The sequence below is a fragment of the Paramormyrops kingsleyae genome, unplaced genomic scaffold (assembly GCF_048594095.1).
Source record: "Paramormyrops kingsleyae isolate MSU_618 unplaced genomic scaffold, PKINGS_0.4 ups41, whole genome shotgun sequence".
NCBI classification, from domain to species: domain Eukaryota; kingdom Metazoa; phylum Chordata; class Actinopteri; order Osteoglossiformes; family Mormyridae; genus Paramormyrops; species Paramormyrops kingsleyae.
Genome location: NW_027325979.1, coordinates 98,003 through 242,181, shown reverse-complemented (window position 1 = coordinate 242,181; position 144,179 = coordinate 98,003). Strand labels below are relative to the sequence as shown.

At 41.7% G+C, this 144,179-nt stretch overlaps 2 protein-coding genes across 5 annotated transcripts; one reads left to right on the top strand and one right to left on the bottom strand.

Annotated features, from left to right (window-relative positions):
- The first annotated feature begins 26,366 nt into the window (after window positions 1-26,366).
- Window positions 26,367-90,588, top strand: LOC140586344 (suppressor of tumorigenicity 14 protein homolog). 3 transcript variants are annotated; one of them, XM_072708151.1, is made up of 20 exons: window positions 26,367-26,644; window positions 49,009-49,153; window positions 49,968-50,128; window positions 52,332-52,402; window positions 52,600-52,769; window positions 53,090-53,125; window positions 53,298-53,523; window positions 56,666-56,746; window positions 65,994-66,133; window positions 66,355-66,458; window positions 67,193-67,302; window positions 67,753-67,883; window positions 82,083-82,187; window positions 82,727-82,834; window positions 83,880-84,005; window positions 84,730-84,849; window positions 85,716-85,896; window positions 87,196-87,464; window positions 88,050-88,186; window positions 88,395-90,588. In XM_072708151.1, exons 1-20 carry the CDS (start codon window positions 26,618-26,620, stop codon window positions 88,554-88,556), a joined length of 2,610 nt encoding a protein of 869 aa, XP_072564252.1. In that variant the 5' UTR covers window positions 26,367-26,617; the 3' UTR covers window positions 88,557-90,588. The 3 variants fall into 3 exon arrangements, with proteins under 3 accessions (XP_072564252.1, XP_072564251.1, XP_072564253.1); XM_072708150.1 differs by having other exon boundaries at window positions 53,295-53,523; XM_072708152.1 differs by lacking the exon at window positions 56,666-56,746 and having other exon boundaries at window positions 53,295-53,523.
- A 464-nt stretch (window positions 90,589-91,052) lies between these two features.
- Window positions 91,053-126,661, bottom strand: LOC111836272 (kin of IRRE-like protein 1). 2 transcript variants are annotated; one of them, XM_023797377.2, is made up of 15 exons: window positions 125,921-126,661; window positions 103,578-103,730; window positions 103,070-103,219; window positions 101,418-101,575; window positions 100,193-100,343; window positions 99,683-99,788; window positions 99,145-99,293; window positions 98,835-98,962; window positions 97,902-98,028; window positions 97,500-97,600; window positions 94,932-95,130; window positions 93,951-94,058; window positions 93,665-93,774; window positions 93,412-93,501; window positions 91,053-93,309 (listed from the first exon to the last, which is right to left on the bottom strand). In XM_023797377.2, the coding sequence occupies exons 1-15, from the start codon at window positions 125,958-125,960 to the stop codon at window positions 92,737-92,739; spliced, it is 2,343 nt and encodes a 780-aa protein (XP_023653145.2). In that variant the 5' UTR covers window positions 125,961-126,661; the 3' UTR covers window positions 91,053-92,736. The 2 variants fall into 2 exon arrangements, with proteins under 2 accessions (XP_023653145.2, XP_023653146.2); XM_023797378.2 differs by having other exon boundaries at window positions 91,053-93,201.
- Window positions 126,662-144,179: the final 17,518 nt, after the last annotated feature.

Below are 144,179 nucleotides of genomic sequence, written 5' to 3'. Positions count from 1 at the left end.
ACCTGGAGGAAACCCCATGACGACACAGGGAGAACATGCAAACTCCACACACATGTGACCCAAGCGGAGACTTGAACCCAGGTCCCAGAGGTGTGAGGCAACAGTGCTAACCACTGCACCACCATGCTGCCCCTAAAATTAATCATCAGGTTTAATATGTTCCATGGTGAGAATCTGTTTAAATTCATAGCTGTTGTACTATAGTTCCTTTTTTAAGCTGCCAGGAACTTTCTTGTACAACCCAGCAGCGCTAACATATACAGACACATAAACACCTATGGCCAATTTACCAATTCACCTAACATGCAACCTTTAGCCTGTGGGAGGAAGCCAGAGTACACAGAGAGAATATCAAACTCCACACAGCAAGGTCCCAGCCAGCCAGTGGGTTTGAACCCAGAACCTTCTTGCTGTGAGGTGACAGTGCTAGCCACTGCACCACCATGTCACTAGTCCCAAAACAATTACAGCAAATATTTTTTATTTTCTATTGTTTGTGTTAGTCTGGCTCACAACCCAGCTACAAAACTTACAGAAATGTAAAAATATCAAAACAGCCGTCATGAAAAGAACCCTTATTACCTTCCTGGGTGTCAAGGAAGAATTTGCTGGGTAACTTCTTTCTCATTTGGCTTTTTGGTTGGTCCTCTTGCAAGAGTTTCTGCTCAGCAGTCTTAAGTGTAGACTCCTTCTCTGTTAGTAAAAAATAGTAGCAAGACAGTGTAGGAATTATTAGCTCAGGTAAATTTTAATATCTCCACCAATATTTTTGAATTAATTAAAGTTTAATTAATTATTATTTAATGCTGATTATTAATCAATTGTTATGCCGAATGGTCGGCTCCTCCAAACTCGATTGCGGTATCCCCGTGAGTCTGTTAATGTGAGACTTAAACGGGATTCACTAATTACCAGTATCACTTAGTAACCTGGGTTAGAAGGCTCGTCCACCGAGCTGCGTCACCAGGTAATGTAAACAATTGGTAGCGAAGCCCCCCTCACGGCCGATGAGAGAGAGTCTCGCGATGTTTCAGGCGAGTTTGAGGTTCAATCACACAGAGGCAGGAACTTAGTGTGGAACACTCAATGACGGAGGCTAAAGTTGTGTAAAAGACATGCATTTATTCCTAGCTAACACTACAACTAACATAAGACAGACATTACACCTAACACAACAACAAACACGAAATAACGGAATAAAACAAACGATGTAATTATGAAAATGCAATGACCGGATTTAAATGAGTAACCTTAAATGGGAAATACTGTTCTGCAAAGCAAGCACAGTTTGTGGAAACATGACCCTAAAGTCTTATAGCAGGTTAACAGAACAGCTTAAGTTGTTAGAATGAAAGGAAGTTGGTTTACTTGGTTGAAGAGTGGGGGGGGTCTTGGCAGTTGATGGCAGAGCTGCTGAGCTGATGGCACTCAGGAAGGCGCGGCGTTTGGAGCAGTGGAGTGGAGTCCCTTTAGATTCTCTCTCCTGGTGAAGCTTTGTCTTGGGTGCTGTTCTCTGTTCAGCTGGGCCTTCACCGGAGGGTTCTTGTGGGCTTCTCTTCTCCCGGGCTGATGGTCTTTTCTGCGCTTGATGATCTGTTTGCCCCGGCTGATGTTCTCCTTCGGGCTGGCGGTTATTCTCTGTGCCCCTTTGTTCTGAGGTGCTAGATTTTTATGGTCTAAAGTTCATGAATAGGGATGACCAGGAATTCGACTCCTGGCCCAATGGCTGGCCATCCATTTGGCGGGCTTTCGGAAGGGGGTCTGTATCAGTCCTTTTGGGATTTATGGCCCGACTGATTCTCCCTTTACTGATGATTTTCATTAAGCTGTTATAACTTTTGATACATCCACTTTTATGGTAATCACTGACCAGATTTGGAACCAGGAGTGATTTTCCATCAGTTTGACACCAAATATGCCATACCAGCTTCACAGGTACATACCTCATACCATCTGCATTAATTGATTAAACAATTAATTATTTTATCTATGTGACTCATTCACATCAGTATGGGATACAGGTGTTTTGGGTTGCACCTCAACAGATGTTACACTTTGTGCAGATATTACATCAAATATTCATATTACAAACAGCACATCTTATCCATAGATAGGCGTGGCCGTTAGTTTGTGGTAATAACAATATAAGTTGCACATCTGGAAACAACATATTTTGTTTGGTGCGGCTTATGCCAATTCATCTTCTCCAGAATGGATAAGATACACCTAAATTCAGTTCTTTTAACATAGCATGGTAGAAACAAAGAAACTTGGTAACCGTCCACCAAGATCAGATAAGGACCACAAAGGAATGTTGGAAGAAAAAGGGGGGTTTTTAACAAAGCAGACTCTCTAAAAGTTAGGACACATTGGTTACACTCACTTTCCAGATTCTTCTGGTATACCATGAGAACATACATACAATGGTAGCTATACCTATCTATTTATTTAAATTTATATGTGTTCAAGTGCAAAGGGGTGAAATAGGTGAACATGGTTATAAGGGTGGCACACAAAACACTAAGATTGTCTAAGGACACATACAAACATAACGTATCTGTATATTGAGACTAGTAGTCGTGAGTAAATCAATATACAGGGTATACAAAAGCCAAACTTAAATGAAATATTCCTTTAGGGTGTTCGTCTGTTGGGTGAGTGAGATGTAAGGCAGAGTGTATGTGGAGGGGGTTGGGTGCCAAGTCGAGGGACCCCTGTCCGTGAAGTCCACTCTGCTTGTCTGTAGGTCCCTAAATCTTTGGGCAATAAAAGTTGGAGTGCTAGCCTCCCTGGTTATCTGTGTGTGTGTGTTTGTGTGTGTAACCCCCCTTTGGTGCCTCTCATACCAGGCTCGGCCTTGTCTCAGGCCACCTGGAATTTAGGCCCTGTGATATGTGCATGTGTGATCCTACAACAGAATTTAATTCCTAGAAACTATGTTTACGTTACATCAAATACTTTTAGGCTGCGGGCCAAAAGAGGGTCAGAATGCACCCCCCCCCCAAACGAAACCAACTTTTTTGCATGCTCTGGCCATACCGAATGTGAATGTTAACAGTGTAAATTTTGGGACCTACCTATTTCAGCCATGCCCATTGAAATCCATTGTTTCCAAAACGAGCATTTTATTGCTGATTTTATGTGTTTTTATGTGCTGATTTTATTTTTGTAGCACTTTGAGATTTGTTTTAATGAAAAGTGCATTATAAATAAAATTTATTATTATAATTTATTGTTTTCAGAGCCACTTAATTCCATTTAAATACATTAGAAAACCATGGATAGTCCATGGGATGGAAGAAGTTGGGATGGGCATGGATGGTACAAGTGGTGCATCCCAACATTTTCACTGTTAACATTAAAATTCACATTTGGCATGGCCAGACCATGCTAAAAAAAGTTGGTTTACTTTGGTGGGGGAGGGGAGGGGTGCACTCTGACCCTATTTGGCCCGCGGGCTATTTATTTTTCCGTCCAATTTTGTGCTGTTTTTACAGTTTTTGTATTTTTTCCCCCTGATTTTTGATAAATTTAGTCTGTTCATTACACTTGCCATATGTACTGTCACGATCAGCAAGAAGGCGATCCGGGAAGCAGGGAAACGGAGCCAGGAAGTCAGGTACAAACGGGGATTTATTAAAGTAACAGGACCGGGGAAGCACGACAGCGAACATCAATGACAAATCTAGGGAGACTGACTCAGACTAGGACTAAGTACACAAGACTAGGCAAACGTAACAGGCAACAGGTGAGAACAATCAGAAGTCGACATGAGGTAATGAGGGGGCGTGGCACACACGAGGATCGTTCGGAGCTGAACGTGACATGTACAGCTGCCAAACTGATTTTTACTGTACAATGTTGGCTGACAATGTTGATATGTGATAGTTAAGAATTCTTATTAACCCAAATCTTAGCTGTCATTCTTCAATTTAGGTGTATAATTAATGTTTCACTGCTACTTAAAAATTAATATGAAGCGAGACTCATATGATTAATAGCCGTTAGCTAGCTTGCTAAAAGTTCAAATGAAGCGTGACTCGCGTGACTATCGGCTGTTAACGTTCGACAGCGTGACTTTAGGCCTAGTCCCGCTTCGTCACTGTCCCGAAGCTAATAGCCTACAGCAAACGTTGCTTGGCCAATGATGCAAAAACCTCAACAGGATAATCGCTATCAAGATTAATACTGCATGACTAACAAAGTAAAAAGACATAATGATAAACACTTGCCTGCCAACTGCAAAATATGTGCTGGTTCAACCAGCCACCCATTAGTAGGCATCTTGCCATGGCGGCACTCGACAAAATACTCCTTTTTAGAGTTTTCAAGATCGAAGTCTACAATCCAATTTACGGGGACTATACTGAGCGCATCTTTATCCTTCCCCTTTGACCAGCTCACTAGTGCAAACTTCATTTTCTCATCTCACTGCTGAGGCACACACAGACTGGACAGACTGGCGGTGGCAGTTAGAGCCCGTTTACGTTGGCTTGTCGTTCGCTCCAATTCTGCCCATCAAACCATTGCAGTTTAATGTGCCCATGGTAACAACTAGCTCAACCAATCAGAGACGTTGCTTACACCATGGTAGTGTTGTAAATAAAATCTTTTTTTTAAGGTTCTGTTGGTTAATTTAATACAACATATTAATACAAGCTCGCTTTACAAAACAGAGAGAAAATCGATAGGATATTTACCTCTAGAAATGGAGTGGGCTTTCACTGCTGCAGTCTGTTTTATGCTGTGGATGGTTCCGTTGTCCCAGAAGAAGAGAGGCATGGACGGAAGGAGAAGGAAATACACTGCCCCAGGTTCAGAATATGAGATTCCATCAAGAAAAAGGAGGTTTGTGTTTTACTCCAAACTAGCCTAGTTAAGTTACCTTATTAAACAGTTGCTCTGTGTTTAGGCTACTGTTGTAGTTTCGTGGTTTGTGTGAGTTTTGACAAGCTTGCGGCTTAGCTAAACGTAGCTAGCATGATGCAGCACACTGGCTCGCAAACTTTATTTAGCCTAAATAACAGACCGTGGGGATTTTTGCTATGATTGATGATGAGGCAATGTATTTAAAGGCGCACAGCACACAAAAAAACGAGAGAAAGAGATCAAGACAATAATCAGTATAGCCGCTCATTTTCACGTCAAGTTACACCCTACTTTGTGCAGGGGGGGTGGTCTGGTACATTAACCTCTGGATCCAAGGCCACACACCACTGCTTCCAAATAAATTTTATTTACTCATAGTGTCACATGTACATGTTATACACCTAGCCTGTGACAATATATACTCAGCAAAAAAAGAAACGTCCCTTTTTCAGGACTGTGTATTTCAACAGTAATGTTGCAAAAATCCAAATAACTTTACAGATCTTCATTGTAAAGGGTTTAAACAATGTTTTCCATGCATGTTCAATTAACCATAATCAATTAATTAACATGCACCTGTGGAATGGTCGTTAAGACCTTAACAGCTTACAGAAAGTAGGCATTTAAGGTCACAGTTCTAAAAACGCAGGACACTAAAGAGACTTGTCTACCGACTGTGAAAAACACCCAAAGAAAGATGCCCAGGGTCCCTGCTCATCTGCGTGAACGTGCATTAGGCATGTTGCAGGGAGGCATGAGGACTGCTGATGTGGCTAGGGCAATAAATTGCCATGTCCGCACTGTGAGACGCCTAAGACAGCGCTACAGGGAGACAGGAAGGACAGCTGATCATCCTCGCAGTGGAAGACTACGTGTAACAACACCTGCACAGGATCGGTACATCCGAATATCACACCTGTGTGACAGGTACAGGATGGCCACAACAACTGCCCGAGTCACACCAGGAACACACAATCCCTCCATCAGTGCTCAGACTGTCCGCAATAGGCTGAGAGAGGCTGGACTGAGGGCTTGTGTGTTCCTGGTGTGACTCGGGCAGTTGTTGTGGCCATCCTGTACCTGTCACGTAGGTGTGATATTCGGATGTGCATGTTAATTAATTGATGCATGGAACATGCATGGAAAACATTGTTTAGACCCTTTACAATGAAGATCTGTAAAGTTATTTGGATTTTTACAACATTATTGTTGAAATACACAGTCCTGAAAAAGGGACGTTTCTTTTTTTGCTGAGTATATATTCATTAAAATAAGGTTATTTTTTCATTCTTATCCTAGGAAACTGACTGAGGCCATCTACATGCATGAGTCAAACCAGGAAACGGTGAGTCATGAACATGACCTTTTGTGTGTATTTTGTAGATATTAGACAGTATGCTGCACTAAATGGCCACATTTTAACCAGTTTATTGAAATGTAATCCTTCTTGATTAGTATCTGTTAAGAAAGTTGAGCAAATAAGTAGTCCTGGGTCAGACCAAATGTTGAGTGGGATAATTTGAGGCATTTGGTGGAAGAATCTTATCTTTGCCATCCACGCTGCAGGCGGTTGGCATTGGGCCCTATTTTAAGAGAGTTCCTTGGAGTATATTTTTTTGCATGGATTTATTAAATATTAATGATATATAAGTACAGCCTTATTATAATGCATACCAAACATGTATGTATATGTATATACAGTATATAAGATCAAGGAAAAAAGGAACCGTACACAACAGCTAAATGATATCAAAAAACTGTATTGAAAATAAATACAGAAACAGTATAAGTGTCACGATCCGCTCCGTTCGATCCCGATGTGTGCCACGCCCACCTCGTTACCTCGTGTGATTACCAATTGTGATCATCTGTGTCCTGTTATTTCTGCCTAGTCTTTTGTATTTAGTCCGAGTCTCAGTCTGTCTTCCCCAGATCTGTCATTGTAGTGTCAGTGTGTTGTCCGTACTTGTCCGTCTACGTACAATAAATCCAGTGTACCTGACGTTCTGGCTGCACTTTGCCTGCTTCCCTGCTCGCCCTCCCCGCGATGGATGACAATAAGCCATAGATACGTACAAACAATGGGAGACAAACGTTTCGGGTCTAGCCCATCAGCGTTCCCAAATTGACTTTTTTTTGGAGTTGTGCACCTAGCGAAAAAACTAAATTGAGACGTAGGTGCAGACACCCTATCTATTTCACCTATACAGTATAGCCATGCTTACCATACGCGTGCTTTATACAGTATAAAACTGTTCTCTATTCTTACACAACAGAACCTGGATCAGGATTCCTCTGACCTCGACTCTGACAATGGCTCAGAAGACGCACATGATGGTGGTGGGATTAGTGTAAGTAATCTACTAATAACTACTACTACTACTAATCTACTGGTTTCTGTGTTTGACTATGTCTGACAGCACTTCATAAGAACATAAGAACTATACAAATGAGAGGAGGCCATTCGGCCCATCGAGCTCGCTTGGGGAGAACTTAACTAATAGCTCAGAGTTGTTAAAATCTTATCTAGCTCTGATTTAAAGGAACCCAAGGATTCAGCTTGCACTACGTTATCAGGAAGACTATTCCATACTCTGACTACACGCTGTGTAAAGAAGTGCTTCCTTAAGTCCAGTTTGAAATGTTCTCCCGCTAATTTCCACCTATGGCCACGAGTTATTGTATTTGAACTAATGCTGAAGTAACTATTCGGTTGAACAGCATCCAAACCTGTTAGAATCTTATAGACCTGGATCATGTCCCCCCTCAGTCTCCTTTGCTTGAGGCTGAACAGATTTAGCTCAAATAACCTTTCCTCGTATGACATTCCTCTAAGACCAGGAATCATTCTTGTGGCCCTACGCTGCACCTTTTCTAAGGCCGCTATGTCCTTTTTAAGATATGGTGACCAAACCTGTACACAATATTCTAGGTGAGGTCTCACCAAGGAATTGTATAATCTTAGCATTACCTCCCTTGACTTAAACTCCACACACCTGGAGATATACCCCAACATCCTATTGGTCTTTTTTTATTGCTTCCCCGCACTGGCGAGAATGAGACATGGAAGCATCAACATACACACCAAGGTCCTTCTCATAATCAGCTACCTTTATTTCAGTAGGTCCCATAAAATACCAGTACTTTATATTTCTGCTCCCTACATGGAGTACAGTACCTTACATTTGTCTATGTTAAATTTCATCTGCCAGGTGTCAGCCCAGTCACTAATTAAATTAAGATCCCGCTGTAGCTGCTGAGCCGCTAGTTCAGTATCTGCTACACCACCCACCTTGGTGTCATCTGCAAATTTCACCAGTTTACTGTATATATTGGTGTCTATATCATTTATGTAAATTAGGAACAAAAGTGGTCCTAAAATTGAACCCTGCGGTACCCCACTATGAACGCAGGCCCACTGTGACATTGAGCCTCTTATAACTACTCGCTGCTTCCTATCCGTTAACCAGTTATCTATGCAGGTCGCTACAGTTCCTAAAATACCTGTCGCTTTGAGTTTAAGTGAGAGCCTCTTGTGGGGAACAACATCAAAAGCCTTTTGGAAATCTAAGTAGATGACATCATAGGCCTTCTTATCATCAACTTCCTGAGTAGCTTCCTCAAAAAACTCCAACAGATTTGTTAAACAGGATCTACCTCTCCTAAATCCATGCTGGCTATCCCTCAAAATGTTATTTGAGTCCAGGTAATCTACCATTTTCTCTTTGATTATAGCCTCCATAACTTTACCAGTTATACAAGTTAGACTGATTGGTCTATAGTTTGACAAATTACTTCTATCCCCTTTTTTGAAAATGGGCGTTATGTTGGCATGCTTCCAATCAGAAGGTACCACACCTTCAGATAAGGATTTTTGAAACAGTAATGTTAAGGGTCGGCAAATAATATCCCTCATCTCTTTTAACACTACAGGTAAGATGCCATCAGGGCCCTGTGATTTATTTATTTTGAGCTTAGCTAGGCTTTGCAAAACATCAGCTTCAGTTATATATATATTAGTTATAGACGATGTTGGATTAGTAATAAGAACTGGTAAGTTACTAGTGTCCTCAACAGTGAATACCCGTGCAAAACTATCATTGAACTCATTTACTATGTCAATGTCGTTTTCAATTATAAGACCCTTACTATCCTGCAGATTAGTAATTTCAGCTTTTAGAGCTCTTTTAGAGTTAAAATACTGGAAGAAACTTTTAACGTCATCCTTAGCCTCCAATGCGATCTTCCTTTCGACATTCCTTTTAGCTCGTCTAATGTAATTTTTTAATTCAGCCTGTAGATTTAGATACTCTTGCTTTATTATGTCATCATCAGTTATTTTCCATCTCTGGAACAAAGCCCTTTTCCTCCTTACTTTATACTTTATTTCCCTATTAAACCACCTAGGTTGCAATTTCCTAGATTTATTCTTGCTGGAAACAGGTATGAAGTCCTCTTGCACTTGCAATAATGTGCTTTTAAAAAATTCCCATGCCTCTTCAACAGTTTTGTTATTTAACTCCATCCAGTTCACAGTTTCTAGTTTTAATCTCATACAATTGAAGTTAGCCTTCCTAATATTATATATTTTTGATTTGGACTTTGCTCTTCGGGCACTAAACTTAACCTCAAATTTAACCATGTTATGATCGCTACTGTCAAGTGGTTCTAAAACGTCTAATTTACCAATCCTGTCCTGGTTATTAGACAAAACAAGATCAAGAACGGCATCTCCCCTGGTAGGGGTGTTAACAAACTGAGTAAAAAATACAATCCTGTACTAATTCCACCATCTGAAACAAAGCTGAACATTGCTAAGTTAAAATGCTGGTAGGGCCTTTCCCTGCATCCCAACGAACATATTTGTCCGATGGTTAAGTTATGGCAAACAGTGATAAATGACATGCATGACTTATGAAACCAATAATATAAAACAGCATTAACAGTGAAGATAATGGGATAAGCGGCTCACAAGCGATCGGTCAGCAGAGGTATTTAAATTTGCCAGCAACTGGCTGCCGATGCACTGCGTGCTTGCGTGCAAGCATCACGGCTCACTCTGTGACAATGCCACTCTTGTTTATTCTGTGGGTTTGCGAGCGGTGTGAGAAGCCACAACTTCAGTGGGTACCCACTGTCCACTAAGGAATTGTCAAATGGTTAAATCAAACAAAGCTTACAATATTGGGCCAAATTATAAAATGGGAAAAATCATCTTACCTAGCAGCCAGCCATCATGTACCACCCCATTTTCAAGTTTGTTTCCAACACTACTGTTTATGAGAATAAACGAATCATGGGTTGAGCCAGACCATCTAGCCACAACATTAATGAGACGCATGTTCAAATCGCACATAATTTGTAGCCTACATTAATAGAGTGAAACTGCTTTCTATTTACATAAGCAAATTCGTTCTCTGAAGGTGACTTTATAGCAATGTGCGTGCAGTTGATGGCCCCGACTACTGTACATTGGGAAAACCGGACATCGCTGCAAATTGCACTTTAATGTTTGCCTGTTCAACCACAGTGTAAGGAAATTTTATATATCTGGGTGACAAGCAGATTATGCTGTCCCATACAGCTGGCATGGCGCGACTCAGTGATGACTGAGAAATACCCGATCGGTACGCAAGTTCTCGCTGAAATGCTCCTGTGGCTAAAAATCCAAGGGTGGATAGAACTTGTAACGGGACAGGTATGGCGCAATTCCTCATCGTCTACCTTTGTAAAGCTGGCCCCAGTTCAGCCCACAGTGTCATGCCCTGATCGTCCGCTCCTCTCATGTGCCACGCCCCCTCATTAACCCCCATGAGGAATTCCCGTATTTATCATCTGTTTCCGGTTACTGTCATTAGTGCAATGTATTTAGTCCACGTTTCAGTTTGTTTCCCCAGTCTGGTCATTGTAATGTTATCTCGTGTTTGCCTGCTCCTTTTCTCGCTGTCCCTATTAAACCCCGTGTTTGCCCCGACTTTTTGCTTCCTGCGCATTTTTCCAACGCTCCGTGCGCCGTAAAGCAAGACACACAGCTCCAAGAGGATAGCTCTTGGAAATCTAAAGCTACTTAGAAGCCAGTCATCATCATGGGCCAGAAAATCAGTATGATCCCTGAATACACGCTCTCTTCTAATTCTTCCATTTGCGATATCTTCTAGTAACGCAAGAACAGCCATGGTAGTTGCAATAGTTTTATTGTTACAAATTGATTCAAATCAAGTGCCGTACATTTGTACATTTGTAAACAACACACATTTAATGTCGGTGTATTGGATAAAGTCAGCGTCATGATTGTTTAAAAAGGGAAACCACAGTAGCAATGACTTGCCACTGGGTGCCGTCCGTTTACAAAACCGAGCAGAAACGTGCGTATGCCGTGTCTGGAGCTGCTGTGAGAATGTGCGTAGCGGTATGCCAAGTTTAGTTTTTATACATCTCGACGTGAGCGTGGAAACGGATGTAGGCAACATTTTCGTGCGTACACACCAGAGCATGTGAACCTAATTTGGGTCTAAATTTTTTTAAAAGGCTCTCGATATGAACCCCAAAAGATAATTTATCATCCAACCAAATACCTAGATATTTGTAGGAGGATACCCTTTCTATTGGAGCACCATTTTCTGTTAGAATTGTATATTCAGAAAGTAAATGGGATCGAGTAAAGACCATGAATTTAGTTTTTTTAGCATTTAGAACCAACTTTAATCCTACAAGGGATTTTTGTACCTGATTGAAAGCAGACTGTAGGTAACTCACTGCCTCTAGCAAAGATGATGCAGAGGTGTACAGTATTGTATCATCAGCATAAAAATGAACTTTTGATGGAATTAAATCCAAACCTAAATTATTTATATAAATAGAAAATAAAACGGGGCCCAAAACTGATCCATGGGGGACACCCATTATTACTACTAATAAGGGAGAGATAAAGTTGTCTACAGCCACACACTGAGTTCTACCACTCAGATAATTAGAAAACCAATTTAATACAGTATGGCTGAAACCTATGCTTTTCAATCTTTGCAGAAGAAGATGATGGTCAACGGTGTCAAACGCTTTAGATAAATCAATAAACAATGCAGCACAAGACTTTTTATTATCTAATGCAGTAATAATATCAGTTGTAACAGAGGTTACAGCCGTAATTGTACTATGCCCTTGTCTGAAACCAGACTGCATGGGACTTAAAACACTATTATTTGCTAAAAAATGTTTTAGTTGTTCATTTATAAGGGACTCTAACAGATAATCTGGATATAGGATGATAATTATCCAGGGCCGAAGGGTCACCACTTTTTAATAGTGGGAAGACAAGTGCTGATTTCCATGACTTGGGAATGTAGCCACTGCTTAAACTAAGATTAAAAATGGAAGAGACAGGTCCAGCTATCAATTTTGCAGCAATTTTAAGAAAATATGGCTCAATCTGATCTGGACCAGCAGACTTTTTACATTTTAGGTTTAATAGTGCCTTTTGTACTTCAGATGCAGGTATATGAGAAAAGTTGAATTTATTCAAACTTATATTAGAATCTGTGGGGGTTTTACTATCCACAGAGATGGATGAAAGAACAGACTGGGCAGTCATTCCTGCATTAATAAAGTGCTTATTGAATGCATCTACTAAATTTTGTTTACCCTTTACTTCACCTTGGTTCGTTTTTATAACTTCAGGAAGGATGAAAGGTGACACATCACCCGAGGAAGATTTAACTAGTTTCCAAAACTAGTTAAATAATATGTTGCTGATTACTGTTGCTGACACAGTTCTGGGTCCCAGAATTTAAATGCATCAATTTCAAGTATCCCAAAAAATGTAAAAACACTTCCACAAACACAAAAAACTACACAAACAAACGCAAAAACACCGATGCCGCCATCTTGGATCAAGACATGAGGCCCCTGGTCTTAGAGGAATGTCTACCTGAACTGAATCTGTTCATCCTTGAGCAAAGGAGACTAAGGGGGGACATGATCCAGGTATATAAAATTCTAACAGGTCTAGTTGCTGTTCAGCTAAATGGCTACTTCAATATTAGGTTAAATACTAAAACTTGTGGCCATAGGTGAAAATTAGCAGAAGAACATTTTAAATTGGATTTGAGAAAGCACTTCTTTACACAGCATATAGTTAGAGTATGGAATAGTTTCCCTGTTAGTATAGTGGAAACTAAAACTCTATGTTCCTTTTAATCAGAGCTAGATAAGATTTGAACAGCTCCGAGCTATTAGTACATTTCTTATGTCCTTATGATATTCATTTTGGAATTTACCCGGAGATAACAAGTGCTATTGTCAGGGTCAGCCCCTATTGTCCCACTCTGTGTCCCTTCCCCGTTTGGCCAGAAGGCGTTGCTGGTCATCCCGTTCTTCATGTTAGTCTTTGTTCTCCCCTGTTTCCTGTCTGACCACATGGCTCAATGTGTTGAGCATGTGGTTGCTTGTGATCCTTGTCCTGTGTACGAATCTCACCTCCTCTGTTTTTGTATTTTGCTCCCTAGTGTTTCATTTGAGTTTCTTTAGTTCTTGTGTCTGATTTTGTAGTTGGTTTTGTTCCTTGTGCCCCTGCTTGTGTCTTTACCTGTTTGTAATTCCCTAGTGTTGGTTTATGTTTCCCTGTTTCCTTAGTTAGTTCTTAGTTTCCTTGTTTTCCTCCTGAGTTTATTTGTTTCACCTGTGCCCTGTTTTCCTGGTCTTTGTTAATTAGTCTCACCTGTCCTGTGTTAGTCTTATTACCCAGTTTTGGTTTCTGTATTTAAGTCCCTGTATCTGTTCTGGGGGGTATTCCAGAAAGCAGTGGCCTGTACTACGAAGCGGGGTTACTGGCTTATCGGGGTAACTTTGCGAGTAACTTGATGACGTGTGGTGTAACTTCGCGATTAACCCGTACTACGAAAGGTGGGTAGGTTTTAGTCGAGACATGTTGCTATGGCAATTTACCCTAAGTCTCAAAACTGCTCCGAGCAGTTTTTGTTCTTGTTTAAGTCGAGGTTTCTGCGTAAGCCAGCCCTATATGAGCACCGCCCCTCCCACTACAATTTCTCCGAAAACAATGCCGGCGTACCTGGATGATCCGTACCACATTGGCGCGCGAATCGTGAGGGGCTCTCTCTGTTAATATGTATGAAATGGAGCAATGGCATATAATATGCATTCAATGTATTCATTAATAACTGTTACAGAGAAAGTTATTCTGAAAACCCAAGGGGTGTGCATTGTTCCCTGTTGTCCACTGATCAAAGCACACTTCACTAGATGTGCCTGTCTTGTCTAGTTTTAATGTTATTAACCCATTCATGTATTGTCGACTGCACAGTATACGGATACAAAAATTAATTAAAATTTGCATGTAAAGCAATCTGGGAAACAAAGGGGTGTGCAACAGTCGCCATGACCCCAAAATACTAAACCACCATATATCATTACAGCTGAAAGGACCTATAGCCTATTATATTAGCGATTAACATGATTTGGCACAAATCACAAAATGTTTTGAAGCAGAAAAATAATCGGTGTGCATCGATGTCTGTGTACTGGACATCACAATTCTGTCATTAAAAACGGCCACCTTACTTAATTCCGTAAAGATATTAAAGCCAGAAAACTGAATATCGAATATGAGGCTAACTTAATCGCGGTGACAGGTTCCAAGTCGTTTTCTCACTACACATATGCTTCTTTTTTTCGTTTTGTCCTGTTGTAAATCATTTAATTGTTTGTTAAAAGTGGCTCACCTTCTATTAAGTGTCATATTAACAGACACCTTTTATTATTAGCTGTAAAACATAGAAACACGCTATTAGTGAAGGCTAGACACAACAAATCTTTCATAATGAGTAGAAATATAAATACATAGCCCTACCACTTGACATGATGTTTCTATATTTCATCTTGACTTGCTGCGACGAACGCTTTCCACTACTATTGCATTTGAACTCGGATCAGTTATTGTTAACATTAGGTTTCATTATGAGTAACATATAGTAATGGAACTTCAGGGAGCATTATATTACTTAGCAGCATATAATAGGTGACTTCTGAATTGTGTCGCATCTGTTAGTCTCTGTATTTATTAACAGTATTTCAATTCTTTTCAGAAAACACTGCATTGTCTAATACTCGGTCGTGGGATATTTTAGACCACGTTTTATTACCGTGAAAATGTACGTATGCATTTTCTTCGTCTTCAATACTTTGCCAACAAGCCTGCCTGCTTTTGTTACCTGCAGTGTTATTGGACTTTCTTTAAAGGGTTGATTTAAACTCCTCATAACGCTGCATAATTAGCATGCAGTCTTCCTCCGTGACACATATGGAGATCGCGCTATGAGTCAAACGGTGCCTTGCGTTGCCGAACGTGCTCCATATATGTGAACGCGCACAAACTCCAATGCAGTTAACACCGATTTAACAAATCAACTTCTTAACTGGCGTCGTAGTACTGATTAGCCCCGATGGAGTCAACATGATTTTGTTAACCTCGCGTTCGCAAATTACCTCGGGGTTAAGTCTGATTTGGTTAAACCCCCTTCGTAGTACAGGCCACAGGTTATGTGACATACCCGGGTAAGTTTAAGGGTAAGTTAGTGGATAACCTCAACTTTCGGTTCCAAAAACGGAGGTTAACTTTCTGGGTATGTACGTAACCATAGCAGCTTACTCTCTGAAGATAACCTGCTACTGAGCAGGTTATGTTCCAGGATAAGTTTGTTGCAGAAGGTTACTGAGCATGGCGTGCCCTTTTGATGACGATCCTGTGAACGTGGAGGCATAAATTATACAAGGTTTTTTTCGCCGGGAGAGAGTTATAAGACCGCGTATTGATGTATTGTCATTTCCTAATGATTATTTGAAAAAGCGTTATCAGTTTTCAAAAGAATCGTTCATTTACTTAACATCTCTTGAAACCGCATATTGCATATATATCACAAACCCAAACCGCGGGTCTGCGCTTAGCACAGAAAACATTCTGTGCATAGCACTTCGGTTTTTTGCGTCAGGGCATTTTTTGTACAATATGGGCGACGCAGAGCATATAGGAAAGGCAACTGTGTGTAGAGCCATTCGCACAGTATGTCTGGTACTTAACGCTTCTTACACACGTTTATACAGTTCCCTGTCCATAAAGCTCTGCGTGTTATTAAAGAGGAATTCCACAGAGTGGTAGGCTATAGGTTTGTCCTTTGTAGTAAAATCTATGATGCATATTTAATATATAGTCATACTATTTATATCTATAGCCTACATGTATTCATCCTGCACACACACACACTTGATACTTCCCTATATGACTTTCTATTTCAGGGTTTCCAAATGTAATTTGGAATACATGTAATACATGTATAGTGACAATAAAAGGCATTCATTCATTCATTCATAATTGGGTGCATTGATGGCACCTACATTCCTATTAAAGCTCCTTCAATAAATGAGGGAGACTATGTTAATAGATAGATAGATAGATGTATTTATTGTCACTATACAAGTACAGCGAGATAGCGGAGGAAATCTATTCATAGTATCAATGTGCAGGTAACTTGATTTTGTATCCTTAATTTTTTGCCTTGTTAAAATCATCAAACTCATTACTTTTTTCCACTAACTATAGGTAATCATTACAGGACAGTACAATGCTGGTTACCACTGGTTGCCCTCAGATGGGGTGAGGGGAGGTGGTGGTGGGCTCCCGCCAGTTAGACGGGCTTCAGCCTTTTTTCTATTAGCTACATGACAGAAAGAATATACTAAATCGTGTTTAATAAATAGTTAAGTGATCGTGTAATCAATTACCTTTTTGCAGAATGTTTTTGTGTTTCATTTTGACTTGGCTCAAAGTTCTTCTGTCTCCAGAAGGATTACACCTTATTAAATAAGAAACCATATATTCCTAGTCGATACACATTGTTATTTTAACCTAAAGAAATGAATGGCAGGAAAAGTAAATGCTTTCATAGTGATTTAACAGTAAAAAGGATGCGGAAGGGTTATGTGTTTAATTATTTTGCATTATAATAAAAGGGGAGGCGATGTCAAATTTGCAATTTAATACACACGCATTTACTCTGTCCTTTATTTTTTGCCAAGCCAACTCTTTCTTTAGCCGATGCAGCCGTATTGCTTTTTTTCATTATTATTGGCTTGAATTCCTCATATGCATGCATTAAAACGTCCAACTCCGCCTCTGTGAAGTATGCCGCTCTCTTTTTTTCACTTTGATTTTCCATTCTGACTCGTGAAATCGGCGATCAATTGAAAACGTCTTTATGTATGCACGGTGCACGCGCATTAACTCTGGGTAAGCAATAGGAGGTTGATTGAACTTACTCTTCTCAGGTGTTTTGGAACCGACATACTCATGGTATGCGGGTTTGGGGTATATCAACCCAGAGGTTAAGATTTACCAAATGGTAAGTTAACCAAGCTTTCTGGAATACCCCCCTGTTCCCTAGTGGTTTGTTGATTGTTGTTTGATGATTGCTGCTGCTAGATCTTGAAGGTTTTGTTGTACTTTAGTTTTGGATACTTTGTTGCCTATTTTCCTGATTCCCCTTTGTACATTTAGTCTTTATTTTTCCCCTTTAGTTTTTGACCCCTTGTGGTTGTTTTCTTTTTGTTATGTTCATAGTGTTTTCTGTTTTACTTAATAAATCCCGTTTTTGTGTTCTTGGAGCCGCCAGTGGGTCATCCACCTTTTGTGTTCCTGCACCATGCCACGTTCCTGCGCCCGAGCCGCCCAGATCCCTGACAGCTATATTATGATTGACTGGCAGGTGGCTATTAACTCTTTATAACTTGGGACAGTTATGAACTTGGTGGAGAGCTTCACTTCATATACCTGCGCATCATCCATTAATTCTATATAACGGGACACCCGGGAGGGCGTCATCCCTTACTTCTCAGCATGAGAAACACAAGATGTGGTATGCGAGCATGTGAACTGGTTGAAATGCATGTGTCTCAAGGCCAATGCGTGAGACTTGAGAGCCCTGTGTGTGTCAGAAAATACAAGACAAATGGTGAATTTTTCGATGCCAGACATTTGCACAATCAATATATGGCACCATTAGTTAGAAGTAACCCACAACCAAGAGTGAATAAGGTAAAAATACACAAAAATAAGCTCTGTTATATAATTTTTGTACATAAGAAAATGATTTTATTGCTTTTAATATTTTATTATTTTTGCACTGCAAGGGACTGCATGCAATTTTTGTTATACTTTTGTATAATGACAATAAAGTTTCTGATTCTTGAGTGACTGCTCCGGAAAGCAGGAAGTAAACAAAACGAGAGTGAACTCCGCACATGCACTGGTATAATAAAGTGGTACCTCAGTTCTCGAACTTAGTCCTTTCAGAACTCCAGATCGAATCCTAAAAAGTTCGAGTTCTGATCGAATTTTCCCCATAAGAAATAATGGAAAACTAATTAATTGATTCATGGCCCCAAAAAATTACACCTAAATATGTTTTTTTTTATCATTTAAACAAAAAATTAACCGGATAAAACAAGAAGAGCATATGCTCTACTAAACACATCTAAGCACATTTATCAAAACAGTAATTTGTAAAGTAAGAAAATAAATGTATCCAAACAATGTGTCCTGTCATGTATTCGGGCGGCTCAGGCACGGGAACGAGGCATAGTGCAGGCACAGAAGGGTGGACGACCCACTAGACTAATTAACAGACCAGGAAAACAGAGCACAGGTGAAACTAATAAACTCAAAGGAACAAAACAGGGAAACTAAGAATTAACCAAGGAAACAGAAACCAAACACTAGGGAATTTAAACAGATAAAGAGATAAGCAGGGGCACAAGGAACAAAACCAAAACCAACTACAAAATCAGACACAAGAACTAACGAAACTCAAATGAAACACTAGGGAGTCAAAATACAAAAACAGAGGAGGTGGGATTCGAACACAGGACAGAAGGGTACACAAACAACCACATGCTCAACACATTGAACCACATGACCAGACAGGCAACAGGGGCGAACAAAGACTAACATAAAGAACGGGATGACCAGCAATGCCTGCTGGCCAAACGGGGAAGGGACACAGAGTGAGACAACAGGGGCTGACCCTGACAGTGTCCTGCCCCGATCGTCCGCTCCTTCCGTGTGCCACGCCCCCTCGTTAACCCTGTGTGGAATCCCCATGTGATCAGTTGTTTCTGGTTGTTGTCATTAGTCCTCTGTATTTCCTCCGCGTTTCAGTTTGTTTCCCCAGTCCGGTCATTGTATTGTCCATCTGCGTTTTGCCTGCCTTTCCTGTAATTAAACCCTGTATTCCCCGATACCCTGACGTCTGCGCCTTTGTCTCCATTCCGTCCCAGCTCGGCACGACAATATTATTATTATTATTATTATTATTATTATTATTAAATGTATTAATCGTTTATTATTAATATTAAAATAATGAATAAGAAATCTTTATTTTTAAATTTATTTTATTATGTAATAATTACTGTTACTGTCTATCATTGTCTAAATGTATTTTTACTGTATTCAGCTAGTGTAAACATGCACAATGCGAGGCTGAGACTGAAGCATTACCCTTTGTTCCCGCTGAGAGAGGTGCCGCATGACTCATTTCTCCGCGCATACAAATTGTCTTAGGTCGGTGGTCACGGTTTGACTTCTAAGATTCAGATCGAGTTCTAGGTAATTTTTTTTCGAAATGGTTGGTTTGACTTTTAAGAAATTCGAGTTCTAATGAGTTCGAGAACTGAGGTACCACTGTATAAACCACTAACTGGTGACTAATATGGTACGAACTGTAATCTTCACATTTCCCAAAAACATACACTGATATATTTATTTTACAAAACAGAAAAAAGTTAATTTAAAGTATTTTAATTTTTAAAGTATTTTAAAGCATTTTTAACTCTGGACTCTCTCACTTTCACTTGAGCATAACAATTCTTTGTTCACAAATCAACAAGGAATATTAGAGAATAAGTGGCTTTATCTTGCCTGATAGCTGAACAAACATTTTGAATGGTTAAACGATTAATCGCGCTCCTTTTCAAACATACACGTACACACACACAGAAACACACACACACAGTTTGTAATTAAATCTTTGTGGGGACTCTCCATTCATTTATTTGGGGAAAAATTTAATCCCAACATGGCACCCTTAACCCATACCCAGCCCTAGCCCTAACCAAAGTCAATAGGGATTGAATATTTTTAGTTTTTTGATTGTATTCACAGATCTTTGTAGGGACCTGGAAAGTGTAGTCATATCTTTGTGGGGACCATCCATTAATTTCTTTGGGAAAATCTAATCCCGGCAATGATAACCTTAACCCCTACCCAGCCCTAAACTTTGTCATGAGTAACCAAACAAAATGACTTTTCACTAGGGATGCTCCTTTTGACCGTTTAACCGTTAACCGAAATAATTAATTTTGACCGAATATTACTCAGTGAAACGGTTTAAAATGTTTTTATATATATTTTAATTATTAGTAGTAGTATGAAGTTTTGTGGCATCTCAGCTGAAGATCGCTTTTCACGTTCTAAATACACTGGGTTTGAATCGGCGACTGTGATTACAGGCACACAGGCTTAGCCCACTGAGCCATGAACACAGGTACGAGCTTTGCTGCTGAAAATGGAAACATTGGCGCAAAGCTTCAGCGGCAGAGACGTATCCGTGTGCTATATTGTAGCCGATCGGTGTAAACACTACCCAGACATGTGCTCTTGTTTTATTTCGGTTACAATGGGCGTATTCACATATTTCTTTATCCAATACTAACTGTCGGATTATCATGTTGTTATCATGCGAATAGCATAATTTGCAAGTGGGAAGGCGATCAGAGCTGCTTCGAGACGCAGACGCTTAAGTCAGTCACTCTTGTTCTTTCTATTCGTATCACGAAGCTATAAAAATATATTTAGTTTCTACCTATATATATATTTGAAAAGTAGACCGTCCAAGGTTTCTGAGGGTGTTTTTTAAATGTGTATATGATAAAACCTCGCAGAGTTATTTAACTGGTTTGGCGAAATTTCTGTCAGATCCCGCCGGCGGGACCGCCGACCCCAGAGGAATTTAATATTCTAATCTAATCAGTTAACGGTTAATGTTCGGTTAACGAATGGCGGTTGTCGGTTGGGAAAATTAATCGAAATGAGCATCCCTACTTTTCACATTTTACATTTTTTGATTGCAGTCACAGATTTTTATTAAATTGAGTTTCCACTGGTGGGCACTGAAGAATGGTCCCCAAATTGTTAAAATAACAGGTTTTTATAACATTGTGTGGACATTTAGTAATTAATGCTGAACGAATATACAGGTTTTGGAGCAACATATTCTGCCATCCAGACAGAATCTTTTCCAGAGAAGGCCTTCTATTTCAGCAAGACAATGCCAAACTGCTATCTACGTTTTACAACAGCATGGCTCTGTAGTCGAACAGTCCGGGTGCTAGACTGCCCTACCTGCAGTCTAGACCTGTCATTGAAAACATTTGGCGCATCATGAAACAAACAAATACAAAGGTGACCCCGAACTGTTGAGAAGTTAAAATCTTATATCAGGCAAGAATGGGACTTATTTTCTTACTCTTTACAAAATGCTGTTAAAAGAATTGATCAACACTGTGGTAAATACTGTATGCCCCTGTCCTTGTTTTTTGAACTGTATTGCTGGCATGAAATTCAATCTGAGCATATATTTATCATAAAACAATTCATTTTCTATTTCACCATTTGATATTTTGTCTTTATTCTATTGTCAATTAAATATGGGTTTATATAATTTGTAAATCATTGCATTCTGTTTTTATTTAAATTTTACATAGCCTCCCAACTTTTTTGGAAATAGGGTTGTATACAGTACATTGTCTATATATTTATATCCTTTCATACAGTCCCGCTGGACAAAACGCAGAAAAGGCGCAGGAAGCCAGGAGTTAGGGCAAACACGGAGTTTAATAGACTCAACAACACAAGGAGCAAGCAACACACGGGCTGACGGACTGGGGAAACAAACACGAGAGGAGCGGACAATCGGGGCATGACAGGACCCCCCCCCCCCCAAAGGCGCGCACTCTGGGCGCGCCCAAGGGGAGTGGAGTGACGGGGATCGGGGACACAATGGCACCTGGGGAGACAAAAGGAACAACATTAATGCACCACGGGGAACAACACAGACACAAAGAACTGGCACAACGAAACCAACCCGAACAACAGACGACACACCACAGGGAACGCAGACACACACAGGGGCACCAAAAAAGGAAACATGGGACCGGGGGACACTAAAGGAGACGAAGGGACCACACCAGGGGGCATACCTACAGGAGACACATAGGGACGAACAGGGGGTGTGGACACAAACAGACAAGAAGGACACATGGGAGGCACAAAGGAACCGAAAGGGGACAAAGGCACAGAGGGACACGGAAAAGACGCAGGGGGCACAAAGGGACCAGAGGGCACTGAGGGACGAAGGGGAAACACAGGGGGCACAAAGGGACCAGAGGGGAGCAATGGCACGGAAGGACGGGGAGCAAACATGGAGGGCACAAAGGAACTAAAGGGGAACGATGTTGAAACAGGATGGGGAGTGAACACAGGGGCCAAGGGATCTAAGGGCAGGGGGCAACAGGGAGCAGAGGGGACCTTCTGTGGGTGTGACTTAGGGCATGTTGGGGCAACAGGCCTCTGTGGGGCTGGAACAGGGGCTGAGGGCGGCGAGGATGCAGGTAAAGGGGCTGGTGGAGATGGCGAGGAGGGACCTGAGGGGAGAGCCGTGGGCGAGGGACCCGCAGGCTGTTGAGGGGACGCCGATGGTCGGGCCGTGGCTGGCTGAAAGGTGCCCTGGGTAAGGCTGGGGCCAGCCCCTGAGATGGAGCCTGGGGGTGTAAGGGTGATTGCAGGAGTCTACCCCAGTGTTGGTGCCCCTTCCCTTTCCGGGAGACCGAGAGGCGGCAACCTGGCTGCGAACCACCGTGCCGGTGGTTGGGGTGACCCCCTGGAGGGGTCCACAGGCACAGTCAGGGTGATCCCCGAGGGGTCCCACTCCAGCTCCTCCTCCAACTCCATTGTGGAGGAAGGAGCAGGGGTCAGGTCATCAGCGACCACCTCGGGGACTGAGGCCGAGGGAGCTGGGACCCGGGGGACCGAGGCTGAGGGAGCCTGGGCCGGGACATTGGGCGTGGGCGGAGCCTGGAGCTCGGGCACAGCAGCCGAGGCCGCAGGGCCTGGAGCCACGGGAGCTGGGACCCCGGGTGGCGCAGCTGCGGGCAGAGCCGGGGAGCACAGGAGTCTCAGGGACCGCTGGCGGCTGCACAGGAGTCTCAGGGACTGCTGGGGGCTGCACAGGGGACTGGGCAGGAGGAGCAGGAATGGCCTCGGGTGGTGCAGCAGCAGCAGGGACCTCGGGCGGTGCAGCAGCTGCTGCCGATACCGGAAACACAGGGGAAGCAGCCGCAGGCACCCGAGCCACCGTGGAAGCAGCCGCAGGCACCGTGGAAGCTGCCCGGTTTGGGAAATTGGGGATCCGCGGGATGGAGTCCCAAATGGACCTGGCCCCTTTAAGGACCAGGCGCGTCCCGGAAAAGGGGAAAGCTGCAAACATGGGCAGCGAAGTAGCGGGCGGACAGTCAGGGCAGGCGATAGCAGACACGAACACTGCCGGGTTTAGAACAGGGAGGGGGTCCTCCTGACACCCAGCCAAGGAAGCAGCGGAGAGAGAGAGAGCCCCCCAGACATACCTCCTGGGCATCTTCCTGCCTGTGTCTTCTCCGCTTTTTTTCCAGCTGTCCTGTGGCATGCGCCGGTGCTTCGGGTACCTCCATTAAGGCAGAGAGCAGACCAAAAGGCAGTCCGCTGGTGAGGGCTACCTTCTGCATATTTGCCTCCGCTACCCCGCGTCTCAGTCGCCACACGTTATCGCGCACCTCTTCTGTGATGTATGCGTCTCCGGGTAGGGACGTCTTCTCTAAAACGTCCCTGCTCTGGCTGGCTATTGCCAGAAGCAGGTGATCCTCCTGGACTTCGGGCTGGCGAAGCCAGTATAAAACCTCTTCCGCGAGGTTGAGGTATTCCGCCTCATTTATTCCTGGGTTCTTGTTTGTGAGTCCGGTCATTCTGTCCCGCCGGACGGTGCACGGAACGCAGAAAAGGCGCAGGAAGCCAGGAGTTAGGGCAAACACAGAGTTTATTAGACTCAGCAACACAAGGAGCAAGCAACACACGGGCTGACATAACAATGACCGGACTGGGGAAACAAACTGAAACGCGGACTAAATGCACTGAACTAATGACAGTAACTGGAAACAGCTGATGAACACGGGGAATCCACATGGGGTTAATGAGGGGGCGTGGCACACGAGAGGAATGGACAATCATACTATGCTCATGTTGTGCATAGTGTCTGACCCCGTCTATAACAGCTGCTGTAACACCTAAATGCCCCTTCATGCAAATAACAAAGTTCATCTTATCTTACACCTTATGGTGTCTTCTACAGCTGCCATTTACTTCATTTGCTACCACATGGTGTTGCTGCTTCTTTTCGAGGGCAATTTTTTCTGAAAATGACACCAAGTGTAGATCTTCATCCATGTATTGTTTTTCTGAAATAATGGGAATATTTCAAATACATGGAATACTTTTTGACTTATGACTATCAATGGCCAAATGTACCTTCATGAACCATATGCTGTGTTCTCTAAATCCACTAGATGCTGCTCTCTGTTGTATTTCCTGAATCCACTAGATAGTGGCCTCCGTTCAAAAAAGGGCTCAAACCATGCGCCAAAACAACCTGAGAGCACCACACTGTGCCTTCCTGTCCCCATCTGCATGCTGAACTTCAGTGATGTGTAATTTTAGGAAACCAATGAACACACATTTACTGATCTGAAAAGAAAAGAAACCTGACATTTTGCATTATATTTTGTAGCATAATGGACAAACTAATCCTAATACTCTGAAATAAAAGTACACTATCTGTCTCACTTGTATATTACAAGTGACAGGGTCTGTGGAAGAATAATAATGACTTATGATCATAATGATTTATGATCTTATGATTGTTATTAGTTAATTTACAAATTATAACATACATATTATAGCATGAAGCATTGCGATGCATAAACTCAAGAATGTTAAATAATAATGTTATGACACATTGTCACTTTTATAATCATCGATATAGTAAAGAATGACTACAAACCATGATGTTGTATAATTTACTGCTGTTTTACTGATGTTTGCTTCTTGAATTAATGATTCAGCAAAAGGCTAATCCCTGCTGTAATAACTGGTTTCCTCAATGTAATTGAGCTATGGTATTAAGCCTGTAGTATTTTTCCTTTTTAACCAATGGTTGAGCAAGTCAGGGGATGGTATAAGGCAGGTACCGTGGAGATATAGGGGTTATTACAAAAAGCTATTTGGGAGGTCAGCCGGTCCCAACCCAGGCTGGTTAGGTGCAATTAGCTATATGGATAAAGTGGTAGGCAGCACTGGGAGATGGGAGAATAGTGGTAATTTGAGTAGAGAATGTGTGGAGCTCTGAAGTTGGGACTAAGAGCAGTCGTAAATTGGATTTCCCCAGGGTTTCTTATTTTTCTTTAATTATTACAGCCTTGTAATCTTTTATTTCATATGGCATGATCTCGCTGAGAGGTTACCAAGAGTTAGACCACCTGATGCAGGAGGCAGAGTGCTTCAACCAAGGGCATAACTTTGGTTTTACAATTGGGGGGCTTGAGATCTCAACCCATTTAGTGGGAGACATGATTATTTGGGGGGAGTGTTGTATTAGTAAGTCTTGTTTATTGGTTTTGATAAGTTATGTCCATGCCTTGAACAGTGCCTTCTCGCTGCCTCTGATGAGGGAAATACGTACTGCTCTGTGGTTTGTGGGAGATTGAGTACATGGTGTACTTAAATGTAACACTTAACTTGCTTGGTGAGGTAGTGGCATGTCTCCAGTTGGAAACGGACGCTTCTGGGCTGATTTCATTTTGCTCATGGGTTTTGGGGTACGCTGACAGGCACGCTTATTCTATCCACCCATTGTTTCCACCCATTTAAAAAATGCCTTTCATAAAACTGGCATCACCTTCAAAACAATTCCTTATGACATGCTACCAAATTCCATAGCAATTGTCACTGAAGCCCCAGGCAAATGAGCAATAACTGGCATTCATAGTTTCTGATATCTCATCTACAAACAAGCATACGTTAAGGGGCTGATACTCGTGTATGAATGGCTTGTGTAGCTGTAATAATATAAAGGTGACACATTCAGTGAAACATTTGCTCTTTTAGTTTTAAAGATTTAGACTGATATTCAAAAAATGATCCAACTTTATTATACGTATTTCAATTTACAAGCTAAGCCCAATCAAACAAACATAGAGCGCAGGTACTGCTATAAGAGGAACACAAGCCGCACTCACTCACTGTGCACCCCTGTCACGCGACAGGTACTGTTTCGTCACAGCGGGATCGAAAAGGGCGGAGGGTGTTTTAGTTAAGAGAAGGAACGATCATCTAGCTTAATTTAGAAGGAAGGATAGAAAATACGTTATCACATTTTTGCGTGTCTGTTTCATCTATCATCGACCTTAAAGTGATTTTTTTATACCTACAAGGTTAAACACCTGAATTTCACAGATCTATTGCTGGTCTGTTTGGTTACTTTTTTGTTAATGAAGTGTTAAGCACTTTTGGATTCTGCCTGGAAGTATTAGCCATAGCAAGGGGATGAGCTCGGTTGCATTTCAAAATAAGGTACGTGTTTCCTTTATTTTAAAATGTGTATCAGTTTTATCAGTTGCCTCCCAATTTACTTCTCTTCGCTACTGATGTGAATGTTTGTTAAAAACAACAAGCAATCACGCAAGCAAGCAAACCGTATCTGAAAACCCATCAGAGTTTCTGCAGAGTATTGTTTAAGGTGGAGCTGTAACTGACGCCCCGATTGTACCGACGTCTGATTTCGCTTATTAAAAGTACTTTTAAAATGACACCTAAACAGTTATAGATGTTTTAATAGACCTGTATTTCTGTTCAGTTTATTGTGTTCACACATAAAGGGTAGAACTATAAAAATTCTTTATCAAATACGTTAAAACATTTTCAAAAATAATGACCCATTTTATGTTGATCATACGAATCATGATTTCTTGGGTAATTTTGATCTTATCGGACATGGTGAAAATGTACTATAATACACATTGTTTTGATTTCCTTTATGTGCTATAATTAGGGCAATATGGTGGCCCCAGAACTGAAGGGTTTTGGGTTTGATTCCTTTACTGTGTGTGTGTGTGGAGCTTGGTTGTGTGTTCAGCTAATGTTCTCTGTCAAAAAAACATTTCAGATGAAGTGTTATATAAATTGATCATGGTGTGTGATCTCTGCGATGCATTGGCATGTTGTCATTTGCTTCCTGGGATGGGTTTCCAGGATTATCATCTAAGCTTTACTGCAGAAATGGTATGGGATGTAGATGTGATTAGTTTGGGATTATCAGTTTTGTATAGTTTTTGTAGTTTGAAATATTAATTAGTCAGAAACAAATCTGATATAGTAATCAATGTGGGCCTCAGTAAGATCTAAACTGAACAACACTGAATACTGAAAGTTTGGTTGTCATATCTGTTTTTTATATTTTGGTTAAATGCTAAATGCCGACGAACTTTCAAATATACACATTGCATCCTTTTCCGGTTTAAAATTAACCAGATTTTGTATTTAGGCTGTGTACATGCCAGGCTACAAATGTAGAGTCTTTATGAAAGGTAATATTTAAAAAACACAGATGCCACCGAGAATGGTCTTCACAATCAGCATAATCCTGAATGGATTTGCCTGTACTGAAGATGAATGTATGGCTGTATAACTCAACTCTATAGTGTGTGTTGAGGTATTTGGGGCTGATTTGGTCCTTACTATTGTTGAAACCAAACCTACACCCTTTGATAATTATATAATGTATTTCTGAAGTGATCATTGAATGTCATTTATTTCCACCTCCAAACTTCCTCTCTTTATAATCTATTGTATAGGCTGAACTAACAAGCACTGCAATAGTGTCTTGGGTTGACACCAATACTTGCCTCCATCTATATATTGACATTGAACAAATATTGAAGGCACACATGAGTAGCATTGGGTGTCCCATCAAAAGTGCTATCACTCCTGAGTAGGCCTTGAAAAGACTGAAACACAGGTCTTCCACACTGGGGGCTGCAGCCCAAAGTATGTTACTGGTAAGCCAAAGCAAGGCTTCTAGGACCATCAAACTTCCGCGTCCCGGTGAAGGTGCATCCTCATGTTGCTGTTATATCAGATCTTCAGTGATTACTGGAAGAAGGTTTGTATATTGGGACTGACCACCTGTGGAATTGTGGGCTCTCATCAACACCTGTTCTGACCTCAGTGTAGCTGTTTGGCCTGTGGCTAGTTATCCCATGGTGAATATTTAGCTCTGGTTTACAAAGAGTCTTGGGGTTACTGCTCTGTATTTGGTCCATATTTCAATTTGCAAATATCATTTGTGTAGATTGGATGTGGAGGAATGAAGCCTTTCTCTACTCTGGAGGTAGTAGGGGTGTCTTATGACTGCCCTATGAATAGATGCAGAAAACATAAGAAATTCACCGAGACAAGTTGCTTTTTTTTTTTTTTTTTGCTTTGCCCTTCCAAATTAATGAAACCAATAATTTTCTTACACTAATCTGGGAATGCCTCCATCTTGTATTTGTACTGAATGCTTGTGTGAGGAATAAACCTGGGGAAAATAATTAACAATGCTTTAGTTATTGAGCAGTCCTTCTATCCATCCTGTTGAGATCATGTCACATGGTGATTTCCTTTGAGTGATCTGGTATGATTTTAAATACGGTTCCTAGAGACTGCTGTAATACAGTAGTCATATGTTATGATAGGTGGGCATGTCATTCCTAGACCTGTTCTCTGCTGGAAATGGGCAGAACAAAACCTGAGATCAGCTTACCATGTGTAGTTCAAAAGACTGTAGTTTTTTTGCCTTCCTGCCAAATAGGCATTCAGGTCTGAAACAGAACTTTCATATTATTCTGTGTGTTTAAGTATGTAATTGCACTGACTGCATAGCTGATTCTTAGTGAACGTCAGTGAAGAAAAAATGACAGTGGGTTAGGCAGGTGTTATAAAATGCACCACAGATCTAACAGAACAGAACCTTTTGCATCCCCAGCTGCCTTTAAACTTACAGTAGTACAGCATGGAAAGTGATGTGTCTTGGGCACACTGTCGATGTACTGTTTCCAGTATGGCCTCGTCTCTGAAGCGACTGGTTGAGAGAAAGGTCACCATGCCAAAGAAAGAAAATTGAGACTTACCGGTTTACACCCCACTGTGCAGCAGAAGGTGCAACGGTGATTCAAGGGTTGGAAGAGCAGCCGTCCTGCTCTGCAATAGGATACCTAAATGCATGCTGCAGTGGCAGGTCTGTGATAAGAATGTACATTTTGCTATGGACTGCAGATCTGATTCACACAGAAATTTCTGACCCAAGCTCATTACGGGGAAATGGGCAAAGGTCCATTTAAAGGGGGCTGTGCAGATCTAAGCAAAATGGCCATCAACCAATGGTGGTCAGCTTCTTGGGAACAGCCAGCCTGCATGTGTCATGTGGCTTTCACGGTACCAAAATAAATACTGTGAATAAACTGGCCTTCAACCAGGGCTGACCATGTCAGGGGACCCTTCTAGACTGCATTCCATAGTTGGGCATCCTAACCAAACTGGAAATTATGCTGACTAGTTGAATTGTAGTTTGAATTGATCAATTTTATATGCACAGCACCCTGATGCTCAACCTGGGGAGAGTGTAATTTCATCATGGCAGGCAGGGAAAACAAGTGCATTATTGGTTGTCTTGCCCTGTGATATGTGGGAGTTGCATTTGACAAAAATACATTCAGAATATATGTAGTCAGTCAGTGATTTAATCAGACCTCTCAAAAGAACAGAACTAGATGTGAAGAACCATTCACTTCATCAGAGAGTCAGTCACACAGGCCAAACCTGTGAAATTCAGCTGGTCTGTACATTATAAGGCCATGTCTCTGATGCTTTGGAGCAGCTCTGTCACGGAAGCAGATTTTGCAGGGGAGCTGGCGAAATTGCTTGTTCTATCTAGCTCAGGGGTGGCCAATCTTATCCGCAAAAGACCGGTGTGTATGCAGGTTTTTGGGATAACCTGTAGGTCATCTGATCAAACCCAGGTGTGAGGACTCTTCAGCCAATCAGTCCTCTAATTAGTGACCTAATTAGGGAGTTGCAGCGAAAACCCGCATACACAGCGGCCCTTTGCGGATAAGATTGGCCACCACTGATCTAGCTGAAGGCTCCTGCTGCTTGAGAAGCTGAAGGTAGCAGAGAATGGAGCAGATGGCCGCCTCTTCCACTGTCCCATGGCTTGGTTAGGTGTATTGGTGAGAAAGGAGTAATTTTTTGTGTGAACCACAAAAGGCTAAATGCAGTTTGCATGCAAAGATGCCTAGCCTCTCTCATACATCAGTCGATTTCTGCTGGATCTCATTCAAGCCACTTGTTGTGGCCTTTAGCCTAGCAGCTGAGATCATCTTCGCTTGTTTGAGAAATGCTTTCACCTTTGGCAGGTTAAACGAAGAAAATTTTCTCACCACATTCTGGTGGCTAATGGGAATGCCTGGGAGTCAGTGATTCCCAACCTGGCCCTCGGGGACCCCCAGACAGTCAACCTTTTTACTCCCTCCCAGCTCATAGTGGCAAAAACAAGGACTGTCTGGAGGTCCCTGAAGACCAGGTTGGGAAACACTGACTTAGATGACCTGCTGCTCTGTTCATGAAGTTTCAACTCTACATAGGGAAAAAAAACTCAAGGCCATTATGCTTTAAAACTAATATCAACTCATACCCCCCACAAGACTACTGTCTCCTTTTCATGCTTTTCATAATGAAATAAATTATTTTAAAATGTGGTCAAAAATATTCTTCATGACCTGGAAGAACAAAAGGAAATTTCTTTTTTGTCAGTGTATTGCTTTTTCAGAAATGATAATGTTGGATGAACTCAAATTATAAATACTAAAATCACAGAAAAGCTTATTTCTTACGTACCATTTCACTTAAGTAGAACATGACCTGTTCTGTACCCATTTGAGTCATTTTGGTATGCCATACAAAACATGAAAATTGTGTATAATTTTTAAATTCATTCCAGCAAGGCAAAAAAAATGAAATGGGGTGGGCAACCTCAAATTGCTTATCCTTGAAGTATTTGTTAAGGATCAGCAGAAACCACCTGCATGTAATCTGTTATGTTTTGTGGTTGTGGTAGTAATGGGAGGCTGAGTTTGCATAGCTTTCATTTCATTTTGGCTCTGACTACAGTTCTTCTACAGCTTGTTATCAGTTGTCTGGTGTCTGTAGCAGGAACACAAATTAGATATTTTGTAACAACAAAAACTGAAAATGAGCCTCTTATTTACACACAGTCTGTGTAATTACACATTTATGCTGTGATCATTAAGCTGTGTATTTGATTTTCATTTTGTAATGGGTTCTCAGACTTTGTTTTGGTCCTCAGGGTTACATTTTATTTATTTGGCAGACACTTTTATCTAAAGCAATGTACATTTCTTTAGGAAAGCAGGGTCCGAAAGTCCCCGGAGCTGCTGCCTTTTTCAAGGACTTTTCAGTGAAATCACTCTGCTGAGCATGGTAGTTGAACCTGAGACCTTCCAGTCACAAGCACCATGTACTAACTGAGCCACTCACATAATCAGTCTGGTTGTGAACTTTGAATGTGTTCCTTGTTTTAATTTGGTGTTTGGATTTACCGGCAAATTTGTGTTGAATTCATAAGGCACATAAGTCAAATGGACAACAGAATAGTGGGTTTTTTCACTACTATTGATAGCATGATTATGGTGAAGCAGTGCTTTTGTTGTCAAAAGAGGCTTTGCCTTTTGGCTCTGCCATGGCTTCTTGGCAGGGATCCAGCTACATGGCAGATCTGGAGAATAGGTGATGCAACCCCAAAATTTTATTAATTGTAATAAATGTTGCCCATCTGAAGTATGCTATGTGATTTATGATGCATTTATATTTAAACACGCTGAATTGTAGAAGTACCTTTAGCTTAATCTTGGTTATCCATCTTCTGTCACTTATGAACTTGCTGAATTTCTTAATCTTGAGAATCTTCAATTGTCATTTATTCAGTTTGCCATGCCTATTTCATTCTGAGTTCTATTTTGCTTATTCTTCAGGGGATAAAAATATAAAGTATTATGGTTTTTTGTACAAAAATTTTACCTTAGTAAAATTGGAAAAAAAGTTAAACATTTCTCCTTTTCAATAATGAAATACCAGATTTTTGTTTGCCATTTATAAACACAATGTTATTCTGATCCTGTTTTATAATAGGATTATTATGTTATTAAGATTCAGCTGTAAATGCCATTAGACATTTTTCTTTTGTCGCTAGGAATAACCAGTGTTAATTGTAAACCAGTCTGACAAAATTCAGGATAAAATGTGTCACAATATAAGTCTTTGTTAGAAACAGTGCTTTTTCTGTTTGATTGCAATGGGATTTTAATTTTACTCATGGAAGTGAAAATGTCACACTCTGCCCAGCCGACCCTCCTGTTTCCTTCTCTGGCTGTTTCATATTAGTCTTACCTCTTGTTCCTGCCTTTTTGTGATTCACTCCAGCTGCCTCTTGTACTGTTCCCTTGTTACTCTTTGTATAAAAGTGCTTCCTGCTCCCTAGTCCTGTCTTTAATGCCATAGCATCAATAAAGATCCTTTGTTTGACCCTCACACTGCCTTTGATTCCCTTGCTTCCCGATTGTGACAGAAAACAGTGAATAGGTTTTTGGAACTGTTGAATCCATTATTGACACATCTTTTATAGAGTTATAGACATTTCAATGTCTGTTCAGGGACTTGTCTCGATAATTGAGCTGAAGAATAACATACAAAATAAGGCTGACGCTGTCAGTGATATCAAAAACTTGAACTTAAGGACTTCCTTAAAAGACTTTCCTTTTGTTTTCTCCTTATTTTCCAGTAGGAAAACCATAAAATATCACAGCCTGAGATAAAACAGGCTTTATAAATGGAAAAGTCTCTATATGTGGTATCCTTTGACTGTTTTTACAGTCACAGATTATTTGCAAGTGTTTAGGTATTATGGAGTGTCCAGGTCTGTATGTCATTCTTGGAATAGTCTTAAGCAGTGATTACAATTGTATTTATTACAAAATTACTACTTTTGTTATTTATCACTTAGACTAAAGCTGTCAAAATGAATAGTCATATACACTCACCTAAAGGATTATTAGGAACACCATACTAATACGGTGTTTGACCCCCTTTCGCCTTCAGAACTGCCTTAATTCTGCGTGGCATTGATTCAACAAGGTGCTGAAAGCATTCTTTAGAAATGTTGGCCCATACTGATAGGAGAGCATCTTGCAGTTGATGGAGATTTGTGGGATGCACATCCAGGGCACGAAGCTCCCGTTCCACCACATCCCAAAGATGCTCTATTGGGTTGAGATCTGGTGACTGTGGGGGCCATTGTAGTACAGTGAACTCATTGTCATGTTCAAGAAACCAATTTGAAATGATTCGAGCTTTCTGACATGGTGCATTATCCTGCTGGAAGTAGCCATCAGAGGATGGGTACATGGTGGTCATAAAGGGATGGACATGGTCAGAAACAATGCTCAGGTAGGCCGTGGCATTTAAACGATGCCCAATTGGCACTAAGGGGCCTAAAGTGTGCCAAGAAAACATCCCCCACACCATTACACCACCACCACCAGCCTGCACAGTGGTAACAAGGCATGATGGATCCATGTTCTCATTCTGTTTACGCCAAATTCTGACTCTACCATTTGAATGTCTCAACAGAAATCGAGACTCATCAGACCAGGCAACATTTTTCCAGTCTTCAACTGTCCAATTTTGGTGAGCTCGTGCAGCTCTGTCACGGAAGCAGATTTTGCAGGGGAGCTGGCGAAATTGCTTGTTCTATCTAGCTCAGGGGTGGCCAATCTTATCCGCAAAGGGCCGGTGTGTATGCAGGTTTTTGGGATAACCTGTAGGTCATCTGATCAAACCCAGGTGTGAGGACTCTTCAGCCAATCAGTCCTCTAATTAGTGACCTAATTAGGGTGTTGCAGCGAAAACCCGCATACACAGCGGCCCTTTGCGGATAAGATTGGCCACCACTGATCTAGCTGAAGGCTCCTGCTGCTTGAGAAGCTGAAGGTAGCAGAGAATGGAGCAGATGGCCGCCTCTTCCACTGTCCCATGGCTTGGTTAGGTGTATTGGTGAGAAAGGAGTAATTCTTTGTGTGAACCACAAAAGGCTAAGGGGCACTAAGGGCCATCATTTTGCCGCAACTAATTTATGAATGAGTCTGCATCAACTACATTAAAGAGAATCGCTTTATTTAAAGTGAATAAAATACCCTACTTACTGGAGTTCAACATTAATTGAGCCGCAGCCACACACCTGATTCGTGTGTGTAGAGTAGGTGAGATGACCTGGGAAAGCAGGCAGTTGGCCAAACCACTGTGAGGAAGGGGAGGGGGAACTCAACTGTTTCTAAATGCATTTTTTGCGTTTGTTTTTTTTTCTACTTACAGAATTATTTTAGGTATACATACATGTATTTTTCACAATAGATAGTGCGATTTTTTTTTATATATAATTTTTTTGGGGGGGACAACCCTCGGATAGGGGGGGACATGTCCCCTCCGTACCCCCCGGGATTTACGCCCATGGATTTACTTTATCTCAGAGAGAAGACAAAAATGCCGAAGACCTCAGTTGTGTGGGAGCACTTTAAATTGACTGAAGATAAAATAAAGGCAGTGTATCAAATATGCGATTTGAAACTGGCCTACCACTACAGCACAACAAGTTGATTTCTGTTTTTATTCTATGAGGGAATTCATTTAATTTTATTTAAACTGTTCGTTAATTAAAATGTGTGATTTTATTGAAAGTATGCTGCTGCCGTGTTCTTTATGTATTAAATTCGTTGAACTTCGTTAATTGATAAATGTTGGGCTACCTTATTTAAAGTATTGCTCTAACACACCTGTTATTGTTTTGTATTATAGTGCAGTGTTCGTTCTTAAATAATATAAACCCCGTCCGGGCCGCATGTAGCGCCCGGCTTTCGGCTCGTGCTGTTCTGTCATTTATTAAAATTTTAATCATTCTGAAAGTGTCGCGACTTGCCTGTATCCATATTACACAAAAATGCGACTTTGCACTCCCTTGCGTCCGCAGCAGTTGGATGAACGGTTCTCGACATAAAAATGCAACAGACAGACACACACACACACAGATTCCTGCCTTTATTAGAGATAAGAATATTTTCAGCCCCCTCCCACCGAAGCTTCGAATATTCGATGTTGATCACTACCGAATACTCGAAGCTCAAAAAATGGTATTCGGACCAGCCCTAGTAATATGGTGTTATATGCATTTTTATTACATTATGGCAGTGTCCACTACCATCAGTCATTGCTTAATGGTTGGTAAGAGAATTTTATTAGAAAAATTAATCTATATGGTTATGAATGTTCTCTGTTTAATGCTTCTGGCTTGTTTAATTTATTTTCAGTATTTAATAGCTCTGACATCTTAATGATGTTTTGGAATGAAACACACAAACTTTCTTACTCCAGTAAGCTAATGATAACTATTTAAAAGTCAGTATTGTATTTTCCATATTTTTCTGTATGTAAGGTACTCATGCTTCTCCTATGACTTGTTTCCTTGCATATTCCTTCATATTTAGTCTTCTGACAACTGAATACAAAGGAATACATAACAAATCATGGGAGGAGAATGAGTCTTGAACATGTGTTGCACTGAGAAAATGTGAACTCGGTTAATGATTTTTGCATTGTAATTGGTCACATAAAAATAGTCTTATGATTTGTCTACAGTTACAAATAGAACAATATACCAAAGAGGGCATTTTATCTCGCACCAATGAGGAGTTGATTGATGTGTAACATTTTGTGGCTTATAGTGTAGTGTTTGAAGGAAACGTATATCTTGAACACAAAGGAATGCAAGAGGCTTGTAAAGATGAAGGTCTTCTGTCACACCTTTGTCTTCAGCCTTGCTATTGTTTGTCCTGTTGAGCCTGTTTGACTCTTGTTCCTGGAAATGCACATGCCAGTTAAAGTGATAAGGTAGTGCTTACACAGAGTCCGGTTTTGTACCTGTTATCACCAGGATCCAAGTTAATTTATCCTGGATTCTTCTCATTTCTTATAACTTTACAGCTTGGTGTAAAATTCACTGCTGTACCTTTCCAAATATTGGCAGTTTTCTTGGCATAATGCAGACAGAACTCCCCAAATACAAAGTAATAAAACCATAATTAATATGAATCACAGAGATGTATAATGTAATCAGTGGTGATCTTTTAAACTTAACTTGAGTCCTTTGAAACGCTCTTCCCCAGGCAGGGAATGTGTCATGACCTGCTCGTACGATCCTCGTGTGTGCCACACCCCCTCATTACCTACACGTGCTACCCCGATTGTGATCACCTGTTGCCTGTTATTTTCTGCTTGTCTTGTGTATTTAGTCCGCGTTCAAGTCTGTTTCCCCAGATCCGTCACTGATGTTGTGTTGCTGTGTTTACCCGTCTTGCCTAAATAAACCCCGTTTTCTGCCTGTATTCACGGCTCGGTCTCCTGCTTGTTCGCCCGTCGATACCCGGACATAACAGAATGCAAGTGGTTATGGGACCAATACACTGCCACTGCAGCAGATGCTTTCCCATTAATGTGATAACTCGGAAGTCTGCGATGGATCTTTTTCAAACTTTGCAAACACACCAAAGAAAAGGGAAGGTTGACATTTGATCTTGCTAGCGCTATAACTGAAAATGTTTGAAAGATCTTTTTCAATCGTTGTAGACACATTGTATAGGTGAGGAACTACGGTGGCCCCTAGAGACAAAACACAAACAAAAGAAAAAGCAGAAACAAAATGAAAATGCGCTGCAATTCAAAAAAGACAAAAGAAAAAGCAGAAACAAAATGAAAATGCGCTGCAAGTGCAAGACACCGTTTGGTTTATTATCCGTTCCCATGATTCGTTGAGCCATACGGTCAGGCGCAAAAAAGACGAAAAAAAATAGTGAATCACAGTATCGATTTTAGAATCGATTCATTACAACGGACAGCTCGAAAGAATCAAATCAGTTAATTCAGTCGAACTTCCCATCACTACTGGGTAGCGACTGGGCCACATGAGCTCACCGTGCCCCCTAGCGTGGTGGAGCACTTCCGGTTTGGGATCGTCTACTTGCTGTGCTTTTTCTTTTGTTTGTCTTTTTTCACTTGCAGCACATTTTCATTTTGTTTCTGCTGAAACCTTTTGTGCGTGTTTTTTAATCTGCAGCACATTTTCATTTTGTTTCTGCTTTTTCTTTTGTTTGTCTTTTTTGAATTGCAGCGCATTTTCATTTTGTTTCTGCTTTTTCTTTTGTTTGTGTTTTGTCTCTAGGGGCCACCATAAGGAACTGATGAAATTTGAAGCAATGCTGCTTAATGGTGCAAAAAGGAAGGGTAAAAAGACATTTGTCTTTTTAGAATGTGATAAGTCAAAAAGTATTTGGATCTTATTACCGCTTCACAAAAACATTCTATGGTTGAATATTTATACCTGATTTAATTTTGAGACAAACTGCACAGCTTCATTGTTGAGACAATGTAGCAGCAGAGGAAGGAAATGGCAACTATAGAAGACACTTGGTCATGTAAACCCAGTAACTAAATTTATTTTATGGATCATTTTCAAATTTTGCAGTTTATGTGATAATACTTTTAAACTAATTTAAAATTAAAGCACCGCTGCATAGTGATGGTAAATAGAAGGGCCCTCTCATATTTTTGATCTTGTTTGCAGCATAACTCAAAATTATTTATCCAATCTTTTTTCCTAACTTTGCACACACATTGTATGTGTGAAGATCTGGACCTGTTCTGGACCAGGACCTGTTTCAGATGAACTGCACCAAAACTGAAGTAACGGTGCTTAGTGACAGCAAAGAGAAGGGTGACATTTATTACAGACTTAACATTGTGAACAGGATAACACTCTGTGTTATCATTACTTTATGTACTGTATTTGACCATTATTGGTTCTTATTGGCATTTCACAAAAAAACATTATATGGATGAAAATCTACACCTGACATAAGACTTGATGCTCAACATTGAAACTGCAACGACAGAAGGCAACCGAGGGCGAAAATGGAGGCTGCAGCCACCATCTTGTGAACACAGCCATCTCCCATCAAAACATATTCTGTGGATCTGTTTGTAAACTTCCCAGGAACATTGTAGAGGTGTGCAAGATGATTTTCTTAATATTCTAAAATTTATATTTTTATTCTATTACCAGCCCCCCAATTTGGCAAATTTTATTGGTAGTGGTGTGGTAACTGGGTGGCAAAATTCATCATGGGGAATTGTCTGATATTTGCAAATTTCCTGTGCCACCACATTCTCTATTGGACTGAGATCTGGTGACTGTAGAAGCCATTTGAGTACAGTGAACTCATTGTCATGTTCAAGAAACCAGGCTCAGATTATATGAGCTTTGTGACATGGCGTGTTATTCTGCTGGAAGCAGCCATTAGAAGCTGGGTGCACTGTGCTTTATATAAATGGGTGGACATGGTGAGCAACAATAAGGTAGGCTATGGTATTTAAGCGATGCTCAATTGGTACTAGGTGGCCCAAAGTGTGCCAAGAAAATATCCTCCACACCATTATACCACCAGCCTGAATCGTTGACACAAGCAGGATGGAGCCATACTTTTATCTTGTTTATGCTAAATTCTGACCCTACCATCTAAGTGCCACAGCAGAAATGAAGACTCATTTAACCAGCTGTCATGGGTCGCAAGCTGGCGAGCGGAGAAGCAGGCGAGCGGAGCCGTGAAGACGGACAAACGGGGTTTATTGTTAACGACAGAGCAGACAGGCACGAACATCCACTAACAATACAATGACAGATCTGGGGAATAGTGACAGACACGGACTAAATACACGACAGGTTGAACTTAACAAGCCACAGGTGATTACAATCGGGAAGAAACACTGGGTAACGAGGTGGGCGTGGCACACACGAGGATCGTACGAGCTGGGCGTGACACCAGCAATGTTTTTCCAATTTTGTATTCTCAAATTTTGGTGAGCCCTTGCCAACTGTAGCCTCAGTTTTTTCTGTTCATAGCTGACAGAAGTGGCACCAAGTGTAGTTTTCTGCCGCTGTAACCCATCTGCTTTAAGGCTTGATGTGTGTCTTTTTCATACCTTGGTTGTAGTGAGTGTTTATTTGAGTTATTGTTGCCTTTCTATTAGCTTGAATAAGTCTTGCCATTCTTCTTTGACCGCTGCCACTAACGTGTTCATTAGAGAACTGGCACTCACTGGATTTTTTTTTTTGATACATTTTCTGTAAACCCCATGAAAATATTAGCAGATCAGCTGCTTCTGCAATACTCATACAAACCTGTGTGGCACCAACAACCATACCACGTTCAAAGTTACTTCACCTTTCTTCCCATTCTGGTATTTGATCTGAACATCAACTGAAGGTCCTGACCTGCCTCTGCATGATGCTGTGCATTGTGCTGCCGACGTATGATTGGCTGATTAGATATTTGCTTCAACAAGCAGTTGAACAGGTGTGCCTAAGAAAGTAGCCAGTGTGTGAGTGTGGATTATGTATATATTAAATTTATGGGGACCAAATATCCCCACAATGTATAAAAACCTGTTGTTTTAACATAGTGGGGGTGATTTTTTTTGGTCCTCACAAGGGAAACTGAATTTTATAAAAATCTGTGATTGCAATCAAAAAAATTAAAAACATCTGAACTCTTGTATATTGTTCGCTTACTTATGGTTAGGTTTAGGACTGGGTAATGGATAAGGATGTCTTTGTTGGTATTAGGGTTTTTCCCATAAAAATGTCTCTACCGCAGAGATATACAAAGGTGTGTGTGTGTGTCTCTTTGTCTGTGTCTGAAAAGGACCATGATTAACCAAGATAAACTCACTTGTTCACCAATATTCCTTGTTAGTTTGTGGTCAAGGAATTAGTATAATCTGATTGAATGAGCGAAAAGTTAAAGTTACTTAGATCTGTAAATACTGTACATTGATTTGAAAATACTGTTAAAAGCAGTGGCGGGCATAGCTAGCCAAAAAGTTAGCTTTGATTAACTACTAATCCGCTAACTCCAAAGTTTAATTCAATAATGTTAAACTAATAAACCACTAAAATATTTAGTGGAAGCTAGGGATGTAACGATACACTCAACACACGATTTGATACGAAATCACGATTCTGAGTTCACGATTTTTCTAGCAGAATGCAGTCAAATTTATTCAAAAATATTCCTTTATCTTTCTAAACTGTACAAAACATGTCCTCTTCTTAACAGTGCAACTGAAATTGAATAAAATACTGTTTTAAAAAAAAATCCAAAATCAAAATAGGTAAATAAAAAAAATATCTTCAAATAAATAAACTAAGGCTTGCATGTGCAGCTTTTTAGAGTGGTTTGCCCTTTTAATAATCTTCACTCAGCTCATTGTGGTGCTGGTGGACATTCTGAAGCATGTTCATTGTGCTATTTGTGTAAGTTATCAGTCTTTTACAATGTTTGCACACTGTTTTTGTCTTGTCTGTGCTTTTCTTGTCATTTTCGTTTGTGATTACCGGAATGCTAAAATGCTGCCACACCACCGATTAAAGATCGGGCGGTGCATCCATTCATCCATTTTCTGAAACCACTTAATCCCAAATGGGGTCCTGGGGGTACCAGAGCCTATCACAGGAACAATGGGCACAGACAGGAACCAACCCCGGGCAGTCGCCAACACACCACAATGCGCACATACTCCCACAACTACAGGCCAATTTAGACTCACCAATCAACCTACCCTGCACACTTTTGGACCGTGGGAGGAAACCGGAGCCCCCAGCGAAAATGGGGAGAGCATGCAAACTCCACACAGAAAGGACCCAGGACTGAAGCCAGGACCTTTTTACTGTGATGCAGCCCGGAGGTGCGTCCTCAATTTCAAGTTCGTTCGCCATTTCGCGTTCAGTCAAAACCAAAAACTGACGTACAACGTTGACGTGAATACGCAGTGACATCTGACGTGGAACTGACGTTGTGAAATCAAATGTAATATTACACCAGTTTTTCTGTTAAAGTACTGTGAAGTACTCAAGTACTAAAGTAGCGATTCATTTTCCACATCAGCTGGTTTAAATCGTCATACATTTACATAAATTTTTAACTGATTTGCGATTCATCATTACATTCCTAGTGGAAGCTAATGATAGCTGCTAACCACTAACTTTTATTGTTTGAATTTCATTTTGGTTTGGTTTTTGGCTCTGAAACCCTTAAAAACATACCTAAAGAGTTATTGTTAAATGTTTAACACTAAAGACACATCTATTGGACTAGAGTGATTACCAGGTGATATTTATGTCTTACCTAGTAGAGTCTCTGCATCGAAATTTTATTTCTGTGATATTCTGTTTGTGAGATATAAACGTTTTTGTCGGAGAAGCCCATGCTGACAGGTTCTGCTTAGTTAAGCTGCTTTGGGACTACAAGCATGGTACCATTTACCTAGAACTAAGAAGGAGGATCTCAGCTCTTTATTGATCTGTCTGTCGATCAGAACCCAGAAAATACAACCGGGTACCTGTATCATGATGCAGGATTTATTGCTTAGCATGATAACTTGTTTAATTTAAGGCAGTCTGGGCCGAACATAAGTGAACAATGATAAAGTCCATATAAACTAGGGTACCTTAACCCTCTGGGGTATAGGGGTAGGGAACACACTTTCACTGATTGGGGCATGGCCACACATTTCATTCAATATAAACTTCATGGCAAATAAATTATTTCTTATATATTTGTTTGGCATTAAACTCATCTTAATCTTAGTGTACTTTGTAAATATGTCAGATTTATCTGAAGTTTGTAATTTGACATCAAAGTATAGACATTGCAAAATGCAGTTTGGAACACTTGCAGAAACATTATAAAAGTACATAGGAAGCAATGGTGGAAGTTTGCTTTGATGCCAGATATCTGATCACCAGAGTCTTTGCTACATGAAGATGACTAAATGGTGTAGTTGCAACATTCAGTTGGATAAATAAATAAGAAAAAACTAACTTGTGTCACTGTTTCTGGTCTCCTTCCATTGAATATGTAGGAGCTCTCATGTGTAAGCATGAAACATTCACACCTGGCCACATCCTGCTCCCCTTTTATGGAGGATGTATCTGGATCGTGTTTCACCGTTGCGTTGTTCATCAAATTACCATGTGAATGTGATTAGAATACATGGTAATGGGGCTATTTAGAATGCAATTAGCGATCTTCACGTGAGGGTGGTACTACACGCCCCCGATGCAGGTAAAACAATGAAAGATGACATGGTTTACTTTTTTGCCTATTTAACCAAATTTGAAAAACTTTTATACAGTGGTACCTCAGTACTTGAACTCATTAGAACTCGAATGTCTTAAAAGTCGAACCAACCAGTTTGAAAAAAAATGACCTAGAACTCGATCTGAATCTCATAAGACCTTAGATACCTTGTACGGGGAAATGAGTCCCACGGCACGTCTCTCAGTGGAAACAAAGGGTAACGCTTCAGTCTCAGCCTTGCATTCGCTGTGGTAGCATCGTTTGCCACGCCCCCCTCGTTTACCTCGTGTGATATCCCTATGTCATCAGCTGTTTCTCATTATTTCCAATTTGTCATGTGTATTTAAGTCCGCATTCAAGTATGTTTCCCCAGTCCTGTCATTGAAGTCTACTCTGTGTTGTGCCTTGTTTGCCAGCAATAAACCCTGTGTTCTTAGATTTCCGTCTGCCTGACGCTGATTCTGCACTTCCTGCTCGCTCGTCCTGTGCGCGGTGTGAAAAAAATTACTGTTTTGATAAATGTGCTTAGATGTGTTTAGTATATGCTCTTCTTGTTTTATCCTGTTCATTTTGTGTTTAAATGCTAAAAAAACATATTTAGGTGTAATATTTTGGGGCCGGGAACCAATTAATTGGTTTTCCATTATTTCTCATGGGGAAAATCCTTTCTGTTAGCTCGGACTTGTCTGGCCATTCTCCCCTGATCTCTCTCATAAGCAAGCCTTACCACAACTCCATCATTGAATGTATTTTTGTTTGTTTTTACAACTCTAGAGTGTTGTGCATGAAAACCCCAGGAGATTAGTGGTTGCAGAAATACTCAAACCAGCCCATCTGGCTCCAAAAATCATGCCACAGTCAAAATCACTGAGAGCTGATTTTTTTTCCACATTCTGGTGTTTGATGAGACCATTAACTAAAGCTGTTGACCTATGTCTGTATGATTTTATGCATTGTATGGCTGCTACATGATTGGATGATTATATAATTAAATGAATGAGCAAGTGTACAGGTGTTCCTAATAAAGTGCCCAGGGAGTGTATGTACATATTATATATTCATTCACAGGTCCAGAGCCTATCCCAGAAGTTACAGGCGCAAGACAGGGAATTACCTAGGATGGGGTGCCAGCCCATTGCAGGGCACACTCACTCAGCATTCACATACACAGTTACATCTATGGAAGAGGAAATCTGAAGACATGGGGAGAACAGGCAAACTCCACTCACATGGAGATGGGGACACACATACACTCACCTAAAGGATTATTAGGAACACCATACTAATACGGTGTTTGTCCCCCCTTTCGCCTTCAGAACTGCCTTAATTCTACGTGGCATTGATTCAACAAGGTGCTGATAGCATTCTTTAGAAATGTTGGCCCATATTGATAGGATAGCATCTTGCAGTTGATGGAGATTTGTGGGATGCACATCCGGGGCACGAAGCTCCCGTTCCACCACATCCCAAAGATGCTCTATTGGGTTGAGATCTGGTGACTGTGGGGGCCATTGTAGTACAGTGAACTCATTGTCATGTTCAAGAAACCAATTTGAAATGATTCGAGCTTTGTGACATGGTGCATTATCCTGCTGGAAGTAGCCATCAGAGGATGGGTACATGGTGGTCATAAAGGGATGGACATGGTCAGAAACAATGCTCAGGTAGGCCGTGGCATTTAAACCATGCCCAATTGGCACTAAGGGGCCTAGAGTGTGCCAAGAAAACATCCCCCACACCATTACACCACCACCACCAGCCTGCACAGTGGTAACAAGGCATGATGGATCCATGTTCTCATTCTGTTTACGCCAAATTCTGACTCTACCATTTGAATGTCTCAACAGAAATCGAGACTCATCAGACCAGGCAACATTTTTCCAGTCTTCAACTGTCCAATTTTGGTGAGCTCGTGCAAATTGTAGCCTCTTTTTCCTATTTGTAGTGGAGATGAGTGGTACCCGGTGGGGTCTTCTGCTGTTGTAGCCCATCCGCCTCAAGGTTGTGCGTGTTGTGGCTTCACAAATGCTTTGCTGCATACCTCGGTTGTAACGAGTGGTTATTTCAGTCAAAGTTGCTCTTCTATCAGCTTGAATCAGTCGGCCCATTCTCCTCTGACCTCTAGCATCAACAAGGCATTTTCGCCCACAGGACTGCCGCATACTGGATGTTTTTCCCTTTGCACACCATTCTTTGTAAACCCTAGAAATGGTTGTGCGTGAAAATCCCAGTAACTGAGCAGATTGTGAAATACTCAGACCGGCCCGTCTGGCACCAACAACCATGCCACGCTCAAAATTGCTTAAATCACCTTTCTTTCCCATTCTGACATTCAGTTTGGAGTTCAGGAGATTGTCTTGACCAGAACCACACCCCTAAATGCATTGAAGCAACTGCCATGTGATTGGTTGATTAGATAATTGCATTAATGAGAAATTTAACAGGTGTTCCTAATAATCCTTTAGGTGAGTGTAGATACACACTTAATAAAGGACCAAAGGGTAACGCTGCAAATAAATCAATTTTAGGACCACTTTTGTTCCTAATTTACATAAATGATATAGACACCAATATATACAGTAAACTGGTAAAATTTGCAGATGACACCAAGGTGGGTGGTGTAGCAGATACTGAACTAGCGGCTCAGCAGCTACAGCGGGATCTTAATTTAATTAGTGACTGGGCTGACACCTGGCAGATGAAATTTAACATAGACAAATGTAAGGTACTCCATGTAGGGAGCAGAAATATAAAGTACAGGTATTTTATGGGACCTACTGAAATAAAGGTAGCTGATTATGAGAAAGACCTTGGTGTGTATGTTGATGCTTCCATGTCTCATTCTCGCCAGTGCGGGGAAGCAATAAAAAAGGCCAATAGGATGTTGGGGTATATCTCCAGGTGTGTGGAGTTTAAGTCAAGGGAGGTAATGCTAAGATTATACAATTCCTTGGTGAGACCTCACCTAGAATATTGCGTACAGGTTTGGTCACCATATCTTAAAAAGGACATAGCGGCCTTAGAAAAGGTGCAGCGTAGGGCCACAAGAATGATTCCTGGTCTTAGAGGAATGTCATACGAGGAAAGGTTATTTGAGCTAAATCTGTTCAGCCTCAAGCAAAGGAGACTGAGGGGGGGACATGATCCAGGTCTATAAGATTCTAACAGGTTTGGATGCTATTCAACCGAATAGTTACTTCAGCATTAGTTCAAATACAAGAACTCGTGGCCATAGGTGGAAATTAGCGGGAGAACATTTCAAACTGGATTTAAGGAAGCACTTCTTTACACAGCGTGTAGTCAAAGTATGGAATAGTCTTCCTGATAACGTAGTGCAAGCTGAATCCTTGGGTTCCTTTAAATCAGAGCTAGATAAGATTTTAACAACTCTGAGCTATTAGTTAAGTTCTCCCCAAGCGAGCTCGTTGGGCCGAATGGCCTCCTCTCGTTTGTATAGTTCTTATGTTCTTATGTTCTTATGTTCTTATGTAATAATAAACCTGCAACCTTCTGATCACAAGCACAGAGGCTTAGCCCAGTATGCTACACACTACCCCCATTCCATGGTGTTTTGTAGCTGTCAGACCTGACTGCAATATATTCTGTAATTTTACTACTATAGTCAATCTCTATGAATAGAAACAATGTGTGTGTCTGTAAAGACCTCGTCACCAGTTTCATTACAGCATAACATTCTTAAAAATCATGGAAATCTTTTTTCTTTCTTTTGAATATTTCCACAACGACAAAAAATAAATTCACCCATTTTGTGACAAAATTATATAGCAGTGGGGTGGGAGTCTGGGTGGCTTTAGATTGTGCACACCTCAGTCCTCAGGTGGAGTGAATAGTGAGTTGATTTGACAAGTTTTGACATGAACGTGACAAATGATTAAAACCACCCTCGTCATTGTGCTCTCTCTCTCTCTCTCTTTCTCACCACCTCCCTCCCACTTGCTCTCTCTCTGCTTCCAGAATAAACACAAGAACAGGCGTTAACTTTTTTCTTGTTTTGATGATACTTGCATACCTGTCATTTAACAGTTTGTGTACCAGCTGATTTGAACGAGCATCATTTTCACTCCAGATTTAAAAAACAAACTAGCCAAGTATGTATTCTATGCTGACACCCAAAGATCATCAAGTTAATTACCTGTGTTTAATAGCAGTTGATCTGCAAAACCAGTTTGAGAACCAATAATATTGGCATGCTTCTCAGAAATGTTAGGCCCACATTACTTTGAAAGCAACATTGAAGCAGACAGTAACCTAATTCTGAAGAATGCTGATTCAAATTTTATTCTCATGAGAAGAGCTTTGAATATTGATTCATTCTGAAAATGATGAAATGTGTGCCTGTCGCAAGCCCGTCACAGACGTCTTTTCAATCCACACCAAAATAATGAAAAAAATCTCGTTCTTAGTCACAATGCACAATTGCTTCTGTGGCGGTAGTGCACATGGAAGCACAGAATACAAACTGAAAAATGTTTTAGCATTCAGTTTTCCTTTTTGTTCAGAGCATAATTATACTGGTCTGAATTAAAGTTAAGTCATTTTTATGTAGCTGAAATCTGACACATGCCCTTATTTGGACTTTAACTGTGATCATGAATTAAAAGAATCATTAAGGATTGGGTCAATGCAGACATTACTTATTCTGACTAATTAAGGTATTCTATTGCTTTCGTCCCTGTTCCATTTTTCAGTAAAAATGACTCAATTCTATGTACATTGTAAACAGATTAGGACATTCCTAAACAGTACTCTTAATCTTCAGTATTTTTGCAATTGTAGAAAGGTAGAATCTAATTTTTTGTAAAATCTCCACTTTCAAAATCTGCCACATCACACATTTTCAGTGAACACTAATATAAAAATATAAATCTTGGAACAGGTGACTCAATGGGGTTGTACATTTGTGGAATTTTCATGTTGTCCCCCTGTTTCTGCACTTTATAGATACATAGGCATACATAGGATCAAAATATCATAATTTGCAGTGTTTTATTTTACTGAAGGCTTATGCCTTAAAATCTTTAAGAACATAAGAACATAAGAAATTTACAAACGAGAGGAGGCCATTCGGCCCATCAAGCTCGTTTGGGGAGAACTTAGCTAATAGCTCAGAGTTGTTAAAATCTTATCTAGCTCTGATTTAAAGGAACCCATGGTTTTAGCTTCCACTACAATAGCAGGAAGACTATTCCATACTCTGACTACACGCTGTGTAAAGAAGTGCTTCCTCAAATTTGTTTTAAAATGTTCTCCCGCTAATTTCCACTTATGGCCACGAGTTCTAGTATTTAGACTAATATTGAAATAGTCATTTGTCTATTTGTATTTTGTCTTTATATCTGTCATGGTATTATTTGTACTTTCAGTGGTTGTTAGGTTTCCATTTTTAGAGTCATTTGCTAAATGGGTTTTCGAGTTTAGATCGATCATGTGGTTGGAATTAAACATCCGCCTGTTGAGTACCTGCGATTTATATGTACATGTGGTATATGCCATTAATTAAGGCGTGTGATAAAAAATAAAAAAAGTTTAACATCGCTGCTTGTAATACAATGCACTCTCTTGCCTTATTGCCATTTGTGCATCTAAACGTTTTGAAAGCATTAAAGTTCAGCTTATATTTGTTGAAAAATTACAAGTGTAAGGTAAACCATTAAATATTAAAATATGGGACATTTTCAGGATCTGGAGATTTTTTCAAGAAAATAGGATTCTAATGAAATATAGTTTATATTTCGCGTAGACCACTTATCATTACCTAAACTTTTTAGATTTATTACAATTATGTAATTTGTTGCACTGATTTGATTATTCTTTTAAACCATTTTCCTCAAATAGGCAGCCAGAAATCAAAGAACACAAAACTAGATGAAATATTTTTAAGTTTTGTTTCATGTAACCCATAATAAACAGTACGTTTGTATGACAAGATGTATATATTTGTTCAGTTTTTGGTTAGTTTTGTCATTTTTCATAATCTCTAACACTTTCCACTAGAGAAAAAAATCGACAATTAACCTCATTTTAAAAATAGAACTGGTATGTTATGGTAATGACTTGGTCATGAGTGAGAATAACCAATATACTCCCATTTGTGTCAATTGTACATTAATTTACGGATTCAATGTGTACATATTTATGATTGTATTAATTAATGTTAGGTGTGATGAATCCCAATTAAATCACAGAAAACTGTATGATTAATTGGTTGATTTTTTTTTTTTTTATTGATTCACAGTGCTAGTTAATTCCTTATAAAGTGCCGATTGTATTGTTCAGAATCTAATAATATGAAGATGGAGATTTAACACATATAGGTTAGCTACATGTTAAATTATCTGCACTGTTTGGTCACAGTGGCACAGTGGATTGGCAGATAGGGCTGCTGCCTTGCATGTTCATCTTCTTGTTCTTGCTCCTTGAGTATGTTTTAGGCTATCACTCTTCCTTATATTAGCAGGTAAAGAAACTGGAATGATTGATTTAGTTCCGATTTATGGACAAGTATCAGAAATGATGGGAAGAATAAACACTGATGAATTTGTTTATTATTCTCTTCATCAGGATCAAAATGGTAGGCATGAGAACGTTACCTTCTTGGACAATAAACGGAAGAAGCCGTCTCACACGAAGAAGCGGCTGGTGATAGGACTCATAGTTATGCTGGCTTTTTTAGCTGCTGCAGGGGTGCTGGTCTGGTTCTTTACAAGTAAGACTTTACATGTACAATATTACTCTACATTATTAACTAGAACAGATTGTTAAATGCTTTTTAGATTGTGTGTGTGATTTTATGTAGTCAAAGCTGTATAACACTCTGGTTTGGTTAATCTTATGTTAGTAGATTCCTGAGTCTAATGTTAATGTTGTGTTTTTCCCTAATAATGCTGGCATACTTTTTAATGTTTTTTAAATCAAAACACATTGTTTTTAACTGTTATTAGCAAAAAAGTATTCAAAATCTTGAATGGAATTTTTCAGTAATAGCATAGTGTATGCTAATGAGCAAAGTTATACTAAAATTATACAATGCTTTATTAGATTGTATAGGACATTTAGGGACATCAATAAAAAGGATACTGAAGCTTGAAGGTAATAAATCTAAACTAGTGTGGTCTAATAAACTAGTGCAGTTCAATAAACAAAGTGTAGTTTCTTTTTTTTTGGTAACGCTTTCTATGAATGCCATGTCTACAAGAATCTATGAATACATTTTAACACATTATAATGCCTTCATAAAGCATTATAAACATGGCTAAATATTTATAAAAACGCACATTATAGCAATGCTTATTATGCATTATGAATGCTTTATGAAGCTCTCATCCATAATGCACTATAGATACCTTCATAATGCAGTACAGAGCATGCTAAATTCTTATACAAACCATTATAATGCACTATGAAGGTATATATAATGCATTATAGATGAGAGCTTCAAGTAAAATGTTACCATTTTTTGTTTTTTTGGCATTGCAAAACCATTTCGTTGTCTGCTCTCACCGCAAACATCATTCTCCTAGTTAAGCCCTACACCTCAGGGACACTGCTGGAGAGGAAGAAGGGCCCGGGGACTCGTGTTTTTACTGGCCACCTACGACTGGCCAATGTTAATTACAGTGAACAGCTGGAGGACCCCAACAGCCAGCAGTTTGCAGACCTGGCAGATAACCTGCAGGAAGTTGTGAGTGAGCTTCTCTTCAAATTCTTCCATTTTCAGCTGTTCAGTTTCTTTATTTTTAAGTGGTGCTGTCTTTATCATCATTTCCTCTTCAGTTATCCGGTTCACCTGGTCCACTGCTTAACATGCTAAAGGCAAATGGAAGTAATTAATTTTTAATTGATTTATTTAAATTATTAATTCATATATTTAGTGATGCAAGTCACAAAGTATGCTTTTCAGTCATTGTTTCTTTTTCTCGAGACTACTATACCTGTACTACAAAGAGTTATTCTCAAGGAAGTCCTACTGTAAGAACTAAAAACGCATCAGAGTATCAGAGCAGATGTGTAAATATCCAACTTTACAGTGGACAGGGAAATTTTATGCATGTTTTGTATAAATTAGCTGCAAACAAACAACATCCCTTATGGTCCTTTTGTCTCTTTCCCTCCCCTCTCCTTGTACTGTGGCCTCTTATCTTAACAGTGAGTCAGTCTTGTGTGTTTGATGGAAGCAGTAATAATTTCTGCCTGGTAAATAAACACAGGATGACCCTGGGATCTGCAGTAATTGAGATTTTGGGTCACAGTAACACAAGCATAATGCTCCAAGTCACCTTCCTCTAATATGCTGAATATATTTGCAAATTTATGGAACTAGTGTTCACTTGATGTATGAAGTGTAGCAGCAAATGAATTCAGAAGGGTTTATTAGGTATCTCAGAAGTTATTCCTATTTGAATAAAAGAAAATTGAAAAACTTTAGTGGCTTTGAAATTCCAAATTGGTTCCTTTGAGTTGTCTGTTGATTATTACCTTTTGAATGTTTTCTTTAATTTTCCATATTTTAATATCCCAGAATATACATAATATACAAATACCCCACACAGTTTGACTTTGAAGATTAAACATGCATACAGAAGGATTCAAAGCTGAAGTGTCATTGAATTACTTAATATTTCCCTGGAAGTGATTGAGCTAATCTTCCTCAGAAAATGGAGATTTTTTCCCTCAACCTTAGGATTCAGAATATTTAATAATAATTTAGTAATTGATTTTTCCCCATTAAAAATGAAGGGGCAGCAACTCATTTCTGGCATTTACGGTACTCTGTGATAAAGTCTTAGGTAGTCAAAGGAAATATTTAAATCTATCCGGGTAGTAAGTATATATTTGCTCAGAACAACAAACATAATTTAATATTATTTCAATATATGCAAATAAGAGTAAGATAGTAAAAACTAAGAATTTCTTTTGTTCTGCAAAAATACATTTTGTTGGATGACTAGAAGAACATTTCTTCAGTTCTAAAGCCGCTCCTCAGGGCCACCCCAGTCGTTTCACATACACTATATGGACAAAAGTATTAGGACACCTGGCCATTACACCCACAGGAACTTTTATGACATACCATTCTAAATCCATAGGCATCAACATGGAGTTGGTCTCTCCTTTGGGAAGTTTTTTTCACAAGATCTTGGAGAGTGTGTGTGGGAATCTTTTTAACCATTCCTCCAGAAGAGCCTTAGTGAGGTCAGGCACTGATGGTGGTTCTAGTTCATCCCAAAGGTGTTCAGTGTGGTTGAAGTTGGGACTTTGTGTGGGCCAGTCAAGTTCTTTCACACCAAACCCACCCAGCCATATCTTTATGGATTTTGCTTTGGGCACTGGGGTACAACCATGCTGGAACAGGAAAGGGCCTTCCCCAACCAGTTCCCAAAGAGTTTTAAAGCATAGAATTGCTCAAAATGTCTTGGTGTGCTGAATCATTAAGAATTCCCTTCACTGCAACTCAAGGGCCTAGCCAACCCCTGAAAAACAACCCCATACCATTATCCCTCATCCACCAAACTTTACAGTTAGCCCAATGCAGTCAGACAGGTACCGTTCTCCTCCTGGTATCCACCAAACTCAGACTCATCCATCAGACTGCCAGACAGAGAGGCGTGTTCTGCAAAATTGCTGCAAATACTGGGGTGACTTTAAGATGGGCTTTGAAGTGGCTAAGCTGACACACTTTGCTAGGCATAATAGCCTAGTTTTTCACTTAAATGCAGATTATTTAAATACAATTTTCTATCACTGCCTAAGACTTTTGTACAGTACTGCATATGCTTGTATTTATAAATTCACAACTCTGTTCATACAAATCTATTTTGTCCTTAAAGGAACCATAAATCAGTTTTTTTTTTTTTTTAAATTTATTTTTAATTTGTGTCTTTCAGTTGCACAATACTTTTGAAAATGATGTTTTTCTCTCCAAGTACTATAACCAGTCTGTGGTTTCTGGTTTCAGGTAAGAGTCATATATGCGTAAAACAAAATCTATTTTTATTTTTTCTATAGATGGTTAGGTTATGTAAAAATTTTTCACATGACTATGATCTAATGACAATGGTGCATGTGACATATCAGTTCCATAACACATTCTATTTTATTGGAATTATAATAATATAATTTCTATAATTTCTTTTTTCCCCTCCATGGGCACAGTGAAGGTGTACTTGTGTACTACTGGAGCAGGTTTGACATCCCTGTCACAGAACTAGAAATCATTTCACAATTTACAGATGAGCGAATCATCAGTGTCTTGCGGGGTAGCATCAGAGCAGAGGGAAATCAAAGGACTCGAGAGCTGTTCATCACTGACATCACAGCATTGCGTGAGTGTCTGTTTATTAGTTAAAGCCTGTAAATTAGTTGTCTCAAATTCTATGTACTTCCGTAATTTAAAAACATAATAAAATCATTTTCTTGAGTGTCAAAAAGCAGTGCATTATATCCCCATTAATATCCAATAGTAACTTATTAAGCACACAACAACCCTTGCTGTCAGACTAAAACCTCAGTAGGATTTAAATAGTGTAATGTTGTGTATTGTGGTCTGGTAAAATTGGCCCAGAAGTTGCTATCATACCTGCTCATTCTGTGAGTGTTAAATCCACAGGTCTCTGAATTCTCTGCTTTTCTCTCTCCATTTCAGGTGCTGATCCACGGCTGGTCATAAACCCACGAACTGGTGACTACACTTTTACCAATTATACTGTTTTATCATTTACTGGTTTAGATCAAATTTTGAACGATACCTGAAGTCTAGTCATTTGTTTATAGCTCATTTGATTATGTTGTATAAAGGCATCGCTTATCAACCTGAGCAGGCCTTACATTTCTTTTCTTTTGTCTGCTAGAAGATTGCTTTTCACACCTTGAAGCCGTCAGCACACCCCAGACCTTTACTTCCCCTGGTTTCCCTAAAAAATATCCAGCTCATGCCCGCTGCCAGTGGCAGATCCGGGCTCCTAAAAGGGCCACCATCTTGGTTAAATTTCTTGTCTTCAATGTGCTGGATGACTGCTCCAACGACTTTGTGTCCTTCTACGATTCACTCAGCCCTGAGGAATCCAAGGCCATCACAGAGTGAGTGTTAGGATGTAGTGTTTCTTTAAATGCACATCCAACCTGTTTGCTTGCAAAGACCGTCGACAGTTACACTTTAGTAATTTAGTGATTATAGTGTTGAGTTATAATCATAATTTTCTGTGGGTCCTATCAGGGCATAAGCTGCTAATGAGATCTCTCCAGGAATCTCAATCCTGGACCAGTCGTTCCAGTTGTCCCCAGGAGGAGGACACCAAATGTAAAAAGTGCCTGTAGGCAAAGTTCACAGAATGTATGTTAGGTGCTGGATGTCAAATTTCAATGGGTAGGAATGCCATCATTGAAAATATAACATGACTCACGTGTGATTTTTGTGCACACGTATTACATATTACATACACTGCTATATTTGGGAATGAACACTGTTGTCATTTTAACTAATTTATTTTAAAATAATGTTTAGTGCTTCAGTCCATAATTAAAAGGCATATTATTACATGTGCCTTTCTGGTGGGTGTATTTTATTAAATTATTTTGTAGTATGTTTTTATTTGATAACCTTTGCTAAATGCAAATTGTCTTTGCTTTATTTATGTCCCTGGGGTTAAAATGACCGAAATGTTGATGCCAGTTTTTTTAAGTATTATGGCATGTAATCCATCCATCCATCCATCATCTACCGCTTATCCAGGTCGGGTCGTGGGGCCAGCAGTCTAAGCAGGGAAACCCAGACTTCCCTCTCCCCGGTCACTTCGTCCAGCTCCTCTGGGGGAATTCTGAAGCATTCCCAGGCCAGCCGGGAGACTCTCCAGCATATCCTGGGTCTTCCCCGGGGCCTTCTCTCAGTGGGACATGCACGGAACACCTCACCGGGGAGGCATCCAGGAGGCATCCTGACCAGATGCCCGAGCTACCTCATCTGGGTCCTCTTGATGCGGATGAGCAGCGGCCCTACTCTGAATCCCTTCCAAATGACCGAGCTTCTCTAAGGGAGAGCCCAGCCACCCTACAGAGAAAACCCATTTCAGTCGCTTGTATTCGCAACCTTGTTCTTTCACTCACTACCCACAGCTCATGACCATAGGTGAGGGTAGGAACGTAGATCGACTGGTAAATCGAGAGCTTTGCCTTTTGGCTCAGCTCCTTCTTCACCATGACAGACCGATGCAGCTTCCGCATCATTGCTGATGCAGCACTGATCCACCTGTCTATCTCTCGCTCCATCCTTCCCTCACTCGTGAACAAGACCTCAAGATACTTATTCTCCTCCACTTGGGGAAGGACTCCCTCCCCGTCCCGGAGAGAGCACTCCACCCTTTTCCGGCTGAGGACCACGGTCTCGAATTTGGAGGTACTGATTTTCATCTCAGCCACTTCACACTCAGCTGCGAACTGTTCCAGTGAGAGCCGAAGGTCATGGTCTGATGAGGCCAACAGAACCACTACATCTGCAAAAAGCAGAGATCTAATCCTGCAGTCACCAAACCGGACACCCTCAACGCCCTGGCTGCACCTAGAAATTCTGTCCATAAAATTTATGAACAGAATCAGAAACAAGTCCGACTTACTGCCAACAATGCAGACCAAGCTCTGACACTGGTTGTACAGGGAACGAACAGCCCTTATAAGGTAGCCTGGCATCCCATACTCCCGGAGCTCCCTGAGGGATGTGGTCGAATACCTTCTCCAAGTCCACAAAGCACATGTAGACTGGTTGGGCAAATTCCCACGCACCCTCCAGGACCCTGCTGAGAGTATAGAGCCGGTCCACTGTTTCACGGCCAGGGCCCACCACCCCTGTCTGCCAATCCAGAGGCACAGCCCCTGATGTCCACGCGATGCTGCAGATGCGTGTCAACCAGGACAGCCCTGCAACATCCAGAGCCTTGAGGAACTCCGGGCAGATCTCATCTATCCCTGGGGCCTGGCCACCGAGAAGCTTTTTAATCACCTCAGCAACCTCCGCCCCAGAGATAGGTGAGTCCACCCCCAAGTCCCCAGACTCTGCTTCCTCATTAGAAGGTGTGTCGGTGGGATTGATCCCGAGCTGAGGTCAGTAGCGCCCCATCCCCACCATAAACAGTGTTGATGCTGCACCGCTTTCCCACCCTGAGCCGCCGGATGGTGGACCAGAATCTCCTGGAAGCCGTCCGGAAGTCTTTCTCAATGGCCTTTCCAAACTCCGCGTTCTGCTTGGCCCGCCGGTACTCATCAGTTGCCTCCGGAGTCTCACAGGCTAAAAAGGCCTGATAGGACTCCTTCTTCAGCTTGACGGCATCCCTCACCACCGGTGTCCACCAGCGGGTTCAGGGATTGTCGCTGCTACAGGCCCTGACCACCTTATGGCCACAGCTCCTGTCAGCCGCCGCCACAATGGAGACGCGGAACATGGCTCATTCGGACTCAATGTCCCCCTCGTCCCCTGGAACATGGCGAAGTTCTGCTGGAGGTAGGAGTTGAAGCTCCTTCTGCCAGGGGATTCCGCCAGACGTTCTCAGCAGACCCACACTATACGCTTGGGTCTGCCAGGTCCAACCGGCTTCCTCGTCCACCAGCGGACCAGGTGGTGATCGGTTGACAGCTCCACCTCTCTCCTAACCCGAGTGTCCAATACACTGTCATTGCCCACGTGAGCATTGAAGTCCCCCAGCAGAACAAGAGAGTCCCCAGGAAGAGTGCTCTCCAACACCCCTTCCAAGGACTCCTTGGGTATTCTGAACTGCCACTTGGCGCATAAGCGCAAATAACAGGCTGGACCCATCCCCCCAACCGAAGGCTAAGGGAGGCTACCCTCTCGTCCACCGCGGTAAACCCCAATGTACAGGCGCCCAGCCAGGGGGCAATAAGTGTGCCCACCTGTGCTCGGCGTCTCTCCTCGTGAGCAACTCCAGAGTGGAAGAGGGTAAATCCCCCTCAAGGAGTCTATATTTTGCTCAGGCTCCTTCCCCACCAGAGAGGTGACATCCCATGTCCCTAGAGCTAGCTTCTGCAGCCGTGAATCAGACTGCCAAGGTCCCCGCCTTCGGCCACTGCCCAACTCACACTGCACCAGACCCCTTTGGCCCATTCTACAGGTGGTGAGCCCATTGGAGGGCAGACCCACCTGCCTTCTTTGTGGATCTTTGTTATTACTCATCATAAGGGGTCTAATGAACCGCACTTTGTCTGGTTCCTCACCCAGGACCTGTTTGCCTTGGGTGAGCCTACCAGCAACTAAGCTCCTGGGATCATTGGAACACGCAAACCCCTCCACCACGATAAGGTGTCGGCTCCAATACATCAATTTTTCATAATCTCTTATCCAGTTCAGGGTTAGCCAGGACACAAGACAGGGGCACTCGGGATGGGATCATATTTCAGTAAGCTTAAACTTTCGATAGAATTTGTAATAATGGTCTATCACTGCTCCTCTGGATTTCCAATAAGCCTACTGTATGATATGGTCTTTTATGGTCTGAAAATGTTTCTGTTTTTACTGTACTAGTGGTTTCTATTCTAACATGGTCAGTGATAGTAGGATGTTGTTCATAAGAATCTCAAGGTGTTTATGAATTTTGGAAATGATAGTGCTGATATGAAATGTTTTCAAATGCTGTTGTATTATAAATCAAACACACGTTTGCCTGTTATTTTTATTACATAGTGAAAAAGCTTAAAACTAAAACATGCTGTTTGCATAAGTATTCTGACCTCACACAAGTATTGTAATAGCTCCACCTTTTCCCACAATTACAGCTTTAAGTCTAATGGCAGTAGGTATCTACCAGCTTTGCACTCTGGTTATGAGTGATGATCTCTAATTTGGTCTTGGCAGATTATCTCAAGCTAATGCCAGTTCCTTGTCCGGCACTTGTTGACAGTGGGTTGCAGAGCATACCGTATATTCTCAGTGCAGTTTATCTTGGGACTTTGGCTGGATGGCTCTTTGAAATTTGGCATTTTGTTCTCACCTTTCCAGTGTTGCCTTGGTACTGTCCTGCTTAAAGATAAATTTCCTAATAAGCTTTGGGTGTTTCCTGTTCTGAGCCATTCTTCATTACTTTAGTTCACATCCATTCCTAATGAGAACCCTCCCCCAAGCATAATGCTGTCATTAGCGTACACCACATTTTGGGGGTTTGGACAGAATTATCAGATAAAGCACTCTGCTTTCTATCTAAAGCAGGGGTGTCAAACTGCAGTCCTGGAGGGCCGCAGCCCTGTGTAGCTTGGTTCTTTCCCTGTTCCACCACAAATGATTCAGCTCAACAGCTATGTGGTAATTAGCACAAGAAGTTGAATCAGGTGTGTTAAACGAGGGGAAACCCAAAAAGATGCATTATTTTGAATAAGGACTGCTTTTGTACACCTTGTGCACCTTTATTCTACTTTCCTTTGGGGCTGTTGCGATTAATCAACATAGTCTATGACATCGACGCTGAAAATACGTGGACTTGACTTTTAATTAAACTATCATTGTTTTCTTATACTCTTCAATTCACTAAAACATTTTTTCCTTTTTTCCGTTTAATATCACTACATAATTATGGGAGTAGCTCAAATTATAACAAAACAAAAAGGTGGTTTTACACTGTGCAAAGTTTGATGGCATATCATAGCATCACTAGTGCTATCCACAAGCACCTGAAGACACACAGGTGCTATTCTGGACTGCCAGAATAAGCAAAACCACCCTAAGTGTTGGGACCAGTGTTATCGTAAACTAAAAATGAAACGAAAAAGGACACTAAAGAAAATAATTCGCAAACTGAAATAAAAATGAAAACTATATTTACAAACATGTCAGACTTTAATCAGCTAAAAGCAGCTCCACATCATCAACATCTTTTTACCTTGTTTATCCACAATATTTCCTCTAGTCGATAGATTAATACATAGAAGAATAATTGTTATTAGCAGTCCTACCTTCCTTAATCTTTTAGGATGCTTGTTAGATTCCCAGTAGCTTCCAGTACTCTCCTGATTGTCCAGATGGCATGTTTCCTGGGTTTTGTTAGGCAAACAGAGACAGAAGGCATATCTATCTGTTTGTCTATATATTTGTCTGTCTGTCTGTCTCTCTCTCTCCTCTGTTTGTCTCTTTCATAGATGTGTATATGTGTATTTAATCATTGATTTGTTTTTCCTTCAGATTCATAAACAATCCCTGTATAGAGTAATTTTTATCCAGTATTTAGGGGCAGTTTTTTCATTGGTGCAAACGTGAAAGCCTACGGTAATGCAAATAGGTTAGGTTGCTATATTTCACATTATATTTTACACTTTGAGCTAAATGCGAACCAGGTCTGAATATGGTACTGGCTTATCTGCTTATCTGCAGAATCTGATTTATCTGATTTTCTATCCCACCTCGATAGAGGCGCAGGGATTGCTGGGATTGCTGCGAGGATTGCTGCGATTGCTGCGAGGATTGCTGGGATTGCTGCGATTGCTGCGAGAGAGTGGTGTTGAGCTGCAGCGATTGTTTGGGATTGTTTTTTTGGAGTGTTTTGAGTGTTTGTGTGCTTTACCTGTTTACGTGGGTGGCTGTTTATTTCTATTTATTGTTCTTATTTCGGTCAGCGTGAGTGCTTGTCTGTCCTGTCTGTTAATCAACAGCGCGATTATTACCGACAGAAGAGCTGCGGGTGTCGCGTGCGCGGCGTTTTTCTGTCCGCGTTTAAACTCCGTAACAAACACCCGCGGGGCGATTATAACTAATAACATCTAACGTCGGTATCGCTACCAAGCGTCGGAAAAGGACAGTTGCTCCTGAGCTTTGCTCGGTCGCCAGTCGGGGCCGGGAGGACATTTTCCACTTTTTTCCCGCTCCGGCAGTAGCCTGCTGTGAGGGGGTTTTTGTGGTTTTTCGACCTCCCAAGAGCAACTTCGATTTCGCCTTGTTTTTAGTTCATACTTGGTTCAGGCAGAAGTTCTTCTGGTAAGTAGTAGTAAGTTTATCAGGTTTAAAATTTTTAATAAAATAATAATAAAGTTCCGTTTTAACACAAGTAATAACTTATTTTAGTGTACTCCGCACGTTACTGCATTTATTGTTACGCAAATTAATCTTTATAGTTAAATACACTATATAAATTTACTGGGCTGGGAGTACGGGGTCATAGTGAGTTAGTTAATTATGGGGCCAGCTCAGTGTTGCGTTTGCAAGATGTTTGCCCTTCTGGACGTTAGTGTCCAGTCGGACTTCATCTGCGAGCGATGTAAGCTAGTGGACTCACTCATGGTCAAGGTTCGCGACCTTGAGGAGCAACTGGCTCGCATCCAATGCAACAGTGAGTTAGATGAGCTAGTTGATACGCCGTTTAGGGAGACGGTGTGTACGCCACTAACGGGGGGGAGGGAGAATGAAGAGCAGAGAGGTCGAGAGAGCTGGGTGACCGTAGGTCGTAGACGCAGGAAAAGGCGTACACACGTTACAGAGGCGGCATCACCTGAGGTGTCTGTGTCTAACAGGTTTCAGGTGCTTCCAGCTTTAGAGCCGGAAGGGACTGGGGAAGCAGGTGGGCCCTTGGGCACTGAGGAGCCCCCTCCCCCCAGAAAGAGGGAGGTTGTGGTAGTGGGGGATTCAATTATTAGGGGAGTAGACAGTTATGTGTGCACGCGTGATAGAGGGTCCCGTACGGTGTCTTGCCTGCCTGGTGCCCAGGTAGGAGACCTTCCAGATCGTGTGGACAAGCTTTTGGCCCCAGCTGGGGTGGATCCAGTTGTTGTGGTGCATGTTGGCACCAACGACATAGGCAAGGGTAGAAGGGCTGTTCTGCAGGATAAATTTATAGAAGTCGCCAATAAGCTTAGAAGCAGAACGTCCATGGTGGTATTTTCCGAAATACTCCCCGTGCCACGCGCAAGTGAGGCTAAGTTAGCTGAGATAAGGAGATTAAATGCGTGGCTAAAAGGATGGTGTAGGAAAGAGGGGTTTAGGTTTATGGGGCACTGGAGGACCTTCTGGAACAGGTGGGACCTGTTCAAGCCGGATGGGTTGCATCTGAACCGGAGGGGAACCAGTGTACTGGGAAGGCGTATTTGTAGAGTAGTTGAGGAATGTTTAAACTAGGGACTGGGGGGGCAGGGAGGTTAGTTAAGTATGTAACTGGGGGGAAACGGAAAGCCCAAAAAAATCATATTATAAGTAGGCACTGTAATAAGCCTACCCTTTGTTGTCTGTATTTAAACGCCAGGAGTATTAGGAATAAAATTCATGATTTAGAGGCTCTTATCTCATCGGACTCTTATGATATTATAGCAATAACTGAAACGTGGTTGAGTGATAAGGATGGACAAGAATATAATATGGATGGTTACACATTGTTCCGTAAAGACCGTATAGGTAAGAAGGGAGGTGGTGTTGCAGTATATGTAAAGGAAATCTTGCAGGCAAGGGAGCTTACTGATATAAGTAAAAGTACGGAAGCTATATGGGTAAAATTAGATGCTACAAACTCAAATAGCCTAATTGTCGGTGTTTGTTACAGAGCACCCAATGTAGCTGCTGAGGAAAGCAGATTGTTATACAGTGATATTAGGATTATGAGCAATAAAAATGATGTGGTAGTTATGGGTGATTTTAATCTACCGGGGATACAGTGGGACATTGTTGCTGGCTCTTCTGAAAATGAACTTGAGATGGTGGAATTAGTACAGGATTGTTTTTTTACTCAGTTTGTTAACACCCCTACCAGGGGAGATGCCATTCTTGATCTTGTTTTGTCTAATAACCAGGACAGGATTGGTAAATTAGATGTTTTAGAACCACTTGACAGTAGCGATCATAACATGGTTAAATTTGAGGTTAAGTTTAGTGCCCGAAGAGCAAAGTCCAAATCAAAAATATATAATGTTAGGAAGGCTAACTTCAATTGTATGAGATTAAAACTAGAAACCGTGAACTGGATGGAGTTAAATAACAAAACTGTTGAAGAGGCATGGGAATTTTTTAAAAGCACATTATTGCAAGTACAAGAGGACTTCACACCTGTTTCTAGCAAGAATAAATCTAGGAAATTGCAACCTAGGTGGTTTAATAGGGACATAAAGTATAAAGTAAGGAGGAAAAGGGCTTTGTTCCAGAGATGGAAAATAACTGATGATGACATAATAAAGCAAGAGTATCTAAATCTACAGGCTGAATTAAAAAATGACATTAGACGAGCTAAAAGGAATGTCGAAAGGAAGATCGCATTGGAGGCTAAGGATGACGTTAAAAGTTTCTTCCAGTATTTTAACTCTAAAAGAGCTCTAAAAGCTGAAATTACTAATCTGCAGGATAGTAAGGGTCTTATAATTGAAAACGACATTGACATAGTAAATGAGTTCAATGATAGTTTTGCACGGGTATTCACTGTCGAGGACACTAGTAACTTACCAGTTCTTATTACTAATTCAACATCGTCTATAACTAATATATATATAACTGAAGCTGATGTTTTGCAAAGCCTAGCTAAGCTCAAAATAAATAAATCACAGGGCCCTGATGGCATCTTACCTATAGTGTTAAAAGAGATGAGGGATATTATTTGCCGACCCTTAACATTACTGTTTCAAAAATCCTTATCTGAAGGTGTGGTACCTTCTGATTGGAAGCATGCCAACATAACGCCCATTTTCAAAAAAGGGGATAGAAGTAATTTGTCAAACTATAGGCCAATCAGTCTAACTTGTATAACTGGTAAAGTTATGGAGGCTATAATCAAAGAGAAAATGGTAGATTACCTGGACTCAAATAACATTTTGAGGGATAGCCAGCATGGATTTAGGAGAGGTAGATCCTGTTTAACAAATCTGTTGGAGTTTTTTGAGGAAGCTACTCAGGAAGTTGATGATAAGAAGGCCTATGATGTCATCTATTTAGATTTCCAAAAGGCTTTTGATGTTGTTCCCCACAAGAGGCTCTCACTTAAACTCAAAGCGACAGGTATTTTAGGAACTGTAGCGACTTGGATTGATAACTGGTTAACGGATAGGAAGCAGCGAGTAGTTATAAGAGGCTCGATGTCACAGTGGGCCTGCGTTCATAGTGGGGTACCGCAGGGTTCAATTTTAGGACCACTTTTGTTCCTAATTTACATAAATGATATAGACACCAATATATACAGTAAACTGGTGAAATTTGCAGATGACACCAAGGTGGGTGGTGTAGCAGATACTGAACTAGCGGCTCAGCAGCTACAGCGGGATCTTAATTTAATTAGTGACTGGGCTGACACCTGGCAGATGAAATTTAACATAGACAAATGTAAGGTACTCCATGTAGGGAGCAGAAATATAAAGTACAGGTATTTTATGGGACCTACTGAAATAAAGGTAGCTGATTATGAGAAAGACCTTGGTGTGTATGTTGATGCTTCCATGTCTCATTCTCGCCAGTGTGGGGAAGCAATAAAAAAGGCCAATAGGATGTTGGGGTACATCTCCAGGTGTGTGGAGTTTAAGTCAAGGGAGGTAATGCTAAGATTATACAATTCCTTGGTGAGACCTCACCTAGAATATTGTGTACAGGTTTGGTCACCATATCTTAAAAAGGACATAGCGGCCTTAGAAAAGGTGCAGCGTAGGGCCACAAGAATGATTCCTGGTCTTAGAGGAATGTCATACGAGGAAAGGTTATTTGAGCTAAATCTGTTCAGCCTCAAGCAAAGGAGACTGAGGGGGGACATGATCCAGGTCTATAAGATTCTAACAGGTTTGGATGCTGTTCAACCGAATAGTTACTTCAGCATTAGTTCAAATACAAGAACTCGTGGCCATAGGTGGAAATTAGCGGGAGAACATTTCAAACTGGATTTAAGGAAGCACTTCTTTACACAGCGTGTAGTCAGAGTATGGAATAGTCTTCCTGATAACGTAGTGCAAGCTGAATCCTTGGGTTCCTTTAAATCAGAGCTAGATAAGATTTTAACAACTCTGAGCTATTAGTTAAGTTCTCCCCAAGCGAGCTCGATGGGCCGAATGGCCTCCTCTCGTTTGTATAGTTCTTATGTTCTTATGTTCTTATGTATGCAAATAGCATTTTTTGGTTTTAGGCTTTGTTTTGTAGACAGTAATTTTTTGCTTTAAATATTTTCTGTTTAAGCATGGCAATTTGTGATAAAAAAATATTTGTGCTTTAGCACATTTCATGAAACATATTTAATATTTTCACGACTATAAGAGCATTTGTCAAAACAATTCATACATATAGTATAACAGTAAGGTTAAGCTGCAAAAGGCCATGACTCACCCAGAACAATTAACTCATATCGAAAGCAAATAATTCCACCAATGTATCAGTCAGTGCTAAGAAAACGAAAAGTACAATCAGCATTGTTTTTGACCATTAGAGTCAAAACTCTTAGGTATATTGTCAGTATGTCAGTGTAAGTATGCTTCTGAGCTGTTACACAGCACTGTATAACAGAAAACAGCAATACAAGAACAACAAAATGGAGACAAAATCATGTACTGTGGGGACCAAAAACACAACAATGCTGTATCACTGCAATTTATGTATTATATTTTTGAATCCGTTTAAAACTTTGGTTAACTGTTTCGCATGTGGTGGCTTATGCAATAATCACTTGCATATTTAGTTTTTGGTGTAAAATTATTACACTGGGGAAATTACATAATCTGTTTTGACCAACAAGACTAAAGAAAATGGAAATAGTGCCAAATAATGACAATTGTACAAAACAATTTGCATGCATGTACTGAAACATTTGTAAATTTGCATGAAACAATGAGAAATGACGTTGTGCTTTGCAGAAGTTATATTATAGTGAAAAGATTACACCTATTTTGCCGATATTGTCATTTGAGAAATGAGCTAAAGCAATAAAAAAAACTGTAAGTGAACAATGTGTGTCTGTATCATTTACAGTAGCAAGGACTGCAGGCATGTAGCCGTATAGTAAAATAATGGGTCCCAACCCTATACCGATCAGACACAGCAGGGAACAGGGGAAATCACAACTTTGAACCTCTCTTGAAATTTGCCTATGGAGTTTGCATGTTGCTGCAGTGTCTGTCAGTTTCGTTTAGGTTAAACTGCTAGATCTTAGACCTCTAGGGACTGGTCAGCTATTAGTGCAGAGATAGAACCAAACATGGTGAAATGGTTCTCAGCCATTATGCTCCCAAACCTGCTCCCAAAAGAATTTGGATGTGCAGCAGTAGACACATTTAAATCTAGCTTGAAAACATTTTTATTCAGACATGCCTTTGAATAAATTCAAATACCACATTACATTTTATTTTTACTCTATTTTTTTGTTGTTAATGACTTCTCTGCATTACTATATGTGTTTTTTACTATATGTCTTTTTTATTATCTGTTTAACACCATGAACTGCCTCTGTATGAAATGTGATATACACTGATCAGCCAGAACATTAAAACTACTGAGAGCTGAAGTGAATAACATTGATTATCTCTTTTTGAATGGCATCTGTCAAGGGTGCTATTGTATATTTGATGAGTGAACAGTCAGTTCCTGAAGTTCATGTGTTAGATGTAGGAAAAATGGGCAAGTGTAAGGATCTGAGTGACTTTGACAAGGGCCAGATTGTGATGGCTAGACAACTGGATCAGAGCATCTCCAAAATGACAGGTTCTGTGGGGTGTTCCTAATATAAGCAGTGGTTAGTACCGCCAAAATTGGTCCAGGGAAGGCCAACTGGTGAACAAGCAACAGGGTCATGGGCGCCCAAGGCTCATTGATGCATGTGGGAAGCAAAGGCTAGCCCATCTGGTTGCAGTTTGCCGTATATAGGTCTGCGTAGCCACAGTAGCCGTGGCCTTTTTCAGCTACTACACTGCAAAAAATGTTCAGGAATGGTTTGAGGAACGTGGAAAAGATTCCCCAGATCGCAATCTCTTCGAGCATCTATGGGATGCACTGGACAAACAAGTCCAATCCATGTAGACCTCACCTTGCAACTTACAGGTCTTAGAGGATGTACTGCTAACGTCCTGATCCCTGATGCCACAGCACACTTTTTGGAGTCCATGCCTCCACAATGGGGATCTACACAATATTAGGGAGGTGGTTTCTATGTTACGGCTCATCATATATAAATAAACTTGCATTACCTTACGTATACCATTTTCCTTCCACAACCTAGAGAAACACTTCAAATTGTCATGTGTGTATGTGTGTGTGTGTGTGTCCTGTGATACACTGACATTCTGTCCAGGTGCTCTGTGCATCCTTGGATAGTCTCCAAGGTCATGATCACTCTGTAGTGTATATTGGTAAAGTGCTTTTTGAGTACGTGTTTTGGAAAGGTCTAGGCACAATGTACACTGCCAGTATTTCTTGCTTGGCAGCTTTCTTTAAAAGTCACAAATAGAGTCAAAACGCAAATTCAAATATGCCTATTTTTATGGTAGAAATATTTTAACTTGAGTTTTGAAAAGATTAAATAAAAAGTACAATAAAATTCTGCTTTATTTTAATATATGTTACTCAGATATGCAATGCATTCCCTTCTAAGAATTAAGTTGTTGTAATTGTTGCTTTTTTTCTTCTACAGGAAGTGTGGTCAGAGGCCTCCCAGCAACCCCCTTGAGGTTGTGTCATCAAGCAACCTAATGTCAATAAACCTGGTATCGGACAGTGGCAGGGAGAAACCTGGCTTCAGTGCTATGTACATGTTCGTCCCCTTAATCACAGGTACTAACATTATATCTGAGACAGCTCCACTCACCACTCAACATCTCAGTAGGGAGATGATGCATGTCAGAGATCTTATTAGCCAGGCAAACCTTAAAGCTTTATATTTCCATGGCTGAAGATTTTGTGTAGATTCCATGAAGTGTTCAATATCCAGTGGAGCCTTCGTGACATGGTCTAATTTAGGCTTAAGGATCTTTTTGTGTCTTATTCTTTTAAAGCTAACCAATGTGGAGGACGATTGACCAATAAGTCTGGGAGTTTTCACTCTCCACATTACCCCAGCTTCTACCCTAATTCTGTAGACTGCAAATGGACAATTGAGGTAATTACATATGACTAAAGTATGTTCAAGCTTGCTGTCAATATTTGGGACTCAAAAATTCCAGTCACTGTTTCTTCTAAGGCTGAGAAATGTTAACTTGTGTAAAAATTTGCGCACATTTATGTAATAGCTTTCAAGAAAATAGTTTTCTGTTTTTTTACTGAGAATCTGTAGTGGAAAAGTTTCCTTTTTATGTTTGATACAGTTTTTATTATCTAGAAAGAATACATTTATTAATAATGCTCCAAGATCACATTTTCGGGTGGTTAGAATATGTATAGTCACTATTTTTAAAGGTGACCAGGGATTAAATATAGACAGTCTGGCAGAGCCCAGCTCTTCCTCCATATGTCCAAATTGCACCTTGCCAGATAACCCATTTGCATATGCATTTACATGTTATGTTTTTTAAAAAATCAAGTACAGTTTAGCCATGCAATATGAGCAATACCCACATTAAATAAAAATAACTTTTTAATCACATTTATTTTGTATTTTTATTTTGTATTGCTTTAAAGTGGTAGCACAACATGTCAACAAATGAACATGCTGTATCTTTAAGACTGTGATCATAAATACATTACTAATAACCCCCCACATCTGTACCTCCTCTCTGATTCTGATTTAACCCGTTAAGGTGACACTGTGTCAGAATAGTAAAATATTATGCCAAGTAGGTCAGTTCTCCCATGGTCTAGTAATTTGCCAATCAGAGTGGCCTTTTTGTCTGTCAGGTACCTGCAAACATGAAAATCCAGCTGAGATTCACTATGTTTCGCATGAAGGAACCAAAAGTGGATGTTAAGGTCTGCCACAAGGACTATGTAGAGGTGTTGGGCACAAAGTAAGGCTGTTTATTTATTGTGGCTGAATTACTCTTGACAAATGTCTCACTAATAGTGAAGTGTTTATACTAGTAGTGTGTGTGATGCTATTTATAAACAAAGTATATCACTCCTGAGATTGTTACTCATAGAGAAAATGCCATGTAATGGATGGGAGTTGAACAGCACTGTGGTCTCACATCTGCATGCCTGTGAGTTTAACTTCTGTCTCCACCTCCACTTGGGGGGAAGTTTGCATATTCTTCGTGTTTGCACAGGTTTCCTCGAGGAACTCCCACATGCAGTTAAGCAAACTGGTTTCTCTAACTTTTCCTGTGATGGACTGCTATCCCTTCCAGGGTGTCCCTGCCTTGTGTCCTATACTGCCTGCGATAGAGTTTACACAGGATAAGGAGTGGAAAATAGATGAATATTTCTTTTCTGCATTTTTTTTTGCTTTTTCCATACAGATACTGTGGAGAGAAGTCTTTGCTGGCCCTTTCAAGCCAGAACAACACACTAGAAGTCACGTTCCATTCAGATGAGTCATACACAGACAAAGGCTTCAGGGCAACATACGTTGCCTATGACCCCGTGAACCGTAAGTCAGTTTTTCATCATGTTAGTGATTTACAACAAATGTTTAAATAGTTAAATGATTGTTTTAATATTGACTATTTGAGTATCCTTTAGGTTGCCTTTAATTTTTAAATGTGAAACCGGAATGTCGTAGTACTCGTGTCTCAAGATAATTTTTTCACTTACTTGAAATTGTCTCAGAATTGAAAACATCTCTTGAATTTGTGTCTTGGTTTGGACTTGAAATTTTAAAACGTGACAATAGACTGTTCTTTTTAACCATTGATAAAATTTCTAATTTCACTTACTCCTCTCAAAATAATGATATATGTTAATAAAATACAATTGATGAAATATGAATAATCTATCATTCACATTTGTTTTATTACCTGTATACTGCAGTTATTTTACATAATCAGTGCAAAGCTACTTTGGAAATCCCTCCAGAAAACACGCCAGTTTCAGTTGTTAATCGATTTGGCTACTTTAATCACAGAAGTGATTTTCTCACATGAAAGCACACTTTGCTTACAGCAAGATCTAAACTTCTCAGTCCATTGGATATTGTTAGAATGGAAATAAGCGTGATCACCATTTAGGTTTCACATGGGTAGTTCTTCACAAAAGCTCTTGAGAGTTACGGAGCTATTATGTTAACTGCTGTTTTATGCGTTGTCTGACTGATTTGCCTTATGAGTATATTATCAGCTTTACATGTATCAGGCTGTGCTAGTAGAAAAGCAAGCAAAGGATGAGGAGACTTGCTTGCCGAGACAGAACACACTCTTTATTCTATGCAATGCAATGCAATTTTATTTATATAGTGCATTATCACAACATTACATTGTCTCAATGCGCTTTACATTTCTGCCACGTAAGGACCCCCCAATGAGTAAGCCAAAGGCAACGGTGGCAAGGAAAAACTCCCTAAGAGGAAGAAACCTTGGGAGGAACCAGACCCAAAGGGGGAGCCCATCCTCCAGGGGCCGGCAGATGAGTCAAACAAAACAAGATGATATGACTAAGCTAACACAGGGGTTGAAATATCAGTCTCAATGCAGCGGCCGACCGGTGCAGGCACGGGGTGCTTGATGCATGATGGCAAGATCAACAGTGGCACAGCCGCAGGGAAGGATGGAGAGGCATCGCGTGAGCCAAGGGCAGGCAGGTTGGAGGGTAGTTGCCGGAGGTAGTAGTCTTGCAGGCAGCAGAGGCATAAATTCTTCGATGACATGGATCTCCAGGCAGCACACCCCAGAAGGGGTGAGGGAGGAAGTAAGAAAATAGTGTATTAGCCAGAGTTGAGGAAACCAGAGGCAATGCAAGCAAAATGATCGAGTGCAATATTCATCTAGGCTCCGGCAGATCTGGCTATAGCAGCATGAGAAAGAGGGAGAGACAGGCGGAACACAGGCATTGGGACTCCCTGAACATCAGCACTCTAGTGTAAAGCTAGAGTGACAGCACTGACGCATCAGTTTATCCAAAGCCAATGACACCGATCCCCACCCAGCTCTTCACCTCATACTGTTAGTCTGACTGGGAGTGAGCGACTAGCTGGAACCAGAACTAGGTTTCCTATACGCTAAACTATACAAGTGCGTTTTTAATCTAGACTTGAAAAGCGAGAGTGTGCCTGAATCCCGCACATCCCTCGGGAGACCATTCCACAGCTGCAGAGCTCTGTAAGAGAATGCTCTGCAGCCTGCCGCAGCCCTGTCTACTTTAGGAACTAATAGATATCCTGCTCCTTGTGATCGAAGCAGGCGAGAAGGGTTGTAAGGGACCAGAAGATCATTAAGATATTGTGGTGCAAGGCCATTCAGAGCTTTGTAGGTTAATAGCAGTAATTTGTAGTGAATCCTATACTTGACTGGTAGCCAGTGCAGGGAGGACAGGATAGGGCTAATGTGATCAAATTTTTTAGTTTTTGTGAGAACTCTGGCAGCTGCATTTTGTACTAACTGAAGTTTATGTAGGGATCCAGATAGGGCTGGGCGATATGTAAAAATTTTTTTTATCAATTATCGCCTTTAAAAATATCGTGATATTTGATAATATCGTCTGCCCCAGGGCTTGTCCTTTAAGGTGCACAATTGCGCGTGCACGCCATCACGCGCCTAAAACGGTGAAGAGCTGCACAAAGAAATGCGCGCATTTTATTGAATGATCAATAAAAAAGAATTAAATTGTACGCGCCTCATAATTTGTCACGTGACCACTCGACGCTCCACGGAATTATTCATGACAACAATGGCGTCGAAAAAAAGCATGGATAGCAAGGGTCATCCGTGTCAGAATGCAACGTTTTTGGGGAGGGGAGGGATGGTTGTTGTTAAATAATTAATTCATAACGAATTAATTAATTGTAGCCTACCGTTTCCACTACCTGACCCGCATGGTCTTTGTTTTACCCATAACCAAACCATAAATAAATAAAGATAAGTTACACACAAATTACCACCTGTCAATCACTTTTTCCGCGGGACTCTGGCATGAATAAGCGTCGACAAACTTGGTTGGTAAAAACGGTGCAAATTCACCTTTCTGGCAATACTTTGGCTTTAGACCGAATGAAACAGGGCAGCCACGGGATACGTCTGAAGTGGTGTGTAGGATTTGCGGTCAAGTTATCCGCGCAAAAGATGCGCAGACGAGATCTGTTCGTTATGGTAAAACCATGAAAAAGGCATATTTGGTGTAGTTTATTTAATCTAATTTAATTAAAATTATTTTGATTTTTTTTTTACTGTTTCTGTATGCCTCATTTATTAATGTAAACGAACTAGTTCGTGTAATTCGTTTGGAGTTCACTGTAATTTGTATTGTGATCGCTAACAACTTCCTTGTTATTATTTCCTCGTAATAATAATAATAATAATAAAATAAGTAAAGATGCGGAAATGGAAAGCATGCATTTAATTTGGCTATATAGTGTGATTAAGTGTGTGTTTTTCGTGAGCTGGTTGCTGCTGCGGCGGGGGTGGGGCGGAGGATCGCGATGTCGGCTCAGCATCGTGATGTCTATCGGCCATCGGCGATGGACGATGGCATCGTCTATCGACCCAACCCTATTTAAAATATTTCACCTATCTAAAAAACATTTATCCCAAAGTGTTACATTTGCTTTTATTCAGCACAAACTCAGCACCAATAATCTGAGACCTCTTAGAATGTTGTTATTCTATTTTTTGTTAAAATCAACTTTAAACATATACTTTTCAAAAACCTATTTTCAGACATGCTGAGAATTTGTAAAAAAATCACATTATAGACATTTGTAGGTAAGACTTTTGAGCTCTGAAGCTTATAGACACAGGGGTTGGCTACACATAGGTGAAAGTGACATTCTGAAATTTTATGTAGTTTGATTACTAAAGTGTTAGTACTTTAGAGTGACACTCTTTTTCTCAAAGTCAGTGGCCTTCACAATGAATATTGATGAGGTAGGTGTCCTCACACCTGTAGTAGTTTGCATACTGTCAATGGCCCATCAGTCTGGAATGTCACTGCACCCCACACCCATCACTTTGGAAAGGCAGTTTGAAACGCAAGAAAAGTAGCAACAATAAAATCCCTTTCACAGTTTATTAGTAGATGGAATGAAAAATTAAAAACTGTGACTATATAAATATAGAAAGCGATAAATATGATGCAGTAACTATTATGGACGAGGGCATCGTCGAGCGCGTATCTTTCTCGTGTATTTCAGTTTATATCTCGCTGAAATCATTATGTAAAATCATGAAAAAAAAAACACTGACTAAATCCGTTATCTGTCTTCTTTTCAAAACTTCCATTGTCAGAAGTATTAAAGTTTTTAAAATTAGGTTAAATAGGCAAAAAAGCAAATCGTGTCACCTTTGTTTTACTTGTATCGGGAGCGTGTAGGACCGCTCTCAGCGGAAGATCGCTATTCACGTTCTAAATACGCTGCGTTTGAATCGGCGACCACGTGATTGCAGGCACACAGGCTTAGCCCACTGAGCCATAAACACAGGTATGAGCTTCGCTGCTGAAAGTGGCAACACTGGCGCAAAACTTCAGCGGCAGAGACTTATCCGTGAGCTATATTGTAGCCGATCAGTGTAAACACTACCCAGCCATGTGCTCTTGTTTATTTTGGTCACAATGGGCGTATTCACATATTTCTTTACCCAATACTAACTGTCTGATTATCATGTTATTATCATGCGAATAGCGCGATTTGCAAGTGGGTGGGCGATCAGAGCCGCTTCGAGACGCAGACACTTAAGTCAGTCACTCTTGTTCTTTCTATTCGTATCACGAAGCTGTAAAAATATATTTAGTTTCTACCTATATATATTTGAAAAGTAGACCGTCCAAGGTTTCTGAAGGTATTTTTAAAATGTATATATGACAAAAACTCGCGGAGTTATTTAAACGGATTTGCGAAATTTCTGTCAGATCCCGCCGGCGGACCGCTTCTCTGCACAATGAAAATAGACACAGTGGCTTTTTATCAACCTTTTAATGATGTGCTTTAAGGTGTATGCATGCATTAAAAACAAAAAAGGTAAGTGAATGATAGGCTTCTACTAGTCTATTAATTTATATTTAGCTCCTTCCTCTTTATAGCCTAATTGTTATTTTCCGATATTTTCGATTATCATGTGGTACTGATTTTCAACATCGACATCGTGATTCTTAAGAGACATCGTCGATATATGATAATATCGTCATATCGCCCAGCCCTAGATCCAGATGGACAACCCAAAAGGAGGGCATTACAGTAGTCCAATCTGAAAGTTATAAAGGCATGTATTAGTTTTTCTGCATCTTGAAAGGAAAGCATCTTCCGAAGCTTGGCTGTGTTCCGTAGATGGTAAAATGCCGTGCTGGTAATGCTATTTATGTGAGCACTGAAGCAGAGGTCGGAGTCTACCAGGACACCAAGATTTCTGACCACTGTTTTAAATTGAGTAGGGAGGCCGCTAGGGTTGGGGTTTACAAACTTATTGCGAGCATCCTTAGGACCGATTTAAAAGAACCTCAGTTTTTTCTGTATTTAACATGAGGAAATTCCTTGCCATCCAACAACGGATGTCTAGCAGACAGTCGGCTAAAGAAGAGAGCTGGGATGCGTCACTAGGTTTGACAGATAGATACAATTGTGTATCATCAGCATAACAATGAAAATTAACACTGTAATTTCTAATAATGTTACCAAGTGGTAGCATATATAGATTGAACAGTAGTGGGCCCAACACTGATCCCTGCGGGACACCATATCTTACTTTAGTGGCTATGGATGACTCATTGTTTACATGGACAAACTGGTAACGATCAGTTAAATACGAACAAAACCACAGGAGTGCTGTCCCTTTAATGCCAATCAATGTTTCCAGCCGGTCCAAAAGAATATTATGGTCTACAGTATCGAATGCTGCAGTTAGATCCAGTAAGAATAATAGCGATATACAGCCACGGTCGGAAGCCATAAGCAAGTCGTTTATCACTTTGACTAAGGCCGTTTCTGTGCTATGATTGGGTCTGAAACCAGACTGATATAGCTCGTTAGCATTATTATTTTGAAGAAAGGAAGACAGCTGGTGAGCAACAACTTTCTCCAGAATTTTAGAAATGAAGGGAAGATTTGAGATTTGAGTTTCCTAAGTCACTAGGTTCAAGATTTGGTTTCTTTAGGATAGGTCTAATAACAACCATTTTAAAAGATTTAGGAACATATCCAAGCCTAAGAGATGAGTTTAACAAGTTTAACAATGTAGTGCTAATCAGTGGTGCGATTTCCTTAAGTAGATTGGTGGGTATTGGGTCAACAAGGCTAGTAGTGGGTTTGCAAGAGGAAATTAACTTAAGGAGTTCTGTCTGCACTACAGGAGTGAAACATTCAAAGGTGTTATCATTAGTACTAATAACACTAGCACTAGCAGAAGATTGGTGGTTGTGTGCAGCCGTGGGCATGCTCGTGATGGTATGTCTAATTGTGGTTATTTTATTATTAAAAAACGTAATAAAGGCATCACTCCTAAGAGCTTCTGGTACTTGTGAGTTTAACATTGAATGATTCTTTGTTAACCTAGATACAGATTCAAACAGGAATTTAGGATTGGTTTTGTTATTTTCTATTAGTTTAGAGAGATACATAGACCTAGCAGTCATTAGTGCCTGTCTATACTTAGACAGGCTCTCTTTCCAGGCAGATCTAAAAACTTCTAGTTTTGTTGACCGCCATTTGCGTTCTAGCTTTCGTGAAGCTTGTTTAAGTTCCTGTGTACGGTTAGAGTACCAGGGGGCAGGTTTCTTATCTCTATGTTTTATTTTCTTGAGTGGTGCTACATGATCAAGAGTGGTACGAAATGATTCCACCATTTTCATGGTTACCTGTTCAAGTTCATTTACACTTGACGCTTCAGAGGTAAGGTTAAAGGACTGTGGGAGCTGATCCAGAAAAGTTGCAGCGGATAATGAGGCTATGGAACGTCTAGTATTGTACCTCTGACCTGGGGCCTTAGGGGGGTTATGTTGTATTTGAAATGTTAAATGATCTGAAAGTAGAGGATTCTGAGGGATAATTGATATGTGTTCTACCAGGACACCATGACTAAGAATCAGGTCTAGGGTGTGGTTACAGGCATGAGTTGGCCCAGTTACTTTCTGATGTACACCGGCAGAGTCAAGAATGGTAGTAAATGCTTTTGTTAATGGATCACTTTCATTTTCCATATGAATATTAAAATCACCAACAATCAAGGCCTTGTTGGTAGTAACCACCAAGTTTGTTAAGAAATCTGCAAATTCCTTAAGGAAATTGCTATAGGGGCCTGGCGGTCTATACACAATAGCAATGGTGATTGGAGGTGTAGAACTACACTTAGATGTGCTAGCAAGACTTAGAATAATAAATTCAAACGTACTAAAGCTATAACCACTATTTTCACGCACTCCTAGGTCGGTCTTAAATATTGCAGCAACCCCGCCACCTTTGCGATTAGGTCGAGGATTATGCTTATAGCTATATTCAGCTGGAATGGATTCATTTAGTGCCAAGAACTCGTTCGGTTTAAGCCAAGTCTCAGTAAGACATAGGGCACCAAGATTAAAATCAGTAATAATTTCATTTACGAGCAATGTCTTAGGAGCCAGTGATCTAATGTTCAGGAGTCCAAGTTTTAGGTTTACATTACACCTACTATCCAGAGGTGAAATAGGTCTAATTTCTCTAAGGTTTTTAAGACACGCACTACGGTGGAATGAATCCCCATGATTAAAACCGCGGGGAACATACACAGTCTCAATAATAATAACCCTGGGTGACAACTCTAAGCGACTAGCAGGCGGTCGGTTAAGCTGTTTTGCCTGCCGCCTTGGCTTGGCTCTGGTTAGTCAGCGATCTGCCTTAAGACTGTGAGTTATGCTTTTTGACAGGAGATCGGCACCAGCCCACGAGGGGTGAATACCGTCCCTCTTCAAAAGCCAAGGCCTACCCCAGAACGTCCGCCAATGGTCTATATAACCCACACCATTTATCGGGCACCATTCCAACAGCCAGCGATGCAGCGACGATAATCTGCTGTACATTTCGTTGCCACGTCTAGCAGGGATGGGGCCAGAGCATGTTACTGACGCGGACATCTTCTTCGCAAGGCTGCACACCTTTTCTGAAATTTGCTTTAGTGATCTCCGATTGCCTCAATCGCACATCATTAGTGCCGACGTGGATAACAGTATGCGAATAATTACGTTTACTCTTAGCCAGCACTTTCAAGTTTGATGAGATGTCGGTCGCTCTGGCACTAGGGAGACAATTAACTACGGCAGCTGGAGTCGCTACTCTCACGTTTCTTAGCATAGAATCGCCGATTACCAGAGCGCTTTCAACAGGCGACTCAGGTGGGGAGAACCTGTTGGAAACGCGAATGGATGAATGGTGCCGGTGTTTGTCCTGTTTGGACTTACGGCTATGCCGCCGGGTCGTCACCCACTCGCCTTGCTGCGAAGGCCCTGCTGCCGGAGCGGGGGGAGACTGGCTCACTATAGCGGACATATCCGGAGCCGCTAACACTGCGTCAATAAAACTCTCACTCTCCTGAATCTCCCGTAACGTCTGGATGCGTCCCTCTAAGTCTGCAATGTTCTCCGTCAGCCTGGCAACTAGCTTACACTTATCGCAGACAAACGTACCGCTAATGACGGGAGAAGAATAACTAAACATACTGCACTCGGAGCAAACGACAGGAGCCATAGTGATATACTTACGTTTAGCGGGGAAAAACTCCGGGGGCGGAGGCGATTAATCTGTCGTGGTTTGGAAGATTATCAGGAGACTATTAAGCTTGCCAAGATTTTTCCGATTGCTTAATTCTAATTCTAAATATTATTTGGGTTATAGTTATAGTTTAAAAGTTTGCGCGGTAGCAACCAGTTTCGCTCACGCAGGAAACAGCACCAACCTGAACAGGACTGTAACAGGCACCCGTCGAGCACCAAACTGAACACAGTAGGAAAACACAGGGAGGTCAGACGCTGGACCGTCAGGTACCCACGGGGTGGGTCATTTACACAATGCTAAAGACACATGAGGATCGAACAGGGTGCACATAAGACACGGGTAAATACATGCACGACAACAGGGAAATACAACCATGAGTAGAACATCAGGAAATACATGGGGTTATTTACAATTACGGGATGCTGGGACATGTAAACCCTGCTGGCACTACACTGCCCCCTCTTCAGAGCTTCACCACCCCCAGTCCCCACCTCAGTTCCGAAGCAAGTCCCAGGGGTCCTCTGGCAGCCAGCGGTGCATTGCATCCAATGGCAGGGCTTCCTGAGCGCTGGAGTGGCTAGCTGCTGGTGGGCGTTGGTATTTTTAATCCCTCCCTGAGCCGACCCTTCCTCTTGTGTGCCTTAAAGGGAACTAAGACCCCTTCCAGGGGCTCTACCTGGCCGGGGCACCCCAAACCCAACGACTCCAGACCCTCTTCTCCGGGGACAGCCAGCGCAAGGAGCTGCTGCGGCCGCATTGCAGTTTGACCTTCTCCTGACCCTGGCTCTTTTTCTTCCCCCATTGAGTGGGACCCTGATGTTGTGTGGTAGACAGGTCCTGCCGCAGGGTCTTCACAGGGTTGGGCAGCCCTGCACAGCTGCTACATGGTGGATGGCATCTTGGAAGCATGCCTCCTCCTCGCACCGCTCGTGGAGGTCATTTGTGAGCTGTGCCTGCCAGTTGACCATGTCCTCCAGCAACAGGGTCCCCAGGTTGCGGGCATGCTCCATGAGTTTCTGGTACTCTTCAGCCAGAAAGACCTGCCAGCCATGGCAGGTATCCAGGTGGTCCTGCAGCTCGTGGCACTCCTTGGCCAGCAGTGCCTCAAGTGCACGGCACAACTCACGGCCCCATAGTCGCTTCTCGTCATCCTGCAGCTTGTGGCACTTCTGGGCCAGTTGAGCTTCCAAGCCGTGACATGCCTCCTCCCGACTGAACAGTGCCGTCTCATGGCCCCATAATGCTGCCTCGGCCAAACGTGCCTGGCTTCCAGCTGGCCAGCTTACTGCACAGCCAGCCCAGTTCCTGCCGCACCTACTCTGTGGACGCCTGTAGCCACTCCCGGTCCTGATGGTCCCACTCCTCCAGCTCACGCCGCTCTTCAGCAAGCCAGACATCCCAGCTGCGGTACACTTCCTTGCACTCACGCGGAGCAGACTGCCTGCTCGTGCTTGCAGTTGGGGTCGCACAATTGATGAGCGGGAAGCACTCCATGGCCAGTGAGGGGCCGGAGTTCACAGAAGTGCCCGCCTTCCTCGCTCAACAACATTGTTGTTTCTGATGCAATTCCGGTGGGCTTGTAGGAGCGACTTCAGGGTGTGCTGTGTGGGTCTGGTGCGTCTTTGATAGAGCAGATGGTGCCTTCTTCGCTCCAGCGTCCCCTGCTCATTTGCTGGTAGCTCTGGTACAGGCTTCCGGGCAGTGGTGTACATGGTGCCATTCTTTCCGGCAGCACCAGCAGACAAGCTGAATTGTCCTTGCCTGAGAAGTACTACTGCTTCTCCAACACTGCTGCTTTCTTGCAGCCTTGAGTTCCGCCAGGCTGAAGCAGGCTTGCCAGATGATGTCGAAGACCAACAGAACATGCTCTGTATTCTAATCCTGAACAGGACTGTAACAGGCAACTGTAACCATAACTAGAACATCAGGACAAACACGGGGCTATTTACAATTACCTGCGGGAGATGCAGGAACATGCAAACCCTGGCAGTGCTACAATATAATTTTATTTAGTTTTACAACAAATATGTGCTCAATTTGAATTTGATGCCAGCAAAACTAAAAAAAGACTGGAAAAGTTGTGTAATGCTAAAACAAAACACCTGGTTGAATATCTCACAACTAATTAGGTTAATTGGCAACGGGTCAGAAAGACGATTGGGTATTAAAGGAGCCTTCCCGGTAGACCGTCTCAGTGCAGTGAAGATGGGGGGAGGTTCACTGTTCTGTGAAAGACTGCATGGGCAAATAGCACAACAGTTCAAGAATAATGTCCCTCAATGTAATATTGCAAAGAATTTGGGAATTTCATCATCTATACTACGTACTATCCTTAAAATCAGAGAATCCAGAAAAATCTCTGTATGCAAGGGACAAGGCCAAAAACCAATACTGGATAGCTGTAGATTCTATAGTGGAAATCACTTCATGGGCTCAGGAAAACTTCTGAAAACCCTTGTCTGTGAACACAGTTTGTTGCTACATCCACAAATACAGGATGAAGAAGAAACCATATCTAAACATGATCCAAAAATGCCACCAAATTCTCTGGGTCCAAGCTCATTTAAGATGGACTGAGGCAAAATGGAAAACTGTCCTGTGGTCTGAAGAATCAAAATTTCAAATTATTTTTGTAAATCAGACGCCACATCCTCCAGCCTAAAGAGAGAGACCATTTAACTTTTTATCAGCAGACAGTTGAAAAGCCAGCATCCGTGGTGGTATGGGGGTGCATTAGTGCCCATGGCTTGGGTAGCTTGCAGATCTGGGAAGGCACCATTAATGCTGAACAATGTGTACAGGTTTTGGAGCAACAGATGCTGCCATCCACATAATGTCTTTTTCAGAAAAGGCCTTGTATATTTCAGCAAGACAGTGCCAAACTGCGTTCTGTGTACTACCCCAATTCCAAAAAAGTTGGGACATTGTGCAAATTGTAAATAACAACAGAATGTAATGATATAGAAATATCATAAATTCATATTTTATTCACAACAGAACATATAAAACATATTAAATGTTTAAAGTGAGACATTTTGCTATTTCATGAAAAATGAAATTCATGAATTTCATGGCAGAAACACATCTCAAAAAAGTTGGGATGGGGGCAATAAGAGGCTGGAAAAGTTAGTGGTATAAAAACCTAACAGCTGGAGGAACATTTTGCAAATAAATAGGTCAATTGGCAACAGGTCAGTAACATGATTGGGTATAAAAAGAGCATCTTAGAGTTGCAGTGCCTTTCAGAAGTAAAGATGGGCAGAGGATCACCAATCCCCCTAATACTGCATCGACAAATAGTGGAGCAATTTCAGTTCCTCAGTATAAATTTGCAAAGAGGTTGAAAACGCCATCATATACAGTACGTAATATAATCAAAAGATTCAGAGAATTTGGAGAAATATCTGTGTGTAAGGGACAAAGCCAAAAAACCATACTGGATGCCTATGATCTTCAGGCCCTTAGGTGGCACTGCCACACAAATAGGCATGTGTGAAAAGTTTATCAGTGGGCACAATTCGCCATGCCATCCGAAGATGCCAGTTAAAACTGTATCATTCAAAGAAGAAGCCGTATTTAAACATGATCCAGAATCACCAACGTCTTCTCTGGGCCCAAGCTCATTTAAAATGGATTGTAGCTAAGTGGAAAACTGTGCTGTGGTCAGACAAATCTAAATTTGAAATTCTTTTTGGAAATCAGGGATGCCGTATCATCCGGACTAAAGAGAAGGACCACCCAGCGTGTTATCTGCGCTCAGTTAAAAAGCCAGCATCTCTGATGGTTTGGGGATGCATTAATACATATGGCATGGGCAGTTTGCTTATCTGGGAAGACACCATCAATGCTGAAAGGTATATCTAGCTTCTAGAGCAACATATGCTTCCATCATGATGACATCTCTTTCAGTGAAGACCTTGCATTTTCCAACATGACAATGCCAAACCACACACAGCATCATTACAACATAATGGATTTGTAGAAGGGTCCGGGTACTGAACTGGTCTGCCAGCAGCCCAGATTGTTCACCCATTGAGAACATTTGGCACATCATAAAATGAAAATTACGACACAGAAGACCTAGGACAGTTGAGCAACTAGAATCCTGTATCAGAGAAGAATGGGACAATGTTCCTCGCCCCAAACTCAAGCAACTGATGTCCTCAGTCCCCAGACGTTTACAGAGCTGTTGTTTAAAGAAGAGGGGATGCCACACAGTGGTAAACATGGCCTTGTCCCAACTTTTTTGAGACGTGTTGCTGCCATGCCATTCAAAATTACCTAATTTTTTCCTTAAAATGATACATTTTCTCAGTTTAAACATTTGATATGTTTTATATGTTTTGTTGTGAATAAAATATGGGTTTATGAGATTTCCATATCATTGCATTCTGTTTTTATTTACAATTTGCACAACTTCCCAACTTCTTTGGGATTAATATCTTATTAATTAATTTCAATTTAATTTCTTTAGTGCATTTTCACAACATTACATTGTTTCAAAGCACTTTACATTATCCCTGCCCAAAGCTCCCAGTGAGGAAGCCAAAGGCTACAATGGCAAGGAAAACCTCCCTAAAAGGAAAACACTGTGGGAGGAACCAGATTCAAAGGTGGAACCACCCTCCAGGGGCCGGCAGAAATAGTCAAATGAGCAAGATGGCAAGATGTCACAATACACACTGTCCAAGTTTTACACCAGCTTCATAGTGTAAGAGTCTGGGTGCTAGACTGGCCTGCCTGCAGTCCATACCTGTCACCTATTTAAAACATCATGCACATCATGAAACAAAAAATATGACAAAGGAGACCCTGAACTGTGGAGCAATTGACATCCTATATAAGGCAAGAATGGGACAACATTTCACTTTCAAAAATTCAGCAACTGATCGCCTCAGTTCCCAAATATTTACAGAGTGTTGTTAAAAGAAGAAGTGATGCAACACATTGGTAAACAGCCATATCCCAACTTTTTTAAAATGTGTTGCTAGCATCAAATTCAAATTGAGCATAAAACCATAAAATTTCTCAGTTTCAGCATTTGATATGTTGTCTTTTTATTCTATTTTCTATTAAATGTGGATTAATGTGATTTATAAATCATTGCATTCTGTTTTTATTTGCATTTTACACATCACCCCAACTTTTTTGGAAACAGGGTTGTGTCTCAAATGATTCATCTTTCTTTGTTTTTCATCCTGACTGGTCTGAAACATTACATTGAAAGTGGTAAAGACTGTCCTGTTCTGAATATAGTTACCATGGGATTGTCTCATATTGACTAATAAAATGCTGTGTACCTTTTTGAACGGACGCAGTTTATTCTGTATAGGAACATATGGGATGAGATTTGTTCCGTAACTTCGAACTCTGTATGATTAAAACTATGGTCTTGAAAAGACCTTTTTCAGTCTTGACCCCCTTTCGGTCTTGACTTGGACCGAATTCTTCAAAGTCATGGGACATTATTACCTGTGTGTAAACCTGCAGCAGTCAATTATTAAGAATGAATAACTGACTGTTGGTCAATGCTTCAGTTTTACAAGCCTGAAATATCTCCATCTGATGTCAGAGGGTGATTCTTTTTGCAGGGGGCTGTAAAACAATTTACTTTGGAAATGTAGGAAACTGTCTGGTAATAAAAAAAAAACATTTAGTTGTGAACCACCCTTAATAGTCACATCTTTATTGTTCCAAAAATGTTTTTGATATGGATGTGATGTTGAAATGTCAGAGTGCATGTACAGGCATCCTCGATGACCTGGACAGCTACAAAAAGCAAAGAATTGTCAAAGCAAATGCACTACCAGTTAAGGCCTGGATAGCAATATTTTAGTAAGATAAGAAACTATCAGTCCCAGAATGAGATTTCAAATTTTTCTAATACAGACCATGTGAGCCTAATATCAGTAGATTTTCTGTTGTTTAAGATTCTGAGTGAAGTCAGTTATTTACTTTTTTCTGCAGCCTGCCCTAATCAGTTTGCATGTGCCAGTGGATTCTGCATCGCGAAACAACTACACTGTGATGGCTGGAATGATTGTGGAGATCGAAGTGATGAAGAACAATGCAGTGAGTTTGTTCCCCCCCCTTCACACTGCACCAAGAAAACCCATTATTGCCACAAGTTAAAAGAGGAATGGAGTGTGGTATGCTGGTTTGGGCTCTGTGCTTGTGGCCAGAAGGTTGCAGGTTCAAATCCTGTAATTGGTTGAATATTCGGCCCTTCAGCATGGTCCTTCATCCCAGTAGCTCGAGGCACATTGTATGACATTGCTCTCTGACCTTCACTTGTATGTCTGCTTTCATACTGCTGTGAATACGTCCACACTTGTCAGTTTATTACTTAGATGGCAGAGGGTAGTGTGTGTGACTCAACAGGTTATGATGCTGTGCCTGTAATCGGAAGGGTGCCAGTTCAAATCCCCGGGTTGACAGTTATTTCACTGTCGGGGCATTAACCTTGATTGTTCCAGGGACTGGTTGATCCTGCTTTCTCAGTTGTGCATTGCTTTGGATAAAAGAGTCTGTTAAATGAATAAATGTAACGTCACTTTGGGAAGCATCTGACTCATAGATAAATGAAGTACTGAGTGAGCTCTGTTTTCCAGAATGTGACCATGAGCAGTTTTCCTGTGCCAATGGCAGATGCAAACCCCTTTACTGGGTGTGTGACAGTGTCAATGACTGTGGTGACGGCAGTGATGAGAAGGATTGTGGTAAGTTATCTTCTCTGGCTGGGAGTTTCAGCATTATAAGGCTATGAAGAGAGTGTTGTAGAGCTCTGCGTTGTAGCATTTTGATAAGAGATGTTGATTTACATGATTACTGCATGATTGAAGACCATCCTTGTCTTCCTCAGAAGGCTTAAATGTAGCCTATTCCAGTTTATATCTCAGTCTGTAACTTGCCATCATCCCTCCATTACTGTCCAAAGTAATACATGAAAAATGTAATTATTGTATTCCTCAGATAGGAAATACAGATCTATGCAATTATTATACACAGACTGTAGCAGTGCAATATTGGCTGGAGCACCAAGGTGGAAGTAGGGCTGTGTGATATGATAATATATATCAGATGGGAAAACAAAAACATCTATTGTGTCATATTACACTTTATTTCTTCGTTTATTAGTAATGGAAAAGTATTGCGAGGGAACACAAAACTATTGAGAGGAAACACAAAATTATTAAAAAAAATATTTTCCCACCCTGACCTCTTAGGGGCTCCGTATACCACAGTTGATCTGTAGAATAAAAACACAAATACATGACTATCCACAAATATGTATTTTTATTTGTGATAAGACCATAAATATCATATCCAAAAAAATAAGAAGTGATTTGCACGTGATAAGGGTTTTGCATATTTGTGGATCTAGGAACATTGTATAGGTGATAATCTGGCACCAGTTTCATTTTGAGACAAATTGTACCAAAGCTGCAGTAATGCTGCTTAGTGGTGACTCATGGAAGTACAGCTACAGACACAGATCTGGTGACCTTGATTACCTTGGGACAAGTCCTACAAATCAGGTTTTTTAATAAAGTTTTTTGAGAGGAGGGGAGAGTGTGTAGAGGGGCTATAGATTGCGGAGTTTGGGGGGTGTGGAAGGAGAAGGAATTAGATGGGGCAGGGATGACTGGGCTGTCCGGGGAATGCATTATTATCGTTATGACAGCATCTAATTGGCTGTATATTTTTTTCAGCAGTTCTGTTGCTCCCTGGTTGTTTTCTTGGTAAATCTTTTGTCCAACTCAGGATGTGAGGAGAGCGAATGGAGGTGTTCTGACGGGATGTGCATTTTGAAAACCCTGATGTGTGATGGAAAGAAGGACTGCTTAGATGGGAGCGATGAGTCAAACTGCATCACAGAATCATCTCGAAGTAAGCCATAGTCATCATATCTCCATCCCCTTGCTATGTCAGAGTGCAATAGTAATCATATCCGCCGCTCTGTGAGCAAGCCATAGTCATCATACCCCCCAGTATGTGAGTGAGCCATAGTCATCATACCCCCCCAGTATGTGAGCGAGCCATAGTCACCATACCCCCCAGTATGTGAGTGAGCCATAGTCACCATGCCCCCCAGTATGTGAGTGAGCCATAGTCATCATACCCCCCTGCTATGTGAGCGAGCCATAGTCATCATACCCCCCCAGTATGTGAGTGAGCCATAGTCACCATGCCCCCCAGTATGTGAGTGAGCCATAGTCATCATACCCCCCTGCTATGTGAGCGAGCCATAGTCATCATACCCCCCCAGTATGTGAGCGAGCCATAGTCACCATACCCCCCAATATGTGAATGAGCCATAGTCACCATACCCCCCAGTATGTGAGTGAGCCATAGTCACCGTACCCCCCTGCTATGTGAGCGAGCCATAGTCACCGTACCCCTCAGTATGTGAGCGAGCCATAGCCATCATATCCTCATCACTATGTGAGCAAGCCTTAGTCATCATTTCCTTCAACCACTTGCAACATGTTTTCTTAAGGTTACGTGAAATGTTAGTGCTTGCGTAGTGGCTCAGGGCAGCCTTGTTTCATCTGTGTCATCTGCTGTACCTGTTATTTCTTGTTATTTTAAATGCATTGTGGTTTCTGCACAGGGATTAATGTCTGCACTGACTACACCTTCAAATGCAAGAGTGGGGAGTGTGTGCACAAAATCAACGCAGAGTGCGACCTGACCAATGACTGCAGTGACGGATCTGATGAAGAGGGCTGCAGTAATGACAGCATTTCTTTTCCCTGCTGTGTGCCTGTCTAAACTTGATTGCTTGAGCACTTGACTAGTACTTAGTACTGAATCAGAGCTTGGCAGCCCACCCCTCATCTCCCAGTACATTCACTGGGTATTCACTGCCTTCCCCTAAACCATTATTTATTTAGGGAGATGATGGAATGATTTCTAACAATGATTCAGGTGCTGCTGTCCATCCATCCATCTTCCAACCCCTTATCCAGTTTGGGGAGTGGCAGGTGCTATTTCCAGGCAGAACCAGACACAAGGCAGGGGGACACCAGGATAGAATAGGATGACAGTCCATTGCAGGCCACATCCACAAACCTCACTATCTCCAGTTTAAGGACACCAGTTAGCCCACAGTACATGGAAAAAATCCACGCATCACAAGCAGAACATGCAAAGCATGAACAACCTTGCTCCTGCTGCTATTTAATTTTTGAAAGCATATCTGTAAAACTGTACACTTGGTCATCCAGAGGAAGGTTTTATTCATTTATGCTACTTATATTTTAAACCCAATTTAAGTTGCTTGCATCACTCCCCTAACCCTTCCCTTCCATTCTCTGGCCTGCCATTTCTTTCCTTACCCTTCCCTACCCTTTCCTTCCCATCCCTTTCTTCCTTTTCCCTTCCCTTGCCTACCTTTTCCTTCCCATCCTTCCCCTTCCCTTCCCTTTGCCTACCTTTTCCTTCCCATCATTTTCTTTACCTTCCCTTTACTTCCCTTCCCTTCCATGTCCTGCCTTTTCCTGCCTTTTCTTTCTTGCCATTTCCTTCCCATCCTTTTCTTTCCCGGTCCTTCCCTTTGCTATCCTTCCCTGCCTTTTCCATTCCTTCCCTCCTCAGTGTGTGGCACCAGGCCCTACAAGCACAACCGCATCGTGGGTGGCCAGAATGCTGACATTGGGGAGTGGCCATGGCAAGTCAGCCTACACTTCATGACCAATGGCCACGTCTGCGGTGCCTCCATCCTGTCCAAGACTTGGCTACTATCAGCTGCTCACTGCTTCCAAACGACCTCCCCTGAGTACGTGCTATGGCGCAGCCCTCTCTAGTGCCGCTGTCTGTGTCATACAGCAGAGATTTAAACCCTAAAGTTTAAATACCTACCCATTGAGCCACTGAACCACCCCCTTAACATTTATGCATCTATCCACCCGTCTTTCACCTGTTTATCCCAGTCTAGATCACAAGAGGGTAGCACAGGGCACAATTCTGGGGTATAGCCTGGATGGGTTGTCAATCAGTCGCGAAGTACACACATGCATACACGCAATAGTACATTATTGGAAAGTAGCCTAATTGTATGAGTCACCAAAAAACCCATCCTTAGCCTTTGTGTTCTAGTTTGTTATTTTTAGTATCAGATTCAGGGTGCACAACAAAACATCATTACCACTAAGCTGACATCCTGTGCAGAGTGTGTCCTCGAATTGTGCCTTGTGCTGCCCTCTTCTAACCTAGACTGGGATAGGCTCCAGGCCCCCGTCTGTCATCCTGACCAGACTAAGCAGTTACAAATTCAGGTGGATGTATACGACTGCTATTGGTACTACTACTATTAATTTTATTTACATTATCATTAATATTACTACTATTACTTTTACTATTACTGCTACCACTACTACAAATCATCATCATGTAAGAATTGTCTTAAAACTCCCTTGTAAATGTTTTCTTTTGATACTTGATTCTGTCCTCAGAATTCCTATGACCATTTCACAATTGATACTTGTACTTCTACAATTTTGACACTAGGTGGAAGCACTAACCTTCCGTTTGAGAGATTCTTTGAGTCTTCAAAATGTTTGCTGTTGAAGTCTTCAAGAGTCATAGTGCATCCAGTGCTACTCCAAATTTTATAAACTCCTATAATTGTTTGGCAATGTAAACATGAGACAGAAGTGAATTTTTCACTTTGGGTTCAGGCTGCTCAGTTATGGCCAAAATCATAGTCATGATTCTTTTGGTCAATATTGAGATCACAATTATTTAACACAGTGGCTTTGGGAATACCCATGCATTTATTGAACTTGTGAAAAGAAAAAGAAAAACTTGTCTTTTTAACTGTGGATTTCCTTGAACTCTAAATTTGATTAAACTGAGAAACAAATAAGGGGCTAGAAAGGAATGTACTGGATTTATAACAAAAGACAAAATGAGAGCTTCATTGTGAAACAAAATGCAGTACAGTAATCATTTTATCTTGATTATTTTGCTTAGATAATTGTTGTCAAAATGGTAATTGAAAGTAAAATTCAATGACCAGCCCTATTTTGTGTATTGTATTGTACCGAGTTATTTTTCAAATGTTCACTGTGTTCAGAAATCTCATTCCTGACAACTGGCGGGCATACAGCGGATTGCGCACCCAGTACTCTGAGGAAAACGTGCAGATGCGCAACATCAAAAGGATAATCACCCACCCGGAATATAATGACATGACGAACGATTATGACATTGCCCTGCTGGAGCTGAACGAGCCACTGCTCTTCACCAACACAATCTACCCCATCTGCCTGCCTGACAGCACTCACGTCTTCCCAGCAGGGCTTTCCTGCTGGGTGACGGGCTGGGGGATGCTGCGAGAAGGAGGTGAGCGCCCCCCATATCAGAAACATCTTCTTCCCTACAGTACTTCTCTATAGAGCATTGTTTCCATACCTGCAGACTCCATGCATGATTTGAGTGCCAACAATTACTATCGAGATAATATCTATATGTCATTTGTTCACTCCATTAATGCATTAATTTGGAATTAAGTTTAAAAAAACTGACAGGGCAGGACTGTTGCCTCACACCTGGAGGTTTGAATCAGTTTGTGTCTTCTCTCTGTGCATTCTACAGACCATCTCACAGACATGCAGTTAGACTAATTGGTCTCTCTCTATTGCCTTGTGTGTGTGTGTGTGTGTGTGTGTGTGTGTGTGTGTGTGTGTGCGTGTGCGTGTGCGTGCGTGCGTGCGTGCGTGCGTGCACGCATTTGGCCATGGATGGTCATCACATCCAGGGTGCACCTCAGCCTTGTGCTCTGTGCTACCTGTAATAGGCTCCCAGCCCATCTGTGACCCTGGCCAGCATCAGCAATTAAGAAATGTATGGGTGGAAGGGAAGATTCTTTTGTAATTCTCCAACATATCTCTTAATGTTTTGTTTCTTGTTCCTTTTAATGACCACTAGGTAACACTGCACCAATCTTGCAGAAAGCAGAGGTGAAGGTCATCAACGACACAATCTGTGACACGGTAACAGAGGGCCAGGTGACTTCCAGGATGCTCTGCAGTGGGTTTCTAGCGGGAGGTGTTGATGCCTGTCAGGTGAGGAACACAAACATACCTTTTAATGTTTATTGTACGTCTAAAATATCTACTGTTTACTTGCTATGGCTACAAACACTTTTCCAGCAAAATAACTTCCAGAAAATGCTGGACCAAAGTTTTATTGTACACCCTAGTCTGGCTCCTTTCCTTGTCCTTCCTCTTGTGTCAAATTCACAGCATTTTCTCTCCTGGCCCTCCCCTGCAGGGAGACTCAGGGGGCCCTTTGGTATGCAGAGAGGAGAGTGGCAAGTGGTTCCAGGCTGGCATCGTGAGCTGGGGCGAGGGCTGCGCCCGCAGAAACAAGCCCGGGGTCTACACACGCGTTACCAAGCTGCGGGACTGGATCCGGGAGGAAAGTGGGGTGTAGATCAGGCATATCCAGCAGGAAAATGGGGGCAGTTTCAGAAAATTCACATGTAATACCGACATGCAGGTCACTCGAGCAACTGTTATAAACAGATTGAAGGTGTTGGGATGAAAAGTTTCAGAAAATTTGTGAACATTCTCTTCAATCAATACTGTTTTAAATTGATATTAATTAACAATAAAATATATACGAATAAACATTAATACAATAAAAAGTAATGTCTTGGGGACACCCCTCGCATTCATGAATTTGTCACATTTCACCACCAGCTCACTTTAATTAAAATAACTTAATTAGCTATTGAAGTTTAGGAGGTATTGATGAGCCAAATAATGTGTGCTGGTGGTCAAGTTCAACACATAGATGGGCATGTTGGATGTTAACTGCAAATCCTGTAGTTGTTTGATGAGAAGTTTTAAAATGGCTAACATGACACTTTGATGGACATACAGTCATAGTTTTACAAAATCATATTTATTATGTGGTGGCCTAAGAGATTTTATCCACGAGGTAGCTCTCAAATATTAACCATATTCAGCAAGTTTGCTATCAGATGACCTTTGGCCATTAGATGGGATAATTTGCATAGTTTTCTGAGGTATGAAAGGCCAGGCTGATCATATACATTAAGAGAATTAGGAGAATTTTTTTTTGGTGAAATTTTAATATAGTTGTGATGTTTTATGTGTGGTGGTTAACACTGGTCTGAGGTGGGATGTAAAAGGTACTTATGTATAATATGTAGATTTTAATGCAGTTTTAACAATGACCATATAACACATGATGTTAGTCATATTGGTGAGAATTTTGAACTTTGAAGTTCTTGGAATATTTCTGAAGACCAACACTTCTTAAAAAAAAAAAAGAGTTTATGCATAGCCTAGTTAGTGTAGACTTTTGAAAGTTGAATACATTGGTACATTGATGTCTCTGTAAAATGCCAAGTCATGGTTAGACTATTCAATTATTTATGAAAGGGACACATTACATAATTGCCACATGAATTTCTGGCTATTTCGGGACTTGGTGGTGGTGTATTCAGCAGGTCAGGGATCTTTTCTGCTATTAATATTTGCACAGAAATTAAGATGATGTGATGTTTTCTCATGTTGAAGCCGGTGAACAGTATTCCATACAAACATCCCTGTTTTTTTAAGTTGTTCTTTATTTGCTGCTTGTTAGGTTTTGTGTAGCTGTCCAGAACTAAAAGTTATTTTCCAGTTCAATTACAGGCAGTTCATAGGATATGAATGAGATCTGTTCCCTAAGTCTGTCTTTAAATCGAATTTCAGAATACTAATTATACAGCACATAATAAAGTAATAATAAAAGTAAATACATATGGTACTGTACTGTACCACAAGCCGACACACCACTGAAGCTACGCAATGTTTTCATAAGCGTCACAAAGTAATAAGTACATTCATTATTACAAGCCATTGTATTTAACTAAATATTAAATGTAATAGGCTTTACGACAGTCCGTTCGTAAGTATGAGTTGTCTGTAAGTTGGACATTAAGTGGGAGACTACCTGTACAACAAATTATTTACTTTGCTACTCTTAGGAGTATGTCACGAAATAGAGGTAAATTAAATTCTGTCATGGTCATACACAGTGTTGAATTATCCATTATTATGTAGTAATTTTGTATTTGGTCCCTTTTATCATGTTCTATTTTGTTAAAGTGCCTGCTATTAATATATGTTATAACCAGGGGAATGATCCAGATGGAATCATAAAAAGGACTATATGTATTTCAAGGTAACGAATTCCTTACTAAGAAATCAATTGCAGTAACCCATAGAAATTTACCATTTAAAAAATATATATATATAAATAAAGAGATGTATAACAAATGTCGTGCACTTGTTTGATGTACCAGTAATACTGGTTTTGCTGTATAGAGATTTATGCACTAGTACCTGTGTCTGACTAGGTACATGGTGCCCTTGTTTGACATTTTGTTTATGTGCACTTTTTATTACAACGATCTCCTCATCGTATTCAATAAATATTGTTTGATTTTGAAGTCCTTGTTTTTTTTTTTTGTTATACCTTGTGCTAGAATAATTGTGGGCTTGCTGTATCCTCAAAGCATGTGAAACGTTTAGCAATTGTTTCTGTTGTCGGTCTTAGTGCTTTATGCTGACTTTTCTCCCAGCCATTGTCAGCATTTGTCAAGTGTTGCTCATAATTAAGAAGCATGGAAATGGACATGACACGATTATAGTGTCACATTATGCCTTGCTTTGTGAGACTGATTTCCTTGTCACTTGGGAGCCAGCTGGTGACTATTTCTGAGTGTTATTTACAGGCAGGAGTGCTCAAATCTTATTTGTCTTCATTATAATAAGCATTTCTACCTTAGAAATTTATGCAACAGGATTCCAATGAGTGTTTTTCAGTTCAGGTACACGTGTGGCCTTGTCAAAAAGCATTTGTAAGCGTTCAGCTGTACGTCCTCAAGCATAAACTTTGTCCCAGCTGGGCAGGTTTATCTGAAATGGTTTTATTTAAATATAAATATGTGTACAAAGTTACAAGCACAATGGCTTTTTAACATAATACATTATTAAAAATTAAATAAAACAATGGCCATTAGTCGCGTTCAAAAAAGCATTTCTCTGCTTTCGTTGATGGACAAACAGTAAAAGACAAATGGAGGACAGATTTAAAAATCAAGTTAGGATATATATTCATGTATATATAAAGATACAATTTACAGTAAAGCAGCTTACACGCTGTACATTAAGGCTTATATAAAATATAAAAATAAAGACGAGCAATATTTTTCACTCTTTGCTTCATTTCCCAACCCAGTGGATTGTGGACAGTTCTGAGAAAATGGCAGTACACCGTTCCAGTGAACTGAATCCAAGTTGCAACAAGATACAATATGTAATCTTTCACATTGGCAATGGAAATGAAAAATGTCGAAGTATTTCACTTGAACAAATCTGCATGCAACAGATAGACAATGTTTTTGTACACTTAACTAGTTTTGGGTAGTATAGGGTTTGTAAACGTTTTCAAGCTCCTACATACTCATGTCCCGCAACCCTCACCAGGATAAGCAGTTGGAAGATGGATGGAAAAAAAAAAAAAAGGAAGATGGATGGATGGATACTTATGTGACTGTTTCCCATTGGTAATCAAGCTTCATGATCAAAAAGTTTGGCTAAATTGCAACCAAGTTTCAAAGCCTTCTCTGTACAAGAACACAGCCTTAAACTGAAAATAAGCTACATTACTGAACGGTGATGCTCATAATTTTTAAAGTGAGCCTAGGATGTACACTGTAATCGCACAGAAATGATAGAGCAAGGCAGCCATTTCCACCTGCGCATATCCCACAATCTTTGGATATTCATTGTCACTCATCCCCCGTTGAAGCAAAAATGATTAATACAGACTATCTTTCATCTTTCGTAGCTGTAACCTAATGCTATCAGCTTTTTTCCGTTATTTGAAATCCATTATTTTCAATTGTCTGCACTGATCCATCAGGCCAGAACTATTGTCTGAAATAATCTTAAAAGCATAAAATATCTTTTTAGGAAAACTACAGAATTCATCATCCAGAAAATATGTGAATGATGCTTGGCTGTACTTTTATGCCTGTTTCACAGTTTGAAGTTGAACCTCATGGTTTGGCTCAGTCTTTTATAATGGATTGAAATGTGAATGTGCTTAGAATTCTTTTGCATGCTGATGTAAACAAAAATTCATGAGTTTTCTTTTTAAAAAAAAATTTAAGTTCACAAGATGCAAATATTTGAATCCCGTTTTCACCCCAAAGCCATGGGGCATTTGGTAAGAGGAGATTTCTAATTTACACCATCCCATACACAATATAAATCATAAACAGTTAAGCAGATGGCATCAATGAAACTAGTGTGTCTTTGCCTTTGTCATCCTTAAAAAAAATAAATAGTGAAGCACACTTGAAGGGAATTCATCATCAGAAGCTCCAATTCATCCAGAGGATAAGAAGATACAGATCCAATTGAACAATAACACACAATAAATTAAAAACAGTATTCCCAAAAAACTTAAATCTTCAGCCAATGGTCCTCTTCAAGACCTATTCCACGGGAAAGAGAAGCAGTGTCCGTGTAGCCTATAGAGAAGATGCTTGAATAGATCACTTATTATCCCTTGCAGCATCCCCGGCTTGTCAAACGTGTGTCTGCATGCGCTGGTGTGAGGGGCGGCCATAGTCAGACAGCTGTGAAGACACCTGGGAGGAAGCATAGGAGAAACGCGAGGAGCTGGACACTTTGCTGGCTTGATCCGAGTGATCGTAGGCATCCACCTTCTCATAGGCAGAGGGCTTGACGTAGCTCGTAAAGGCACGGCCGTATGTGGCAGGCAGGTAAGCAGAGCTGCCATACAGGGGCTCGGGGGGGTACATTCCCTGCTGCTGCTGTGCCTGCTGCTGTTGCTGCTGCTGCTGTTGCTGCTGCTGCTGTTGCTGCTGCTGCTGTTGCTGCTGCTGCTGTTGCTGCTGCTGCTGTTGCTGCTGCTGCTGCTGCTGCTCATAGGTAGAGCGTGCACCCGTGGTGGTGGCATAGCGATGGGAGAAATCATAGATCCGTGGCTGGGTGCTGTGTTGCCCATACAGCGGGTTAGGTGAGGCCAGCTGGGATGGAGTATAGACAGGCCGTGGATTGGACACATATTCAGAAAAACCACTGCGTACATGGCGATCTTCATGAGCCCGAACATTGTAATAGCCATTGGTGGGATCCTAAACAGAGAGACCAGATTAGGCTCCACCCAATTTAGAGGCAAGCATGCAAGAGAACAAAAACATGCAAGTGTCATCTTAAGTTTTCCATTTCTGCTTTACCTTGATCTCAGATCGCTCATCCTCCTCCTCTTCTAGAAGGTCGCTGTGTTCTGTTCGAGATGTACCTGGAGATTCACTGCTGTTTGGGGCCTGAAGGTTTAAATATATTATCCAAAATCAACAATTAGACCTACTTAAAACTGTAACAAGCTGTGAGCTGCTAATTCTCCCCATCAAGCTTTCGTAAAAATATCAAGTAATTTAAGTACTAATGTTCTGAAAGATTTTTATAAACAGAGATAAGACACTGTACCATAGGTTCCTTGACATCTTCCTCATCATCGTTGCTCCGTGTTGCATTGTGATCACTGTGCACAATTTGGACTCTGATGTCACTTTTAGAGAGCCTTGTTCCCTTTTTACCTTGAGAAAAAGTGATTCTTTAGTGGTTATTTGAAGCAGGCATAAATGATAACTGAATAATCTAAACAGAATGTCACCTAAAACCCTCACCCTAAACTCTTAAAAGCTCCAAACATGATTTAACCAAATATTGAGTCCTAATCACATAAACATTCCTTAGTGGAGTTTCACCTTACTTTTTACAGAGTTTCTGCAACAGAGGGTGACCAGGGTGATGATACAGATGAGGAGGACACAGCCTCCCCCGACTGAAGTCCCCACAATGATGAGTATAGGGAGAGCCTCTGTTAAGAAGGAGCAAAAGGCCAGAGGTTAGTGCAGGTGCACATCATACTGTAATTCTTTTAGCAAGTAGTATTTATTGCCTTTGTAAGCATGAATTAAATTGAATAGAAACCTATTTTCTTGTTCCAGGCCTGAAATTGTCTATAATTTCTTATGGGAAAGGGCAACAATGCATGATGAGGCAATAGGCAGCAACCTGATTAGAGATGCTAGGTGATTCCACACTGCAACTCTCCTGAGAAAACACCAATAAACGGACACAATTTGCTAAGTGACAGCTCTATTTCTATTGTATCATACAACAAAAGATGTGATTCTGTTATCCTTATTTAGGAATTATTGAGAAAAATTGCAATAGGGCTTGAAAGAAATGCGCCCTTTTGCCTCTTGAAACATCCTAATATTCTAAATTCATGTAATGACACTTTTCTCATCAAAGCCAGCATCCATCTCCTAGCCACTTCTCCTGGTCTATGCCGGTGTTTCCCAAACAAATCCCCGGGGACCCCCAGATGGTTCCTTGGGAATTGGGAGGGAGTAAAAACGTGGACCGCTGGGGGTCCCTGAGGACTGGTTTGAGAAACACTTTTCTAGGCAGACCAGGAATGGAGCACACCTAGTGCATCACAGGACACTGTACCGACAATTAGCTCCATGTCTTTGGAATGTGTGTGGAAAACACAGCTCCTGGCAGAAAACCATGCAAACTCCACACATACAGAGCAGAAGCAAGTTTCAAACTCCAACACTGTAGGTATGATAATGTTTCAGATTACATACACATCGATCTAAACTCAATTTAAGTTATTAAAGCTGTGAAATTACACAGGTATGCTGATGGTAGTTAAACAGTTTAATAGAAGAGCCCCTACCTTGCTCCTTGAGGGTGACCAATGCAGTGCCTGTTCCAAAGTGGTTCCAGGCAGTGCAATTATAACGTAGCTGGAAGTCTTGTGCAAGGGTCTCCGAGAGGATGAGGGAAGACAGGACTCCTCTATCTGTGGCGCCTGTCTGGACAGTGAAGCGTCCCGAAGAACCAGAGGCCAGGCTCATGTCCCCGAAGGTCCACACCTGAAAATAAAGAGAGAAGCACGTGTGTCTCAGAAAAGGTTTAACTGCGTATTGCATAATATACACTGCTCAAAAAAATTAAAGGAACACTTATTAATCAGAGTATAGCATCAAGTAAACTAAACTTCTTGGATATTCATCTGGTCAGTTAAGTAGCAGAGGGGGTTGTTAATCAGTTTCAGCTGCTTTGGTGTTAATGAAATTAACAACAGGTGTACTAGAGGGGCAACAATGAGATGACCCCCAAAACAGGAATGGTTTAACAGGTGGAGGCCACTGACATTTTTTCGTCCTAATCTCTTCTGACTGTTTTTTCACTAGTATTGCATTTGGCTACGGTCAGTGTCACTACTGGTAGCATCAGGCGATACCTGGACCCTACAGAGGTTGCACATATTGATGTGTCATTGCCAAAAGTTTTGCTGTGTCTCCCAGCACAGTCTCAAGGGCATGGAGAAGATTCCATGAGACAGGCAGTTACTCTAGGAGAGATGGACAGGGCCATAGAAGGTCCTTAACCCATCAGCAGGATTGGTATCTGCTCCTTTGTGCAAGGAGGAACAGGATGAACACTGCCAGAGCCCTACAAAATGACCTCCAGCAGGCCACTGGTGTGCATGTCTCTGACCAAACAATCAGAAACAGACTTCATGAGGGTGGCCTGAGGGCCTGACATCCTCTAGTGGGCACTGTGCTCACTGCCCGGCACCGTGGAGCTCGATTGGCATTTGCCATAGAATACCAGATTTGGCAGGTCTGTCACTGGCACCCTGTGCCTTTCACAGATGACAGCAGGTTCACCCTGAGCACATGTGACAGAAGTGAAAAGGTCTGGAGAAGCTGTGGAAAACATTATGCTGCCTGTAACGTTGTTCAGCATGACCGGTTTGGCGGGGAGTCAGTGATGGTCTGGGGAGGCATATCCATGGAGGGACACACAGACCCCTACAGGCTAGACAACGGCACCTTGACTGCCATTAGGTATCAGGATGAAATCCTTGGACCCATTGTCAGAACTTATGCTGGTGCAGTGGGTCCTGGGTTCCTCCTTGTGCACGACAATGCCCAGCCTCATGTGGCGAGAGTATGCAGGCAGTTCCTGGAACATGAAGGAATTGATACCATTGACGGGCCCCCACGTTTGCATGACCTAAATCCAATAGAACACCTCTGGGACATTATGTTTCGGTCCATCCGACGCCACCAGGTTGCACGTCAGACTGTCCAGGAGCTCAGTGATGCCCTGGTCCAGATCTGGGAGGAGATCCCCCAGGACACCATCCATCATCTCATTAGGAGGATGCCCTGACATTGTTAGGCATGCATACAAGCACGTGGGGGCCATACAAACTACTGAGTACGATTTTGAGTTGCTGTAATGAATTTTCAGCAAAAAGGACTAGCCTGCTGCATCATTTTTTGACTTAGATTTTTGGGGTGTCTTTTAATTCAGCCCTCTGTAGGTTTGTAATTTTAATTTCCATTAAACGATGTGGCATTTTTTTTGTTCCTAACACATTACCCAGTCCATATCAGTATAGATATCTAGCATGACTTTTTTTCCCATTGAGATCTGATGTGTTTCCAAAGTGTTCCTTTAATTTTTTTGAGCAATGTATATAGATAAAATGAAACTTTGACCACAACTACATTCCGCAGTTTCCCTAATACACAATTTCCTCATATGAGGAAAGCAATTTTTTAATTCACATGTTTTTAGAAATATCCATCCATTTTCTGTACATGCATGTTCTGTTCAGGGTCATGAGGGGTCTGGACTCATGACCCATCGCAGGACACACTCACCAATCACACCTACAGACAATTTGCTAACTCCAGTTCACCTTGCTAGCATGTGTTTGGATTGTGGGGGGAAACTAGAATGCCTGACAGAAACCTCATAATGACACGGAGGGAACAGGCAAACTTCACACATGGATCCAGGGTGGAAACTCGAACCCGGTCCCAGAGATGTGAGGCGACAGTGCCAATCTGCTACGTCACTGCGTCGCCCCATTTTTTAATTATAATTCTTCCTATTATACAGCCTTCCTTTAAGCGTGAGTGTAGTGCCCTGATTTCATTGCTCAGCTCTTAATAATGTCCTGGCAGGCCTTGACTCAGAGGTCAAACTGGCCATTTCTTGTAGGCCCTAATTCTGAACACTAATTAAGAGGCATCCTGAAGCACCTGAGGGATGTTAGCCAGAGCGTGTCTCTTTACATTTTAGTGTCTGAACAGCGAGGTCACAGTCCACAGGACCTAGAGGCCAGCTGTTTAAGCAAGGGAGCGACAGGGGGAGTGCTTGAGCATAGATCTGCATGCAAGTGTAGATGTGCATATGGAAAGTGCCCTGGAGGTACACTTACGATCTTGTCAGGAGGGGGGCTACTGTCCACCAGGCATTCTAGCTTGCCCTTGGAGTTCTTGACTGCATGCTGTGTGGCATCTGCAGTGATGATGGGGGGGCCTGGTGGGAAGATAGGATATAATGGTGAATGAGGTAATAGGAAACAGGGAGAGGAAAGAAAGCAAGGTCAGGTTAAGTTCCGGCAAGAAGGGGAGCTACTGGTGATGATGATGATGATGATGATGCTAAGGGGAGACAAGCACATACATGCTAACTTCAGAAAGAAACCCAATACAAAGCTGATGAATATAATATAACTTGCTGCAGATGAGCTGGTGTCAATGTAATGTTCCTCACTGACATTGACGAAGAGGCCAATAAAATTTGCCACCACTGAAATGCAAATGCTACAAACGCTTACCATTGACAGTGAGAGTGACCTCTCTCTCAGCCACCCCAATCCTGGGAACAATCGCTTTGCAGGTGTAGACTCCAGCATCTTCCTGTGTGACAGCCTTCAGCTGCAGAGTGTTCCCATTGCTGAGAACCTGGGGTCAGATGAGGTAAATACAACACTGATCTAATTCAGCACACCAGTACTAGCACTGTCACCAAGACAAACAGGAAACTGTTTGCAATGTAAAAATATTGGAATTAACGCTATTGTAATCAAGTTAATCATGCAATTAAGACATATTGCCTTGTCAGCAAGGTTATGCTCTTCAAATAATTGTAACTACAAAGGCAGGAACAGAACAAAAGATTCTGAATGAGAATCTTTTTAACCTTTTGACCAGCTACATTCGGTCACTTGTGAGCTCATTGACCCCCAAATTTCAAGCTGTGATTAATCCATTTGGCTTCCCAATTATTGAATTACCCAATTAATCCATATCGCCTAGATAATGAAATACGCATCCTGTGGATTAAAATAGCCAAATTTCCATGGGGCACAGTGGGACATCTTGCTCTTTATGCAACACAATTGCTTCTACATCCTACCCAGGCATTGACATGCAACTCTAAATCATCCAAATAAATCTGATAAAATAGCACACAGGGCATCCTGCAAACCAGAATCTGGTAAGCGAATGAAAAACTAAAATAAATGTAGACTGGAGCTTCAAATACCACACAGTTTCAGTGATTCTGAGCCTAAGCCTCACACCCTTGGGCACACAAGACATTTAAAGAAGCAGAAAGAATATACTGCAATGTGTGATCATCCATTAAAGCCACCCTCTCAGTTTTCAGCAGAAACCACCTATTGAGATTGAACCATATGCCAGCTAAATAAGACTGAGAGCTACTGCACTGTCTAGGTTTGTTTTGAGATTCCAGAAGCTGATCTTACCACGCTGGAGCTCTGCTTGGTCCAGGCCAGGGTTAAGGGGGGATTGCCGGTCCATGAGCAGGTGAAGGCTGCATCCATTCCTATGTCTACAACCACAGGCTTGGGCTCGGATAGCAGTCTGGGACCAACTAAGGACATCAAATTTGCAGCATATTAGTCAATATTCTATAAAAGTTCAAGATCTAAAAGCAAAGAGGAATCACAAATGTTACCTTAAATAATCAATCAGCTTTATAAATCTATTAATACAAAGTTATTAACATTTTTTACCAACTTTCAGCACAGCACAAACAGTGTGCTGTTGACTTACACTGGACATCAACGAGTGTGCTGACATTGGTGCTGCCCACAGAATTGGACACCTCACAGGATACTGGGTCTGTGAAGTAGGAGTAATCCACTGTCACCTCCAGCCTGTCTCTGTTGGCTTCAGGTATGGGAACGCCACCCTTTGACCACCTGGTTGGGGTACATCAGTTCACAATAATGTGAATGACATCATTAAACCATACTGCAACATGCAACGTCAAACATCAGCATTTATTGGTGCAAAACCATATTCATGATGCATTCATAGAGCACTCATAAGCAGAATGTAAGTATACATTAACATGTCGTAAAGCATTGCATTCATTATACTTTCGTTGAACAAGAGATGACAGCTTTAATATACATCAATAATAAACATTATAATTGTATAATCAATTTAGGCATTAAAGTCCTCTACTGAATCTTAAGGTATTCTTACATGCTACCTAGGAAGGTTCTATGAATGCATTATAAAGGCATTATGAAGCTGCACTTAACATACTGTTACCCAATATGAGAATAAGCAGTACAACAGTCACCTGTAACCTGTGATCTCTGGGTTGGCAGAGGCCATGCAAATAAAGAGGACCTTGGCTCCCTCCATCACTGTTTGTGGCTGAGCAGACAGAGTCACTGAAGGTGGGTCTGCAACAATATTAGTCCATTAAACAAAACCTTTCTAATCACACATTTTATACTATCCATATCCACAGCTGCTCTTATTACAAACAATTTATTTTTAATGCGTAATGTACTCAGGCCACTAATCAAAAGTGCCTATGCAGGCATTGATCTTCACTTTCCTAAATTAAAATTCAGACTCCAATTCAGGGAATGAACATTCCATGTGTAGACCATATGTGGAAAGTTCGGGTTTACAAAGCACAAATCCAGACCGAGATTTTGTTTCAACCAATTAGTTGAAATAAAAATCTTGGTCTGGATTTGTACTTTCTGAACCTGGACTTTCCTTTTCTGGCGTAGACTAAGCAGAGACTGAGCCTGATGTGGCTGGCTTCTGGAGGGCTGGGAGCGTGACTTATACTCACGCTGCACACTGATGGTGACCGAGGTCTGCCGCCCACCTGGGGCGGCAGGGTTCAGCACCCTGCAAGTATAAATGCTCCCCGAGTCTTTGTCTTCGGGGGTAAGTGGGAGCATGCTCACCGCTACCTCCCGTTTGCCGTCCTCCATGAGCGTCTGCCATTGCGGAGAAAACACGTTGTCAAATTTAGCAAAACTCTTGGTACTGCATCCTTCGTCAGGCACATACGAATTCTTTAAACCCTCATGAAATGGTGTCAGTATGAAATCTTACGTTCCCTAAATTAAGCACATCACGCATGCATGTGTCAGCTTACTCAGTTGGTTAGTTCATTTATTTAAATAAGATGGCCTGGAATAACACCACATTGATTTATTTGTCCGTTATTGCTCAGCTTGCTAGCATCCAGAGGTAAACAGCACTTCTTTGTTCTCCCAGGTTTTTTAGGCCACAGATGTCAATTTGTTGCTAGCAAAAATCAATACTGTTAAGTAAGAAAATACGCACTTTGAAGGATATTGCAGGTGGAGGCAAAATTCAGCACTGACTCGGACCAATAATAGCAGCAAGTATCTCAAAATTACGTCAGTGCTAACAGCAAGGTGCTACTTAACTTAATAATGTGATGAGTAATCCTGAGCTCACTCCCCACCCATCTAGATTGGCCATTTGGTTCCACATTCAGGACAAAAAAACACAAGGTACCTCACATAGACATTTGCGCCCCCCCCCACCCTCACCCCCCTCATCCACCCCTGGCTTTCACCCTCTAAACGTGTCATTTAGTATCGTTTAGCGTGGTCAGGGAGCATGACAAATGTGGCACTTTTCCTGGATATGGATGTTTCACACCTCGCCACATCCTCATTGTGCCTCTGCATTGTTGTGGGTGATTTCACCGCTGCCCACCACCCCCACCCCCCTCCTCCCAGCAATTCTACTGTATCAATGTTCATGCCTGCCTGAGCTTCGCCATGCTCCAGTTATGCCGAGATGTTGGTGCATTAGAGAACCGAGCTGGGGATAGTGGACTACAGAGAGTGAAGTATAGCTATACTGCTGTTTTTGAGAGGTCTTGTAATAAAACATGGCTCTCAAACTGCACTGACTTAGAAATTGTAGATTCAATCTGAATCAGTGCTTCCTAGCATTTGTCTTTTAGGATGGTGGAGTTAATCAAAGGGAAGGAACCAGTTCCCATTACAGCAGAACTCCAGTCTTCCACTTACCTTGGAGTAAATGGCAGAGTCCTGGATCTCTCCATCTCTGTACCAGGTGATCTCTGCTGCTGGTTTGGCCCCTGAAGCTCTACAGGTAAGGTTGTGAGGGGTGTGAGCTTTCAGCTTTACGACCGGACCTCCCTCCACCACCGGGTCAGATGGGGGCACTGTAAACCATGAATATCCAAGTCACAAACAAGAGCCGTATAGCCAAGTCATCATACTGTCCTGTGGTTTCACTTCCACAATGTGTCATGTGTGTCTGGCTACAGAGAAATAAAAAAAAATAAAAGCTTTAGATCAACTACCATTCAAGTTCCTAAATAGGAGACAGACCATGTTAAAGTCAATGCTTGTTTAAAAATAGCTGAGATGATTATCTAATTAAATTGTGCCCTTTATACATTTTCAGGCTGCACTCTGCGGGCTTTACTCTCCAGTGACTCATATTACCTGTAGATTTGTATATTTATTTCACTTCTGTGCCTGCAAATAGGGCAGGTAGCCAAATACATCTCCAATCTAGGCATCTGTCTCTCAAGACAAAATGCCAGCACATAAACAACTGAGGCTCCCCCCGCCCCCCCTCCCGTCGATTTTAGAGGTCTTCCCACGGTGCTGCTGGGTTAGTATGTGGTTGGCCATTTTAATTTCCTCACGGATTCACTTGACTGCGTCCCCAGTGCTGAATGGTTGCATCAGATTGCTTGGGTCTCATCCAGTGCATCGATCTCTCTACACATTGCTTTGGTCCTCTGAGCTCAGCTTGATTTATTCATCTGTCTCATGGATGTCTCAGGTAGAGAGGAAAAAGAGGCCAGGACCTCACTGTCCTCTGGGGCTTCACTCTCAGCCCAGCTTGGACAGGAACTCTGTTTGCTGGGTTGGTTTGTGAGTGCTGACTGGAGAAATGCATACTCCTAGTGATGAGCTGTGTTGCTCATTATTAAGAAAACAATCCTGAACATGACTTTCCTTTTATTTATTTGACCTTTTTATTACCACCCTTTCTCACAGCTCAGTTCATAGCACAGCAACCTAAAACAACAGTTTCCAATGTTCTTTGTTCTTTGCCATCAATGAATAATGATGCCACCAAAAAAATCCATTCTTGCTATGCCTAGGGCAACCACCAGGTGCCACCAGCGTTCCATCAGTCTTCCCTCTCTCCAGTGACCTGGAGACAGAGGGCCCCGTGGTTTCACCAATCACTCATATTGTGTTAATGTAAAAGCTGCCTGCAGCTGACATACTGGGTGACTCACTGTAAAATGTGCTAACTGTGCAAAGCTTGACGTTTTAGCATCTAGGCAAGTCAATGGTGAATATGGTAAACACACTACCCTGGACCTTCACAGTCATGTTTATGGGATATTTCAAAAAGACTTTTTTCTGCCTGATAGAATACAGAACTACTGTCAGGGCAAGAATAACATCTCAGGACATCTATCAGAGAAATAAATATGCTAATAGTATAATTAAAATGTAACAAGAATGAATAAATAAATGAATGGAAAGTTGCAGATTTTCGCATTAAAAGACCACACCATGCTAGGAAACCCGCTTCTGTATCTTTTCTAAGAACTGCACAAAGGTGGTACCCTGTCATGGGAATCTCATCATGGGAATCTCGTCATCAGCGTTCAGAGAGCGCTACCTACCTAGCACAGTGAGTTTGGCACGATGAGAGCGCAGCGCCGCCTGCGTGGCCTGACACTCGTACATGGCATCGTCGGCAAGCTCGGTGGAGTCTATCTGCAGGCTGTGCTCCCCCGAGAGTGCATCGCCCATCAGAGAATAGCGTGTCCAGCCTGTGTGAAGCCAGGGGAGGAAGCACCGTCAGGAACGAAACAAACGAGCAGGACGCAGGACTGCCCCTAGAGGGTGCCGGGAATGAGGCACGGTGTATCAGCGCTCTCACTGCATTAACGGGACTTCCTCACCAGTAAGCAAGCAACATGGTTTAGAATAGCACTAGGATGATGAGCATGGGAGTAGTCAGGGAATGCAGGTGTTAGCTGGCCTCTGAAAGCTCATAATTTATTCTGTGGTGATTTAGTGGGACATTTTCACTGTCTCTTCGTAACACTATTCAGCAAAGTCAATTCAGCCGCAGACAGTCCCCAGTGTACTCTGACAAATCATGTCGCCTGCAATCAGAAGCCTCACCTGGCAGGTCCCTCTCTCCCCCGAGAGCCAGGCCATCTTTGGTCCACTGCACCATGCCACGGTATCCAACGATGATGCAGGGCAGTGTCACTGACTGGCCAGACACCACGACCTGGTCCTGAGGTTGCTGTGAGAAGTATGCGGCTTCAGCTGCTGTCGGGGCCAAAGAGGAACACATGAGCAACAATGTAAGGTATAGAAAATACAGCACTCTGCTAATTTATCAGCAACAAATATGTCACACAGACTTTGTTCTTTGAACATCAGCCATTATGTTTCCTAATAGACTTCATTGTTCTCTAATTTGATCTAATCATGATCTAAAGCAGCAAAAAGTATGTTTACAGTAAAAAACAAAGGAAGACAGATCCATTCTGCCATGTATTTTTTCAAATCCATCCAACCATCAGCACAGGTTTCTGGAGGTATTTATTATGTGTTTGTTTAAATGACATGAAACATATAAAACATGTAAACGTGAAAAATGTGTTCAAGATCATAAGCCATCATGCTGTATTGTTAACAGTATGAATTTCAGGTCCTTTTGTACTATGAAAGAATCAGGCATTTGCACAAACATCCTTCTTCAGGTTGCAAAGGTAAACATCCAAATCAGTGTTCCTTTTCATCAAGTGAAACCTGCCTCCCATATAACTTATTTAGCAAAGTATATAATGTACCAAAAACCTGCTTCACAGATACCCACAATTTGTTACAGTACAGTACAGTTTGTTATACATTAAAAAGAACTCCTTGCTAGAAACAGAGGTGCATCAATCACAGAATCAGAATCAGAATCGAGTTTATTGCCAAGTACGTTCACACATACATGGAATTTGCTTTGGTGGTTGGTGCCAGACTTCGAGAGATGAGGTGGTTAATATATAAATATATACACTCACCTAAAGGATTATTAGGAACACCTGTTCAATTTCTCATTAATGCAATTATCTAATCAACCAATCACATGGCAGTTGCTTCAATGCATTTAGGGGTGTGGTCCTGGTCAAGACAATCTCCTGAACTCCAAACTGAATGTCAGAATGGGAAAGAAAGGTGATTTAAGCAATTTTGAGCGTGGCATGGTTGTTGGTGCCAGACGGGCCGGTCTGAGTATTTCACAATCTGCTCAGTTACTGGGATTTTCACGCACAACCATTTCTAGGGTTTACAAAGAATGGTGTGCAACGGGAAAAACATCCAGTATGCGGCAGTCCTGTGGGCGAAAATGCCTTGTTGATGCTAGAGGTCAGAGGAGAATGGGCCGACTGATTCAAGCTGATAGAAGAGCAACTTTGACTGAAATAACCACTCGTTACAACCGAGGTATGCAGCAAAGCATTTGTGAAACCACAACACGCACAACCTTGAGGCGGATGGGCTACAACAGCAGAAGACCCCACCGGGTACCACTCATCTCCACTACAAATAGGAAAAAGAGGCTACAATTTGCACGAGCTCACCAAAATTGGACAGTTGAAGACTGGAAAAATGTTGCCTGGTCTGATGAGTCTCGATTTCTGTTGAGACATTCAAATTCAAGGCCCCTTAGTGCCAATTGGGCATCGTTTAAATGCCACGGCCTACCTGAGCATTGTTTCTGACCATGTACATCCCTTTATGACCACCATGTACCCATCCTCTGATGGCTACTTCCAGCAGGATAATGCACCATGTCACAAAGCTCGAATCATTTCAAATTGGTTTCTTGAACATGACAATGAGTTCACTGTACTAAAATGGCCCCCACAGTCACCAGATCTCAACCCAATAGAGCATCTTTGGGATGTGGTGGAACGGGAGCTTCGTGCCCTGGATGTGCATCCCACAAATCTCCATCAACTGCAAGATGTTATCCTATCAATATGGGCCAACATTTCTAAAGATTGCTTTCAGCACCTTTTTGAATCAATGCCACGTAGAATTAAGGCAGTTCTGAAGGCGAAAGGGGGTCAAACACTGTATTAGTATGGTGTTCCTAATAATCCTTTAGGTGAGTGTATACATGGAGTATGTTCAGGTACTAATTTAAATATAAATAGTTAGTGTATGTGGAATATGATACAGCAGTGGAAATATATACATATTTAGGACAGTGCATGCTTGTGGAGAAATAGAATTTGAGTGAGTGTTCCTGGCCTTATTTATGAGGCAGGCTGCGGTGGGGAAGAAACTGTTCCTATGACGTGATGTTTTAGTCCCAATGGACCGCAACCTTTTGCCAGAGGGGAGAGTCCAAAGCAGTTTGTGACCAGGATGAGAGTCTTCAAATGAAACAGCAACCCCTGTTCCTTGTCCAGTACAGGGTTGTGGTGAGCCTGAAGCCTGTTTTGGAAAACATTGGGCACAAGGGGAAGGCACGCTGGATGGGCTGGATGGTCCATTGTTTGGCACACTCTCACATGCTACGGGCAATTTAGAGACACCCGCTCACTCAACCAAGTGGCTTTTGGACTGCAGGGGGAAACCGGAGTCCCCAGAGAAGACCCATGCACACACAGGGAGAACATGCAAAGCTCCACACACCGAGCCATGGGTACAGAGCAAACCTCCACCCCAGAGGTAAGGCTACCCTCAAATGAAACACATTTCCACATGTAATGACTACTTGCTATTCCTTGTCAATGTAAATCCAGAAATGTGAATTCAGAAAGAGACAACAATACAGATGAGCCTAACAGCAGAGCTGGGATACAATCTTCTCTATGACAAATACACATAACAATAATTTTCATTTGACTGTATTCTATACTATGACTCCCTGTTGAAGATTCTCATTTCCGCGTAGTGGCTGGCTAACATTTTCTCGTAATCACTAACTTACATTTAAAGCCAGAGGATCTGTTTAGCCCAACTGTAAAACAGCATTAATTTCTTCAGTGACAAAAGCTGTAGGTTGCGTCTCTCAATAGTTAACTTTCATTTACAATGTGAGCAACGTGGAAGCCATCTATTTCAAATTAGAAGTTAGCTAGTTGAAGCAACAATGTTGGTGGAAAATCGCCCCCAGGGATCCACAGAGTAGTCTAAGGGGATCATCAGAAACATGTCATAAATTGATGAAATGCATTAGTGAACTTCTCATTCACAAAAAGAACTGTCAACCCCCAAGTCAAAAATATTCAAGGGGGACCATTTAAATACAAGAAAGTGGGCTGTAAATTGGATTGACTTACATGAACACTACAGTGAATGACTGAGAAAATATTCAACACAAATTTAACTCTAATATCCCAACAGACATTGTAATATTAACAATCAATCCATCCATCCATAATTTCCATAATTGAACCACTTATCCAGTACAGGGTTGTGGGGAAGTTCTGCGACACAAGTGAATATTGTCTGATATTTCATTTTACGAACAGCACAAGATCACAACCTTGCCACAGAGAAAACCTGCATTCCAGGAAAAATGATCTACTCTGATATCCAGACCACATCCACAGGTTTCTGGCATTAGGAATTAACCAGCTAAATTAAGCTGAGCAAAGTAACTTCTTATGAGAGCTTTCACAAACATTTTATGTTGTCAGTGGCTAGCCCTTTATCTCTTTGAAATAGATATTAGTATTCATGACAAATGCAGTTATCCCAGTTGCAAGCAAAACACTGAGTTCATTTGAAATGAGGGATGTATATTTCTATAGAGTATAATGAAATATGTGGTATAATTAGGAATGTGTTACAGCAAACCTAAAAGCTAAACCCTAAACAAATTATAATTTATAATTAAAATCTTCCTTGTGACCATATGGTATACCCACTCTGCTGAAATCGTGCCTTTTGCCTTTGCCAGGATGGATGTTAAACAATCAAAACACCATTTGCCACACTGGGGGATCCATCCATTAATGTCCTGAAAAATTGCCTTTGGCAATACTTTGCCATTATTTCTCAGGAAATCTCTACTGTAGGCTTGCTGGTGAAAGTCCCACAACTTGACCATAACTTAAACAACATATGTATAGTGTCTGATAAACAGGTGACAAATCTGTCCAAGAAAATAAGGAAAAAGGAGAGCATGAAAGGGAGGGGACAGGAGCTGAATGAGGCAGTAACTCCTTTTCACAGAAAAAAGGCTTTTCCTCATTTTCCCCCTCTTACTTTCTTTGTGGTTAAATGTAAGAATGAGGACTAAAGAAAGACGAAGAGGGGTCTATTCAGTGACCCTCGCCTACCCCCCCCAAATTATTTGCTGGGCCTGGAGAACTTAAACAGCAAGAGTAGGAGGCCTCCCAAAGAAGAAAGCTGTGAAAGGAGGGCAGCATACGGTGGCTGGAGACACACCATTGTCCCGCTGTCCCTGCGTTTTAATAGGCCTATTTATTTCCAATCAATCCGGCAAAATGTGAGTTTAATAGCTTTTCAATAGCAGTCTTTTCCCCAGAGGGGAAGCAGGATTTTCTCTCTTATTCACTGACACTCCCCACCCCTGGCTCTCTGTTTTTTCTTTCAGAGGTGCTCCATTGAAAAGAAGGTTTTCAAGCTCACTTGGCAGTGTTTGTTCGCCACTCAATTATCCACTTCATCTGGGCTATGCTGCTGAATCTACGATCCTAACCTACTCACCCAAAACCCTGACCCCCCCCCCAACCCCCATCCTTTCCAACTTTCCTGAATTTAACTAGCCGCCAAATGGTCCGAGTAATAAACTGTTCGTGCCGCAAACCAGTTCAGCTCCCATCTCTTTACAACCGTATTCCATTCCAATATGCATTTCTCTGCTTTAAGTGCCCCCCCCCCCAGAATTGTCATGGGTTCATGCTTATATTCAGGCACTCCCCCTCTACTCTTTAAGGTCTTTTTGTGTGCCAGTATGAGGTGCATGTTTCATGTGTTGTGGATCAAAGGACCTAAAACATGGCTGTCTCAGCTACTGGGCATTCGGAAGATGTTGGGATTTCTTTGCCATACATTAAACCCTGCTTTCTGGTTGGCTGACCCCAGTATTCTGTTCTTATTATGAACTGTAATTTTTCAAATGCTTTTTAACTGTTCAGTGCTTTTGGGTGTTATTTTTACACAAAGTACAATATACACATCAGTCACAAGCATGTATCCTGCTGTAGTGTCTAAACGTCCAATGGCCATTGCTGGTTGTTTTGGGAAATTGCATGTACACTGTTGTGTAAACATTTCACTCGCTCACGGACAACTGCTAAGCATACAAAGTCAGAACATCAGTAATTCAGTATACTTACTGAAAATCTTCAGCAGAAAACATTTCAACTAGCTAATGATTAATTAAAAATTCCTTTAATACTTCCTAGCTGAATAGCCAATTCTTTAAGGAAACATTAGCTGCTTAAATACATGAATAAATTTCTAATTGAGGAACTAAGATCAAGGCAGCCTGCGTAAAAGGCATCGGGATGAAGAGCCTGAATTGCACCCGATATTTTCACAGACACTTAGAGTCCATCCCCTGTCTTTGAAAGCCAGGGTGAGTTCGGAAAGGACCTTTATGTACAACCTCTCCCTTCTGAGGCTCCTTTTGGAAATGTTTTTTTTTTTTGTTCAGTGTACTTCAAAAAGGCAGAATTGCACTGCATTTTTCTTCCCTTAGTAACAAGGTCAAAACACGCTCGGCCCAATATGCTTTAATCCGGATTTAAAAAAATGGAACGTCATTTTACTACGCTGGATGCATAGGCTGCGGTGGGTGGGGTGGTGGGGGGCATAGCAGCAGAGGGCTGGGGGCCTCAGACGTAAACAGAGCAGGCAAGTTAACGGGGATTGAAGGCTAGATCAAATTTTTTTCTCGGATACAGAGAGTTTATTAGCATGTCATATGTTCGAATTAGGCATGGTGGGCTGTGTTTTCCAATCGATATATGCCGGCAAACGCAGCACCAGTTGTTTTCGTTTTCTACATTGATAGAGCCATGTTTACAATGCTTGGAAATGCATACAAACAGCAAACAGGTCTTTCCAATAATGGAGTCTGGGGCAGCAGCACAGGAAACATAAAAGAACATTAATGGAATTATGGTAATGGGAAGGGGCAGCGTGTCACCTGCTATGCTAAACACTGAACTACTGAGAACTGTAATGTGCATCCAAATATGGCACTATGGCCCATCACACTCATGGAGATTTCCTGAATGCATCATGGAGTTTTGTCTCAGTGACCCCACTCCACATTCCAGAGTGCTGAACTGATGGGTGGGCAGCATATTACAGAAATAATAGTTTTGGACTGAAGCTACTGGACGCTCATGGGGAGGAGATGGAAAGTGGCTGGCTGTTGGACTGGCCAGTTGAAGCATTCTGGTGATCTGGGTTTCTATTCCCAGTTTTTGACTGGGGCTGGCGCTCCACCAGTTCAGTTCCGCAAAACCCATAGATGTCTTCAATATGGCCTACCCACAGAGATCTACTTAAGACCTTCTTTAATGCTTCTTCAAGGCAGGGACAGTTTCTATTTTAGGAGCACCAGAGCACTCACATTTTATCTTTTCACCCCAGGGTCTTGCAGTCTTGCAAGGTCTTGGAGCACAAGTGCTCTTAAGTTGACTGAGCAGTTTACCTGGTAATAATTCAGTGCATAAAAAATAGAAAGTAGTATCTGGTGATACATTCCATCGGAGAATTCTGCAGCCATGTGCGTACAGGCTTGGATTTTGCTTTCGATTCTACGTCTGAAAACTGGGAAACCAGCTGAACCAAAGACCCCAAATGGAGCAGACCCACTCCTCCAGTGCCATCCATTGTGCCAGGTTAAGATAACGCGGGTAAATAACACTGGCTCTCTCAGCTGGCTCATACTGAGAGGATTCATTGTCCTTGTTTCCATCAACTCCTTTGTTTCCCTCTCATTACTGACATGTGCATATGGGAGCGCATACGAGAGAAAGCTGGCTGTATTCGGTCCCCCTGTGACTATCTTGGGGTTCGGCATGCAGAGCCTCTGTCTAATCACATTACAGCATTTCCTGCAGAAGCTTACAGTGTGCTTAGAAAGTGAGAGCACACAGAGTCCATCCCCTCCAACTGTCTAAAGACTTACTGTAGCATCCCGAGATGATATACTGAGACCAGGACCTCCTGCACTAATGTTGAATAAGTGAATATGTTAGGCGTTTTTTTTCCCTGTTTTTAACCAGCTTTGCTATTTGGGCACTCTTTCTCTCTCTGTCTCTCTTTCAAAACCCAGGCAAAGATTTCTTCTCTTTATTACCAAAAAGACTTGGTTTTGCTAGCTTGCAATGTTATCATCAATAAAAACTGTGCCTTTCCACTGCTAAGTCATGTAGCGCAATGAACAATCACACCTAAGGTTCTTCTAGACCTGGCCAGAAAAATATTTTCATAAGAAGAGAAACTGCCCCTAGTATCTAGAATACCCAACCTTCCACCATCTCCCACTTCAGACTCAACTCATTTCCAGCTTTGTGTCCCTTACTATCTACATGCCCCACCATCCCGCAAAAACAGTCGTGTGGCTATCCCTCCCCGCCACTCCTAGCAGTCATGATCCTTGAAATCAATGTCTCACAGCTCCTTTCAGAATTATGTAAGGTGTTGCTAATTGTTGATTTGCCTTCGCCATGGCTGTTGTGTCTCTCATCTCTGGGCTTCCTGTCGTCCACAGCCATCAGCTCCCTGCTGCTCTCCATCCTCCCCGTGAAAATCGCAGGGGTTCGTGTCAGCTTGTTCACACACACACACACACACACACACACACACACACACACACGCCAAGCCAGGCCAGCGGAGGAAGGGATGAAACACTTATAATAAAATACAGGTGGCGATGCCAAAAAAACATAAGGCTGAGCATTAAAGAAGATATACTGTCCCCTTATAATTCACAAGGGGGAGTGATGCATGATGGAAATGAAAGGAGGGCTATAATCTGGCCATCTTGTGTGTCGTCAGCAGGGGTGCAGTAAGGGGGAGGAAAGTTAAGACGATTCCAAGGGCCCCTGAGTGACAGGGGCCTAAAATTTCAGAAAACAACTGGATTTATTTGAACTGGGTTGGCCAATATGATATGTTTTCATGGGCTCAAAATCTCTAGCAATGCTCCTGGTCATCAGCCCGGGTTATGAAAATGCTGTGAATTTCGATTTAGATTCAGTGTCAGTAAGTTTATGACATCAGCGGCCCGGCACCCATTTTATTTCCAGCTACTGACAATGGCTGAAGTAATAGTGGTGTGGATAGGAAGTGGGCTGCAGAGCATGATGCTGTTATCTGTGCATAGGAGCCATTGCAGCCAGCTGCCACACTGCACTGGCTGCTTCTGTCACACTGGCCTTGTGGCTGAGGGAGCTTCGTGCTCGAGCCCTGCCAAACACTGCTCCAAGAACTCCCACTCTGCCCAGGCTAGCTCTCGGTGTCAGGGAGCTCCAGCGAGCAAGACCATCGACCAGAATCGGCGATCAAGAAAAGGGGCCACGCAAAAAAGGGGGAGGGAGGGGAGAAGTTGTTTGTGCGCATCAGCCAATTGGCTTGACGAGATGTTGATTGAGCCAACCTTGTCATTGCGCTGCTGCAAGCCCTCTGATATTTCCCTACAAGACGGTTGCTTAGAGGCTCTGCCACTACCCCCAGTACCACCTGCCGCCCCCCCCCCGCCCGACACCCCACCCCCGATTGCTTTCACACGTCCTCTCTCTCTCATGCTCTCCTGAGCTTGCCAGGGCTTTCAGTATAATTTACTATGCTTTTAAATCATTAACTCAAGCTGATTGCAAAAAACCAGGGTGTACTGTATGCATGGCAGCTGACATTTTGGATAAAACAACAGCATGGCAACATCTGAGAAGGCAACTGTTTGTAGACGTCGTAAAATAAATAAAGCAGACGTAAATATATTCCTGCATGCTCCCAAGCTGCAATACAAGTAAACAGAACCAGCAAATACATGAAATATAAATTAAAAGTCCATGAAAAGTGGAAAGTATAATGTTAAAATGTGAGCCCTCCTCTCTCAGAGGAAACAGAAATGAAAACAAAGGAATACTCCACTTAGACAGTGCCACTGGGATTCTGGGCCCAACGCCCTGGGGCCTCAATTAATTTAGTCTGGGGATTTGCAACCTACACTTCTTAATTGAGCCCAGTGGAGGTGCCAGCGGCCCTGCTTGATAGGAAGCAGTGCCTTTCATAATTAATATATTTTTCTTTATTATTATTAGTTTTTAATGAGTATAGTAATCTTGTAAATGTATGCATCTCATTACTACAGAATGTGCTTTCATCACTATTGTTCCTCATAGCTGCTTGTATCTATAAACACAGAGAAAGAGACAGTTACTGTATCAGGTTGGATTTTTTTTTTAAATAAAAAAGATGGGCTATGTGAGTGTCTCATTAGTCCTACTTAATGTGTGTGCTTTTTAAAGCTTAAAGGTTAATGTGGAACTGCCATTAATTCCACTGAAGCACATTTTAATTTGTTTTTTTTTTTGACCGTTCAGTTACATAAAGCAGTACTGCTGTGAACGTGTTCTGGAATGACTAAATATAATAAACTTTTTTATTTTTTTTAATTCTTCCCCCCTCTGTGATCCCTCTCTTCTCTGCCTTCTGCTGCTCACTCTCACCTGTGTATCACTGAGACTCAGCCCCCCCCCCCCCAGGAGAGGTAAGGAGCAAAAAGAAACAATTGCAGGCTTCCCAGTAATCAAGGGCTGTCTGCTCCTACACCAGGCCGTTACGGCACCATTTATTAATCAATGTCCAAGGGAAAGATTTAATGAACTGAATTTTTTACTCCTTTCATCAGATTACCCCAGACTTGAAATAATTTTTAAAATTACTGAGTAAGGGCTTCCGGAACAAAAAAAGGAAAACCGTTACCTGCCGTCCTCGATACAATACATCCTGCTCTGCGTTGAGGGAAAATGGAAAAGAAACTAATTTCCTTACCTCTATCCCTTTACCATTGATTAGCAAAAGAACATAATTAGAGTAAAATGTAAAGTCAGGGCTTTTTGTTGGATTACACTGCTTCCTCAAGAAAAGAATCAGGCTGTGATTAAACAATAAATGATTAATGAGAGAACTAATTAGTCAATCAATTATTAAGCAAGCACTGTGAATAAGAATGGACAAACAGGGAAGAAAAAAAGATAAGGGAAGAGGAATGGCCAGAATTTAAAATTATAAACACATACTGAAAAAGACTGAAAGGTGTTTGTTCAATCCTCGGTCTCACTGTTCAGGATAAACAGCTGCACTTCCATCAATTCCTGTGCAGTCATGTGTGCTTCCAAAGTCAAGAGAGTCTGCAGTCAGCCGGGTTCTGTTCATAGTGATGAAAGCAATATCTACACTTGGTATTTACAGCTCGGGAAGCGCATATTGCATGGGGTATAAACACTGATCTGCTCTGTGACGGACTTACGGCCAGCATCTACTGGATGGGAGAGAGCTTCCCAGCTACCTCACAGTGCCATTTAAACTGGGGCAGCCATCAATCATTTAGGACGTGCCATCGAAACTGATGCAGCGTGACCGTGTTTGATGAGACACTGCGTCTGATGTGTGAAATATGGTCTGTGACTGACTTTGATATAATATCACATTCCCAGTCAGGTTTGACCTTTTTTATAATATTAATCTCTGCAGTAAAAGAGTATATATAGTATGCACTTCATTTTGTTTCATGCAGTTTGGTTAGTTTTTGCTCTGGAATGTTACCTGACTGCACAGCAGAATGACAACATGCAGAATGTATTTTCCGGCTGGAGAGTTTTATTGGGCCCATTAAATTGTGGCATTTCTCTTTGGGGTACTGCATATGAATAGCTTGATCCTGAATGAAGAAGCTTCAGCCATCTATATATTTCTTGGCAGTTTGCTTCTACCATTTGTAACAAGCCCTTAAATAATAGAAATAGAAAATGGAAATCTCCTGGGCAGAAAATAGCTGGCAGTTCAGCAGCAGTCGATGCTGCAACTCAGCACTAGCTGGGTATATCCTGAATGTGTTGTATAGCACATATTTCTGGCTTGGATTCCTATATTCACAAAGTTGACTGGTGCTGTATTTTGTCTCAGTGATGGCATGGAATCAGGGATATCCTCATACTTCTGTAGCTCTGAATAGACACATTGTCCTGCTGCTCTGCTAGCTTATTGAATCAGCGAACATATGGTGCGCCTGTAAGCCCTGAAAGGCTGCCACAGGCTGGTCCCATGACCCTTGTTCTTTCTCAGCCCCTTAACTACTTAAACAGGGCTTGTGGTCTGATGAACTTAAACACTTCATTTAGCAGCCTGAAGTATGGAAGGCCCTGACCCCACTCATTACTTCATTCCAGGGTATGCATCTGTGTCCTGGTGCGAGAGTATGTGTTACTGGGTTGGGAAGCATAGTAACAGGCACCTTCAATAATGTATACATCAAGAACATACAATGTCAACTGTGTAGTTGACAGCTTATGAACACATCTTGCTTGTTACTCTATATTTAAACACTACAGCAGAAATGTTCCGTAGTGGAGATAGTGGCCTTGGTATCTGCTTGAAAAATGTTTTTTTTTTTTTTTTTTTTCCTGGGATAACACATCATAAAATATTAATTTATCCTGACTGGAATTGATAAATAATATCTATATACAGTGGTACCTCAGAACTCAAATTTAATCCGATCAGAACTCCAGATCGAATCCTAAAAAGTTCGAGTTGTGATCAAATTTTCCCCATAAGAAATAATGGAAAACAAATTAATTGGTTCCCGGCCCTAAATAATTACGCCTTTTAGCATTTAAACACAAAATGAAATAAAACAAGAAGACCATGTACTGTACTAAACACATCTAAGCACATTTATCAAAACAGTAATTTGTAAAGTAAGAAAATAAATGTATCCAAACAATGTGTCCTGCCCCGATCAATTTAGAACTGGTTGGTTCGATTTTTAAGAAATTCGAGTTCTAATGAGTTCGAGAACTGAGGTACCACTGTATCTATCACCGGCCTCAGACACTTTCAGGTTATTCATCATTGGAGCATAGAGATAATGCCTTAAATGACTTTTTAGCCACTGCTACTTCCTTTAGTAGAAAATGTGTAGATTATTAAAAAAAAATCTCAGTCACCCTGTTTGACATGCTGTTTGAGTGAATGCTACCCATTTTATTGCTTTTTTCCCCACTGACTTGGTGTGTTTGTTTTTTGTGTGCTTCTGTCCCTTTCCACCTCATCTCATTTGCCTTCCATCCCTCTATCTCATAGACAGTCTTCATGTTAAACTCCTAAGTCTTTTTCTTGAGGGACGTTTCTTTTAAATCTTAATTAAAATAGACTCCCTACCCCAGCGTCTAATGGGTTGGCTGAGAGCAACTTAGAACAATCAGCTAATACAGATTAGATGTGGGAGAAGGGAAAAATTAAATCACGAGGAAGGGGAAATGTGGAAAGCAGTCTCTCCGACCCCCCCACACTATTCTTTGCCTGGTTTTGCCCAAAGCCCTGCCTTGACCTGTTGACATTAAGCCTCTCCCAAGATTAAGCTGGAAAATGGAGCTTCTGGTATAGGTAAACACACAGCAAGAACAAGCCTTATTGGCTTTTAATTAACAGCAGGGGAAACATTTTAGGGGCGTGTCAAAATATGCTGTGGTATAACGGTAGGGTCACTAGAATTTTTGTAAACAAGTACCCCAACCCGCACCCCCCACCAGCCTGGTCTCTCAATCTGTGTGCAAAGCTTTCTCATATGTGCTCTGAGAAAGGTAAACAATTCTTTTCAAGGGGCTCCTTTGAGAGATATCTGTCATTCTCCTTTCTCTGGTTAACTCTATTTTCTCCTTCTCTTTTACCACGATGAAGTTATGTCTATCCCCTAGAGGCTGTTGTTTGAGATGTAAGGTTAAAAATTGATAGAAATACATGGGGAAGGAATGCCCAATATTAGATGTGTGATTATGTCATTGACAGGGAATCCTTTTTCATGAATGGCTGAAACTGGCACTGGTTTACTAAAGTAACAAAAAAAAAAATCTACAGGTTGCCAATTTGGCAGTGGAGGACCGCTGTCTGAGTGTGAACTTTCTCACTCATCTTCACAGACTTCCTGAGTAGCCTGCACACAGACCTGCTCCAGATGGAGACCTTGCTCTATGTCACATCCAGTGCTTGGCGCTAATTACGGCACAAGGTAATTACCATAATGCGCCAGAAAGGAACCTGCCATGAGACAAAGCAGAGGCTGACAAAAGCCCAGCCAGAAAAGAACCATCATCACCTCGGTACACTCACAAAGTGCTTCATTAAAAGGTGTGAAAGGACACACTTGTAAACCTACGCACACTGGGCTTTTGTTATCTCTGAGTACTCTGGGCGTTCTCTCATTAATGGGCCACCCAGCATCAGAGAGTGCCTGTTTGGTGACAAAACCAACAGTCCGCTGTTTTATGTTTATACAGTATGTGTATTGTACTTCCAGCCAGCACAACTAAAGACCCAATTCACATCCTTAAATCCTCCATCAGTTTTATGTGGAAACCGTACCATATCGTTAATCATAATGCCTGAACCTAGACTTAGATTCAGAGCCCAGTGAGTAACATGACCAAACCATCATTTCAAACTTATCCTCATCCTTCTCTGAAAAAAAGTTTTCAACCAAACCCAGAACATGAAATACTTGAAAATGTACCCTTTGATTTTTGTGGAACAAAGAAGATGATGGCTTTTATAGAATTTCAAGACTACCCACCATTCTTTTGCACAGTTCAGATTTCCAATCTGTAGACAACTCCTTTAAAAGCCAGTCGATGTAAGTTAGCTAGTGGTCTACAGTGGCTGAAAGGCTAATCCTCCACCATGAAAGAATTCCCTCTGCCTCCTCTGGCTCTGTGAATGGGCCCTTGAGCCTGCCTGATCGCTCATACACTTTGGTCAGCTTTGTAAGTGGTCAGAGATTGAGTGGCTCCATTAAGATCCCATTTATTTTCCCTCTGACAAAGCACAGTGAAACAGGCACGCACACACACAGACACACACATTCACAGAGGGTATTGCAAGCTGGACATTAGCCTTCAAGTCCCTATAACTGAATAGAAGGGGACATTGTATGGGCTTCAAGACAGGAAGATAAGCCATCAAATGGGGCCACCTATCTGAGAGCAGGATCCAACGAGCAGGGCATTACACACAACACATGTAGAACTTTTCCCTTTACTCCACAAGGTGTAATTGTACATTCATTCCTGGGGCCTTATCTCGGTATTTTATCCTTCTTAACACTCTATTCCTGTCTAGAGAATCTAAGAAACCATAAAATCCCATTTTGATCTACCTATGCATCTGTTTCTCTTGTTTTGTATACTTTCGATTGTCTATTTACCATACTTTTCTGCCCCTGTGTAATTTTCTCAGAAATAAATTACTGGTCTCCCCAGCTTTCAAACTTCCTTCCAACTCTTAAAATAAAATGAGAACAATCATCCCAAAGAAACCCTGTTATGGATGTAAGACGCCACCACTTCTCCATGTAAGCCACTTTCCATTCCAGCTAAACTGGGCACCCGACTTACTGATAACAGCTCCAGACCAGATTCCGCCCAGTCTTTTGTTGACTGATCCTCTTGACTACCCTGATTGACTGGTGGCCCATTTTCGTGGGATGTCCTTTTGTTCAGTATAGTGATACAGCAAGACAACTGCCTGGGATTCAAATCAAACAGTCAACATCCCGTGGAGAAATACTGCCTCGCCCACAACTCTCAGCATCCATACACACACACACAAGTTTGTAATTATGTCTTTGTGGGGACTCTCCATTCATTTCTATGGAGAAAACTCTAATCCCAACGTGACGACTTAAACCCTTAGCCAGTCCTAACCTTAACCATAAGTAACCAAACAAAATATGACACTTTTGGCATTTTTAAGTTTTTGATTGCATTCACAGATCTTTGTGGGGGTCCCCACAACTTAAAATAAACATAATCCACACACACACACACACATACACACACACACACGTGTATTCTTATCTTTGTGGGGACTGCCCATTCATTTCTATGGGAAGAACTCTAGTCACAACAATGACAACCTTAACCCCTACCCAGCTGTAACCGTAACCATAAGTAAGCAAACAGAATACAAAACTTTTGGTATTTTTAGCTTTTTGATTTCAGTTACAGATGTTTATGAAATTGAGTTATTGACATACAGTATGTCCTATTATGACGTGTTACTTTATTAGAATGCAATGAAAAGAACGAAAACTTAATGACACCATACTATCAAGATCGGGCATTATTCAATGTATGATCACAACCTTCTCTTAATTCTCAATCCATTCCCATTTAAAGGACACTACCGTTGGCCCTCTGAGTGAGACTAACCCCCCCCCCCCCCCCCCCATCAATTTACTTGATTTCTGATGCTCTGCTGCTTTAAGCTTTTTTATTGTCACAGAGGTGGTAAAGTCATAAACGGAGACTTTCACCAGTAAGGGGGTATCCATTACCTTTATAGCGGAGCTCTAGAAAGTTAATATCCCTGAAGTCACTCTCTTTCTTTCACTTCACTGTAATACAGTCATGCTACATAGCTGCCTTTGTTAAAAAAAATCTAAGAAAATATTTTCAGACCTTTGCTACAGTTCTTGTTTAGGACTGGTTTGGATTTAGCAGGCCTGCCCAAAGCTCGCCTCTCAAACACACACACACACACAGACACACACACACACACACACGCAAGTTTGTAATTATATCTTTGTGGGGACTCTCCATTCATTTCTATGGGGAAAACTCTAATCCCACCATAACGGCCTTAACCCCTATTCAGCCCTAACCATAACCATAAGTAACCAAACAAAATACGAGACTTTTGCCATTTTTACTTTTTTGCTTGCATTCACAGATCTTTGTGGGGACCAGGAAAATGGTCACCGCGACATAAAAATAACAGGTTTTTATGACATTATGGGTGCCATTCGGTCCCCACAAAGTAATATAAACCTAATCCACACACACACACACACACACACACGATTGCACAGTCCACATTCTCATATCTTCATGGGAATGCTCCATTCATTTCCATTGAGATATATACCTAATCCCAACTACAACAATCTTAACTCTTAATCAGCCCTAACCTTAACCCTAAGTAACCAACCAAAAAACAAGAAGGCATTTTTAGTTTTTTGATTGCAGTCACAGATTTCTGTAAAGCTGAGTTTCTCGTTGTGTGTTGATAAAGTGGTCCCCAAAACGTCAAAATAACAGGTTCTTATCACAATGTGGCGACAGTTGGCCCCTACAATGTAATATATTCATAGTCCACACACACACAAACTTTTTTACCAGAACTCAGAATGACCTAATGAGGTGGCAATCATGTTTGCACACTGAACTTGGTTGAAAGTTGAAAGCTGAATAAATACGGTACTCACAAACTGACATGGCCCTCTTGATAGCAAATTGGTCAATGTCTCTCAGAAAATCTTCCAGGGTGATTTTCAAAATTACTCTCTAAACTACCACAGTAATAATAAGATGGCTGCCATTTTCTCCATTTCCTCACCCTCTGCCTGCCTTCAAAAGGAAAACCAAGCTGCCAGTCATCATAATTTTCAACTGAACTCTGAGTATCGCCTAGCCTCCAGCACAGCTCTGTATTATGGTTAGGGGTTGAGTCATAATCACAATATTTGTACTTGTCCTCCAACCAGACTGAACTGCCAGAAGGTGGTCCGTATTTAAAATAGACAAGGTCCTCAAGCCCAGGAGAGTGTGGGAATCCTCTCTGTTAGAGTTGCCTTTTCAGATGTTGCTATGCAAGTCCCTGTTCCTTTGAGTATACTCCCTTCCTGTTAAATCTGTGTAAACAGCGTCTAGTGTGATGTAATATCACTATATGTTCCGGCTAATCAGTTGGTAAAAGCACATCTTATTCAGGTAAAACCTACATCTCAACTAATCAGCCCTAGAGACATAACTGCCATGACTCTGTAGATGCAGCGTTAAGTTGAAGCCATCCCCAAGTTCTGGTCAAGATTTATTTTCACCTTGAAATACAAAAAAAACAGACCGAAAATATATGCAGGACTTTACTGCCATGTTTAAAATGTGCTATATGCACAACTGATAGAGAGGACCTGTCATATTTAGCAGTATAAATTAAGTTCTGTTGAAGAGAAAATAATTGAAAATGTGTCAATGATAAAATGAGTAATAATAATGTTTACAATTACGATGGTAATTGTACGATGGCTTTTGTTTATTACTCAACTGAGTAGATTTTCTGTGCTCTCTATACTCATGTCAGCGTGTTAAACCAATAGTTCTGCCTTTAATATAAAGTTAAGGAACGGGGCTAGTAAAGATAACAGACACAAAGAAATTGCCCACCATAGGACATACATTTCAATTTGCTGGTGGTTTCACTGCCTTGGTAATAGATATGAAATTCTTAAGAACATAAGAACATAAGAACATAAGAAATTTACAAACGAGAGGAGGCCATTCGGCCCATCAAGCTCGTTTGGGGAGAACTTAGCTAATAGCTCAGAGTTGTTAAAATCTTATCTAGCTCTGATTTAAAGGAACCCATGGTTTTAGCTTCCACTACAATAGCAGGAAGACTATTCCATACTCTGACTACACGCTGTGTAAAGAAGTGCTTCCTCAAATTTGTTTTAAAATGTTCTCCCGCTAATTTCCACTTATGGCCACGAGTTCTAGTATTTAGACTAATATTGAAATAGTCATTTGGCTGAACGGCATCCAGACCCGTTAGAATCTTATAGACCTGAATCATATCCCCCCTTAGCCTCCTTTGCTCAAGGCTGAACAGATTCAGTTCCGCTAACCTCTCCTCGTAAGACATTCCTCTAAGACCAGGAATCATTCTCGTAGCTCTTCGTTGCACCTTTTCTAAGGCAGCAATGTCCTTCTTGAGGTATGGTGACCAAACCTGCACACAGTATTCTAGGTGGGGTCTTACCAAGGAATTATATAAGTGTAAGTTCTTCTCTTGGGGGAGAGGAATTGGTTGGAAAATAAAAACAAAAGTATGATTCTATGAGGTATCCTACATCTGTACTACTCTACTACATGTCTGCTGTATTTTATGCTATTTATTTTTATTCTTTCTCACTGTTATACACATTTGACATTAGTGACAAAAAAGTAATGAGTATTTTTTTTAAATATTAAGATTTCACTGGTGATTCAACATTGTTGTAGGATTTGTTCTTAATCTCTAGTAAAAAATGTATTTGAAGGGAAGAACAGGACAATAGAAACTCAATGGCCACTGTGTGAAAATTAAGGTCAATAAAGCTGACAACTGTTTGCAGTTGGGAGGGAGGGGGGTATTGTGTGTAAAAGGAGGAGTCAATGGAATGGTGGTCATCAGTGGTTTCCCATCATCTGTCTCTGTTTACCCATATCTCCCCAGGAAGATGTGTTTCTCAGGTGTTAAGATAGAGACGAAGCAGAAGGGATTTAAAGCAAAAACAAATAATGTGTAGAAGTGGCCAGACCATACAAATGGGCTTCTACAATAGAGGCCCTTTGTGTTCACCTGAGCCATAAAAACACATCCACTGAGGTCTAACAGCTGATAACAAGACACATGACACAATGGCTTCTTCTTATCTGTTTACTCAAATGGCAAAACTGATTATACAGAAATTGAACCCCCATTGTTTCCTGTCCTTTCTTGTCTGCCTATAACCTGGACCAAGGGAGTACAAAAAACCTGAAGAAAGTCAGAGGGGGAGGGGAGGGGTGTTGAGAATAGACCACAGACAAACAAAAAGCCTTGGGGGGTAATTCTTTATGGTTTGAAAGAAATACGATCCGATCCATTGGCCTGGCAGGTCTTGCACAAGCAAGGAAAGCCCATTCTGTTGCGAATTCCTCCATTTGGTGCTCACTGTCTAATCATTAATTCCTTTAATGTCTGTGGAGAAAGACAGAGCAAGTAATTCTTTCAAAAGTGGTTAACTGTCTGGACAAGGACAAGTATGAGAACAAAAGAATTATTGACTGAGAATATGTGTCATGCAATACTAGGCTACTAAGAAAAAAAGTTATAAAGCTTAATACATCAAGTAAAAATTGATCTACTGAATAAACAGGTATAAGAAGTACACCCTCCCTAGTAGTTGTAGTACTTTTTTCCAGAGAATTCCTGTGCATAATTTTGTTCATTGACTTAAAATATGTGTATAACAGTATTTATGTCAGGTGCATCTTTGGAAATCAGGTGCTCCTCTGAAATCAAAGTAGGCCAATATTCCTCCATATCTAAGCCATGAGTGTCAGCCTACTAAATAATGTACATGACTTGGCCAGGTTATGCTGTGTCTGCTCGATTGTGTGTCTGTCACCAGCTCATCAGCTCTGGATTCACAGTGATGTTGTCCAAAGGTGGCCCTAATCTTTCGGGGGGGGGGGGGGGCACACTTCACCCTAAATAGATCAACCACACATTCCTGCTGCATGTCAGGTCAATCATGCTGTGGGTAGCTATCAGACTTCTGTCCCCAGCCCCAATCTGACTCTGTCAAATTCAATGACCGTGTCTCATAAAATATGCACAGCTCCCTCAGCAAACCTCAAGAGCTGATTCGGTGCATAAAATATTTCCTGTGCTGATCACAGCATAGGTCCTGGACAAATCTTCACTAATGGTTAAGGGAGGTAAAGCTATCAGTTTGCCAACTAAATAAGTTGTGTGTGCATGGAGATGGGAAAGAGACTGCTGCTGTTATTTATGCCACCCATTTAGCTGGACAGCCTTACCCTGGGACTAATGTCTTACTGCCTCAGTTTTGGCTGAAGTGAAAAAGTAACCAAGGTTCTGGTGCTTAGTCTGCAATGGCACAGCCTCCAGTGGCAACAGGACTTCTGAATAAAAAAAAACCTATGATGTCTGCACACTGACTTTGAACTTGGTCCTGTGAGACTTAGCTACTCAAATCTAACGGTTCCAGAAAGAGCTCACTGAAGATTACTCAGAATTTTGATGTGGGCGCAATGGAAATCCTTGGGGAACCTTGGGACATTCAGAGAAAGTCTACTGTGAATAGTAACAGTGGGGCAGGCATGGGAATGCATGCGGTTCTGTTGCATGTGCAAGGCGTGACCCCTGAAGAGGTCTGTCCAAGGCGAATTTCAGCTTCTCTTATTAACTTCAATCAGACAGACAGAAGTGTTTACAGAAATGGGGTAGAGCGCATGATCCATAGAAATCTCATTTTTGCAGCTCCAGACCAACATCAACAATGCATACATCGATGATTTTACACATAAAGTCAGTTTCACAACCCTTAGAAACATTATATTTATGCATATACATGATTCATTAAACTCCCTATTACGTCACTGACGAAAAGAGTAAGAAAGCCTAATAGGTTACTGAAAGTTTGCTTGCTGCTGTGTTCAAGAAACTAAGTTTCAATAGAGGAGCGTGTGGTTTCCCTGGAGAACTGCGCGGTACTTTCTCCACCCCCCCGGCCAATTCTGTATTTCCAATTTAGTTTGCAGCATACATTTCATTAACATTTCTCTTTTTACTTCTACACTGAGTGTGGGTGTTGGTGTGTCGGGCTTGTATATTCTGATTTAGCATTTAAATTTAATTACAGCATTTCCGACGTGTCCATATCCCGGTCTCATTCATCAAAAGAGAAAAAAAGCACAGCTTAACAGCCAATAAACATTTGTTTTTTAATCCATTTACTGAAGCGTCGACGAAAGCGCCTTGCTTCGCTCCTCATTTCTCAGTCTTAATTAGAAATATAAACGTTTGGGTCTTGAAGACTGGGGGATGTAAATCATTTTGCCCAAATTCGTCGTTAACCAATTCTGACTGATACAATAGCTTAAGACAAGAATAAAAGAAAGAAAACGCTGTCGTGCACAAAACATCCGCAACCTCAAATATGCCCCATTAAATACGAAGCAAGATATGAATCTTTTGCTTAAATTGACCAGTAAAGGACTGATTATGTCGATACATAAGCTACATCATTCAATTATTACATATTAAATTATTAAATACGCCTTCATTACGATTCAGTACGATTGACCGCAATTAAACAAGCCGTTCATCTATCAGTTGAGCTGATCATGCATAATTACCCATCGATACTATAATTAATTTAAGCCTTTTATATTATAAAGCTAGGTATCCACAAGGTCATTTTTTCCCTAACACAACATCTAATTTGTGTCTGATTTAAGCGCTCATACCGCTGTGTGCATTGCTGGTACCTGGAAATGGCCAGATAGCTGCCAGTACCTGTACAAAACAAGCAAAGAAAGAAAGACAGAGGGACGAACGTAGACTAGATAGATAGATAGACACGCTATGGCATAAACAAGTTGTATAGATATTGCGGATACTTTTCCCACAAAGGAGCACGCCACACCGCCAGATGAAACGGGTAGATTGGGCGTTTCGAGAGCCGCAATGTGTGATTCAGCCATCCCAAAGTAGCCTACAATAACAGTGCCCATAAGACTTATGTTACCTTCGGTGAACTAGCATTGCCCATTTATTCTGCGATCATGTCATTCTAGAGCATAGCTTTATTTGAATACGGCTATAGTGGCCGTGAAAGCGAAAAGTAGTGAAAAACGAGTAAAGCCATTCTTTAATGAATTCCCAATGAGGGCTACAAGTAAAACGGATATAAGTAATTCGAGCACTTACGATCCGCCGCTCTCTGTGTTTCTATACAATAACGCATGGAAGTACCGCGTAACTGTATTGGGGGACCACCTTCCACTTCATTTAATTTTGGGAAAACATGGGAATCGGTGGCCCTAAAACTTAATAAGAACGGAAAAAATGCACACTATTCTGGCTTTGACATCAGAGACAATTTCGTACTGTTTTACATAATGCACTATTTCGCCGTCAACGCGAAAATAATCGCTCCGATGCTGAAAACCGCCCAACACTCTTCTTAATTATTTGGCTGTTTAAAGTTGCAGATCAAAAGGTGCACGTGTTGTTTGACGCTAAAGCACTTCTATACACAGGATATGTACTCCTTAAAATGAAATGTTAAGAAAATAATATTAATACAACATTTGTGCCTACACTTCTGCTCCTCGTTTAATTAGTTATTTTACGCAATGCCACTGAAACAATAAGTCGTTTTTGGGACCTTTTAAATCATTTGTATGCCAGAACTGCATGCATTAATTTGGAGGAGAAACGAAATACGACATGGCACTATTGTCGATACAGTCCAGATTTTTATCCTACATGATCTCCTTTCAATCAACACGTCGCAGTGTGTTTTGACGCAGCGCTCCCAACAATGAAAGATGAACATTGCATGATTTAATCCGGCAACACCATGTAGCGTCTTCACTTGCTTTGTTGCGATTTTTTCTTACCTGCTATCATATGGCAAAGGGCGACCAAAAATGTGAACATTTTGTCCCTAAGCCTCTGGTTGAGCTGCCTCCCGTCAGGCAAAGTGTGATAAGGTGCAATCGCGTTTTCTTCTGATGCGAGTCGTACTAGATACGACAGACCAAGGTGTTTCCCCCAGTTTTCTTCAGTGGGTGATTTGAGCGTTTGCTGTAAAGAGTAATGATATGGCAAGCAGTAAAGTTAAACGACGATGAGATCGAGTTTTTAAGTTTTCCAATCAGTCTGTCGTGGGAATTGTATTCCGTAGTTTACGTTTTAATATATATTCTGTCAAATGTTTTCAATGTCCTTTTTTCGGGAATCTGATGTCTTAAATGAAAAAGGTATATCTGTTCTTCAAACTAGACATTCCTTCGGTCCCTTTTAAAAACAGTGTGCATGGCACATCATTCTGTCCTTCGTGTTTTCTTCAACCTGCGCTTCTTTCGCTTGAGTGTGCCGCTGAACAGCGTCTTGCCTCCCTGCAACTCAGCCGTGTTGTATTTCAACAATAAATGTCTTGTGAAGTTGATCTCTGTGTTATGCTCTCTCTCCTTCAGCACGCCGTTTCTCTGTCCCTCACTCTCTATGCGGTCCCTGCTGTTTTGTCCTGTTACGACCTGCTAGAGGGATAATCCACGCTGACAATCATCAATCATCTGTTCGGGATCCTTCCGATTTAAACATGTCAGGCTTTTTAAACGGAGAGCCGCCTTCCAGAGCACTTGTTCATTGAGAAATGAGGGAAACCACAAACAACAGTAGGTTGGCCGGGACCCCAGAGGGGTGTCTATTCGTCAGTTTCCTTGGCAGGGCTAAAGCAGAGGGAAGAAAGGAGGGAATTTTGGGGCTTGGGGGGTGGGGGGGCACCCCAATTTTGAAGTAATGTGAGCCACCGGATTAACACCAATATGTAGTGGATGGCTATATGTCTGCAAAATTCTTATAAAACCTGAAGAAATTTGTCAAGAATTTTTTTGGTTTTGGTTACACATAATAGAAACACTGTACAAGGAGGTCAACTAGTATATTTAGTTCTGAGTGACCCTGACCACATAAGTTACCTAAAATGCATCTCAAACTAATGACCAGGTCTCCTGTTTCTAATGGGAATGTTCTTGTGAAGTGTAAAATATGATTGCAAATTATTCCAATTACAAGTGATTGTCTTTTGTAGAAAATATATTGCCTTAAATTTGACCTGAAATTGCACTAAGAATTGGCTGCGAGCTGAGCTTAATCAAATTCAGACTACAGAAGTCACAACTCAGTGAGCTGAGCCACACAGTACTTTAAGTGATTGATATGGAATGATGAAATCCATGTAATATGAGAATTACAACACATGAGGAAGTCTGCTAACCATTTTACTCCCCATTTTAATCAATTTCACCACAATTTTCATTCTGTGACAGGAGTGCTTTGTGTGGTAGTTTCATAGCTGGCATATTAGATTGCTGGACACTGAATTTACTGGTTCTAATCAAATGTGCAGTGTATTTGTCAGTTTTCCCATGGAGGCTCTGAATTGAACCGAACATTGCATCGTCTGACTAATACTTAAAATACTGTTCAAGTCCCTGTTTTATTGGGCTTTTGAGTTGAAAGCCACAGGTGTGTGACCCTTTACTTGTAGTCATGAGCTGATGTGATAAACAGCTTGTTTAAAAGCTTTGCAGTAGTAGTGCCCATTAAATGGCCTTTACACCAGCTGGTTTGTGAAGTGTGTGTGTGTGTGTTTGGGTGGTGGGGGGGTTGGGGCGGTAACTGAAAGGAGAGGGAATGGCCCTGAGACCATATAGGGAAGTGCAGCAGAGTGGTTGTGTCACACAGCAGAGCTTTGTTTGATGTCTGCCACAACATGGTGGCCCCAATAACTCTCACAGGCAACCCTACCACACATAACAGTGAAAAGTTAAGAGGTCATTTGCATGGTTACTGCCATGCAGAAAAGTTATGAAATGAAGTTTTCCCGAAACCACTTTCTGTGGGGAAGAGAAATAACTTAAGAAAATATCATCTCAGTCCTTATTTGATCTGGGGTCAATTAAAAATATAATAACAATATCTGCCGTTGCTGGAGCAGTGTTTGAAATCACATTTTGCATTTTTTTTCTTGGTGTAACATGATACAGATGGCATAGCACAATAGCCACAGAAAAGCAAACCAACAGACTGTTTTTCCAGAATTGTGCCAAACAAGAATGAAGTCGAAAGTCGATGAATTCATTTTTCTTTTGTTCAGTTAATTAAAACAGAGATAAATGGTTGAACTTGCGTAGTTAAAATCATAATATTGCTTTTACAACAATTACTGAAAACCCTTGCTCCCAAGGGGATTGTTATTTTTTTTATAAACAAACAATAGCATTCATAATATTATTTGATAAGACTTTATAATAACAAGCTTCCAAATAATATTGGAATATAATGTAAAAATTACTAGAAGATGGTTTTGATTAGCCCATGATAGCTCCCAGTACGGGTATTACAAAAACTTGATAGAAAAAAATGCAATTTTCCCACACCAAACTATTTGAATTATTGCGTTTTTTTGATGACCCACGAATTGTAGTCTTGCTCTATACCAAGAGTGCCCATCAGAGACCAACTTCAATTGGTCATTTTGATATTATTTCAATGGCAGGTTCAATGCTGTGTTGTGGTGGTAAATATTTTTCTTGGAACAGCAATTGTCAGTAAATACTTGAAATGAGAGATTCTGAAATATTAAATGCATATGTCCAAAATGTAGCTCTGTTTCTTTTGATGTTTATGACCATTAATAGCTCTATAGCTAACTGATATATGATTCATGGAATAATCCAGTGCTTTTTGGTTGAAGTCAGTTGAGGGAACAGGGTAATCATGGGTGCTTTTCATTTGGATAATTTTAAATCATGCTAATGTTTATGCATTATTTTCTTTTTCTAATAATATTTGTATGTTTTGACGTGAGATTACTTAATGCCACAGCTGTGAATGACAAATTCAAAATTGTTTGTAACTGGGACTATAGGGGAAATACTGCAAAACCTTAATGATACTGTCTAGGTGCAGCTTGACAATTACATTTCAAATCAAACATTTAGTTCACATTTGAAATAGCTGTTATTCCCGTATTTTAACTTCTCTAAACTTCTAAGTTAAATATTGATAGTAAATCCTTTAAAGATGTTTCACCATACACAAGATCAGATTGCATATTCTATCCACAAAATAGATGGCAACAATTTTTTATTTCTTATGAAGATGAATTAAATATTACATTGTCTAAATTTTATGGTCTCTTTAAATATAAAATTCAGAAGCCAAATTATGACTTCCAGTTGATAATAAGGTTACCTTTCAGCCAGTAAGCCATTTATAGCATGGAGTTATTGCTGATGGATTAGAGACCAGATGAACAAAAGACACTCCAGCAGCTGTCACTGTAATTCCGATATTGAGTGCCAGGTTGATCTGTGTCACCCATGAATGTGAACATTACCCCAATGACTGCTAACAACCCATGGCATATTACTTCTGCAATAGAGCAGCCCTCCTTGTCCACCACGTTTCAGATAGGCTCTTCTGATTAACTCTATTGGCTTCAGAAGTTCTAAATTTTTATACTTGGTTTAAGGTTGGCTTTGTGCCTCAGTGATATGTGACATAAATCATTAAATACCATCCAACTATCGAGCTTCAATAACACCTATATAGCATAGCAATACAGGTCCTAGTTGATATGGCACACTAGGTGAGCATCACTGCCGGTGCCCCCTGTCCAGGAATGAGTGACATTCGCTGGCAAGTCGGCACCGCCTCAGAATTTGGTGCCCAAGGTGGCCGCCTATGTTGCCTATAGTATTGACCAGCATTGCAGTAGAGGATCACAGAGAGCCTGGAGCATATCACAGCAATTATAGGGCACAGGGCACAATTGATGGAATGCCAGTCCATCCTAGGGACCATTACAATCTCTTTCTTTTTTGAATTAGTTTACTTTCAGTCAAATTACACACCTAACAATGCCCCATATATTTAACCTCCCAGCAGCTTCCTACTGGACACTATTACAATTTGGACACACCAATTTTCTTATTAGCCTTGAATTAAGACACCCTAAACCCAGATTACTGATAACTGCTGATTTCTGAGAGCATCATTCAATGTTAGATTGAGGGACAGCCTTTCGATCAATGAGTGTACAGACATACGTTAATGATAATATCCTTGTGATTGAACACTCAGATTGGCTGCTTGGTGATTTCTGCAGGTACCAATGTCACAAGCATGGCCAGAGCCTCTCAATGAAATTCTGACTGGTTCGATGCACTGTGGCATGAGGAAGAAGAAATGATGCAGTGATGCAGCTATGAATAATGGATGTCCTGTCCACTGTCACTTCCTATCCTGTGAGAAGCCATCAAGTGGCCATTATTAGGGCTTTTCCCCTCCTTCCTGTTTCCTTTGGTTTTGTTGTTAAGGTCAGTTTCAAAACACAAACCTTCATCACAAACGCACTGCCAATATTCCTCAGGGCATTGAGAGTTTGACAGTTCCAACAGGCAACTGTATTACTTGTAGTAATATACTTTGGAAAGACAAAGAAATGGCCAAGCTTGCATTTTTAATTGAAAAAAACATGCTATTTTAAATTTTGTGTGAAGAGATTTAGAGACTGACTGTCTTGAATCAGTATGGTTGGTGCATCAATTTCTACCAAACATCCAACAAATAATGTGAAGCATGTCAAATTATAAGAAATATGAGTGCTAGCACCAAAGAAGATACAAACAGATAACAAACAATATGCCCAGATCTACCCAGATCATGGATTATTTAGGAGTGCAGCTGTACGGGAGAAAAAATTAATGCGGAACAGCTGGCTGACAGGGAGTGTGTGGAGTGTGTGTTTTTCCCAAAGAACCAGAAGCGCTATTGAAGATGTGAGAAATGCTTGAGTTGAAGGAATCGTTAAAAAGAGACAGACAGACTACAGACACAAATATTTAAGAAGATGAAACCCACCCCCACCACACACACACACCTCCTATATAGCTTTAGAAAATTTATATTAAAAAGTGCCAGCTGATACATTACTTCAGCATATGCTTCCAAGAATATATTCAACAAAATGCTACTATCAAGTGGAAATCTGGATAAATAAATATTATTAATTTTTTTTGTAATTCATTATTAGGCAAGCTGCATACGCATCAGGGTGCAAATAGTACAAGTCATTCGTGTCCGTCGTGTGCAGGGGATATGGTTGAATTTTCGCTGGAACTGACATGAAGTTTTTCACCAGGATCACCAGCTCTACTTAGCTCCAGAGCTGCAAGGCAGAGCCGAAGACTGCAGAGCTCGGCGAACTCTATTAATAGCTGGGTACCTTTCAGGAAGCATTATCCAGGGTGAGGAATAACATAAAAATACAGTAGGAATGGCTGTGACAGGGAGTTGGGCGGGATGAAAACCCTGATCCAAAGCAGAATCCTTGTATTCCTGTCTCTCTAAATTTGGGACGCATCAATTCTTGCAGCTGCACAGACCAGGCAGGCCTGCAGGAGGTAAGTGCTGCCATTTATGTGAGATTCCCAAACAGGAACGTGTGGCATAAAGTGAGTGTGTTTTAAGCACAGACTTGGGTTTTTGTGGTTAATTTTTTATTGATTTCATAAATTTGAAATGTGGATGGTCATCACTTATTTGTCAAGTCGTCCTAGAATGTCATGGTAAGTTTACACAAGGCTGTAGGGCCTGGGGTGTTGTGGATTTCTGACAGGAGACTGGGTGAAACTCTCATTTAGGAGCCTGTACTAATATGGCTAATGTGGCGTCTAATCTCTCCATGGGAATCATCAAAAGATATCTGAATGCCGATCATACAGTTAATTTTAAATTGTATCTATATTAGGAGTGTGTAAATACATGTGAGAAACTCCTTAGTGCAGAACTAATGCAAAATGTTAAATATTCCATCCCTTAGAGCAACTGGGTATCATATGAAGGTCATCTGAAGATATTGTAGATAGTTTTATTATGGCGTGTTGTGCTTTTTGGTTGAGTGGGAGAAGTGACCTCATATTAATGTTTTGATAGCAATGTTGCCAATGTAACAGCACTTCCCTGTCTCACATGCCAAGAAAAACTATGCAACAAGCAGCAGAAACATGTATGCAAAGCTTCTGCACTGCACCTGTATCTAGAGCACAATGACAGCTGCTTGATAGACAACGCTGTCTTGTCTATTGTGGCCTCTGCTAAAACAACCAGTCCTTTCTTCCATATAAATTACGGCTAGCACTCCTTGCAACTGTTCAATCAGTTATTCAGTTTTACTGACGGCCCTAGCTTAGCGGCAGAGCTGGGCCCGCATACTGTCTCCAGGATTGGATATCTGAAAATGCATTCAACATATGTGCTACTATTCTTACTTTGACTTCCTAACTACAATAAACTCTATGAATCAACCTGTCTATTCCTCTCCATCATTCTGCTTCTCCTTTCTTGAGTATAGCTGTGAATAAAAGGCAAATTAAATGAAGATATGGAAATGGTGAAATTTGACATGTAAAACTAAGACTTCTCTTAGTTTTGTCTTTTTCCTGTTTATTTTTAAATATCTGGGGGTGTGGTGTCCTGCATGGAGTCATTTTTTTATTATTATTATGCTATTGTCCTGTCTAGGATGACAGTAGAACAGATTGTTTCGGAGAATAACATGGTAACTATTTTTATACAATAAAATGATGTATACTTAAAATGTGATAAAAAATAACCTAACTACCAACATTTGTTGATGAAAGACTTTGAAACTACTGCAATGGAGTCTTAACACCGTCAATGCATTAAAAAGTGGAGCAACCTTTACTTTTAACTTGAAGGCCTTAAACATTATCCTGCTAATGCTGAAAAATGCTGTTTTCCTTCTGGTGTCTCGGATGATGTTGCTATTTGCCATGCTTTCTTTTGGCTTAACCTATTTATAATGATTCTCTGTTTGGAAATACCTTCCTGCCCCCCCCAGGTTTCCTGGTGGCATTCCTCATCCTCCCTGGTGCTCTACTTGCCTCATCCCATCTCTCTCTGTCGTCTTCTGTTAATTTCCTCCACCCTGTGATTTCCTTTGGTGGAGTGTGGCTGCTGATTAGAAGCAGCTGACCCTGAGAAACTCCCTGCTTTTGTCACATCGAGGGGGTGCTAGCTCTTCATTTCCTCCTGGAGCTGTTCCACTTACTCCTGCGACTTAATTACATTTTACACTGCCGAGGTAGGGCAATACTCTTCCAGCAAAGCTCAGACAATAATGGAATAGTTTACTACTGATTTGCCTGAACTAAGCCATTATTATTTTGAATGTTCCTTGTGCAGTGTTTTGGAGAAGACAAAAATTAGACAATTACATAAATACAGTATTACATAAATCACGTACATTTAGCATTATTGTCCAGCATTATTAATTTAGGCTTTCTTCCCAAGTAAGGTTGGAGTTTAACACAATGAAGAAGTCTTAAGATCCAAGTATTTCATTCAAAATGTGTCATATTAGGAGTCCTATTTACATATAAAATCCATTCAAGCAACTATCCATCCATATAAAAATAATTTTTTATCAAATAGTTGTGGTTGGAATGGTGGCTCAGTGTCTGCAGTTTTGTTGTGCAGGTTTCCTCTGGTTTAGGGTTATGGTTAGATAAATTTCAATCCACATTCCAGAGGCCTGCAGTTAGGTTAACTGCACATCCTGCCTGCCACATCTGCCTGACCCTCTGGTCTCCACCCTCACATCACCTAATGCTTGTTGCCCCTTATTAGTCTATGTATAAAAGTACCCATTTGTCCCGTCTTCATTAGTCTGGTCATTGACGTACCCTCATGTTGCCTGTGCCCTGCCTTCCTCTGCTTCTCCCATTTTGATCCCATGTGGTCCGGTTTTATGTTATGTTAGTTTAATAAATCCCCTTTTGTTTTGCAACCACGCCTGCCCTTGCGTCCTTCACCCCACCTGACACAACAGAATGACTGGATTCCTAAAGAACCCCAGCAGCCTGCCCCTCAGCTACAGCTTTCAGACCTCCCTGCATCCTGCAGGCTGGATACCCCAAGTGCCTTGGATGCAGGTGTCTTAGGGGTTACCCGCTCCACAGGAGGCACCTCGGCTTCAAGTGTAGGACTTCTTTTCCCTCCTGGACACCACCCTGGAGCTAAGGAATAATCCTGTGGTCTGGAAAATCCCCAAGGCCAAATCTCTCATATGGTTGGCGGAGAGGGTACTCACAAGACTCGCCTCAGATGCGGATCCCCAAGAGGCAGTGAAGGTCCGGCACATGGTGGCTGAAGTGCGCAGAATAATTGAGTGTGAGACTGCTTACCCTGTTGCCTTTTCATCTCCTGATACCCGTTCAGCCTACTGCTTGTCACTTAGCATGCCAGCTCTCTGCTGTGTGAGACTACTCAGCTCTCCACTCATTTGCCTGCTGGCTCCCTGAAGCTAGCTCCAGCTCCACCCATTCTAGTCCAGCCCAGGAGGGGCCACCTCTCATCCCAAGCTACTACAGTCTGGCCCACAGGGGCCCATTCTGCCCATCCTTGCCTCTGCTGTATCCCCAAAGCCTGTCCTTGCCTCTGCTGTGTCCCTATAACCCATCTTCACCATTACTGTACCTCCAGAGCCAGTCTTCCCCCTGAGGCCATGCATCAGACTTCTGGCCCAGAGAGGGCTGCTCTGCATGTGCTCCAGGCTCCTAGTCCCCCAAGTGGGGTGGTCCACCTGAGTCCCAGATTCCTGATCCAGAAAGGACCACATTGCCCACACCAAGACCTGTGGCAGGTATGATCCCTATGGACCTGATCCAGGTGTCCCAACTTCGCCCTGCTCGCCTCCAGGTGTCCCAGCTGTGCCTTACTTGTCTCCAATTGTCCTGGCTGTGCCTTGCTGAATTCCAGGTGTCCTGGCCTTGCTCTGCTAGCCCCTAGGTGTATCAGCTTTGCTTTGTATCCTGCTGTCCTGCCAGCTCCAGAAAAGTCTCCCGAAATCCCACAGGCTCCAGCCCAATCTTCTGATGTCCCATTGGCACCCACCAAGTCTCTTAATGTCCTGCCAGGGCCCGCCTCATCTCCTGATGTTCTGGCAGTGCCTGCCTCATCTTCAGTCAGTGTCCAGGGGCCCGGTGCAACTCTAGTCGTTGCCCAGGTACCCAATGGTCTCCTCATTCCCCACTGGTTGCTGCCAAGCTGATGCCTGATTCCCTGGCTGCTGGCAGGCCGAGTTAGGGTGACCCTGATGATCCGCAGCTACACTTGAGTTGCCCTAAATCCCACTCTAAGCCCACCTCAGCCCAAAGCACACACCAACCCGGTCCCAAGTCCTAGTGTAGTCAATGGCGCCAGCTGGGGCCCAGAAGAGAGTCATGCTGAGTTTCCTTCCTCAGAAGTTGATAGATGGAGTTACACTATCTAGGCTAGCTGCCTAGAACCTGGTCTGCCGAGCAATGTCCACCTGGACACCTCTTCTGCTGCGGCCTTGGGGAGAGAAACCTTGGTGCCCTCCTGTTCCTGTTCTGCAGTCCCCTAGATGCCCTCCTGTCCTGCAATCCCCTCAGAGACCTCTGATCCCGCTGGCCCAAGGCACCTTCTGGACCTGCTGGTACCTCAGCACCCTCTGGCCCTCCAAGGCTCTCTGATTCTGTGGTTTAGAAGGGCTCCGCCTGACCAATGAATGGGCCCAGGATGATCTGTGTCACCCAGGTTTCCAGGGTTAGGGAAAACTTCCAGGGCACCCTACATTTTCATTCATTGTGCCTCAGACCCTGTCCCAGAGCCCTATTCTGCCTTTGTTTTTTCTTGATCCGTGTCTCCAGCAGCTTACTCTTCTGTTTTCGTTCCAGTCTCTGTTGCCCCTCTACTTGTCTGTCCTCTCTTGGTGTGGCCTGCTCTATTTGTCTCTGTTTTTGCCTTTTTTGCTCCCTAGTCCCCCCTGAGGTAAGATATTTGTTCTAGGTGCTTTGTCATGTCCCAAGTTTAGTCTGTTTTGTCCATGTGGTTCTGTCTGTTGGTCTCTACTATTGTCCTGTTGGTCCCTGGTTTCTATCTGCTCTTGTTTGGTGCCCCTTGTCATGTCATTTGTCCTGCCCTGTCCTGTCCAGTGGTTCTGTCTCATCTTTTGTGGTATCTGTCCCGTGTGCCTTGTCAATCCTGTCATGTCTTGTCCCACCCAGTATCCTGTCTGTTCTCCGCCATTTATGTAAGATACCCAAATAGGAACGTATGGCACAACATGAGAAGATTTTAAGCATAGACTTGGGTTTTTGTGGTTAAATTTCTGAAATCAATGAAAAATTAAAATGTAGATGGTCATTGCTTATTTGCCACCACCCTGTCGTTCAGTCCCTTTGCTCCCCTCCCGTTTGTCCTTCGTGACCAGAAATCATGCTTCGGGGTAGGGTGTACAGTCACATCCTGCCCACCACATCCACCTGACCCTCCAGTCTCCTCCCATACGTGGCCCTGATGGGCCACACCTGATGCTTGTTGCCCCATTAGTCTATGTAAAAAAAGTACCAGTTTGTACCAACTTTGTTAGTCTAGTCATTGACGTCACATCCATGTGTTGCCTGTGCTCTGCTTTCCTCTGTTCCTCCCATTTTATTTCCTGTTTTATGTTTTGTGAGTTTAATAAAGCCCTATTTTGCAACAAGCCCTGCCCTCACATCCTTCGCCCTGCCCAACATTAATTTTTTTGCCTGGAATAATTACTACTGATTGTCAGTCAGTTGATAGGTATGCAATACAAATGAAACGGTATGAAAATTTAACATCACAATTATAGTGACCAGAATTATCATAGTCATCAGTATTATCACGGTATTGTCAAAATGTGCTGAAAATGTTCAAAACGTACTGATAAGCAAACTGAAATAATTTCACCAAGTTTTATATTGAAAACCACAAATTAGCAGCACTACACACTTAAAATAAACATTAAAATAATAATATAGCCAGTGCCTTATGTAAACATATGCAAATCATATTTGTTGTCAGTGGGCATGGTGAGGGATGAGTGATCCATAGTAAGGCTCCAGGGGAAGGGGTTTTATTTAACAAAACTGCACACCAGCGGGGAAAAAACTGAAAAACAATGGGACCACGAAGGATCAAACAAAAGCTGGAAAGTAAAACCAGTACTAACAAGGGCTATTCTGTAACATGAGAGAATCACAAATCAGGAAACCACAATTACACACAGCAAAACTAGAAGCAAACACAGAAATACAACACAGACATCTAAGCAGTAGCAAAAGCAGGGCAACAACAGCTACAAACACACACAAATACATAGAATAAGAAAATAAAGAAACAGAAATAATGAAAATTTCAAACGTAGTTGAGGCTGGCCTCTGGCCAACCTTTAACCCACACTAAAAGGGAAGCCTCAATGACACAGGTGTCTGCTCAGGTCATAAAACCATGCAGCAGCCTGGGAAGCAGGGTAACACCTTTGGGTGCTAACTACGGGAAACAAGGGGAGCACAGAACTAGATGACCAGCAACACTAGCTGGCCAAGCAAGGAATGTATACACATAGTGAAAAGGGGGCTGGGCAGGGACCAATCCTGACAGTATCAACTGTACATTAACCATAAAAATCTCCAGAGAATTGTCACTGCCTTCTGCAATGTTTTCACTGACACAAAACACTGCATACTGTGCCTGCACACCTGCATCTGGGAGACTTTTGTTAACTTTGGTTGATGCCTGACAGTATTTAATGTCAGATTTTCAAAGCACGGTAACCAACCACCTTTTAATGATAAAATAAAATTGAAAATGATAATACTAACTGTCGGGAATTTTACCATGGTTTACCATGAAACCAGTAACTGTTTCATCCCTAGTATACAATGTGCATGTTAATGCTAATGTTAGAGTTCTTCAAAACAAACAATGCATCCCCTTTGAGTAATTAAATGATCCCAATGATAGACCTGCCGTAATAAATGAGGCTCTGGCTTCTGTATAGTAAATATGGTTCCAAATGTATGATGAGATCACAATGAAAACTGACTAGCCAGTGCCAGGAAGTAAAGCAGTTGTGATTACATTCAGTAGGTATTATGTATCAGCAATACTGCAAATTTACTAAAGAAATGTAGATACAGATCAGCTAGTTAGAGGTACAGTAGAAAACCAAACGCAAAACAGATAAAATATCAGGTGCTATTAGAGCTCTGGCATCTATACATTATACCATTACAGAACTATTCAGACTTGCAGGGGTTCTGTGCCAAACTTATTAAAGTAAATATTAAGGTATGCCATGTCTATCAAAGTGATGCCTACTATGACAGGTTCATGTTCATACCATCCATTTGAATAACTTTTAATAATGGGGGGGAAGAGTGTATAACTCAATGGGTTAGGTCTGGTTCATACTTGCAGCCGCACCACAATGCACGTGCCACTCTTGCAGCATAACCGTGCATTACATACTTACAGTATTCAAGGCTGGCATTAATTTGGCATTAATGACAAATTCATTGTCATTAATGAATTTGATTAATGATTTTTGTAAACTGGAATAAAATATATGAAAACAAAATAAACACTAAAGATAAACGAAAACTATAAATATTGCTGAAACCAACTGAGATAAAATGAAAACAAATGTCAAATACATTTAGTTAACATTTAAAATTCAGCTAAAGTACACTATATTGGCAAGAGTACTGGGACACCTACACACACATGAACTTTAATGACATCCCATTCTTTATGCATAGGTTTTAATATGGAGTTGGAACTCCCTTTGCAGCTATAACAGCTTCAACTCTTCTGGGAAAGCTGTCCACAAGGTTTAGGAGAGTGTTTATGGGAATTTGTGACCATACTTCTAGGAGAGCATTTGTGAGGTCAGGCACTGATGTTGGATGAGAAGGCCTGGCTCGCAGTCTCCGCTCTATTTCATCCCAAAGGTGTTCTATCAGATTGAGGTCAGGGCTCTGTGCAGGCTGGTCAAGTTCCTCCACACCAGACTCGCTCATCCATGTCCTTATGGACCTTGCTTTGTGCACTGGTGTGCAGTCATGTTGGAACAGGAAGGGGCCATCCCCAAACTGTTCCCACAAAGTTGGGAGCATGAAATTGTCCAGAATGGCTTAGAATGCGACAGCATTAAGAGTTCCTTTCACTGGAACTAAGGGGCCAAGCCCAACCCCTGAAAAATAACCCCACACCATAATTCCCCCTCCACCAAACTTTACACGTGGCATAATACAGTCAGGCAAGTACCATTCTCCTGGCAATCGCCAAAGCCAGACTCATCCATTGGATTGCCTGACAGAGGAGCGTGAATTGTCACTCCAGAGAACATATCTCCACTGCTCAATAGTCCAGTGGCGGTGTGCTTTTCACCACTGCATCTGACGCTTTGCATTGCACTTGGTGATGTAAGGCTTGGATGCAGCTGCTTTAGCATGCAAACCCATTTCATGAAGTTCTCTATGCACTGTTCTTGAGCTAATCTGAAGGCCACATGAAGTTTGGAGGTCTGTAGCTATTGACTCTGCAGACAGTTAGTGGCTTTTGCACACTATGCAATGTATGCTGTGCCTCAGCATACATTGTCCCCACTCTGATTTTACGTTCCATGTCCTGCAGCTGGGATTCGCAAGCCTTATTCGATGCTTATTATAACGGGAACTTCCTGAATCCCTGTCTGCACTAACCGATGTAGCCCTAAGGGTGGACATGCGGATTTGTCAGCGTCGTAGAGAGCGACGTCGGCCGGAGGGGGTACCTCACACCTCGTTCCCCAGCACTGTTAACCCCTTAGACGCCGGAACAGAGCCGATGCAGGTTGATCAGACCCGCCTTTCTCCAGCCGAACGACAACGGCACCTCTCTGCCAGGGTTTGTTTGTACTGTGGACAGGCTGGTCATTTTATTGCCCAGTGCCCAGTAAAAGGGCACACCCACTAGTAGGGAAGAGGGTACTGGTGGGTGTGGTTCCGGTCGATTCCTCTTCTGTGCAACGGACGTTTCTCCCAGCAGTAGTTACATGGGGGTCCTCCCAGCAATCTCTGGCCGTCCTAATTGATTCCGGGGCAGATGAGAACTTCATCGATTCTACACTGGTTCAACAGTGGGGAATCCCCACCACCCGCGTCCAGGCAACACAGACAGCATACGCTCTGGACGGACGGAGAATGGCAACTATCTCCCAGGTTACTGTTCCGGTGAGTCTGCTGATAGGGGGAGCTCATGTTGAGACCCTTTCGTTTTATCTGATCAACTCACCCCAGGCATCCCTGGTGCTGGGGCATCCTTGGCTTGTCCGACATAACCCTCACATTGACTGGGAGAGGGGCACAATAATTGCCTGGAGTTCATTTTGTTTTTCCCAGTGTCTGCATGCTAGTCAACCACTAGAGGTCCCCACACAGGATGAGGAGTTCCCAGATTTGTCAGGTGTTCCGGCAGAGTACCATGACCTGAAGCAAGCTTTCAGTAAGTCCCAGGCCGCTTCTCTTCCGCCACATCGGCCTTATGATTCTGCGATAGATCTGCTACCTGGTACCTCCCCTCCCAGGGGCCGTCTCTATTCTCTTTCGGGCCCCGAAAGAAGGGCTATGGAGGAGTACGTCAACGGAGCCTTGGCTACAGGCATTATCCGTCATTCTTCTTCCCCTGCTGGGGCTGGTTTCTTTTTTGTTGATAAGAAGGACGGCTCTCTTCGTCCATGCATCGACTATAGGGGTCTCAATTAGATCACCATTAGGAATTGTTACCCCCTGCCTTTGCTGTCCTCGGTCCTAGACCTTCTCCAGGGAACCAAGGTCTTTACGAAATTGGATCTCCGTAATGCCTACCACTTGGTGAGGATCCGGGAGGGAGACGAATGGAAGACAGCTTTCAACACCCCCACTGGTCACTATCTCGTGATGCCTTTTGGGCTAACTAATGCTCCGGCTGTGTTCCAGGCCTTGATTAACGATGTCCTACGGGATATGCTTAATAAGTATGTCTTCGTATACCTAGATGACATCTTGATATTCTCGCAGAGTGAGCAGGAGCACGTTCAGCATGTTCGGGCGGTCCTTCAGCGCCTGCTGTCCCATAGATTATTTCTCAAGGCTGAGAAATGCGAGTTCCATAGACGTACTATTTCTTTCCTGGGATTCATCCTTGCTGAGGGTTCCATCCGGATGGATCCAGAGAAGGTCAAAGCTGTGGCAGAGTGGCCACAGCCAAAATCACGGAAGGATTTACAACGTTTTCTGGGTCTTGCAAATTTTTACCGCCGTTTTATCCGTGGTTATAGCTCTCTAGCCGCACCTCTTACGGGTCTGACCTCTACTAAGGTCTTGTTTCAGTGGACTGATGTGGCCCAGAGAGCATTTGCTGACCTTCGAGACTGTTTCACCTCTGCTCCAGTGCTACAGGTGCCCGACCCGTCACTGCAGTTATTAGTGGAGGTTGATGCCTCAGGAACCGGGGTTGGGGCAGTGCTATCCCAACGCTCCTTGACGGACAACAAACAGCATCCCTGTGCTTTTTTTTCCTGGAAGCTCGCTCCTGCTGAAAGGAACTACAATATAGGGGACCAGGAGTTGCTTGCCATCAAGCTCGCATTGGAGGAATGGAGACAGTGGTTAGAGGGTACCTCTGACCCTTTTTTAATCCTGACTGACCATAAGAACCTGGGGCCTCATGTATAAACGGTGCTTACGCACAAAAATGTTGCGCACGTCAGTTTCCACGCTCAGGTCGAGATGTATAAAAACTAAACTTGGCGTACCGCCACGCACATTCTCACGGCAACCCCAGACAAGGCGTACGCAAGTTTCTGCTCGATTTGGCAAAATGGAGGCACCTACTGGCAAAAGAGTGCTACTGCAGTTTCACTGTGTCAGACTCACAATCATGATGCTGACTTTATCAAATACATCGAGATTAATTGTATGTTGTTTACAAATGTACGGCAGCTGATTTTTTTATCAATTTGTAACAATAAAACGGTGCAGAAAATGACCGAACTATTACAACTACCATGGCAGCTCTTGCGTTATTGGAAGACATAGCTTATGATGATGATGACTGGCTTCTAAGTCGATTAAGATTTCCAAGAGCAATCCTTTTGGAGCTGTGTGCTAAACATTACAGTATTACAAAAGCAGACGATGAGGAATTACGCTATAGGCTACCTGTTCCTTTACAAGTTCTGTCCACTCGCGGGTTCTTAGCCACAGGTGCTTTTCAGCGAGAACTTGCGGACCGATCGGGTATTTCTCAGTCAATTCTGAGTCACGCCATGCCGGCTGTATGGGACGGCATAATTCACTTGTCACCCAGATATATAAAATTTCCTTACACTGTGGTTGAACAGGCAAATATTAAAGCGCAATTTGCAGCGATGTCCGATTTTCCCAACGTAGTCGAAGCTATCGACTGCGCGCACATTGCTATAACCTTCAGTGAACGAATTTGCTTATGTAAATGGAAAGCACTTTCACTCTATTAATGTACTCTATTAATGTATTGGGGGACCTCTTGTACTGTTGTCTGTAAGAATAAACAAACAGAATAAACGAAAGTAACACCGCATCTGCACCCTACGCGTTATTCATAAACATGCAAGTAATTCAAACAAGTATGGTACGAGAAAAAATCACCCGCGATGACATCGGCGTCCCCCTCACCCGATAAAAGTGTGTCCCCAATCATCGCAGCAACTATAGTTGCTCAAAGGGTGTGAGACCGGGAATTCCGCTACATCCGCCTGTAGTGTTAAGACTCTTAAGGTGAGCGGCCGCTCGTTTTTCCCGCCGTCGATTTTAATGTCCTACCACTTCTTTTTAATTTCGGCCACCGTGCGAATTTCGGAACCAACACTTTAAACTGACTCCGCCACTCTGTGCCACTCCGTAAACTTTCATTTATTGCTGATGCCACTTATACCACCAAGTAATATCACTTTTCTTTTCTCGATTTCTGTTAACATGACCTCCACTTCGCACTCGCTGAAATACTTCTTTTTCCCTCGTGGTTTATCCACTGTTGTTTAAGAACAACATAGAACAAAGCGGGCGTTTATATAGATTTACATATGCAAATATACATAATTATGGGCGGGTCGGGGGTGTAGCTATGGGCTCGTTCACGTACGTAAAATTTCAGGCTCATTCAGATTTATAAAGGGAATGTGCGTAGATCTGTGCTTACGCACAGTTTTATGCATCTGGATTTTTTCTTGCTTACGCACATTCCTAGTTTTGTCTGTACGCCATGTTTTAGTGCGAATTCTACGCACGTAGTTATACATGAGGCCCCTGGAGTACCTGCGGTCCGCTCGACGGCTCAACGCTCGCCAAGCTAGGTGGTCCATGTTTTTTAACCGTTTCAACTATCTGATCACCTACAGGCCCGGCACCAAGAACGGCAAGCCAGATGCCCTGTCCCGTCAACACGAAGTAGGTGAGGTGGAGGAGAAGCCCAGTCTTGTTCTGCCAACCGCATGTTTTGTTGGAGCTGTCACGTGGGGGATTGAGGAGGCAGTCCGGGCGGTCCAACCTCTCATCAGATCGCCAGAGGGGTGCCCATCTAAGTGTTTATTCGTACCGAAGTTCTTGTGCTCCCAGGTCCTTCAGTGGGGGCATTCCTCTCTCCTGGCCTGCCATCCAGGGGTTCACCGCACTCGGGCTCTACTTGGGCAAAGGTTTTGGTGGCCTTCCATGCTTCGGGATATTCGTAGTTTCGTGGCCGCGTGTGAGACCTGTGCCCGGAGTAAGAACCCCTCTCAAGCTCCGACTGGGTTCTTGCTCCCTCTTCCCGTTCCTAGACGTCCCTGGTCTCATGTGGCGGTGGATTTTGTGACCGGTCTTCCCCCCTCCTGGGGATACACAGGGGTCCTTACGGTTGCGGACCGGTTCTCTAAGGCAGCCCATTTCATACCCATTCCTAGCTTGCTATCCGCTAAGGAGACAGCGCAACTGTTGATCGAGCATGTTTTTCGGCTCCATGGTTTGCCTTTGGATATCGTGTCCGACAGGGGCCCACAATTCGTTTCTCGTTTTTGGAGGGAGTTTTGCAGGCTTCTTGGGGCCACAGCAAGTCTGTCCTCTGGTTTCCACCCCCAGTCCAACGGGCAGACGGAACAGCTCAACCAGGACCTGGAGCGGATGCTACGTTGTCTGGCCTCCCATTCGCCTGCAACATGGAGTTCCTACCTGACCTGGGCAGAATACGCCCATA

Bases quoted from the DNA above. Each gene is read 5' to 3' on its own strand.
- LOC140586344 (XM_072708150.1), top strand. From the start codon at position 26,618: ATGAGCTCGGTTGCATTTCAAAATAAG. The intron at 67,303-67,752 runs GTAAGGCTGTTT...TTTTCCATACAG, and splicing joins GTAGAGGTGTTGGGCACAAA to ATACTGTGGAGAGAAGTCTT. The intron at 84,006-84,729 runs GTAAGCCATAGT...GTTTCTGCACAG, and splicing joins CATCACAGAATCATCTCGAA to GGATTAATGTCTGCACTGAC.
- LOC111836272 (XM_023797377.2), bottom strand. From the start codon at position 125,960: ATGTTCACATTTTTGGTCGCCCTTTGCCATATGATAGCAG. The intron at 98,963-99,144 runs GTAAGTCAACAG...TGATGTCCTTAG, and splicing joins CACACTCGTTGATGTCCAGT to TTGGTCCCAGACTGCTATCC. The intron at 97,601-97,901 runs GTAAGCGTTTGT...TCTTCCCACCAG, and splicing joins GGTCACTCTCACTGTCAATG to GCCCCCCCATCATCACTGCA.